This window comes from Coenobita brevimanus, chromosome 65 (genome assembly GCF_032717465.1).
Source record: "Coenobita brevimanus isolate Jiangsu-jjx chromosome 65, ASM3271746v2, whole genome shotgun sequence".
Classification (NCBI taxonomy): domain Eukaryota; kingdom Metazoa; phylum Arthropoda; class Malacostraca; order Decapoda; family Coenobitidae; genus Coenobita; species Coenobita brevimanus.
The window spans coordinates 51,258,407-51,402,585 of NC_137018.1; the positions used below are offsets into that span (position 1 = coordinate 51,258,407).

At 40.5% G+C, this 144,179-nt stretch overlaps 2 protein-coding genes across 2 annotated transcripts; one reads left to right on the forward strand and one right to left on the reverse strand.

Moving 5' to 3' along the window:
* Positions 1–21,310: 21,310 nt before the first annotated feature.
* On the reverse strand, positions 21,311–25,109 carry Ublcp1 (Ubiquitin-like domain-containing C-terminal domain phosphatase 1). The gene is made up of 5 exons (XM_080276329.1): positions 24,903–25,109; positions 23,635–23,831; positions 22,647–22,820; positions 21,923–22,081; positions 21,311–21,577 (listed from the first exon to the last, which is right to left on the reverse strand). Exons 1-5 carry the CDS (start codon positions 25,051–25,053, stop codon positions 21,311–21,313), a joined length of 948 nt encoding a protein of 315 aa, XP_080132455.1. The 5' UTR covers positions 25,054–25,109.
* Positions 25,110–26,044: 935 nt separating this feature from the next.
* TER94 (Transitional endoplasmic reticulum ATPase TER94) lies at positions 26,045–79,141 on the forward strand. The gene is made up of 16 exons (XM_080276326.1): positions 26,045–26,155; positions 39,259–39,493; positions 43,654–43,788; positions 44,125–44,304; positions 51,999–52,140; positions 52,476–52,595; positions 52,832–52,938; positions 54,131–54,311; positions 58,877–59,070; positions 60,018–60,167; positions 63,204–63,300; positions 63,545–63,672; positions 65,175–65,288; positions 69,428–69,622; positions 75,640–75,792; positions 77,673–79,141. Exons 1-16 carry the CDS (start codon positions 26,145–26,147, stop codon positions 77,913–77,915), a joined length of 2,385 nt encoding a protein of 794 aa, XP_080132452.1. The 5' UTR covers positions 26,045–26,144; the 3' UTR covers positions 77,916–79,141.
* Positions 79,142–144,179: the final 65,038 nt, after the last annotated feature.

Here is a 144,179-nt window from a genome sequence, read left to right on the forward strand (position 1 = left end):
CTTCTAATTCTCCAGGACTCTACCTTCCTCCCAGGCCAATCTGCACATCTTCCATATCGTTTCTGCTACTATCTCTCCCCCATGATTGAGGCATCTGGCAATAGATAGATAGAAAAAGTAAGCTTATTAATTTTCTGTACTCATTCTGTGATAATGGATTATGACATTAACTTGCAAGATTTATATGAAATCTTAGGTTGTGCGTAGTGCAGTCTTGAGAATTTTAGCCTGCTGGTGACTGGTGAGCACAGACACACATTGCTTGCTGCGGTGTGCAAGGCTTGTCATGTGATCACTTGAGTTTGTGGGACAATCACACTCATTTATACTGCGTGAGTTGAAATTTTATTGTTGGCATTAACACAGATCATTGCTTTCCTTTTTGAAATGACAATAGAGGGAACTTATGTTTGAATGATGATGGTGACAGTTGTGATAGTATGATGTCAGTGCATGGTATTGATGTGCACCCAAACTACCCTCAGTATATTATGGTATACAGTATAGTTCAGGACAGTATTGTAAGTGGATTGTACTTATGGTAATTGTACCAGTTAGTCCACAGAAGCTTTAAATATTGTGATTATGTTATCTTTGCCTTACATAATGTTATTCATTCCTTTAATAAAGTCATTCCAGTGCTCATTTTAGTGTTTAACAAAAATATAAGTTATTTTATTATATATATATATATATATATATATATATATATATACTGTATATATATATATATATATATATATATATATATATATATATATATATATATATATATATATATATATATATATATGACAAGCTGTTTTTATATAATTGCTGCTTTATTTGCAGAGTTTATTGATCCATGAGCAAAAGTATAGTAGCAATAGAATTTGATCTTAATGGAACTACTTAGCAAGTAATTAGCAAGCTGGTGAAAGGTTCCATAATTTGGTTATAGCGGGACAGTGGAAGCCTTCATGTCTTTGTGTTAAAAGAATTTATAGTACACTCATTAGATGGAAGCTGTCATTGTCAGTTAAGGAAAGCATTCAAGGAGATTAAGTAAATAGTAGCAGTTGTATTCTTGTACATTTAATGAAATGATAACCTTCTAAATGAGGTTCTTATTTACAGACCATTGTCTGTTTACAATGTACAGTTTGCACAACAGTACAGTTTCTCTGATATCTCTTGGGAACAGTCAAGGTTGTTGTGTACATTTGTGTGTGGAGATTGGAAATGGAAAGTAAAAAGGTTGTACTGAAGAAAGTAATGTACATTACAGTTCAGTATAGTCAGCATACACTGTGTTACAAAACTTGAACTGCATCATTTTGCACTTCTAAACTGGTACATTACTAGGTTACAGACTTGCTCTAACTACATATCCTGTTATGCAGTCCAGTACTATACACTTTCAGTACTGTGCTATGCTCCACAAAGAATGTGATAAGTACAGTCATCCCTAACAGCCGCGGGGGTTAGGTAACGGAGACACTCGCGAATGTTAAAAATCCGCGGATATCTGCTGCCCCCCCTTAAAAACACCTCTGGACCCCCCATTTCCTTATATAACTAAAAAAAAATCCTATGTGCATGTTTACAACCACTTTATTTAATACAAATCACTAAAAGTTAGAAATAATGAATAGTGTACTCCTGCATGGCCTCTTCTGACTACTATGCTCATCCCAGCTCCCTCCAAAAGGAAGAGTGTTACAGTGTGTTTCATTCACTGGATAATGCCATTACTGTACTAAAACAACCACAAACTGTGCCAGGGATAATGTTAGTGTCAGCAGTGTTCAATGAGATTTTTTTTTTCTGTAGCCATCTGCGGATATTCAAAACTGTGTATGTTAAAACCGTGGATGTTAAGGGGTGACTGTATGATAGAGTATCGTGCACTATGCAGACAGTATAGAACATGCTGTATTTGGACATTTAGACTTGAATCATGGGACAAGAAGGTAACAGTGTGAATGGTTTGTGAAGTGAAATGATCATTGCTAATATAGTACTTAATTCTTGGATGGTCACTGCACTTTAAGTATTGTTTGTAACTTTTTGTCTTTTCTTTTTATCAGGCAGGCTATACTGAGTTTCAGGATAACTGTAATTCATCCAGTCAGATATCATAGTTCCATCAACTTCAGTCTTCTTTTTAGACAGTCTTTTCTCATATTTTCAGTTGTTACATTTGTGTCAACACCACACCATTTACACAAACAGATCCACATGCTTACACACACACACATGATGTAAAAAGAGTTTGTTTACCAAACAGAATTTTAGATAGTTGGAACAGTTTGGAAGGGGAGGTGGTGCAAGCAAAGAATGTTTAAAAATTGGATAAAAGTTGGTATGGAGATAGGACACTAAGAGCTTAGCTCAAATCCTGTATTCTACAACTGGATAAATACAACTAGATAAACACACACACACACTGTACAGTCATATAGAAAAGTCCATTCACTTCTGCTTCTCTCATTGTTGGAATCATAGATGTATGAATGAGATGCTATGGACAGAGGTGTATATTACTCAGATGGATGATGCTGTGTACTTTTGTCCGCTATCTCACATTCAAGCATTTGTGCATCCAGACATGAAAGAAAGGTAGGAGTCAAAGCACATTTTAGTTTGGCATACTGGTGGAAGTGGCAGATTAATTTTATGAATAGCACTGAAACTGAAGCAGACTATTTTTCTGTTATCTAATGTTTACAGTAAATCATGTAAAAAGGAGTGACTTACAGTAGGGACTTGCCCCTGTAATGTAATACTGTTTGTACTATATTACTCAACTGCCATACTCAGAGAACACATTTCTTTTGCTGGTTGTGGTAGGGGTCATCTTTTTCTTTGACTCCTTAAACATTGAGTCTAGTAATATTGTGTTCCATTAACTTCATTACTGTTCCAGAATTGCAAGTTATTCAGAAGCTGTCTTCACTGCTTTGAGTATTGGTCAGTACAGCAGAAGTCCGATTTTTCGGCATCTATGGGACCAGGCAAGTGCCGAAATATCAAAATTGCCGAATTATTGAAAACCCTACCCACTCAGTACCTTATATGTTTCGGTGAACACTATCATCATTACTCATATCATTACAAATGTGTTTGGAGAGAGTACTGTATACTGTTTGATACTACAATACTGTAATGAATACAGTACTATACTGTACATGAATATGAAAAATAAAGAAATTAGTGAACATACTGTAAATAAATGTAATGGTACAGTAGGCCTACAAGTTCACATGCACTTACCTAAACTTATAGTAGGTTCCTTATTTACATATGTACAATAGAAGGGGTTGATTGGAGTCTGCTACTGCTGGAAGAAATCCACATCTTATGTGTACGCTTCTTGTTAACACCAGTTAACTTTCCACACGTGGAGGCCATTTTCAAAGCACGCAGATGTTTATACTGTTCACAACACACGGCTGGTCCACTCAGGTGTTACAAAGCTCCTGTCTGATGTTACGGTGCTTACAGCACACTCGAATAGTAATTTCAGAGGTATTTCGGTACGAAGTTCACAAAGCACACAGAAGAATCAAGAGAAGTCGGCAGCAGCACGGCAACAACTCGGAAGAATGGCGAAACAGATTCTCTTTCCCATGCTAGACTCACTACATGTTTGTCCTCTCTTTATGCTATAGGAGAAAGAGCTAGCCTCTGAGCTTCATGTAAGTGGTAGACTCGTTCCATCACTTTCACTATCTCACTCACTAAGGCGGGTAAAGGCGGGTAGCTAGCTGGCGAGCCTCATGGAGAATTTCAAGATGACGAAAAAATTGGAGAATCTGCCGAATGATCGGAGATTTTCGTAAATGGGACTATTTCTCAAAACTGCCGAAATGTCAGATTTGCCGGGGAATTGGATGCCGAAATATTGGACTTTTACTGTATGTGTTGTAGCTTAAGTAAATAGTTACAAATTTTCACTTATTTGCCACTTCTGCAGATAATGCTTGTGTATATGGATATAAATTTTTGTAACTGTAAAGATGCCAAATCCCATCTTGCCTACTCCCATGCACAACAAGGCACTCGACCAGTCAGACTACATTATTATTATCCTGTATAATTTATCCCATATAGATTTTCATAGTTTTCAAGTCGATTTCTGGACACCTTTTACAAGACTTTTAATAAGTTTTCAGACAGATCAGAGTAAAATATGCATATAATCAGATTTACTACTTCAACATTAAGCAAAACTCTGTAAGCATCTGAGGTTTGCTCTTGGGTTAGTGAGACCAAAATTTATGTCAGCCAAAGGTTAAGGGTTCACATGGTAATGGCAGGGTGAGAAAATTGAGAGTGAACATGACTGAGTAGGGCAGATGGAATGGAAATCACTTTGCTTGAGAATGATAGGTATATTGCGAATTAAGCCAGTATCAGTATCATCATACCCTAGATCTCAAAGCCTTTCATTATGGCTCATTGGTAGGTTAGTGTAGTGTGAAAGGCAAATTGAACTGGAAAATTAATCAACATTATTATGTTTATGCAATTGATAGACTTTATTCTCGACCTGTAGAGGTGTATTGTGAATCAAGCCAGTTTCATATGTCTGGCAAATTCTTTCACCGAGTCATTTACAGGCATAGGCACAAATAAGGTGGAAGAGGCCCTTGCCCCCTCTCCCCCTTCCAACAGAATAAGCTGAATGGGAAGGCAGTCATTTAGTCATTTATGTTTATATTGTTTTATTCAGTCAGGTATTGATTTGCTTCCTGGGTTGCATTAACTTTATACCAAGTAATGCTAGATACATTTTCTTTAATCTGGATATTTTGCAAGTATCTGTATGTCTGGAAAATTCAGACCCACCCACCCACCTGACAAAATCCTGGCTGCACCTCTGTTGACAGGTTATGGTAGTTACTGTAGCAATAGTCTGAGTGAAAAACAAGACAAGAATATTACAAAATTGACTGACCTCCTGCTTTTGTACAATGTACAGTAAGTGTTTATTATATGTTATTTTTCTTTATCTTATTTTTTTATTTTTTTTTTTTTTACAGTTAAGCCCACAGCAAATTACAGAATGAATACTTATTAAAATCCATTGGTTGGCCATGTGGATAGAATGGAGATGATTGGTTGATGGATGGATGAGTGATAGACCAGGGGCATATGTGAGTGCAGTTGAGGGAAGAGACTGAGAATGAGATGGAGGGATGTATTGAAGAGGTATGTGAGAGGAGGTGTAAGTTGGAAAGAGGGCAACCTGATGGAGGAGGAAAGGGTGATGTGGAGGCAATTCATTTACTGCCATCCCTCCCTTGATTAAGGCTTGGCTTAGCTAGAGAGAGAGAGAGAGAGAAACAGATTTACCAGTTTCCCCATCTGTACAGGATAGGTGCTATGAATAAATTGTGATATTTTAGAATACATCCCTAGCATAACAGTCTTAATGTTTTCTGATGTTAGCTTATTTCCAGCATACCAAAGGTCCCACGTCTACTGAAACCTTTGCATTATAACTAGTTCTGTAGTATATAAAAGATCTTGGCTATTTAACTCACATCACACTGAAATTAGGCATGTTGGTGATTGCATTAACCTCATCAGCCTGAGTGTTTCCCCCCCCCCAAGTTAATATTGGATTATTTTATTGAGCTTTGGTGAAACATTCCTGGGCTGTCAGAGTGTCAGTTATCCCTTAAACCCAAGGATGATAACGATGATGATGATGATGATGATGATAAGTTGTTTTTATTCAGCTTTGGTAAGATGTCCACAGGCTGAAGTGGTTAAGTCAAGTAGTGGGCATCATAAACTCTCATGCTCTGAAGTAAACCATTTTAACTTTTACCACTCTGAAGTTAGGCATGTTTTTCACCCATTACATTAATATGTCTTGGGCATTTTAATTTTCATGCCATTCTGAAAGGAAACATTTCAGTCACTTTTTCCTCAAGATTACTATCTACTGTATAGTATGCCAAAGTTTAAGAAGTAATATATTCCTGTCTTGCTCGTGTTTTTGTTGAGAATACTGCAAAGTTTAGCTGCAGGTCCAAGATTACTGTAGTGTCTTATCTGTTGCCAAGTTAACCCCTCTTAATATGATGATATCTTATTATTCTGTTCAGGCTACTGGCACTCTTTTCATTGTAAGAGAAAGCCCCTCACAGTTAACCCCTCAGTCTTGTGATATGCTTTTTATTTTAAGCTTGCTGCCTCCAGACAGACTTATTTAATTTAGGAAAGACATCTCATACTGAATGACTTACTGAAGTCTGACTCTAACCCCTTCAGCTAAAAAATGTCAGACTTAAGCAATCGTCTGGAGGTGATTTGATCAAAATGAATATATGACATTAGATTAAATGGGTTAAGAGGTTACAGCCAACCTCCAGTAACTCCTTCACTGTAGGTAATCTCTTAACCCCTTCAGGCCAGAGAGGTCATTTATATTTTGCCCATGCTGCCACCAGATGAGTTTATTCAGCCCAACCACCCTGGTAATTAAAATGTTAATGAAGGGAATGTGTACCTAACTCCTGGTTTGGTGGGCAGAGGGGAGCCTTGTAGCTGTGCTGTTCTTATTATATACTCATAAAATTAAATTTATAGGTAGTTGTAATATTCTCTGTATTAAACAGCCTCAAAAGAACAATCAGTGCCATTGCTGTTTGCTATCCTCTACATTCCTCTAATCTGAAAATTAATCTGCTTGATTAAATACAGTACAGTGATTTGTTCGTAGCCACCCTTCCTTGATAAGGGATCTGGCTATATAGATAGACAGCTAAGTACCGTATGATAATCTAGTGTGGCAAGAATAAAATTAAATAAGACATCATAGTGAAGGGATGAAGCTGAATAAGGTCATGTGGTTGTGGCAAAAATAATATGAGAAGGTGTCATCATAGTTAAGTGGTTAAGTAGTGTAACCCATGTTTCTGTTAGCACTATTAAAACATTTTTTATATTTTTTCCAGCTTTTGTGTACTGTATTGTTCTTCTGAATGTTGAGTGCTGCTGCTGTTTTCATAGGTATTTCAGTTTGATAGATGAATAAAATTAAATTTTTAGATCACAGTATTCTTAATTTTTTGGCATTCATATTTTTCTTGGTGCCTGGTGGTTAGAATGCCCAAGCTGGGCATAGGTTCAACCCCCAAGAGATAGCTGGAGGTTTTCTGATAATGTGATGCCATCAAGGGTACTTGTGGTAGGTCAGTTACCCATAACTGTACTGGATGAGAGTACTGTAGCCTCAAGCCCTTATCCCTTGAAAGTGGTGATGTGGCATTGGTTGTTACTGTATATTTTCACTTTAACTCCTTTAAATACAGTAGGACATCATTTTGATTTTATTATAATTAGTCATTTATTTTGTTCACCATGAGACCTTGTAGTGAAGGTGATAGCTTCAGCATTATGGTACTGACAGGTTTAATATTTTACAGGTATATACATTTGCACTAAAAATTTAGTATGTAATAGGTCTACACTCTTCCCTGCTAGACTTATGGTTTAACTCATCCTTTGCTGTGACATTCTTCAAGCTCTCTTTACTGAGTTTACTCAGTTTGTAAGAAATGGCTTTTTTCCACACTTCTTAAGATTCCATTTATCAGCATTCCTAGCTTCATCTCAGATATATGGTGGCAAAATAGTACAATGAATGGCTTGATTCATTCATCATTCATTCATCATCTAATCCTGTGCTCCATGAGGAGTGTAGGAGCCCAAGGCTAGGCAAGTTGGTCCTGACATTTCAGGTGAGAGTGGCCAGCCTCACTCATTCCTGAGTGGCATTACATGAGCAATAAACCCCAACCACCCCTTGGATATAAGCCTGCACAGGCTCAATCCAATTGGAGTGCCATAATTACCCACTAAACTACCAGGTGCCATAATTTGGTTATATGGTTACCGCCCAGCATAGTAAATGATTTCCTGTTGTACAGGAAACAATTTGGCTTGTCACTTAGTGTAGAGTCACCTGTAGACAGAGGAAAGAGGAAATACTGAAGGAAAGAAAGGCAAAAGAGGAAGGGAAGAAAGAAGAGAGGAAAGAGCAGTCACCTGAGAGCAGCACCGCATCGAGTGAGTGGATGGTGAGCGCCCCCACCTACCACTTCATTTAATCCCATATAAATGTAACTTAGATGTAGCTATCTCTATTTTACATTCACATTACATAAGCTGAACAGTAACTGAGTAGTGTGATGGATTTTAAGCCACAAATACCATGTATGAAACAGACAAATGAACAAAGAATTTTCTTTCTTCAATCTTTCAGGATGAAATAAAGTACATTTATGTTCATTTGTAGATGGTAGGTGGTGATGACCATTACCCACTCACTTGATGTAGTGCTGCCTACATCACCCTTCACCTTTATCATTCTTTTTCTGTGTTAGCTGTACTCTCTTCCCATTTCTCCGATCTTTCCTGTTGCTTTTATCTTCTTTCAGGTGGCTCTGCAATGAGTGACAAGGCAAATGGTTTTCTATAAGTAAGGAAACCATTTACAATGCTGGGTGGTAAAACATATAACCAACCCATATGTGTTTCCTACATGTCAACAAGTGGGTTGGTGAAGAGTTAGTGCCCCACCCTGTAAAACAACTAACACAAAGACAAACAGCCACCCCTAACGGGATTATAGGTAGATGTTCATTTGTCAGTTTCATACTGGGTTACACCACTCAGTTACAACTCATCATCAATCTATCCTGCCACTCCATCCCTTCCTTAATCCTCAGACATTAGCAGGTTTCCCAGATGCAGGTAAAGTAATGTGGCATTGCCCCAGAGGTAAATGGATAAATCATCCCCCAAGGTTTAACTCAAGGTGGCTGGCTACCATCAACCGTGTAATGTACTATCATTAGAGTGTAGTGTAACTAAAAACTTTATAACCAGCCCACAGTCATCACTCTTTAAGCATAAAACATGCAGCACAAGTAAACAGTCAGTGTTCAAACTGAAACATGCACATTGTTACAGTAATTTTTTTCTTCAACAGCTTCCAGCAACTGCTGGAAAATACAGTACAGTAATTACTTGGTTTGGACACTTGGTTTAGTCTCCAGTCCAAGAAAACATTAGCTGTACCATGGCCAACCTCAATACAGAGATTCTTTATGAAGAAGCTGGGCATCATTTTTATGTACCAGTATGTGTTATGTAATATTATTCCACTCAGGCCTCAAGAATGTTTCCAGTTGTATTTAAAATCATGTGGGATTAGCCAGAGTGAAACAGAAAAGTTGTGCCATTAGGTTTAAGAGCTGGCTAATGCATTTAAATGAGCAAACCCTGAGTTTAGCAGGTGAAAAATACACATAGTATTTATACTTTAACTTCAAAAATCATATGACGACATAACAGTAAGCTATGCATACAGGATCACATTTGTTTGCATTCACAGTGATATTGTTGTCATACAACAATGATAGGATTGTTTGAACTGGTTTGTTTCATGGATGGCAGTATACTGGAGCACAGTCTGACTGGGGATACAGTAAGATATAGAATTATTCCCAATGCATCATTTTATCGTCAGTGATGCTGGTGCCATACCGTATGTCCACGTCAACTGTCGAACTGTATTACATCTCTGTATTTCCTCACTGTTTTTCTAGTACAACACTATGTTACAGCTGTGAACATATACACATGCACAGGGTTAATACTCCATCTAAGCTCCCTTTGCTGAGTCTAGATATTATGCTTTACCTGTAGCTTTAAGTAAAAGAAAAATATATAAACTCTGTAGTCTGGAACACTAAACAGGCTTTACTAATACAAAATACCATTCCACATTGTACACATGATATAAATTGCATTCTGTCATGATGAAAAATTCACATGTAAATACCCACACATTTCACATTTATTGTTACCATCCTAGGAGAAACTTATGTGATATATATATTTTTTCACTTAAAAATATATGTAGTAATACAATTATTCTACTTTGTGAAAACACAGACATGACTATATTTACAGTACAGTATAGCTGTATGACTGTAATTTAGTTACACTTTCACAGACACCTACATACAACAATAAACAGGCTTTTTCTTGTAGTTCACAAAGTGTATTTAACTAATTGTGCTCTTAGATTCCAGTCATGAGGAAGAATACTGAAACGTCACCTATTTATCTGCCTACTTGGAAATATAAGTTCTATAGTATGCAGCATATACTACAGTATACTTGTTATTGTACTGTAGCAGAATGAAGGTATTCACATAATACAGTACAGTCACTATTTTCGCGATATATACTCTAACATAATTTCATTTCACGATTGGGAATGTTTCTTTCCTAGGAGCCTCGCGATTTTCCTATGATTTTCACGAGCCCCTGCATCTCTGCAGTCACTTGATTTGAACCGACCATTGAGAAGATGTTGGAAACAGACGAACGAGCCAATGACAACAAAGTTCAGGAACCCTTACCTGTCCCACCAGGTGAGCCAACATCTCGCCAAATCATAGACTAGCTGACAACCACTGCTCGTTTGAAAGAGCAACTGAGGAATGTGATGGGAGGACAGAGATCAGAGACACTTTCCTCCTGATGGTGGATAGACTTCTGGCTAATTACAAAGACCTTTTCAACGCCAGAGTTCATGAATGTCATCAGACTCTGATAACACCCTTCCTGTCCTCTCGTACTCAACAAGTCCAGGCTGTGGAGAACATGCAGGCTGGGGAGGACGAAGGTGCTGTGGACGAGGACATTGACGACATTAGGGAGCTTGATGAGCTCCCACTGGATTTTGAGGGCTTTGATGCTGAAGCATCGGGAAGTGGTGGTGTGGGGGACTCAACAGTGGTGGTGGGGAGCAATGAGGGGGCAGGTGGTAACTAACCACTGCTCTCAGCCTCAGAACTCATCTTCAAGCCCCATCAAGCAGTTCAGCCTACGTGTCAGTGTTAGTAAATTCTTTGTTCAGTAATATATTATATGTCTGATTAACTGTATGTAATTTATAGTATGGGTATTGTGTCATTAATGGGTAGCTAAGAGGGAATGAGGTGGCTGACCCTGGAACCAATTACCACTTATAACGTGTAAAGTATACGCACGAATTTCGCGAGTTTAAGTTTCGCATCGAAATTGTGATACTAATTAGGCGCGAAAATAGTGACTGTACTGTACAAGCTTACTGCTGTAACTTGAAAGTGGAGTTTCTCCATCTTATAAGCATGTTTGAAGCTGCAGATACTGTTATAGCCATCAGAAGTAGCCATGGCAAAAGTGAATAGCTTACAATAACATTTTAGTCCAGTTTAAATTCCAACAGTTAAGATAAAGCACTTATATATTAACCAATAAAGTTTATACAGTTTTTAAGTGTTCTGTTTCAAAAGAAGTGGATAAACCTCTGGAGAGCATCAGTGTATCAGATTTTTATCAGATTCTTTTTAAATCTAAAACATTCTATCATTAAGCTGTTAGCAGTAATATCTATCTATCTATCTATCTATTGCCAGACGCCTCAATCCCGTTTGGGGTGGCCACAAACAAATCGCCTCCAAGTTGCCCTGTCCCCCGCCATTTCACTGCCCTGCTCCCAACTCACACCCCCCTCTCTCATATACCTCTCCACCCCATCCCTCCATCTCATCCTCGGCCTCCCCCTCCCTCTTCCCCCATCCACCTCACTCACATACACTCTCTTCGTCAGCCTTCCACCCTCCATCCTCTCCACATGGCCAAACCACCTCAGTGTGTTCCTCATAACGCTTCCTATCACATCCACATCCACACCACAACGCTCCTTTATATCCTCATTCGTCAGCCTGTCTCTCCACGTGACTCCACAGGCTCCTCTTAAACAACTCATTTCCACTGCTCTCACTCTTGACTTGTGTCCTTCCAACAATGTCCAAGCTTCACTTCCGTACGTTAGAGTTGGTATCACAATACTGTCATGTAGTAACTTTTTCACTTCCATGCTCACTTCCCTGTTTCTTATCACTGCTTTCAAAGAACCAGCAACCTTTCTTCCCTGCTGTACCCTTTCAAGCATTTCACCCTCCAAACCTCCATCCTTACTCATCACACTACCCAAGTACTTAAACGTACTCACATTTTCCAATTCCTCACCATCCAACCTCGCTGCACATTCACTAACTTCACCTCTCTCAAAGACCATCACTTTACTGTTCCCTACATTCACCTTTAGATTCCGTTTCTTACACACTCTCTCAAACTCATCCACCAAGCCTTGCAGCTCCCCTTCGTCTTCACTCAACAACACAGTATCATCTGCAAACAACAGTACAGGGAGTTTCCAAACACTATCCTCTCTCACCAGGGCCACTCCAACATCCACTACCCTACCTTGCAGTAATATAAAGTGCAAATTTATACTAAAGAATTTCTAAAAAACATACTCTGCACAAAAAATCATGTCAAAGCATCAGTTAAAGAAAAGGATTGTCCATTGACAGAAGGTACAAAACCTCCAAAATTTAAGTATGGGATTAAAATGACAGATATACGTAAAGTACAAGAAATTAACCCTTTCTGTCTGATGCCACATTTTGAAATTTATGTCTGGACCTCATGATTTTGTTAACACTGGAGAAACCATTTAATATAAAAGGGGTTGAAGCAGTCTCCATTAACCTCTTCATAGCCTGACTCCTCTCCCCATACTAAATAAAATGAAAGTTAACACAGCCTTAAATGTCAGGACCAACTTGCCTAGTCCCGAGCTCCTACTCCTACACTCCTCACAGGGCAACAGGCTTAGCTGACAGTTGAATGGATGGATGAATAAAAATAAAATATATTATCAGACTAAGGGAATCAAGGTGCTTGAAGAACACTGGCATTTTTTAAATGAGCTCAAGGATGTATTTTTACATTTGTTCTTGCTGTCTCCATTGATTTTACACAGCATAGGATACTTCAAACTGGAGGTATTAGAGATAGCATTCAATAGCTCCTTCAATACAAGAGTGATTTCCTAAGTTATATACACTCAGACGGTTGCAAGAATGTAAAAAATGATGTCATAATTGTGAAGAGGTCAATAAATTACTTAAGTGTGCGGTGGTAGGTGGTGGCTACCATCATCCACTCACTTGATGTGGTGCTGCCAACTTCTCTCACCTGCATCATTCTTTTTTTGTGTCTCCCCTCCTCTCTTCCTGTTTCTCCCATCTTTCCTGTCACTTTTTATTACTCTTCTTTCCTTTTCAGGTGGCTTTACATTTAGTGATGACAAGCCTAATACTGTATCATCATCATTATCATCATCATCATCATCATCATCATCATCATGACCTCTTTTCCCACCCTAGGGCAGGGTGAGGAGTAGCAATGTCCAGACAAGCCAAATTTGTCCAGTCCAATGGGCCACGCTTCCATTCACTCATCATTCAAGCCCCCAGAATCCTGGCTCTATCTGATACACCAAAAACATTCACTACGTTCTGTAGCTTCACATAAACATATCCAACAGAGTCAATCCGGACACTGTCACATTAAAAAAGGATGCCAAATCCCTGATCATGCACTTCTCATAATATTCAACCAGCCAGCTCGATCACTTAACAGTTCCTTAACCTCACCGACTTCCAAACCTCTCCCTCACACACTCATCCACCATATCCCTCCACCTTCTCCTTGGCCTACTTCTCCTCCTCCCTCCTTCAAATTCACTCAGATATACCTTTTTCACCACTCTGTTGTTATTCATTCTCTCCACATGACCATACCACCCCAGTACACTCTCTTCGATTCTGGTGTCCACAGACTTCCTAACTCCACATCTTTCATGAATCACATTATTTTGTATCCTATCCACTCTCTGTACGTGGAAATACATTCCTCAGCAGTCCCATCTCCACTGCTCTCACTCTTGACTTTTCATTTTCATGCCACACCATAGTCTCACATCCATATGTTAAAGTTGGTACTAACACTCCTTCATGTAAACATCATACAGCTGCAACACTCAAGTCTCTGTTTCTTATCAAGGCCTTCATTGCACCAGCTACTTTCCTTCCGTGTGTCACTCTGCTTTCCAGTTCTTTTGCACATTTTCCTCACTTTTCCAGCACTGTACCCAGGTATTTGAACTCTTCTCACCAATTCCAGTCTGTCTCCTTTCACTGTAACATTGCACTGGGAGTCACCTTCTCTCTCAGTGACCATCACTTTACTCTTTTCTGCATTTACTCTCAAAGCATAATGCTCACAGACATCAGCAAAACTCTGCACTAGTCTACCAAGCTCTTGTCCAGTATTTGCAAGCAGTACAGCATCATCAGCATACAACAAATTTGAGATATTCCATCCACCACCATTCATTACCAACGCCATCCCCCTCTCCATTACTTGTGTTTTTACTTCTCTCATCATCCCATCCATATATATACTGAATCACCATGGGGACATCACACAGCCTTGTTTCATGCCCACACCGATTGTGAACCATTCACTTAGATGCCCATTAACCCTTACACATGCCTGATACTGTATTTTCCTGTACCAGAAAACCATTTACAATGCTGGGTGGTAACCACATAACTAACCTACAGTAAGTGTGTTCTCTACGTGGCAACAAGTGGGTTGGCGGAGAGTTAGTGTCCCTCCCCCTAAAACAACTACGCTAACTCTAAAACAAATGGCCACCCCTTATACGGGATTATGGTGTCTGGCTATAGATAGACAGAAATACATTAATGAGAGTACTGCTGAATGGAACATGAATGACAGCAAGTCCTTGTCATAAGTCACATTTTTTAGGTCCATTTTCTCTAAATTCCATAGTTAACAAAAAAAAAAAAAAAAAAGTTAAGAACCAATGAAATCACAGCCTAATACAGAACAAAGTAAAAAAAAAAAAAAAAATACAAATCAGCCTTGTAATATACTGAATCGTAATGCAGTGAATCTTGGCTATATTACATCAGTAATAATACAGACAGTTAATAATCAGAAGTCATGGGCTAAGTGTTTATCAAAAAGCATGAGGGAGGAAATGTAACTGATGCCTAAAAGAACAGTGATCATATCTAGGTACAAAAGAGAAAGGTAAAATTATCAGAAAACAACGTGAAATCATGGAGGAACTGAACTACTGCATATTTAACCGTTAAGTATATCCATTAAAAGTGTATGGAAAAGTGATCATGAAAGGGGCAGAGATGATGATGATGATAATTATTACCATCATCATCCAGACCTCCTTTCCTACCCAAGGGCTGGGCGAGAAGTAGCAATGTCCAGACAGCCCAAATTTGCCCAGTCCAAGGGCAAGTAATAATAATAATAATCCATCCATCATCCAATCCTACATTGCCCCATGAGAAGCGAATAATAATAATAATAGTAATAATAATCCATCCATCCATCATCTAATCCAGTGTTGCCCCATGAGGTGCGTAGGAGCCCGGGGCTAGGCAAGTTGGTTGTGACATTTAAGATGAGAGTGAATAATAATAATAATTACTAGTAATAAGGTAAGGGAGATTGTAGGACAATGGAGAAAAGATCTCTCAGATAAAAATATCCACAAGTTACCAGATATTTAGGGAATGAGGGATAGGGAAGCTCTTAGTCCTTTCTTGGCATTAGATAAACTTAGGTAATTACATTTGGCTTCTGCCAGGTTGTTATATTCAGCTGGGGGTAGCCCAACACAACAGAAGGGATAAAAATTACCTCAGCAGCCCTTTTAGTGTCCAACTTATGTATTTCACACTGAATAAACTACTGTAGATTATCATTATTCAGCTCTGAGAAGCTCCAAGTAACAAAAAAAGGGTTAATGAAAGCACTTTGTCTGGGTAATTATGTACAGTATATATACAGATATAAGTATATACAAGGAAAGTGGAAATTTTATGATACATCAGAGTGTAAGATTGGGAATATGCTGTGAAGCCTTTTTCTTTATTTTTACTACTTGCATGGGTGGGGGTCATTAGAGAGGTCAAAGTTTAAATGCTGAAAGAAGTTGTAATGGCAATTTCAGAATATTGCTTCAGAAACACTGATATTATATATATATATGTTTGTGATGCATTACTGATGGATGATGGAAAACGAATTTTAGACTGAAGTAGTTGTTGATGCTGCCGTGGTCCCAGGTTCATCTGGATGTAAATCCGATGGACTTTAGACTAAAGTTGTCTTATCCTGCAGTTTACCATTTTCATTTCAGGGGACAGGGAGGAAGCTGTGAGGTATTTGTACAACTGGACAGCAAAACTGCCTGGGTATATTAATGCCACTACATGATGGCATCCTTCTCCAGCACCAAGGTGATATATACAGCACCTGCACATTAAAAGTTTTGAGAACGAATTGTTTTCGTTTTCTAAAGTTCCAGCATGCTTGCATGCATCGACCTTGGGCACCTAATGGCAGCTCTCCATGCTGGTCAATCTGTGGCTGCTTCCCTATTTAGTCCCTTAACCCTGAGGTCATAGTCAGTGACTTCGTCCCAGGTTTTTTCCGGTCTACCTCTCACTACCCTACCCCCAACATTAACACTTCTCACCTTCTGCACCCAATTATCATCCCCCATCCTCTTCACATGCCCACACCATCCTAATCTACCTCTCCTCATCACAAAACCAATACACTCCAGTCCCATCCTACCTCTCAACTCTTCCATCATAACCCTAGTCCCCCCAGGCCTTGCACACAAGGACACACTGCACATCCACCTAATCACTGCTATTTCTGTACATCTGAGCCTGCAAATATCCTCTTTCTTTACTGCCTAGGTCTCACTACCATACAGCATTACACTCCAAACACATGTCGCATAAAAAGATCCCTTAGCACGGAGGGAAAGCTCTCTCAATGTCAGGAGAGGCAACAGCTCCCTGAACTTCTTCTAACCACTCCTCACTCTAGCTACAGATCTAGCTCCTGCTCCACCTCCAGCACATAACACGTCTCCCAAATAACAAAACTCTTCCACACACTCAAGAGACTCACCAGCAATTTCAACTCTTTCGCACCTGGTAAAATCCACATGCTCTCCCCAACACACCGCACACATGAAATCGGCATTATCTCGCAGTCCACCTCTAATACCACTACATCTCTTATGCATCCACTTATCACAAACACTGCACAAGATGGAATGCAAGTTTATATACAGTAACTATATCCCCCAAAAGCCTGCATGTGGATAAACACTGAATTTTAGTTGAGTAAATTACTGTACATCAGGCAGAAAGTGGCTGACCTCTACTGTCCCGAACATGGTAAAATCAAGAAAGATAAGAAAAGGTGGAAGAGAATACTTTGAAATACAGTATTTAGAACATATGACATGTAAGTAAATAAGTATGTTTTGGAGGTGGGTAACAGTGAAAAATATATGTTACAGGGAAGAACAGTGACAAAACCTGACTCCAATATAAAAGGACTGGACAAAATAAAAAAAATGGGGAAGGAAATTAAAAGCTGTGTGCCTGGGGGAAGGATGGCTCAGTGGTAGACTGCCTGGTTCGAGACCAAAGGGTTGAGAGTTCGTGCCCCACCCAGGTAGCTGCCCTGTTAGGAGAGGTAGTGCTCCCCCATCACCTACCGGGGCTATAAGATCTATCAAGGTCTAGCTTGGGGAATTCATTTCCCCATATTAAAAATTCCAAAATAAAAGCTGTGTTTCTATCAATAACATTACTCTAGATCATACTGGTGTGAAACATGCTGTAACTGAAGGAGTGTTACAAGGGAAAGTGCTTTAACTTCAGTGAGTTGGTAGAAAGTTGATGGAGTAAAGTGTAACTAACCTGGAGAAGGCAGAAGGCATATGCAGCAATATTACATGATGCATACAATTACAAAAGGTACAGTAAACTGGTACAGATGTATAAATATGATCCACTGCAGCATTATACTGGAGTGAGGAAAAAGTGAAAAAAGATTGTGTTGGATGAAGAAGACCTCCAGCTATGTGGAAATAGGGAGACAGCCCTTTCAGCAAGATGATACCTATTGTATGATCATTACTGCCAGACAACTGTATTACCAGAGAATTCTCATAGTGAAGGGGTTAACAGGAATAGGAAATAAAACTATGGCAGCTGAGAGCCTATGTAAACGGTACAAGAAGAACGTAGCCAGGTGGTGTTTCTGTCATGACCATCCACTGTTTAAGAGCTCTTAGAAGGGAGTGAGGCAGCAGTGAAATAGACAAATATATACCAGTATCACAGCTCAAAATATACCAGTACGGTGATCCTCTGGTTATCATGCATAATTGGTACCAAACATGGTGCATGATAATGGAAATATGTGATATGGAACTACGTGATAATGAAAGCACAGAACCTATGAGAATTAATTGGTACCAGGCATCCCAAATTTTCCTTTTTATGACAGTTTAGGCCCCTTAAATACAAACATACTGTTATGGTAAGTACCAGAAACACACATAAGCATGGATAGGTTAATAGAAAGTGATGAAAAGGGTACAGTAAGGAAGAAACAAATGTATCATAAAGAGAGACCTGAGACAGGCTTAAGGTATGAGTTTCAGAGGCTAGGGGGTGGACAGCTGGTAATCTCTATCATCTGGGATTCACTCCTCAAGTAGGGCCTTGCCTTTAAATCCCTCAAAGCCATTAGAAACAACAGATGCTGCACCAATATTGTCGGCAGAAACTGGCTCAGATGCGCAACAACAACAAGTTTTTGAGCCAAAAAGTGCACAATAATGGGAGAGTTGATTCTCATCTTGCAGTGATAATGAAAATCATTATAACCATGTGCACAATAACCAAGGGATCACTGTACTTCAACACTGGCTATGAACTACCTACTTGGCAATTTAATTCGATTAACTGCAAATTATTTTACTATGCTCGGGAGAACCACAGGGTACTAAAAATGTTAGAAACTATCAACATCTGGGCAAAGAAAGAACAATGTATTTTATTCCAGCTTACAACAGACTGCACTATTTCATTCAGCTCACAGAAACTCAACCAAAAGATTAGAGGCACTAATTGTTTTTCCTACACTTAAGCATTCACACTTTTACATGAATAGCAGTCAATGATTTCCCAACCCTTCACATCTGTAAACAGATGCCTTCTGTCACCATATTCAACAACACTACAATGCAGAATAACTACAACAGGTTGCCATCAGTGTTATTATGATGCAAAATAACCAGAACTGGATACTACTGATTCTACAGTATTTGCATATTGCTTGCCCCAGTCACAAACACTATTTGCCATTACAAAATAAAGCACCTTCATACCACCTATACTGTAAGTTGAACACCAGCAAAATTTACATCAGCTTAGGAGGCTGCCCAATACTTCTTTCTTACCATTCTGCAGATGGCAAGTTAATATTCACAGAATTTTTTTACGCATTCTGGAAATGTTCTCAACTCTGTACATAAAGAACAAATACGGTGGAGAGATATGATGGATGAGTGTGTGAGGAAGAGAGGCACGGAAGTTGGTGTGGCTAGGGGACTGACGAGATCGAGCTGGCTGGATGAATGTTGTGAGATGAAGTGCATGATCAGGGATTTGGCACCCCTTTTAACATGACAGTGTTCAGACAGACTCTATCGGATACGTTTATGTGAAGCTACAGAATGTGGTGAAAGTTTTTTGGTATATCAGATGGGACCAGGATTCTGGGGGCTTGAATGAAGAGTGAATGGAGCCCATTAGATTGGGCAAACTTGGGCTGCCTGGACATTGCTACTCCTCACCCTGCCCTAGAGTGGAAATGGAGGTCTGGATGATGATGATGATGCCGTACAATGTAATCTTACGGTAAAATAGGCAAAATAAACTGTAAAGAAATGGGTGCTGAAAAGCCTCCCAAATCCATGAGATCATGGATAACTGGCTTCTTATACCCAAGTCTCTAGCAATCTGTCAAAAATATTTTACTCAAGCAAAGCCAGACTCTGGTCTATGCTCAGAGTTGCATGAAAAAAGAAAGAGCATGAAAAACTAAATGGAAACAACATTAAAACAGTGAAGCAACTCATCTGTTTTTCAGTAACTACAATATAATTTTCATTCATAAACTCAACATTTGGTTTCATAATTTCCTTATCAGGCACAACATATCAAGGTAACTATAGTATTATATAATACAATCTCCAGACTTCAAGACAACTTAATTGTTCTCTCACTCTCATTTTACGAAAGGAAACAAGCCTTAGAATCTATTTTACTTACAAATATCTGTTCAATATACAGATACAGAACAGTGCTTAAAAGCAGTCCCCATTATAAACTTACAGTACTGCTTTCACCTAGCTGCCCAAGTCAAGTCCAACAATGATGTTTAATTCTGGTAAATCCATTCATTTCCTCAGCCAATCCTACTACACACCAACATCATTTATCTGGTCTCAATCTCAGCTCAGCCATCTGAACCACTGACTCTTAACAATTACCTTTAATCACAGACAGACAGACAACATGTACATGCATGCATGCAAGCACTTGCATACACACTCACACATACCTTAAATACAATCCTCATCCAAATCACACACTTCTTTTTAACAGCATCTTGCTGTGCTAAAAATCAAATCACATAATTACCCCTTCAAGACTGACATAATATGTCATCTCACACATTTTTCATCACTTCTGTTTCTTTCATCATTCTCTCCTTCCTTTTTCTTCTGCTTTAAGATGCAATGGTACTGACAGGATTAATAATTTAGAATCACTCAATAAATTCAATCTAATTCTATTACACTCTGGTTTCAAGCCGCATCTTTCCTGTACACCCTCACTTGCTCAAATAATTTAACTTAGTCCATTACAATGTACTCCTGTTTCATTACTTCTTTTATGTAAAACTCTCTGTGGCCACATTCACTGTCAATTGTATCAGGCAATACCCTTATTCTGCATAATCTGTGGCCCAATTCATCTTCTTAATGTCATCCACCACTCTATATCCCCTAATTTGTCACCTACATCTCAAGTATTTCCCTTCCTTTACACCATCTGGGGTTCAACACATCTCAACATTGTGCAAAGCTGTACCCCAAATTTATCACCTACATCTCTCTAGATGTACACCAAGCCTGTCAACTTTCTCCCATGGACTCTACTTCCCTCCACATCCAGTCCACCTAATTCCCTTAACTGAAACCAACCCAAGTCTCCAAGCTGGTCAGATGTACCCCTCTTCGCAATAGTGCTCCCACAATTCATACTCCTAATTAGTCACATTAGTCTTTCTATATGTACACCAACCTTGTTAACTTCTCTATCCACCCAGGATCCTACTTCCTCCACATCCAGTTCACCTTATCTCCCCAGTCAATGCCAACCCAAGTTCCTGAACTGGGTCAGTTGTACCCCTCTTGGCGATAATGCTCCCACCGGCTGTGGTTCAGAGCCGAGATGTCCTCCAGCGCAGCAATGTCCTCTAAATAAGCTGCCAGTCTCACCAGCTCCCGGTCGTGGTCACGGTTCTGGTGGGCCTGGCGGAAGGCGCGTATCTTAAGGCCATTCTGGGGATTCATAAGGAAGTTGCGGCGCAGGTCATCAAACATGATTGTGTTCTGCTGGGTGTAGTGCTTGTATTTCCCCCAGATCACACCCAGTGGCTTCACCTGTGGAGGTAAAGCTCATCACCATCATCATAAATTTTATCCCTCCAGTGAACCCCTGATGATCTGACAACCATTTGCAGGCTCCTTTGTCCTTACATACATTTTTCTTTCAGTCACACTTCTCCTCTAGTTAGTTTAATAATTAGGACAATACATAACGGTACAAAACCTGCACTGTTACCATGGAAAGAACAGTTAATTAACAAGTAAAAGTTTTTGTTAATATATCAGCCACACAATATTAAAACCCAACAATTGTGCAGTAATTACCATATAGTGATGTGACAAGGTTTGCACAGCACATAACAATCAATGACATAGGATTTTTGTCCCGATGCTACGCACCTCAATAACACCATACTTTTGTGTCTCAATGGTGATCATTGCAAGGGAGTCGAGGTAGAATGCAATCTTGTACTCAGGATGAGATGACACTCCCAGTAGCTTCATCTTTTCCACGATCCACTTCATACTCGTGGCAGACCAAATAACAATATCATAATTCTGAAAGGTAACATTAATCAATCAATCTCATACATAATTCCTACTGCTGCTTATCAGCTGACAGATGCCACATCCTTAACTTAACCTCCAGGCACTATGCTAGTAGCTAATGATCCAGTCTCCCATGAAGCATTACCCACTTTTATGTATGGTCAAAGAGAACAGTTTGTTGACTATTCCACAGCCTTTATTACATACTTATGGAATGTCCATCAGTTTCTTCTCTGATGCACTATACCGTGTTAAAAATAATAAAATAAAAGACAGAAATAAATAACTGGCAGAAAAATATACCAAGGCTCTCTCAAGTTAATGATACTTATTACTCTGACAAGGCCTGTTTGTATAATAATAATAATAACATACTTGTGCAGAGAAACATCATATTTAGATCTTATACAAGCTGCAGGTCAAATTAGAATAATTTTTTGCACAATAATAAAACATCTGTGCAGTGAAACATAACAACTAGATCTTATACCGTAAGCTGCAGATTCAGATCTGCAAGGAATTATTTTTCTCTCCCTCTCTCCATGTGATAAAATGATACAAATTATTGACTCACCCTGTATGCTGATGTGAGGAACTCATGCAGGAATGGTCGCATAAGCTCTGCACCGGTCTCTGCAGTAGAACGATGGTCAAAAAGGGTGTAGTCAATGTCTAGTACCAGTAGTTTCTTGCCCGGTCGCATCTCATTCAGTATTTTCACCTCGTACTCCTTCACACGCTTCTGCACCTGTGTGGGGCTAAAAGTCAGCTCTACAGTTGTTATTATGAGTATATATAAAAGAACGGTTACATGTGTATGCTGATATTGCAGTTTTTATAAGAACAGATATTAATCTTGATAGGTACATTCACCATACTGACAGATCCTACAAGCATCATATTATACATATCATCTATCTAATATATATCTATTGCCTGACGCCATATTCCGGTAAGGGGTGGCCATTTGACTTTAAGTTACTGGTTTTACGGAGAGGGGCACTAACCCTCCACCAACCCACTTGTTGACATGTAGGAAGCATGTATGGGTTGGTTATATGGTTATCACCCAGCATTGTAAATGGTTTCTTGGCTAACAGGAAACCATTTGGCTTGTCACTCAATGTAAAGCCACTTGTAAAGGAAAGAAGAGCAATAAGAAGTGACAGGAAAGATGGGAGATATAGGAAGAGAGGAGGGCAGGCACAGAAAAAGAATGATAATACATATCATACATACTGTATACAGTATTATATTCATATACCGTACATATTATAGAACGGTTACATGTGTATGCTGATATTGCAGTTTTTATAGGAACAGATATTAACCTTGACAGGTACATTCATCATACTGACAGATCCTACAAGAATCATATTATACTGTAGTTTGCCATTTTAGCAAATATTACTTCTGGGCTGATCAGCTTGGTTCACAACAGCTTTCCCAATGTAAGCTGGACTAATATAAGCTTTATATTTTGTAAATTTGATTACTGTACCTCCACCTCTACTACTGTCAACTGAACTTTTCAGCAACTCAGTTAAAGTTACCGTACCCACCTTGTGCAGGTACTCTGAGCGATTTTCAATAGCCACTTCTTCTTCTTCAATATCCAGGTCATTGATGACCATTGGCAGGTCCTCTGGTACCCGCTGCACCTCCTCCACACTGCTCTCCAGTGACCCCATCATCATGATCTTGGTCCCAGCTCGCAGGTTCAGGGCCCCCATTTTTACATCATCATCAGGATTTTTTCCTGGCCACAAATAAAACTTCATAATGCTGAGGTAGCAGACAAAATACTGTAAGGGCATGCTGTCAACAAGCCAAGGTAAGTTATCTGGAATTAGCCTAAGCAAACCTGATAAGCCATCAGTTAATATTCAGAGGTTAACCGTTAGTTCTCTGAGAGATTCCCAAATGGCATATAAAATTGTCTGGTATCAGCCCAGGGTGAAAATTAATGTTGTCACTGAACATTTAATGGTTATACAGGATGTAAAAAAAACTTGTTTTCCTGATTAAAATACCCAAAATTTAACTCCAATAACAAATGGCCACATCGTTAATATGTACCTCAGCAAATATTTCTGTTACTTCTAAAGTCACACTTATGACCTGGTAATGAAATGCAGCTATACCGTACTTCATTCACAAAACATTTTACCATTAAATATATTAGTACAAGAAACAAGTTGGACGAACATTCATTGCGGATTACCCACATTGGCATACAGGAGAGCAAGAGACGATATGACTGAAACATACCAGTACAAGCTTTTGTGTGGAGTTTATGACCCAGAAGTGTGCCAGGATATTTTTAAACTAAGAGGAGACCAGACCACAAGAGGACATCACATGAAAAGTTACAAGAGAAAAATCAAACTGAATAAGCATAAAAACTCATTTTGTAATAGAGTTATTAATAATTGGAATGTATTACCCCAGCATGCAGTGGAATCAAAATCAGTTTTGCATTTTGAAATTAATTTAGATAAAGCCTGGAAAGATCAGGATCTGATATATGACTATAAAGCTAAAATACAATTAGACAAAATCATATTGACTGCCACTGCATATTTAGTTGATGGTTCAGAGCTGGATACAGAGGCCTAGCAGGCCTCTACCAGAAGGTCAACTGTGAGAACTGGTAAAGTATGTTGGTACTTTGTGATGAAATAATGAAATTTATAAGCCTTACCATTAGGGGGTGAGGCATCCCTCAGAAAAATAACAATATAAATGCTTAATGTCTCAATTATAAACTGGTTTGTCAGAATTGGCTTAAAAGGCATTTCACATGAATATAATAGTTCATCTGGTTCACCTTTCAGTTTGAGGTTGAGCAACTTCTGGCGATGAGGCTTGACTCCAGTGTGCTTCTCAATAGCATCTTTGAAGTCCTTCACCGTCATTCTGTCCTCATCCACTTCAGTCTCATACTCCTTCCCGTTCCACTTGACCGTTATGGACTTCATCTTAACCTCAGGAGTTGACAGTCTCCTCCTCTTTGGGTGATCTAGTGCAACAATGACTCTTGTATGATTAATGATCTATCACACATCAGAAAATCCTTTGACACAAACCTCTGCTCTGAAGTCTGATTTTCCTTTTCCTCAGAATAAGTGCACTTTTGTCAGCTATCAACTATAATAAACTCATTGGTGGTGGCTGTGTTAGATCCGTTGTACCATTTCTAAGTATTTGGTAATTTACAATTATTTTCTGATGTTCTGTCAAACCTCAGCGTCCTTATTGTTTACTACCATCTGCCGCACCCTGGACCAATCTTGAATACGGGACCAACCTTCATTCTAACCAAGTCCTACTTCATTATAAGGTGAATTAATATTCTGAATATTCAGCATACTTTTACAACAGACATTTATATTTTTTTTTATAGGTGCATCATACAAACTTTAAACAGTATGGGTAATCTCAGTGTCATTCCTTTCTTTGTATTATTTTTTTTTTTTTAGTTTAATTACGCAAAAGTATATTTCGCTATGGTTTGGCCGACTTTAATTGTAGAATTAGAAATTCTTATATAAAGTACTTGAAACTGAAATGATGACTGTCAGAACCTCGACTAGCAAATGTCATCCGACTGACTCATACTCATTGTTACTGATGTAGGCTATTTAATATGTGATACATATATACACTGTGATGAACAGTAGATGTTTATCATCAATGAAGATTTCATTGACAGGGACGACAGGTGACTGACAGGAAACAGAAAGCATCACGCTTGCGATCACTTTCAATATTCATTTATTTCAGTGATGTAACCAGTGAACATGACGCAGCAATTTACCTTTCCAGCTTTCGTGATGTGTCACCACCTCATTATCCCTGAATGTTCTCGACTGAGATGGAGGAAAGGTTATGACGGGTTGCATCATGGGGATTTAAAAATGGCGGGTGAGTGTTGAACCAATGAGAGAGTGTCCAGTGGAGCCAACCAGCGCGGCGCATTCCACCCCACTAGTGTGTTGTGACTCCCGTGGAGGCTGCATCCTTTACTCTCTGCTCCTCACCCATTTATACACCCTTATAAATAAACATCATGGCTGAACAGTAAGTCGTGTGGTTCTTGTGGTGTGTGATAGGGGGCATGAGGATGTGTCAGTGAAGTCAGAACACTGGAGTTAAGTGGTGTTTGCTGGAGGTGGTACCGGTGCTGGAGTGGCCTGTGCGTCACTCTCCTCTGCCACAGCATATCACATGTCTGTGAGCGATATTTGTATCTGGGAAAGTAGTAATTATGGTTATTGAAGTGATGCAGAAGATTTTGACACCTGAAGGTTCGAAATTTGGACTGGAAATGGGCGAGGTTAGTCACCCTCTCGAAGACAAGGAACCTGCCGTCTACCTTCAATTTTGCCCAGTCACTTCTACGACCAGCCATACGTTTAATCATAAATTGTGTATTTTCTTGCCTCGGTGACCCTCCACACCTATCGTAGAGCTATAGTCTCCAAAGAGACGTATATACACCTACATGAAATGGTTTTTGGTTAAGAAAATAATAGGTAAATAGATGTTTACAGCACAAAAAAAGTATCATAGAAAATGGGTCCGTCGCAGCTGATTGTTACTTCCCTCCGTAGCATGTCTTCCTGTCATCCACGACGTTCTTCCCATCTCCATTGTCCTTGCTCTTCATCCCCCATCCCATTGCCCTACCTCACCATTCCCTCTTCCTCTTTCCACATCTTATCTGGACCCCCCTACTCCCACCTCCACATCCATCATTCATGACCATCGTGGCTTAGCAGTTCTAGACGTGTTTAATTCAAGATTGTTAAGTTTGTAATTTCACACTGTGACAAGCATATGAGTAATTACTGGCATTAAAGGGTTGTTCAGTAGCAATCTCATTACCATTACAGCCAGTATACCAGCATATTGTACACTTACAGTAAGTTACTGAATTATGGCAATAGCTTGTATTCTTCATTCCCTCCAGGGACAGCCAGGAGCATGACTAGCACATCAAAAACTCACTCAGTGAAAATCACCCAAACCTAACCATAATTCATGTAGCCTTACTGCACCTCAGGAAAGAACAAAATAGAAAATAAGCTGTTTTGCATGTTCATCATAGTTGCAAGATAACAGTACTGGTATATGCCATTACCATAATTGTCATGTGACCCCTTTGTGGTATAGTCGAATTACAGATCTTCAACCAACAATTACACTTCAACACTGTTACCTATTAATGGCACCAGTGTTGAATAAAACATATTGAAGGACTCAGCAAGAACTGGTTATTTGTGGTGTACCCAAGCTATTTGCAGTATTTAATGAGAGGATACATTGTTCAGCCAAATTAGGCCTAACATTCTTTAATCATTAATTCACCCAGCCTTTCATATACCATACAGCACTCATCGTATGCTACGTCATGGTTGAGGTTAATCTGTCTTTGGCAGGATAGGATCTCTCCATTAAGGAAGTGTAAGTGATACGCCACCACACAAACAAGGTCTCAAAGGGGAACCCAAAGTCTTCAGTTTGAGGTCCCAGAAATACGAGTTATGATAAATGTTTACTAACTTTGACAATGACATTAACTGCTGAGGTACTTCATAGTTAGGGACGGGTTCACTGAATATGTCACCACTTCTCCTTTTCCTCTGTTGGCAGAAATTCCAAGGCTGAGTGAGTTTTGTGTGTGTGTGTGTGTGTGTGTGCGCGCGCGCATGTTCAAAGTGAAATACCGAAATGGCAGTCATATGGGTACCGAATTGGCACCTTTAACTACCGTATTGTACAAGATATGATACATTTATCACCATTTAGCTTAATATAAACTTCATTATCTGAAATTCAGTAAAAAATTGTGTACAGTATTACTGTAATATTGATTGCCAAGAAATCTGGCATCGTTACTAAAATGCGCTAAGGCTAACAAAAGTGCTTTGTCTTTAGGTTGCTGTCTTGCCTTGCCAGACTTCTGTTTTACATAAATATTGAATCAGTTATAGAAAGAACTGTAGTACAGTAATAAACTTATTTTAACGAGTAGATTGGCTTGGGAAGAGGGAAGGGTTCCAGAGGACTGGAAATCAGGTATAATTGTTCCTTTATACAAAGGAAAAGGGGAGAGAGAAGTATGTGGTAACCACAGGGGTATTTGCCTTCTTAGTGTGACTGGTAAAATATATGGTAGAATACTCATTGATAGGGTTAGGCATATGACAGAGGAGCTAGTTGGAGAAGAACAAGGGGGATTTAGGAAGGGAAAAGGGTCTGTAGATCAGATATTTGTTCTAAGATGTTTAGTGGAGGAGTATCTAGAGAAGGGAAGGGAAGTGTATGCTGCCTTCATGGACTTGGAGAAAGCTAATGACAGAATAGATAGGCAAGGTATGTGGAAGGTATTAAGAGTATATGGAGTGGAGGGGAAATTGTTGAGTGCTGTGAAGAGTATGTACGAGGGAGCTAGGGCTACGGTGCGAGTGGATGGTGAGCTGAGTGAGTTCTTTGATCTCGGTGTGGGACTGAATCAGGGTTATGTGATGTCTCCATGGCTGTTTAATATATACATGGATGGGGTTGTAAAGGAGATGCAAGGTAGGGAAGTGGATGTGGGGGTGGCTCTAATGAATGAGGGTGAGATTTGGAAGATTCCGGTGTTGCTGTTTGCTGATGATACAGTATTGTTGAATGAAGAAGAATGGGAGTTGCAAGGTTTGGTGAATGAATTTGGGACAGTGTGTAGGAGAAGGAATTTGAAAGTTAATGTAAACAAAAGTAAAGTTATGGTGTTTGAGAGGAATGACGTCACAGAGTGTGCAGTGAGGTTGGATGGTGAGGATATGGAGAATGTGAGTGCATTCAAGTAATTGGGTAGCGTGATGAGTAAGGATGGAACTTTGGGGGATGAAGTGTGTGAAAGGGTACAGCAGGGAAGGAAGGTTGTTGGTACACTGAAAGCAGTGATGAAAAACAGGGAGGTGAGTATGGAAGTTAAGAAGTCACTGCATGGTAGTATTGTGATCCCTACCCTGACGTATGGAAGCGAGGCATGGACCTTGCAAGAGGGTAACAAGTCAAGAGTGAGAGCAGTGGAAATGAATTACCTGAGAGGAGTGACGTGGAGGGACAGGTTGACGAATCAAGAAGTGAAGGAACGTTGTGGGGTGGATGTGGATGTGGTTGAGAAGATTAGGAGAAATACACTGAGGTGGTTTGGACATGTGAAGAGAATGGAGAATGAAAGACTGACTAGGAGGGTGTATGTAGGTGAAGTGGAGAGATGGAGTAGAGAGGTATGTGAGGGAGGGGGGGGTGAGTTGGGGGGAGGGTAGTCAAATGGTGGGTGGCAGAGCGACTTGGAGGCGTTTTGTGTGTGGCCACCCTTTGCGGGATTAGGGCGTCGTGCTATAGATAGATATTGATATTTCTGAAATTATCAGTGTATCATCTGGTATAATCTTTGATTTTATTCTTTTTTAATACTAATTTTTGTACCTGTTTAGGGGACTTAAAACCAGCTCATAAAAATTAATGAATCTTATTACATACCATTGAACTGATTCTGTGACTGTAAAGGTGTACAGAAATGTAATTTTGAGTATGAAGAGGATCCATCAATAAACAAGGAAAGTATGATTACATAAGGGATAGGATAAGTTTGAATAAGTTATACAGTAGTTAGGTTAGTATAACATTGGTTAGGTTAGTTTAAAATAAGTTAGGTTAGGTTGTTACAGAATTTTAGATTTGGATAAATAGGTACTGATAAGGGTAATTTTCTTCAAAAATTGCACTAAGATGGCATCCATCATTTCGCTCACCACAAGATGTTGCATGTCTGTAAATGAACACCACTATATTTTTTCACCACTTTTAAAAGAAATAGAAAACACTGAAGCTTAAAAATGCAATCGGAAAAAAGAATCACATAAAGAGTTAAGGTTGGGGGGGGGTGGAAAGAAACTGTAAAGTAAGGTGGTCATTCTCTCTCTCTCTCTCTCTCTCTCTTTTAGAGGGGGGGGGGATTTTTATCACTAATGCAGCTACTGTACTGTAGGGTCATTCCATGGAAATGTCAGCCTTTAGTGTCACTCTCAGAACTGATCAAAAATATATAAATTATATATCATTTTAAAGCTTAAGCATTGAATTGTATGAATCTGGACAGAAAGGTTTCTGTGCTGTCTAGTGAGAGTGAGGCATTAAAAAATGTTGTTCCATATCACTGAAGAAAAATTCATGCTGAAAATACAGTGAACTCTCACATTTGGCGAATTTACTTTTAGCGATGGGATGGGATTGTACACAACACTCTAATTTGGCAACAGAAATCTCACATTTGGCGAATTGTTTATAATAAAAATATATTTTATGCCAATTAATTTCAACAGTATTTTTATTAATCTGAATTAATTTCAACAAAATTTAGTTTGCATTGTGAAATTCAAGCCTTGTCTTCTCAAACCTCTTGAAGTAGCCAGATTGTGCTACAAGTAGCAAATTAGGCTACTTTTGGAAGCCCTGTGCTACTAAATTTTGAATTTCTCTCTCTCTCTCTCTGTACTGTACATAATTGTTGGGCTACTATATACCGAAATTCGCTACTTTTGAGGCCTTTTTCCGCTACTTTTGGTCACAAGACTCTGGCAACCCTGGTTCCAAGACATCTTTGTTTACACTTCTCTGTCAGCCACCATCACGTGCAGTACACTTCCTAGCCAACTGCCGTCACGTGTGCAGCATTTCGTCTGTGTTTCATTGTGATTCCTACCTGTGCTGAGGACTTGAGAACACATAAAGGCTGATGAAACACAGAAATGTGGAATGGGTGACCTTGGCAGACCACCAACTAAGGCATCCACGCACCATACACCACGTGTACATCAGGCCCATTATTTTTTTTTTCTTATGTGAGTTTTTCTGTTTTGTTTCTTGCCAAAAATAAATTAAATTGAATCATGTTGTGTGTGTTTATCACAGGATTTACACCCAGTAATGTTGTAATGTAGGTGGAAAATCAGTCCAGTCATGCATGCTCAGAACCAATTTATTTTTTTCCCATTAGTTATTCAGTTCAGATTTGGCGAATTCCAGTTTGGCGAGGTTTTTTTTTTCGCACCTATTACTTACCAATTGTGAGTTCACTGTAGTGATTTTCTGATCATTGACCCAAGTCTGTACTGTACTGGTATTTGTTTGGAATGCTGTCGTTGGCTTTTATTGAAATAGCATCAGTTTGATTTGTAATTGTCGCTACAGTTGTTTATACTGTATATGTTTTGTGGTCAGACTATGGCACGACGTTCAAGTGGAAGTACTCCAGGAGTAACGTGGATTTTTTTTTTTTTTTTTTTTTCTCCCATACACAGTTTAGCAACAAATTGGAGAAAACTAACACAACTTTGTATTATAAATAGGCATCCTGGTACCTCACTACTGTAACCCTGTGTTATCTTGTAAGAGACTCTGGTAAGCCATATGCTTCGTCACACGTTACATGCATAGCGTTAGGAACATTAGGCCTACTGGAAAACGATGTAACGTTTCTCATACGCTGCTTTAAACAAGAAGTCACTGCAGTTACACTGAATTCAGGGAGAGATGGATAGGTAAGGAGGGAGGGCTGGGTAGGATGATGTGATAGGTGGCATTGTTGGGTGAGCAGGGTGGGTGGCACTCATGTGGGGAGGGTAGGTGACCGTGGTTGGTGGGCAAAAAGGGTTGTCGGAATGTGTGGGTTGCGAGGGTGTGTGGTGACACAGTGGGTCATCAGGATAACTGAGAAGATTGTGTGGCCAGGGTGCTTTGTGTGGGTGATTGGGTTGGAAGGTTGAGTGGGTGGGAAGGTAGGTGAGTGGGTAGATGTGTTGGGTGGCATTTGTGGGTGGGCAGGGTGGATGGTCGAGATCAGTGTGCTTGGTGGGTTGCACAAGTGGTTGGGAAGGGTGAGTGTTGGATGGGTTGAGTGAGAAGATGGATGGATGGATATGTGGCTCCCCACATGACAAGGCAGGAGTGGGACTTTTAGGTCAAGTAGTCATATAACTTGTCACTGTTATTTATATTTTAGTATATCATTTAGAAGATGAATAAATATTTGGAAAAAGAAAATTATACAGCAGAGTCATTCTAGGGGCTGTTTCTTGGTGTCAGGGACAAGCAATGGCATTTAAGTTGATGATGCTCTTTGTACTGTTCAAAGATTTTATTCTGAAATATATTTAGAATATGTAAAGAGCATGTGGTAGTGGTAGAGGAGAAACTGAAAAGTAGTCCTTGAGATTTGGCGAGGGCAGATTTAGAAATCTTGAAACTTGCCATACCCCACTTCACGTCATTCTCTCTCTCTCTCTCTCTCTCTCTCTCTCTCTTCCTCCCCCAGGCCTCAGGACTTGTTCTGGACCATCTCACAGTGCTGAGCTTTCCAGTGTTTCATTAAAACAGAGGTTAAGCCATTTAACATTTGCTCCTTCCTTCCCTCACTTCCTCTCTTCTTCCTACCTCTGTCCTTCCTTCCCTCTCCTCCTTCCTCCATCCTTCTCTACCCCCATTCCTCTTTCCCTCCTCAAGGACTAATTTTGAGTTTCTTCTCTACCATTCCCTACCCCCATTCCTCCTTCCCTCCTCAAGGACTAATTTTGAGTTTCTTCTCTACCACTGTCACCACCAGCACTAAGTGTGCCCTCTTTTACCTATTCTAAACGAAATTTTAGTATCATAATCTCTATCTATCTATTGCCAGACGCCTCAATCCCGTTTGGGGTGGCCACAAACAAATCGCCTCCAAGTCGCCCTGTCCCCCGCCATTTCATAAACTCTCTGAATAAGCATCATCTACCACCATAGTTCATCCCAGACACCATGAAATGGCCCAATAGTTGCATTACCACATACTATATTAAAAAAAAAAAAAGTTCTCAAAGTTTAGCTATATTGGAAAATACGGTATGTATAGATTATTCCCGAAATATCAGTTCCAGGATATTAAAGTATGGCTATTAATATAGTTATTTGTCCTACAGATTCAATATTTATACAGAATAGAAGTCTGACGAGGTGAGTTGGTGATCCAAAGGCAAAACAGTTGCTAACTTCAGCATGTTTTTGCACAGAAACTGGATGTCTTATTAGCAGTCAAATTAAATGCAATTTTTTACTGACTTCTGCATAATGAAATTTGTATGAAGGTATTTGGTGATAAAAGGTATTGCATTTTGCAATTAAAAATGCTGATTCAGTAATTCATTGCACCTCCCCCCCCTCCCCTTTTTCTCTTCCATGATGTAGGTAGCTAGATGATATTCTGGATGGACATACTGTGTGCAAAGGAGACTGGAATAGTAGGCAAGGTTTTGTGCCCGACCATACACATGTTCTAGTAGCCTACCAGCAGGCCTACAGTCTAGGCTTAATCTTCTGTGTTTAAAGCATGGCCCACATGTAGGCTATATGCCTTATATTTGTTAATTTTTTGGAAGTACAGCTTATATGTTCATGTGTAGCATGATATGGATACCTTACTTATTGGAAGTAAAAGTGTGTTCAGTATCATTCTTCTTGTTTTGGTGGATCATTACATCCAGAAGTATTTCCCACATCATGCCATGATGTGGCATGATCTCTTGATAGTCTGCAGTGAAAGATGACACATAACTTACATAAGTTAAGCAAAGCACTGTAGCTGGTAAACCCATGTAGGATACTGTAGATGTAAACTTACCTCCACTATTTTGTACTCTTTTTGCATGAAATTTTGACCATATGTGTTGTTCCCTGTAAGCCAGGAAACTATCAACAACACTGAGTGGTAACCATATAACCAGCCCATACTGTACATGTACCGGTACCCTACACGTCAACAAGTGGGTTGCTGGAGGGTTAGTTCCCCTCCCTGTAAAACCACTAACTCATAGACAAACGGCCGCTTCTTAAAGTATTATGGTGTCTGGCTAAAGATAGTGTTGTATGAATAAAACAAGGAAATTCCACACTAAAAATCAACCAGCTCCTGACCAGCCCCAATCAAGCCTAGTACAGCATCATACCTGGCGACTATATAAAAAGTCACATGAATAGGAATATCATAGAACAGTCACATTGTATGCATTAAATCACTGGAACGATGAACTAAAAGTTCTACCCAGTTTCTTTAACGATGGCAGAATTTATGTAATAGTTGTGATGGTCACGTATGACAGCCCCCCACTTAAACAGAGTTTTCCACGCAAGTCAGCACTCGGACATTTGAGCCAAGATGGCCACCCAGTGTTAACATTCACTGTGATCATCTTCCTTCTGTTCTGTTTTATATGTGCAAGCAATAAAACACCATTGCCATTGCCAGGTAACAGTGCAAATGCAGAATGAATAATGCATTGTGTGATGTTAAGTGGAGTGATAATTTTTTGTATGTGATGTACTAAAATTTGTGACTTGGAAATTATGTCTGGCAAGGATGCCACCCTTAGTGGAAAGCATGGTGCTACTGAGCTCTGAGGGCAAGAATAAAAGAGTAGGCTTAATTGCGTGCATGTGTGTGTGTGTTCTTACCTAATTGTTCTTACCTAATTGTATCTTTACAGGAATGAGTCAAGCTCGTATTGTCCCGTGTCTTAGACCATATTTATCGTACATATCCTTAAATTTGTGAATTGTTTTGGCACACACTATTTCATTCGGTAGTGCATTCCATTGATCAATTGCTCTGTTTGGGAAACTGAATTTCCTTACGTCTTTATCACCTCTCTTCTTATGCAGTTTTTTGCAGTGTCCTCTTGCTGATGCTTCTCCATATGTTAAGTACTGTAATCATTTATGTCTATTTTGTCCTTTCCTGATATGCACTTATATAGCATTATCATGTCACCTCTTTTCCTTCTCTCCTGTAGTGTTGGTAGATTCAGTTTATTTAGTCTTTCTTCGTAGCTTAGGTCCCTTAAGCTTGGTATCCATCTTGTAGCGGCCCTTTGAACTTTTTCAATCTTGTCTATATGCTTTTTGAGATGAGGACTCCAGACTATTGATGCATATTCCAGGGTTGGTCTAATGAATGATGTTATTATCCTTCTTAGCATGTCTTCATTTATGTATGTGAATGCTATTCTCATATTTGCAAGCAGTGTATACATGTTCCGTACCTTCTCGCTGATGTGGTCAGCCGGAGATAGTCTGTTATTGATAATCACACCTAGGTCTTTCTCTCTTTCTGATGTGTATAGGGTTTTATTTCCTAACTTATAATCCCAATCAGGTCTTTTTCCACTTTTACCAAACTTGATTACATGACACTTGTCCACATTGAATTCCATTTGCCATGTACTACTCCATTCATGAAGTTTATTTAATTCTTCTTGTAGCTCCCTACAAGAGTCTGTGCTAGTAATTCTCCTTTGTATTTTTGCATCATCTGCAAACATATTCAGATAGCTGTCATTTCCAGTGTTACTGTTTATATCATTTATGTACACTAGAAACATGATTGGTGCCAGCACCGAACCCTGTGGTACTCCACTAGTCACTTCTTTCCATGATGAGTAGTTTCCTCTTAGTACTGTCCTCATTTCTCTTTTTATGAGAAAGTCTTGCATCCAACAAAACAGTTTGCCTCGAATTCCTCCTTGATGGTACAGCTTCCATAAAAGTCTTTGGTGTGGTACTGTGTCAAAAGCTTTCTTGAAATCTAAATAGATACTGTCCACCCATCCTTCCCTTTCCTGTATTGTGTTTGTTACTCTGTCATAATAGCTCAACAGATTAGTAACACATGATTTTCCTTTTCTGAAGCCAAACTGTCTTTCTGTTATCATACTGTGTTCTTCTAGATGATTTACCCAAGCTTTTCTTATAAGTTTTTCTAATACCTTGCTTACAACACTGGTCAGTGATACTGGTCGGTAGTTGAGAGGATTTTGTCTATTTCCTTTCTTGAATAAGGGGACTATATTTGCTTTTTTCCAAATATCAGGTAGTTTCCCTTGACTCAAGGATTTCTTGAAAATTAAAAATAATGGTTTACTTAACTCCTTTGCACATTCTCGTAACACCCAACATGAAATTTCATCAGGACCACTTGCTTTTCCTCTGTCTAATCTACTTAACTCCTCCTGTATTACTTTTTCTGCTACTTGTATATCTGGTAGTATGTGTGGACATGCGTGTTCCACATATTCCCTCTCAAAATTTTTTTCTTCTGTAAAAACTAATTGGAAATTCTTATTTAGTGCTTCACAAATATCTTTCTCTTGTGTATAAGTGATTCCCTCGTCCGTGATGGATTGTATTATATCTTTTACTTTGGTTTTGCTTCTGATATAGCTATAAAACAGTTTTGGTTGATCACTACTTTTATTTATTATATCCTCCTCAAACTGTTTTTGGGCTTCCCTCCTTATTCTTGTATAGTCGTTTCTTGCCTGTTTGTAATTATTATACGCCCTTTCACTATTGTGTCTTCTGTATCTATTCCACAACAAATCTCTTCTTTCTTTTGATTTTTTACATTCTGTATTGAACCATTTCTGTATTTTCTTATCTGCTTCTTTGTGCTGTGGGATGTACTTCTGGACTCCTATTTCATAAAATGCACAAAAATTTTTATATACAGCATTTAAATCTTGTCCTCTCAGCTCATTTTCCCAGTCAACTTCTAAGAAATACTTCTTTAGGTCTTGATAATTTCCCTTTTTATAGTTTAGTCTCTTTTTGTAACTGTCATTGCCGTTTACTATGTCATATGCTATCCTGAAGTTATAATTTAGTACTGCATGATCGCTTTTGTCGAGTGGAGGGTGATATATTAAACTGTCAATGTCATTTTCTTGCCTAGTAAATATTAGATCTAGCACTGAAGGTACATCAAGTCCTCTTTTTCTAGTGGTTTCCCTCACATGTTGCGTTAAGAAAAACTCTTGTACGAGATCCAGGAGCTTTTGGTCCCAACAGCTTTCTTGGCTATTTATATCTAGAGTATTCCAATTTATATTTGTATTGAAATCCCCAGTTAGTATAATTCTTTCCGATTTCTCTTCCATTTTATGTAACAAGGATCTTATACTCTGAATTGTACTCTCTGCCAGGTCCTCATATTCGTCTCTTTCCCATGTGTTTGATCTGGGTGGCATATACAAATTGGCTACAATTACTTTACCTTCAGATGTGTCGATCTCTACTGCAATCAGTTCTACTTGTGATGGTATATCTAGGTTTATTTCCTTGACTTTTAGATTTTTCTTAGTTAATATTATAATTCCTCCTCCTTTTTTTTAAGTTTCTGTCTCTTCTCCATATATTGTATTCCTCTAAGTTTAGTATGTCATTGGATATCCTTGGTGTTAATTTTGTCTCAGTTAGGCATATTATTTGTGGTTCATTTTCTCTGACATAATCATTCATCTCTAGTAATTTAGATACCATTCCATCCACATTTGAGTACATCAATTTTATCATCTTGTTTATATACTTGTCATGACATGGTTCTACTAACTTCCTCCTTTTTCTTCCATCCTGTTTGTGTACCACTTTCGTACCTGCAACCCTATTACTTTGTAAAAAAATTTCTTCTTGTCCTCTTCTGATCTTCCCTCATTTTTTGTTTTTGCTTCCTCCCTTTTCTCTTTCAGTAATTCCAGTTCCTCTTGTGTTAGGCATCTTTTTATCCATACATTTTTGGACTCCTCTTTTTCCATAAGATACTTTGCATTTTTTAGTATCTCTTCCACAGTGTTTACACTCTGGAAAGTCACCTTTAGAGGTCTTGTCTTGCTTTTCTCGTATTTCCCTAACCTTTTGTGTTCCTCTATGTCTTTACTACAGATTTCCTCTGATACTTCTTTCAGTAAGCTCATTACATTTGCCATCTCCTTTTTGTCTCTAGTGATTTTGTTTTTAATTTCTTCCTCTTCTATACCAGTGATTACTATTGATTTATTTATTTCTACTGAATCTCTGACTAACTTTGGATTGTTTTGGATTATTCTTTTCACTTCCTTTTTAATGTTTTTTTCCTCCACCCTTGTTTCTAAGTCTTTCTTTACTTTCACCATTTCAGCATACGTGGTTTCTACATCATTTTTGTAGCTTTGCACAGCTTCATTCACCTGTGTTATCTTCTCCTCAATATCACTGCTCTGGTCCATAAGACTGCTTGCTTGTCTAATTGTCTCTGTGTCATTTTTTAACTCTTCCATAACACTCTCGTGATTAACTACTGTACTTCCCATTTCACTCACTTTCTTCCTAAGGGTATTCAATTCCACTGTTAGTTCACTGATGGTTGTGTCTTTCTTATTGGCCTCCCTTCCCAGTTTTTCTATCTCTTCCTTTTGCAAGTGCATTTGCTTCTTTATTTCATCCATTTCATTTTTGAAAGCCATTTCTAGTTTGTGTACACGTTCAACCAGTCTATTGTGAGTCTCCACTTCAACCAGTTCTTGGTAGAAATCATCATTTTGCTTTTTACTTTTATCCCTTTTCTTTTCCAAATTTGTTTTACTGAAGTATGTATCCATTTTGTAATACTAAATGAGGAGTATGCACTTACACTTTCCGCGTGTTGCCGTAGTATAAACAAACCCAGCTGACTCAACGCATCGTGGTTCTTTGTTGTTTGATCAGTCTTATTTAAACTTACTATTTCTTTTCCTTTCAATAATGAAAAATCATTTAGTCTAACCTGGTACAGAGCTTGACTCATTCAAAGATACTTATTTCAGTAATGCCTCTGGCCGTGTTGAGCTGGTATGGAGAGCCGGTAAAAGACGTCTTCCTCCGACGATGCCGTGTGTGTGTGTGTGTGTGTGTGTGTGTGTGTGTGTTAAGTGGCCCTTTGCCCCCTCCCAGTCCACATGAACCCATATTATACAGTATTGACCATGGTATAGGATAAATCATTATGCGATGAGTTTTCACTTGACAACCATTGCATACTGAGGCATGACTAGCTGTTTCACACAGCACTCAGTAATTAATTATTTTAATTATTCACTTGATTGTGATAAGAGAGATTGGGATAGGATGGTTATTTAGATAGAATGATATTGTGATAGATACCGGTAAGTATTTTAAAAATGGCAATACAGAGTGATAGTATGGTTTCAGTTTGGAATTGAGCACAAGCTTCCCAGTTTTCATTAATTTTTCAATTATGTGAGTTTGACCATTTTCTGCCTAAGCTTACATGGATCCTTGTGCCACAGGGAGGATCTGGCTACGGCCATCTTGAAGGAGAAGAAAAAGCCCAATCGGCTGATTGTGGAGGATGCTGTGAATGACGACAACTCTGTGGTGGCATTGAGTCAGGCCAAGATGGACGAGCTGCAGTTGTTCCGAGGTGACACCGTTCTTATCAAGGGCAAGATGCGCAAACAGACAGTCTGTATTGTGCTTTCGGATGAGACTATGGCAGATGATAAGATCCGCATGAACAGAGTGGTATGTTGTAAATGCATTTTGTATTAAAATTTCATATGTCTAACAGTAAGAATGTTTGTTAGATGTTGTTATTGTTGTTCATTGAATATTCTAGAGGAACCATACTTGTGTACCTTATATGTACAGCAGGGATGGTTCCAAATATGTACTTGTATTTGTACTTCCAGATACAGTAAAATCAATATTTGTGTTTGTACAGTAATCCCGCATATTTCGCGGTAGTTACGTTCTTGTAACCCCCGCGAAAAGTCAATTCCGCGAATACTCTATTAACAATTGAAAACTTGCACTTGTGTCCACCATACTGCCCATCACACAGTCCATGTCCATACTGATTGCGAGACAATTCGCTGTCAGACAATTCCCCGTCAAAACATGGACGATTCCCCTTCAGAACAATTCGCACCCTGGACGATTCCCCGCCATTCTATAAATATACTAATCAATACTTTCATCAATATACTTATTATTAATTAATCAATACTTTAATAACTATATTTCAGGGGGATCCAGCAAAGTCTATGTTCAGTAGCGTAGGTTCTGGATATTATTTATTAGTTGCACCTTTAGTCAATAATTAACTTGTTTCTTCCTCGCTGTAGTCGCCTTTGAATTATATTCTAGCGTCACCCATAGCTATCTTCATTAATGAAGGCGAATTGTTTTGTGTTTGTTGTGACTGCCAATTGTCCCGAAACCTCCATACTCATCCCGAAATACCTTCTTACAAGATTGAAAGCACATACTCCATTATGAAGGAAAAACGTAAACACCGTACTGTAATGCACAATTATCTACACATTTATTAACAAAACAGTACAAAATAAAAAGATGCATTAACTGGTGATAGCAAACACTCGCACGGTCGTTTCTTAGCTTGTCCAGTAACACAATTTTCTCTGCTAAGGTCATAACTTGATGGTTTTGTCACTCTGGAGTTCTTACTAATTGTATTATTAGCCTTTGGTGAGGCTGGCTTACGTCCTGGGGCCATGTGGAAAGCAAGTGGGAGGCAAGAGGCTCATATCATAGTGTGGTTACAACCACAACAGCCACTTCTGACAGTCAGGCGTGGACTGAAGACTGCGGGGCAGAGAGCAGTGTTGCCATATCCAAACAACGAAATTATGCTAGGGCAATGAAAAAATTATGCTAGATTGAGCATATTTGTTCCAAGTAAAAAATGAATTATGCTAACTTGAAGCTAAATGATAAAATTCTATACATATTTGTGCAACATATTAATTATGTATTGTTTACTATGAAAATATTAAAATGAACCTACATACAGTAAGAGGATAAATATCGGTATCTACCCATACTGCTTTTTCCCACGAAACTTACGTTTTTCTGATGGATTTTGATGTGATTCGTTCGATTCTGAGCATCATTTCCATCGGAAATAACCAGATTTTGAGATGTGACCCCCCCCCCATCTCCCTGAAATAATGACGGATCTTTGGGGAATCGGGGGTTATAGGGAGGGGGGGAAACACAGAAAATGGTCATTTCCGACTGAAATGAAGCTGAAAATCGAATGAATCATACCAAAATCCATCGGAAAAACCTAGGTTTCATGGGTAAAGTACAAAGCTCAAACTTATCCTAACCTAACCAAACCTAACCTAAAACGTAACCTAACCTAACCTAACCTAATCCAACCTAACCTACCCTAACCTAATCCAACCAAGCCCAAACTGAAAGTAACCAACTATTCAAACATCTTCTTACCTTATTCCTCTCTCTCTCTCTCTCTCTGATTTGTAGCTTTTATAAAATTATTCTAAAAATATTCCATTCCATTCTAAATTATGCTAGAATGATTCTAAAACTTCTAATATGCTAAAAAATATTCCAGACTCGAAAATTTGATCAAAATTATGCTAAAAGAATAAAATTATACTAGATATGGTAACACTGGCAGAGGGGCCACGGGAAAGGGACAGAGGGTGGCGTGAGTTTACCGCTCTACAATTGGAGGCTGCGGGAATTTCAATTTTTTTTTTTTTCTGTATTTTCAAGGATATTTTTGTTGAACTTATTAATGCTAAGAAAATCCGCGAGAGGGCAAAACCGTTGACAAAAAATCCGCAAAAAATGCGGGATTACTGTAATTGTATTTGAAAATGTCAGAAGTTGCATACCGGTATTTATCGTCCCCTTTAGGAGGCGGAGTGATAATGTATTTGCCTGCCTCTGTCTGTGTGTGTGTGTGTGTGTGTGTGTGTGTGTGTGTGTGTATTGCTATGATATCTAATGAATGGCTTGAGCTGTCAACGTAAAACCTTCGGGGTATCAAAATATGGCCAAAATCTTGGCCGAGTTCGAAAATGGGCACTTGGGGTCAAGGTCATGGTCACCAAAATGACTGCCAAAGGTCAGCTTGTTTTTATCACCTGCCTTTAGCACCAATTTTTCTCATGAATGGCTTGAGCTATCAACATGAAACCTTCAGGGTATTAGGATACGGCCTAAATCTTGGACTTGGCCAGTAGTATATTCTGGCAGGTGATTAGCATTCGCCTCCTGAATGCTTTCCTTTTGTTGTACTTGTATTTAATCCTACAGTATGCCATATTTGCGTCAAAATACAGTCAAGTACAATAGTCATGTATTTGTACTTGCAAATGCAGTAAAATCGGTACAGTAGACCCTAGTTATCCGCGGTGATTAGGTTCCAGAGACCCCCGCCGAAGGCAGATTCCACGGATACTCAAGTCATCATCACAATATGGCATATTATTTCCACATAAGCTAAGCATATCCCTGAAAAAATAAAAACATTAAAATATTAAAAATATTAACACTCACCAAAAGACTTTGTGTTTTCTTCATAACCTTCGTACAATGATGACGATTGCTGTATAGATGACGATGGTTGCTGTATGATGACGACGATGATTGTAGTGCAGTTCTTACAGTGCTGATGTGGTGAGGCTACGCGATATGTGGTGGCACTGTCGGTAAGCTGTGAGTCTAGTCTGACACTTCTGACAGGACGCCAGTAACAACTTACGCTTTCTCTTTGGCTTAGAAGGATTCCTTTAATCCTTTACTAGTTTCTTGGGAGCTGTTTTTTGCTGGCACAATGAAGTACAGTAGAGTTGTAAACACGAGAAGGGAGACGACGACGTAAGTAACGAACTGATTGGTGTTTACAATAAGACTGGCGGAGTGGCAGGAATGCCCGTGTGTGCGGGAATGCTAACTGTAGCCACAAAAGAAATGCGAGTTGCACGCCAATTTCAGATTAAGTTATAATGTGTAGTACAGTATTAAAATAAGTTTGATCTGCGGAAACTTAAATCTGCAGATGCAAATTCCACAGATAAGAAGGGTCTGTTTTATGTGTATTTGTCTCTCAACAAATTAGTGTATCTGTATTTTGTGTCTTGTATTTGACCCCATCCCTGGTGTACAGTGTATACGTGGATTTGCTGTGAAATTAATTAAAAATTATGAAAAATAAATGAACAGTACATACCTCTCTTAACTAAGCCTTATCCAGCTTCAGCACGTACTGCTGATTCATTATAGGCATCTCCATATGTCCTCATAAAACTGAAGTTACTCTTTTCACCCCATCATTATTTTATCCCTCATTATTCTTTCCACCTCTCCATAATTTTTTCATCTAATGTTTTATATCTCTGTTCTTAATTCTTGCATAGCAAGTCTATCTATCTATCGATTGCCAGATGCCTTAATCCTGTAAGGGATGGCCGCAAACAAATCGCCTCCACATCGCCCTGTCCCTTGCCATTTCACTGCCCCTCTCCCAGCTCGCATCCCCTTCCCTCATATACCTCTCCATTCCATCCCTTCATCTCATCCTTGGCCTCCTCCTCCCTCTCCCCCCCTGCACCTCACTCACATACACTCTCCTTGTCAGTCTCTCACTCCATCCTCTCCATATGGCCAAACCACCTCAGTTAATTTCTCCTAATGCTTTCTGCCACATCCACATCCACATCACAATGCTCCTTCACCTACTCATTTGTCTGTCTTTCCATGTGACACCACATGCTCCTCTCAAAATGTATAGCAGACAAAATCATGATTAGCTTAATCACAGTAGACTTGGTCTTCAATATATGACTAATGGTGCAGTTAGGCAACCACCTACAACTTTCATTAAATAACTGCCATGAACCCAACAGGTAAGGAACAATTTGAGGATCCGTCTAGGTGATATTGTGGCCATCCAGCCGTGCCCGGATGTTAAGTACGGCAAGCGCATCCACGTCCTCCCTATTGATGACACAGTGGAGGGACTGACGGGTAACATCTTTGAGGTTAGCAACAGTTTTCACATTAAATAATTTTAGTCACATAGTTTGCAAGGTTTCTCCTTTACTGAAATAAATTATCAAGTTGCAGCCAGAATTAAATTCTGTTATAAATTACTGATATAAATTTTGATGTGAAGAGTGTAAGGTGATTTCATGTTAGATACTGTGCATTGAAAATTCTAGTTTATTCATTTTTTATAATTTGTAGTTACAAATCACTTCTTGTCTGATTGTTCTGGTACTTGTCTGTATCTTGAATATTTAATTTTTTTTTTCATGGTGTAGATAGTTAATTTTATGAGGATGTGGAAAAATCCTTTGTTTCCTCTATGGCACTAGGTGTTCCTCAAGCCATACTTCCTGGAGGCCTACCGACCCATCCACAAAGGGGACCTGTTCCTGGTGCGTGGAGGCATGAGGGCAGTGGAGTTCAAGGTGGTGGAGACAGACCCAGCACCATACTGCATTGTCTCACAGGACACAGTCATCTACTGTGAGGGCGAGCCGGTTAAGAGAGAGGTGAGAAAGGCAGCTTAGTTTGCAAATCAAGAAGGTAGTAACAGACACAGGATAGCTTTGTAGACACAGGTACATAGTAGCAGCAGGTAATTACCATATATGCCAGCAAAGAAATTGACATTTTAAGTATAAAATCTCTCAAAAACTAAGGTTTGGCTAATATGCTGAGCATAAAGTTGTCAATACATAGCACAGACAAAAATGAAGCTGTGGCATGTGCTGAAGGAGGGAAGTGACACTACCAGCAGGCCTACAGCCATACGGTAACCTATTTATTCAGTCACGCCTGCCTTGTACTGCAACTTTTATAACAGATCCAAGTTTTGTATAATCCCTCAATTATCCAACATAGTAGAGCTATCGGTACATCCAGATACGGATGAAATCCAGATACGGAGCATTTACCCTTCCTTTTTGTACAGTACCCCTTCTAACTGTGGCAGTGTTCTTCGGTCTTTGGTTATTTAGACATCAAAACACTCTTGGGAATATCCAGTATATTGCTAGGCATTAAGAAAACTGCATAAACAACAAAAATTCACAAATACCCTACCTACTGTATATGTACAGTACCCCTCCTTATTGTGGCAGTGTTCTTCAATCTTTCAGTTATGTAGACATCAAAACATGTGGAAATATCCATTATATTGTTAGACACTAAGAAAACAATGCATAAACAACAAAAATCCACAAATAAATAAAGGACAATGAAGGTTGAAAAAAATCCATCCATCCATCCATCATCCAATCCTACGTTGCCCCATGAGGAGCGTAGGAGCCTGGGGCTAGGCAGTTGGTCCTGACATTTAAGATGAGAGTGACCAGCCTCACTCATCCCTGAGTGGCATTACATGAGCAATAAACCCCAACCAATCCTTGGATATAAACCTTCACCGGCTCAATCTGATTGGAGCACAATAATTACCCACTAAACCACCAGGTGCCAAAATTTGGTTATATGGTTACCACTCAGTGTTGTAAATGGTTTCCTGGTGTACAGGAAACCATTTGGCTTGTCACTCAGCGTACAGTCACCCACAGGCAGAAGGAAGAGGAAGGAATGAAAGACAGAAGAGGGAGTGTAAAGTCACCTGCAGGCAGAAAGACGAGGAAAAAATGAAGGAAAGAAAGACAGAAGAAGATGGAAGGAAAGAAGGATGGAGGAGAGGACAGGGCAGACATCCGAGAGCAGCACTACATTGAGTGAGTGGATGGAATAAAGTACTCTGCAGTACTTACCACTCATGGTGGACAGGCATTGTAATCCGCTAGCCTTCAGCTGGTGTATAGTAATTCCATGTAGTCTAGTGGCTAACATAATCACTAATGATGGCTGTATTAATACCAAAATATTGATACTTCTGACACTAACTGTTTATCTGCAAGTATCAATACTGATGGCTACGTATCGATGACTGTGAGTATTAAAATATACTTTCCAAGTAACTGAATATGTATTTTCAAAAATACTATTTCATAGGGAAGTGATGAGTTTAAGATTTATTTGTGCTCTGAATGGTACTTTTGGTGCTCAAATTCCCATAAAATAGTGGCCATGTAATTATTTTAAACGGGCTGAGCTCATTGTGAGTAATTTTATTAAATTTTTATGTTCATTGGACTGAAAAGTATACAATTATGAAACTACCTAGCTATCAGTATTGGTAATCGATACCACTGTTACTAGCCAACAGAGTTTTCGATATCATATCTAAATTTAGTCACTGGTATCCTCCATCACTACTTAACAAATGTCGGAAAACTCCTCTTTCTCCAACCAATGGAGCTGGACATTGAGAGTGCATGTGCGGTACCTGCCACTAAACACATCATTGCCATGTCTCTACTGGCCAGCCAGGTGACTTTGGCTACTCAGTAGGGAGGCAGATGGCCATATGTGTTCAGCTGGTGGATTCAGTTCTTTTCCCAGTGTGTAGCTCTGCTTGAGAGGCTGGCCAGGTGACTTTGATTATCCAATAGGTAGACGGATGGCCATTTTTGCTTATTTGGAGGGTTAGGTTCTCTTAAGGAAGCGTCACACTGGGACAAAAGTGGCTAACATGCTAGCCAGTTTTGCGACCCGCTAGCCAAACTGACTAACGGTGAGCGAGATTTCGCTTGCAAGGCGAAATGGATAACAATTCTCGCTCACAGCTTGTTGGTGGGAGTAGAACTCAAATGAGCCTGTATTAATTTTGTAATTGGTGAGAAAATATTCTGTTATTCACAGAAGGAAACTTTAACTAAAATTGTTACGTAAATACAATTTAATTCATGTGGTTTTTATTCACTTTTATTTTTTTCCCATAACGTGAAATAAATATTCGGACACTCGGGTGACCAGCCTGCGGAGGCTGTCTGTTTTGTCTTCAAACAAGTTGAAATCAGATTTCGATATGGATCCTGTGGCAAGGAAAACTCTAGTAGACTGCTTTGTGGCTCTGGAGTTGCTAAAGTACGTTAGGAGGTTGTAGAAACTGAGGAAAAGGTAGCGGGTACTCCGTGGTGGCTTGTTTACAAATGACCACAAGGTGCCAAGGCAGACGACACTGTTAGCCGTTTCGGCTCGCAAAAACACACAAGTGTGACGGACATGTCGAGTGCTAGCCATTTTGGTTATCAAAACTGGCTCACATGTTAGTCACTTTTTGTCTAGTGTGACGCCACGTTTACCTGCGCGCAGCTCGGCTCGAGAGGCTGGCCAGGCGGCTTTGATCATTCGGTAGGGAGGCTGGTGTCCATCTTTGCCCAGATTGTGGGTTAGGGTCTGTGTTTGGGGGGAGGTGGTGGCTTAGTCGGTAGAGCAGTGGCCTGCAGTCCTAACGGACCCAGGTTCAAATCCCCGCTGGGGCAGGGAACACTTTAAGGATTTGAATTTCATTAAATCAGGTTTTACTGATCTACCAGAAGACCTGCTGACATGTTAAAATACCCTCGCTAATACCAATACACTAGTCCTGTATGAGACAGCCCTAGCATGTATTCAGTATGGATGGTGGTTGTTAGCGCCGAAGTGGTGACATGGAGGTGTATGGTATATAGAAGGATTGCTGGGCCTTGATAGCAGGCTGTGAAGCCTATGCCCAGAGTCAGAAAAAAAAAAAAAAAATTACACACAGCTGGGAGTGTCCGAGCGACCCAGGCGTCTGGGGGACTTTGACTGTTCGGTGTTGAAGCAGATGGCCACTTTTGCTCAGCTGGTTGGTTAGGGTCCGTATTACTTTCACATGGCTGAGAGCTTCCGAGTGATCCAGGTGGCCGGGGGACTTATACTGTTCGATGAGGAGGCAGATGGCCATTTTTGCTCAGCTGGTGGGTTGCGGTCTATTACCCGTTCGTGGCCAGAGAGGCGTGCTGGCCATCCAACCAGTTTTTTTAATTTGTAGGCTGGCCAGCTGGTAATGTCAGAAATTTTATGTTCGGATATGGACAAACAAATTCGGATACGAACATAATAGAGCCAAGTCCTAACGTTCATATACAGAGCATGTCAGGATATGGAGCATCGGGATAATTGAGTGATTATAGTACTATTTCTTATCTGGTTAATTTCTGTAGCCGAGACGAGGTTTTAATAAAAATGAGTCATGGTTGCTGGTAATTACGAGTGTTTACACCTAAAATGTGAGGAGTGTCCTATGCTGTGCACCCTTCCATGAATATAAACAAACACTAACTGGGAAACAGCTATTCAAGACGGTGAATCTGACACACTGTTACTGTAGGCTTTCTCTTGATAGAGACGATAGGTGTGAATCTGACACGCTGTTACTGTAGGCTTTCTATTGATAGAGACGATGGGTGTGAATCTGACACGCTGTTACTGTAGGCTTTCCATTGATAGAGACGATAGGCGTTTCGAACAGCTTTGCTACCGTGATTGATTGCGCACCACATTTGTAAGTCATGCAGTGGAGATTCAGCCTGAATGACTGAAAATTTTATACAGGCAACCCCCGGTTTAATGATGCAATTGGTTAAGTAAAGACCCATGGCTGGTCGGGGTATCATATCTCGGGGTAGGTTTAACATGTATAGGGATGCATTTTTGAGTATTGAGTTTCTCCCCCAACTAAGTTCTAAACCCACCCAGATGAGTCTGAAAAAAGTTCAAAGCCAGTTAAATGGCCAAACAGGTGTAAAAGAAGCTAACCTAAGCCAGTGCTCATCTCGCTTGTACCCAGTCAAGGTCACTGGAGAATGCGATCTCTGACTTGTATTCAAACTCATTCGAGAAAAAGAAGCAGCATTGTATACATTACCACCTTCAAACGGTCCTGGGACAGTTAAATAAGCATCTGTTATGCATAATAATAATGTATGAATGACAGAGAATCGTCCAACGTGTGAATTGTTGTGACGGAGAATTGTGAATGTTTTGACGGGGAATGTGATCAATGATGTGATCGGGATAGCCTTTTCAACAGCCCGTCTTTATGTTGTTTTAGTTGCTGTTGTGGTTGCTGAGCTCCATTATTTTCTTCTCTTATTTTCCAACATTTATTTACATACTCCTTTGTATTTTCAAGGCATTTTCCCTTGAACAGCCCGAATGTAAACAGTTTTCATCAGCATATGAAATACGTACTCTTTAAGGCTTTCATAATTATTAATATCTTAAATTATTATTATGTATTCCATGATAAGTTAGATATTCAGTGGTCAGACACGAAATATTCTCTGGAGAGTTGCCTAGCTGTCCACACTGTTTTATACCTCGTCTGATGGACGAGAATCCTTAACCCAAATGGTAGTGTTGACTCCACGTGTGACTAAAACACATTAATCTAAGTCTAAAAACAGTTTATAAATCAACCTAAGCACAAACTTTTAAGTCTAAAATATAATAAAAATTGGTTTTTAAAAAATCAAAACATTGCTAAACTGGGGGTAGGCCAACGATAGGCAGGGTAGGGTGGTAATTCTATCCCATCACTATTCCAGGGTAACGCATCTGGGGGTATCATAAATTGGGGTTTGCCTGTATTTCCACAAACAAAGGTAATATAGAAAGAAAGAAAGTTGTGGAAAGTACCGGTATGAAAACTACCTTCGTGGAGTCCAGCATGGACAATTAATGCAAAGGCAGTAACAAGCTCAGCTTTACAAACTTGCTTGTGTCTGTTGATCACACACTTAACGATGATCACTTCGCCACTCGTGCACCCCGACATCAGTTCAGTGGAGCCATGCATAACACTTACAAATTCTTGACAGTCAGATGGAAGTGGTGCTGCCTTATTGTGGGGGTCAATTTATCCAGCGAATATAGGCCTAAACCTGAAATACTACTGTTACTATTGCCAGACGCCTCAATCCTGTAAGGAGTGGCCATAGACAAATTGCCTCCATGTCACCCTGTTCCCCACCATTTCACTGCCCTCCCCCCAACTCGCATTCCACTCATATACCTCTCCACTCCTTCCCTCCATCTCATCCTCAGCCACCCCTTCCCGTTCTCCCCCTTCACCTCATAATACACTCTTCTCGTTAGTCTCGCTCTCCATCCTCTCTACATGGCCAAACTACCTCAGGGTTTTTCACCTAACACTTTCTATCATATCTACATCCACACCACAGTGCTCCTTCACTTCCTCATTTGTCAGTCTGTCTCTCCATATAACTCAACATCTATCTATTGCCAGATGCCTCGATCCCATTTGGGATGGCCACAAACAAATCACCTCCATGTCGCCCTGTTCCCCGCCATTTCACTGCCCTGCTCCCAACTCACACCCCCCTCTCTCATATACCTCTCCACCCCATCCCTCCATCTCATCCTCGGTCTCCCCCTCCCTCTTCCCCCCTCCACCTCACTCACATACACTCTCTTCGTCAGTCTTTCACCCTCCATCCTCTCCACATGGCCAAACCACCTCAGTGTGTTCCTCATAACGCTTCCTATCACATCCACATCCACACCACAACACTCCTTTATATCCTCATTCGTCAGCCTGTTTCTCCATGTGACTCCACAGGCTCCTCTTAAATAACTCATTTCCACTGCTCTCACTCTTGACTTGTGTCCTTCCAACAAGGTCTAAGCTTCACTTCCATACATTAGAGTTGACATCTCAATACTGTCATGCAGCAACTTTTTTACTTCCTTGCTCACTTCCCTATTTCTTATCACTGCTCTCAAAGAACCAGCAACCTTTCTTCCCAGTTGTACCTTTTTAAGTGCTTCATTCTCCAAGCTTCCATTCTTATTCATCACACTACCCATGTACTTAAATGCACTCACATTTTCTATTTCCTCATCATCCAACCTCACTGTACATTCTGTGGCTTCACTTCTCTCGAAGACCAAAACTTTACTCTTCCTACATTCACATTTAGATTCCATTTGTTACACACACTCTCAGATTCATTCGCTAAGACTTGCAGTTTCCCTTCATCTTCACTTAACAATACAGTGTCATCTGCAAGCAACAGTACAGGAAGTTTCCCAATGCTGCCCTCTATCATTAAGGCTGCTTTTTCATCCACTACCCTACCTTGTACCTCTTTTATAAGCCCATCCATATACAGATTGAACAGCCTTGGAGACATGACACATCCCTGTTTCATTCCAACATTCAGATAAAAATTCACCCGGTTCACTATCCCCACACACTGCAGCCTTAGCATCCTCATACATACTCTTCACGACATTCAACAGCTTCCCAATTATACCGTATATTCTTAATGTTTTCCATATCCCTTGCCTGTCTGCTCTGTCATGCTTTGACCAAATCCTTGAAGGCTGTATATAACTTCTTTCCCTTCTCTAGAAACTTTCCCACTAAAGACCTAAGGACGAATATCTGATCTACACAGCCCCTTCCTAAAACCTCCCTGTTCTTCTCCAACTAATTCCTCTGTTATTTCCCTAACTCCATCAATATGTAGCCTTCCATATACAGTACTTTTCCTAATACACTAAGAAGACAAATGCCCCTATGATTACCTCATACTTTTTTATCCCCTTTACCTTTGTATTATACCTTTGTACAGGGGAATAATAATACCTGACTTCCAGTCCTCCGGGACTCTATCTTCCTCCCAGGCCAATCTGTACATTTTCCATATTCATTCTACTACTATCTCTCCCCCATGTTTCAGCATTTCACCATATACTCCATCAGTTCCTGGGACTTTCCCCATTTTGACTACCTTCACTGCTTCCACTACTGTCCTACCCTATCTCTTCCTCCATTCTCACCTTCCTCCTTCTCCCAGCCATTCCCCAGCCACTTGTACTTACATTACTTTTATTGCCTATGTTTAACAGTTCCTCAAAATGTTTTCTCCATCTGCTTGCTTTTTCTCCTTTCTTCACTATCAGTCTACCATTTTTATCTTTCACTCCCCTACTAACTCTTCTATCACCCTGTCTAACTTTCTTTTCCTCTTCCAGAAAATTTTCTTACATTCCCTCCACTTTACACTCAAATTCCTTCCAATTTCCTCATCCACTCCCATCTTACTCTGCCTCTAATCTTTTCCCTCTCTCATCCTCTTTACATGTAACTCTCTTTTCCGTATCTCAACTTCCTCCATGCCTCTGTTTACCAAATTGCACCTCAGAATTTTAGGGGTCGACATACATGCTGGCATTTATGATACATACATTTCTGGAGTCAGGAGTTAGGCTCTGTAAGTGTATAAAAATGTATCTAGCATCTCATTGTATTTTTCCTGCTGTTGTGTAGGAAGAGGAGGAACAACTGAACGAGGTTGGGTATGACAACATTGGTGGGTGTCGGAAGCAGCTGGCTCAGATTAAGGAGATGGTTGAGCTTCCTTTGCGTCACCCCTCACTCTTCAAGGCCATTGGAGTCAAACCGCCTCGAGGTACGGCTTTTCACATTTTTAAATAGTGATTCAACCTTTACAGCCAAGCCATTCACACTCTGCTTTGAATGATTTAGCGCACTTTCTTTATTTTAGCTTTTCTTTGGTTTGAAAATAAAATTTAACATCACATTCAGGTGGTTCGGATATTGTACAATAGTACTTTTATTATTTGCCTTTCATCAAACTTTTATTGTCTAAAAAGTGTGTTATGCAGGTATTACACTACAGTGATTTTTACATTTTCTGTGATTTTTTCTTAATGATCTTGATTAAGAGCATCATGTATTATTCAGTTCTTTATTACCCAGTTATAATCTATGCTACTTGTGTAGGTATTTTGTTGTATGGACCACCGGGTACTGGTAAGACCCTGATAGCGAGGGCGGTGGCCAACGAGACAGGGTCCTTCTTCTTCCTCATCAATGGACCTGAGATCATGTCTAAACTGGCTGGTAAGTTCATCCTGATTTTGCCTGTCTTCTTCTCATGAGAATTTACAACGCTTGGCCATGACTTGTCCGTTATGGTAGGTTGAAACATTGAGTGAGAGGAAAAGAATAACATGAGGTATTCAGTTTGGTAACACATTAATTTTTTATTGTGTTACATGTGGCATCCTTTAGAATTAATGGAAAGTTTTGTTCTTCCACTTTAAATTCTGTACTTAACTGAACAGTTTGATTCACAGGTGAGTCTGAAAGCAATCTGAGGAAGGCCTTCGAAGAAGCTGAGAAGAACTCGCCTGCAATTATCTTCATTGATGAAATTGATGCTATTGCCCCTAAACGAGAAAAGGTTGGGATTTTGCTTTGAATATTGTCTGAAAAATTATTATAGTCTAAGCTTTTAGTGCCATTTTTAATATCTAGTTCAGTAAACCACTATTATGTGCCATTCTTTTTTTCAGAATAAAATATGTGCAAGTATACTTTGTGGTAGGTGAGGGCACTCACCATCTGCTCACTCGATGTAGTGCTGCTCTCGGGTGTCTGCCCTTTCCTCTCCATCCTTCTTTCCTTCCATTCTCTTCTGTCTTTCTTTCCTTCATTCTTTCCTTGTCCTTCTGCCTACGGGTGACTTTACACTCCCTCTTCTGTCTTTCTTTCCTTCATTTTTTCCACTTCCTTCAGCCTGTGGGTGACTCTACACTGAGTGACAAGCCAAATGGTTTCCTATGCACCAGGAAACCATTTACTATGCTGGGTGGTAACCATATAACCAAATTTTGGCGCCTGGTGGTTTAGTGGGTAATTATTGCGCTCCAGTCGGATTGAGCCGGTGAAGGTTTATATCCAAGGGATGGTTGGGTTTATTGCTCATGTGGTGCTGCTCAGGGATGAGTGAGGCTGGTCACTCTCATCTTAAATGTTGGGACCAACTGCCTAGCCCCAGGCTACTACACTCCTCATGGGGCAATGTAGGATTGGATGGTGGATGAATGGATACTCAGTCCAGAAATGGAATGTAGTTGCATCCAGTTGATACTGTTCACCTCATCCTCCCAACTCCAAAAACCCATCTTGTAATGGAGGGAATTGTCTATTGGTAACCATAGTAAAATTAAAAGGTCTCATTGTGAACAGGTTAGTGGTGTCAGAGGAGTCTTAGCAGTGTTGAAAGCAGAATAAAAGTTACTGAATGGATTAATGACTATAGTCGTTGAGGTCCTTCCTAAGCATAGCAAAAACATCATTTTAGTTAATGGATTAATGTTTATAATTACAGCAAGCCTTCTTAAATACAGCAGGTATTGTCACTGTACAGACTGGGTTTGTGGTTATAGTCATTGAGATCCTGTGGAAACATAACAAAATTGTTACTGTAATGGATCGATTGATTGTAATGGGAAGAACACTCCTAAACATAACTGGTTAGAAAAAAAGTCACTATTGAATGGATTAATGGCAATTGTCATGAAAACCTTCCCAAGATAAAAGCAAAATGTTGTTGTTAAGGTGATGATGGTAAAGCATGTCACAACCCTCAGACACACGGTGAGGTGGAGCGACGCATTGTGTCGCAGCTGCTGACCCTGATGGATGGCCTCAAGCAGCGGTCACATGTTATTGTCATGGCTGCCACCAACCGACCTAACTCCATTGACCCGGCCCTCAGGCGCTTCGGACGTTTTGACAGGGAGGTGGACATCAGCATCCCAGACACCACAGGTAGTTCACTTATTATGCAGTAGAATACAGTAAGTACTTGTTTTAAGATTGCTCTGTGTGTGTGTGTGTGTGTGTTTCTGCCTAGGTATGTATGTCTGTCTGTTTTAAATGTAGAAAAACTGTTGGGTTGAATTACTAAATTTAGAATAACGATTGATGACCATTGGAAGAACTAAGTGATTAATTTGTTGTCTTGTAAGGGTCTGCTGTAATGACTGTGCTAAAATATAATAATACCCATTTTTCTTCCTGTGTTGTTAAAAGGTAAATGATTCATAGATATTCTTTTATGATAATGACTCCTATTTATCTTGATGTTTCTTTATTCTTTCCAAGTTGTGTTCATTCATATCACCAAGTCTAGGTTGTTATGGGTGCATTTGGATATTATTTTGTCCTATGATTAAACCCTTTCACAGCCAGCGGGTTTGGAAGGTGGATTCTGACATTAATTGTAGTAGTAGTTGTTGATCAACCCCAGTCTGTCTGGGGGAGGCGATGGCTTAATCGGTAGAGAGGTGTCCTGCAATCCTAACGGACCCAGGTTCAAATCCCGGCTGGGGCAGGGAACAGTTCAAGGATTTCAGTTTCATTAAGTCAGGCTTTACTGATCTACCAGAAGACCCGCCGACATGTCGTAAAAAACCTCTGCTAATACCAATACATTAGTCCTGTATGAGATAGCCCTAGCACGTATTCAATATGGATGGTGGGTGTTAGCGCTGAAGTGGTGACATGTAGAGGTGTATGGTATGCAGGAGAACTGCTGGGCCTTGGTAGCAGGCTGTGAAGCCAATGTCCAGGGTTGGACACACACACACACACACACACACACACACACTTAAACGAGTTTAAAGTTAAATTCTACTTATTGAGAAACAGCGATGGAAACCCACGAGCATAGTACATTCCGTGTATATCACAATTAGGTATATTAGGTAAATACTTAAATATTTGGAACGACTTAGACAAAGAGGTGGTGCATGAGAAAAACATTCATGTGTGTAAAGGTAGACTTGATAAATGTGGATATGGAGACAGGACAACACGAGCATTGCTCAATTCCTGTATACTACAAATAGGTAAGTAGGTAAATAAACACACACACACACACACGTGGGCGGGAGTTCGCGTCTTGCTCAGGTTGCAAAAAGTTTCACTGACGAAGTGGGTGGTTACTGTCCCCCTTGAGCAAGGGGACGGGTGTGTGCGTGTGTGAAGGTCACAGCCTTGCCCTTAGATCGGACTATATGAGCTCTCAGCTCCCTTCCGGGAGGGTAAAAGCTGACCATCACTACCATCAAGTGATCCTGACCGACCCGGTGAATTACACACACACACACACACACACACACAGGGAGACCTGTCAGCCACTGGCAGACAGCTGTCTGTAGGGCTGACTCATGCAGTGAATCAGTGTTCCCTTGTGGCTGATAGTGTCTTGCCAGAGTGAGGGGCAGGGAATAGTGTTGGGGTTTGGTTCCTGGATGAATGCCGCATTTGCATTTTCACCCATTTGACAGGGACACCATAGTAGGCTCCACTTCATCCTGTAACTTGGTTGTATGGTTATTGTCCAGCATTTTAAATGGTTTTCCTGGGTTACAGGAAACCGTTAGGCTTGTCAGTAGTCGTAGAGCTACCTGAAGTGGGAAGAAGAGTAATAACAGGTGACAGAAAAGAGAGGGGGTAGGAAGAGAGGGTGTCAGACAGATAAATAGAATGAAGAGGGACAAAGAAGAAATAGGCAGCACTACTTCTAGTGAGTGGATATTGGTGGTAGTAGTAGTAGTAGTTGTAGTAGTAGTAGCAGTAGTACAGTAATCCATCTACTATCCGATGTAATAGAGCCAAAGGCACGTCCGGAAAGTGTGCCCCTGGCTCCTGGACTGGTACTTAAGGACACTAACCCAGCCTAACTTTGAAAGCCACCTAAATAGCTCTCTACCGGACATGTATAGCACCTATATAAACCTATTTAAGACCCTATTTACACCAATAATGGACATAAAGCATGAAATAAATGAAAAGGAACCAAAGAATGAGGAATTAGAAGTGACTGTACCTCAGCCAGGGTACTTACAGTACGTTTGTGGCCGGCTTTTCTAAGGTTTTGGCAGTGGTGAAAATGCTCTTGAAGCACGTACAGTACTCCAGTGTTGTGCTGCACTTAGTTCTTTGCACTGTGAGTTATAATTGATTAACACTGCACATTGTTCTTAACTGCACCATGCCAGTTTCAACCACCAATTTGCACTCCACAGTTGATCCTTTGCACTCTTGAGTTCTGATTTCTTAACACTGCACAACACTGTAAATTCCTGTGTGGTCTAGTGGCAAGGTATTGCAGTTTATTCGCTGTTTATTCACATACAACAAGCATGTGTGGCTTCCACTTCGATAAGCATCGACTCACCATCGAGGTTAGGCAGTAACTGTTGATAACGGGGAAACAGAGTTGCCAGGTCGCAACGGCCACATTACCAAACACCTCAGTTTTCATTATTATATTTAACTTTTCATTATCAAAATCGTAGAGCTAGCATTTATTCTTCACTAATTATATATACAAGTGGAAATACATGTAATCACTCTCTTTATAATTAACAGCATGTTGATTATTTTCATGCTATGTAGGCTAGCAGATTAATCAGAGAGAGCAAACAATCCACCATCTCCATCCTGTGTATCCTCATACTTGTGAAAAATCCGTTTGGTAATGCATTACTCTGATTCATTACCAAACGAATTTCTCATTACCAGATTGGCCCACATTTGGTAATGAAAAATACCAAATGGCAGCCCTGAGAGGGGAGAGGGGAGGGGGTAGGAAGGAAGGAAGGAAGGGGTGAAGGGACCATGGTGTAAACCAGCTGTTCGGTGCCGTGCGGCAATTTCAAATTACGGGCGGGAAAAATTCAGGTTTTTATTTTTTATTTTTATATATATATATATTTTTTTGGCCATTTTTGGGTTCCTAAGGTCCAGGCCCACAATGTCGGGTAAGTAGGGTGTCCAGAAAATGGGCGTCCGGATAGTATGTGGATTACTGTAGTAGTAGTAGTAGTAAGAGTAGTAGTTCATGTTAGCCCAGTACAGTAAGTCTGTTAGACAGGGTGTCTTGGGACTTGACACCCTAACTTAAGGAAGTGACTCTAGGGTTGATTTCGAGCAAAAAATTCTTTATCAGCATGGATCCAATTATCAGCCATTACACAGTTACTGGTGACCTTGTATGTGAATAATGAGGGAGATAATTTAAACCTACAAGGATATCAGTAATCATTGCATTGCAGTGGTTGAGCATTGGCCCCATGCTGAAACTGTATAGCATTTTTTACTTAAAATCTACCCAGGATTCTTTGTCATTAATATGTTCCAAAAGTACACAACTTTTTCTGTACAACTGCTACTGAAAACTGGGGGAAAGTGGCAAATCAGCATTATAGGTAGCACAAGAAATTGGAGCTTCTTTTTACTGAGGACCAGATAGTAAAAAAGAATGTTTAAAAGGCAACATACAATGAGGATTTTGTGAGAGGTGCAGTGGCATCTCTGTATTTTGTGTATTCCCTGTTTCAGATGTCGGCTGATTTGCAGCGTCCCACTTTTATACGTAACTTTGTCTAGACAGAAAGATTATTATTATTATTATTATTATTGGTGGTAGGTGGGGGGACTCACCATCCACTCACTTGATGTAGTGCTGCTGTCGGGTGTCTTCCCTTTCCTCTTCTCCATCTTTCTTTCCTCCCATCCTCTTCTGTCTTTCCTTCATTCTTTCCTGTTCCTTCTGCCTGTGGGTGACTCTACACTGAGTGACAAGCCAAATGGTTTCCTGTACACCAGGAAACCATTTACTATGCTGGGTGGTAGCCATATAACCAAATTTTGGTGCCTGGTGGTTTAGTGGGTAATTATTGCACTTCAGTCGGATTGAGCTGGTGAAGGGTTATAGCCAAAGGGTGGTTGGGGTTGAATGCTCATGTAATGCCACTCAGGGATCAGTGAGGCTGGTCAGTCTCATTTTAAATGTCAGGACCAACTGCCTAGCCCTGGGCTCCTACGCTCCTCATGGGGTAATGTAGGATTGGATGATGGATGGATGGAGTATTATTTTATTTCACTCATTTTAAATGTCAGAACCAACCTGCCTAGCCCCAGGCTCCTACACTTCCCATGGGGCAACAAAGGATTGGATGATTGATGGATTATTATTATTATTATTATTATTATTATTATTATTATTGTTGTTATGTTAGAAAATCATTAGAAATTGCTTCACTGGAGTCTTGCAGTTGACCTTAAGAACACACTGGCATTACATTATTCAGGTGTTAAAGTCTGGACACTTGTGGAGCCGAATATAAAGGTACACAAGCTGTTGTGATGCATTTCTGAAGCACAACAGTTGATTCAAAACTATTGATGGTGTGAAAAGTAGCATAATATATGAAAGAATCTTAAATGTCAGGACCAACTGCCTAGCCCTGGGCTCCTACGCTCCTCATGGGGCAACATGGGATTGGATGATGGATGGATGTAATAACAATTATTTTTTGTAGGTCGACTTGAGGTGCTGCGAATCCACACCAAGAACATGAAGCTGTCAGAGGATGTGGACCTGGAGCAGATTGCAGCAGAGACACATGGCCATGTTGGTGCTGATTTGGCTGCACTTTGCTCAGAGGCTGCACTCCAGCAGATCCGAGAGAAGATGGACCTCATTGACCTTGATGATGATCAGATTGATGCTGAGGTACAGAATTCTGGATTTTATATTTTCATTGCCAGGGAATAGACTGCAACACCAGTTGAACAGGCATTACTCCTAAGGTGGATGGAAAGCTGATGACGGGGAAAACTGGAGCTCCTGTTTTGTCAGCCCTCGGGACTCGCTTCTGTCCATCCCCCTTTGCTGAACTTTTTCAGTGTTTATAGTAACAGAGAGTAGGCCAGCATGCTCTCCAGTACAGGTTCCTCTAACTGTCAGCACAAAACTGCATGCACATTATGCACAACACTTCCTTTGTAAAATTTTGTTAAAAATGGCATTGAAACACCAAGCCTCGGAGTCCCTGGGGGTTTGGGGGGCCATAAAAGTCCCCACCATCCGTCCCTCTCCCGGTAACAACCAAGAGAGATGCCTGGAACTACTGTCTAACTCACCTCTTCATTTCTGCAGCATTTGCAGCCTTTCCTCTAACTTTCTATTGAGCACCACCTCTCCTCCTTTTGCCACACTTTCACATCCTTACAGAGACACGCTGTCTGGTGCAACTGATAGCAAACCCTTCTCTGTATCCTTCTTTCTCTATGCTCATTTCAGAGTCAAAGGTCGTATACCTGGTAGATACAGGTATGAGAGTCATATCCTGGTAAGTGAACCAAGCTGAGCCCAGTAAAAAGACTATTTAAATGAGTATGGTACCCACAGGTCTTTATTCCTTATTACCCATCCGTACTGTATATATTACCTGTCTTACTCTGCACTTGTCATTTTCGGTGCTTGTTTTGATTCTTTGTTCTCCATGCTACTAAATATTACAGTGACTGGCATTGAAGAACAGGCCTTTCCACTATAACATGCTCCAGACTTTATCTTCCAAATGAGCCTGTACCACAACAACAGGTGACTTTGTTATTATCTTACATGACTCAGTGTAGTAGAGCTACTTACACCTAAGCTTATTAAATATCTTGCAGGTGTTGGACTCTTTGGCTGTGACAATGGACAACTTCCGGTTTGCAATGGGCAAGAGCACCCCTTCAGCCTTGAGGGAGACAGTGGTGGAGGTGCCAAACACAACCTGGGACGATGTTGGTGGCCTCGAAAATGTCAAAAAGGAGCTACAGGTGCGTTCTCCCCCCCCCCCCCCCCTTTTTTTTTTTTTTTTTTTTTTAATGCATTTTTTCAGTATAATGTACAGAATGTTATTTTTTGTATTCGTAAAGTAAGATATCTCAACAGAATATTGAAAATAAACTTTGAAGAACATTTGCTTGTATACAGTATGAAGGATGAGGATCACACAACTGTTATTCAAAGGTTTAAAGTCTAGTCACCCATACTGTGTAGTTTTATTGTATTGTCATCATCATCATCATCCAGACCTCCTTTCCCACCCTAGAGCAGGGTGAGGAGTGGCAGTGTCCAGACAGCCAAAGTTTGCTTAGGTCAATGGGCCACTTCCATTCACACATCATTCAAGCCCTCAAAATCCTGGCTTCATTTGATAGGCCAAAAACATTTCACCACCTGTAGATTCCCATAGACCTATCTGATAGAAGCAATCTGAACGCTGTCACGTTAAAAGGGGTGCCAGATCCCTGGTCATATACTTCTCTGCACAAAATGCATCCAGTCAGCTTGATCGCTTGTCATTAACTTAGCTTCATCAACTTCCATACCCCTCATCCTCACACACACATCCGCCGTACCCCTTCACCTTCTTCATGGCCTACCTCGCCTCCTCCCTCCTTCATATTCGCTCACACACTCATCCACTGTCTCTCTCCACCTTTTCCTTGGCTTGCCTAACCTCCTTCCTCTTTCAGATTCACTCAGATATACCATTTTCCCCAAACTATTGTCGTCCATTTTCTCCTCATGACCATACCATCTCAGTACACTCTCTTCGATTCTGGTGTCCACAGACTTCCACACTCCGCGTCTTCCATGTAACACATTATTACTGTATATATCTTGTCCACTTTCTGTACTCCACATACATTCCTCTGCAGTCCCATCACTGCCCTTACTCTTGACTTTTCATTTCGTGCCACGCCTTAGTGTCATATCATCATCATCATCATCATCATCCGGACCTCCATTCCCACCCTTCGTGCCACACCTTAGTGTCATATCATCATCATCTTCATCATCATCATCCGGACCTCCATTCCCACCCTAGGGCAGGGTGAGGAGTAGCAACGTCCAGACAGCCCAAATTTGCCCAATCCAGTGGGGCATGCTTCCATTCACTCATCATTCTAGGTCCCGGAATCCTGGCACAATCTGATCCGCCAAGAACTTTCACCACATCCTGTAGCTTCACATAATCATATTGAGTCAATCCAAACGCTGTCACGTTAAAAAAAGGGTGCCACATTCCTGATCTTGTACTGCTTCTCACAACATCCATCCAGTCAGCTCGATTACCGACTTCCATACCTCTCTTCCTCACACACTCATCCACCATATCTCTCCACCTTCTCCTTGGCCTAACTTGCCTCATCTCTCCATTTTAATTCACTCAGATATACCCTTTTCACTACTCTTTTTTTAATGTATTCTCTCCACATATCCAAACCATCTCAGTACACTCTCTTTATTTCTGATGCCTACAGACTTCCTTACTTCACATCTTTCTCGAATCACTTTATTTTGTATCCTGTCCACTCACCGTAGTCCACATACATTCCTCAGCAGTCCCATCTCCACTGCTTTCACTCCTGACTTTTTATTTTTATGCCACACCATAGCCTCACATCCACATGTTCAAGTTGGCACTAACACTCCTTCGTGTAAGCCTCAGGCAGCTGCAACACTCAAGCCTCTGTTTCATATCTTGGCCTTCATAGCACCATCTACTTTTCTTCCTTGTATCACTCTACTTTCCACTTCTTTTGCACATTTTCCTCTTGTTTCTTTCACAGTACCCAAGCATTTGAACTCTCTCACCAATTCCAGTCTCTCTCCATTCACTGTAACATCACACTGGGAATCACCTTCTTTCTCGAAAACCGTCACTACTTTTTTCTACATTTACTCTCAAGGCACTACGCTCACAGACGTAGCAAAACTCTGCACTAATCTACAAAGTTTTTGTCCTTTATTTGCAAGTAGCACTGCATCAAAATTTGAGATATTCCATCCATCACAATTCATTACCAATGCCATCAACTCATGTTTTTACTTGTCTCATCACTCCATCCATATGTATGTTGAACAACCATGGAGACATAACGCCACTTTGCCGCACGCTCAATTTATTGTGAACCATTCACTTGGATGCCCATTTACCCTTACACATGCTTCACTGCCATCGTAAAAACTCTTGATGGCACCTAGCAGCTTATCATCTACTCTATACATGCGCAGAACCCTTTGACAGTCCCACTGTCTACTTTGTTGTATGCTTTTTTCAGATCCATAAATGCCATAAACACCTTATTGTCCTCACAAGCCTTCTCCACTATCTGTCAAACAGCAAATATTTGATTTACACATCCTCTGCCACTTCTAAAGCCACTGTGTTTGTCACTCACTAGGACTTTTGATATCTCTTACTTTCTCTGTAAGAATTCTTCCATACCCGGTATACCTTCCCTACAACACTCAGTAGACTTATACCACTATAATTCTTGCACTCACTTCTCTCACATTTATTTTCATACAGGGGTACAATCACTGCCATTTTCCACTCTACTGGCATAGTTTCACTCATCCCTGCCTTTTTATGGATCTCCAGTAAGCACTTCATTCTGCTCTCTCCGCTACACTTACTCATCTCTAAATACACCTTATCAACCTCGGCTGCTTTCCCATTTTCAGCCACTTCACAGCGTTCTTCACTTCTGCGAGTGTCACGTTTCTTGGCACTGCATTTCTTCTCTGTACATCCCCAAGACCAGTCGTGTTAAGTCACTTTGCTCTCTCCACTGCCATTCATCAGACTTTCAAAATATTCTTCCCATCTGGTCCTTACTTCATCCCTATGGATTAATAATCAACCACTTACATCCTTCACATTACATTTCTTTCCACTGTCACTTCTATATTTCTGCACCTCTTTCCAGAATAACTTCCTATTTTCAGAGTTTTATTGTTTAAAGTTTTATTACTTCAGAATTATGTTATGCTTGAATGCCCTTTATTTGTGTCTTTAGGAGCTGGTTCAGTATCCAGTGGAGCACCCAGACAAGTTCCTCAAGTTTGGTATGACACCAAGCAAAGGTGTTCTCTTCTATGGACCTCCAGGATGTGGTTAGTACAAATTTTTTTTGCACTGTACACACCTTGTTTGCCTAGGCTGAGACCTCGTGCTAAGATTCACAATGCCTGTTCAGAGCATCATCAGTATAATAGGCCTTTTGTAACTAATGGAATGTTCAGGAAGTAGCAAGAATACTTTTCCTCTCCTTGGATTGTACCCTACCTATTTATTTGTGGAAAATAGCAGGAGGAGGAGGAGTACATTGTCATAATAACCACTTGTCCATTCGTTCAGGTAAGACACTGCTGGCAAAGGCAATTGCAAATGAATGTCAAGCCAACTTCATTTCCATCAAGGGCCCCGAACTTCTCACTATGTGGTTTGGCGAATCAGAGGCCAATGTTCGAGATGTGTTTGACAAGGTGGGTAATCAGTGCTTTTTTAGTCAGCTTAACTCACAACACTAATTGTATATAGTACAGTACAATTACTGTAGTTGTTGGTCAGGTTCTAAATGTTTTCATAGCATGCACAGAATGTGCATAATACATGATGTGGGCCCAAAATCCCCCAAAGTGGCATTTCTGGCACCCTCCTTCCCAATATTCGGCTTCTACCTGCTCAGAGGTCCTCTGTGCACCCCTTCTTGCTCCGACACATCAATTCCATTTACTATCACAGTTCTTTTTAAGTCAAAGAAGTGTTTATGCATATGTGTATCAGTGTTGTTTGGATTCCCCATGAGTGGTACTTCTGAGGCAAATTTGGGAAAGGTTAGGGTGGGTAGGCTTAGCAGGGGTCAGGAGTCCCCCCCTCCCTGGGCATTGTCTTAGTGCACAGCATTTTGCTGACCAAATAACAGTTTTATAGGCGAGTAAGTCAGTGTTTTAATACCAAGGTTGGTAGCAAACTCCTTTACTCTTCTCGGATTCTGAACAAAATAAGTGATATTCCAGCCGAGTGTTATTATTGTCATTTAAATAAGATCATTCATAAAGTCTGACTCAGTTTCAAGACTATAAAGGTACTCTTAACAGCAACCATATTGTATAATTGGGTTGTTTAAATTTGTACATTTTTCCTGGGATGTTTAGACATTTTGAACATAACACACACTCAAATCCTAGTTGCCATAGTTTATTGTTTAGTTTGTCTGATTGCTTTTTTTTTACAGCATTTATTATTTGTTCAAGGATGTGTGGCCTTATATCTGTCATCATGAAATGCTTGTTGCAGGTGCAGAGCTACCATAAAATGAACAAACCAGCAGTCCCATTATTTAAATGTCTCTTTCTCCCTGAAGTGTTCAGGGATGTATTTTTACCGATACTTTATGATGATACTATAACTCAGAAAGCATTTTCTTCTTTTTTTTTTCTTTTTTGATGTAGAACACTTGCAAATTGAAGCCATTATAAATAAATTATCATAATTTAGCTGTTCAGGTAAAGTATTATTACAGAGCAGCCTGATGGTGCAGAACAGGATAACATGGAGGCAGCTCATTTTTGGCCACCTGTCAGGGTTCAGGTTACAGATAGACAAATAGATTATCAGCAGGTTGAAATATGCTACTGAATGGTGTTCACCACCTCTGATAGACTGTTACCACAGTCATACGCTAAAGTAAGTTTAGGGTCTCAAAACGAAATCTGTTGTTATGCATTAATTTGTATTTGTCTGATGGAACTGGGTCACCCCCATACCGTAGTTTGAAAATTGTATTCTTGCATTAAACCCAGTGAACCATAGGAATGAGTCTCATTTGTAACTATTCAAATTGACCCTCCAGTCTGATTGCACTTGGGCATCAGCTGAGCTGAAATTGGTTAGTGATTTTTGTCTTGTTAGAAAAGTGTAATTAATGATGATTACCACCTGTGTTACACCTTACTCATTATCTGTTGTCTTTTTGCTCCTCCAGGCTCGGGCAGCTGCTCCGTGTGTCCTGTTCTTTGATGAGCTGGACAGTATTGCCAAGGCTCGAGGAGGCTCTGTTGGTGATGCTGGTGGAGCAGCAGACAGAGTTATCAACCAGGTGAGCCACAGCGATTGTTGTATAAAAATTTCTTTGTAATTCACGCTGTGAAACGGCTGAAATGTGGGAAAGTAGCTGGGGTTGATGAGGTGTATGCAGAGATGATTAAGTATAATGGAGAGGGCAGAATGAAGTGATTGTTGGAGTTACGTAAGAAGGCATAGATGAGTGAAACTGTTCAAGCAGTGGAAGAAGGCTGTGATTGTACGCGTGTACAAAAATAAAGGTGAGCGAAGCGAGTGCAAGAATTATCATGGCATAAGTTTATTGACTGTGGTAGGGAATGTATATGGAAGAATTATTATAGAGAAAGTAGAAGAGATATCAGAGTTCCTGGTGAGTGATCAACAGGGTGGATTTAGGAGTGACAGAGGATGTGTGGTTCAAATATTTTCAGTAAGACAGATAGTGGAGAAGGCTTGTGAGGAAGACTATAAGGTGTTTGTGGCATTAATGGATATGGAAAAAGAATACAACAGAGTAGACAGAGAAGGATTGTGGAAGGTTTTGTGCATGTACAATGTAGATGGTAAGCTGCTAGATGCCATCAAGAGTTTTTACGATGGTAATGAAGCATGTGTAAGGGTGAATGGCCATCTAAGTGAATGGTACACAGTTGGTATGGACGTGCGACAAGGTTGTGTGATGTCCCCATGGTTGTTCAGTATGTATATGGATGGGTGATGAGAGAAGTAAAAACACAAGTAATGGAGAGGGGGATGGCTCTGGTAATGAATGGTGATGGATGGAATATCTCAGATTTGTTGTATTCTGATGATGCAATACTACTTGCAAATCTAGTGCAGAGTTTTGCTGATGATGAGCGTCGTGCCTTGAGAGTAAATGCAGAAAAGAGTAAAGTGATGGTTACAGAGAGAGAAGGTGACTCCCAGTGCGATGTTACAGTGAAAGGAGAGAGACTAGACATGGTGAGAGAGTTCCAATACCTGGGTACAGTGATAGAAAAGAGAGGAAAATGTGCAAAAGTGGAAAGTAGAGTGACACAAGGAAGGAATGCAGCTGGTGCAATGAAGGCCTTGATAAGAAACAGAGGCTTCACTGTTGCAGCTGCATGAGGCTTATATGAGGGAGTGCCATCTTGAATATATGGATGTGAAACTGTGGTGTGGCATGTAAAGTGTGAGAGCAGTGGAGATGAGAATGTTGAGGAATGTATGTGGAGTACAGAGAGTGGATAGGATAGGAAATAAAGTGATTCATGAAAGATGTGGAGTGAGGAAGTTGGTGGACACCAGAATCAAAGAGAGTGTACTTAGATGGTTTGATCATGTGGAGATCTGTGGACACCAGAATTGAAGAGCATGTACTGAGATGGTATGGTCATATGGAGAGAATGGATAACAATATAGTGGTGAAAAAGGTATATCTGAGCGAATTTGCAGGAGGGAGGAGGCGAGGTAGGCCAAGGAGAAGGTGCAGGGATATGGTGGATGAATGTTTGAGGGAGAAGTTTGGAAGTCGATGAGGCTAGGGGACTGACAAGAGATCAAGCAGGCTGGATGAATATTGAGAGGAGAAGCGCATGATCAGGGATTTGACGCCCCGTTTTAACGTGACAGCATCCGGATTGACTCAGTCGGATACGTTTATGTGAAGCTGGAGAATGTGGTGAATGTTTTTGGCATATCAGATTGAGCCAGGATTCTGGGGGCTTGGATGGTGAGTGAATGGAAGCCTGGCCCATTGGATTGGGCAAATTTGGGCTGTCTGGATGTTGCTACTCCTCACCCTGCCCTAGGGTGGGAATGGAGGTCTGGATGATGATGATGATGATGTATTTCATCATGTTCTAGAAAGAGCCCCAGAAGGCTGTAATACACAAGAGGTTAGCTGTTGTGTATCTCATTTGATAACCATTTCACTACAATGATGTCTGTTTTATTCTTCATATTGTTTATAAAGGCACCAACATGCTTGCATGCATCGGCCCTGGTCACCAAGTGACAGCTTTCCATGCTGCTTGATCTTTGGCAGCCACACTCTTCAATCCCTTATCCTTGAGATCACACTCTTTGACCATGTCCCAGGTCTATTTTGGTCTGCCTTGCAACCCTGCCCCTGAAATTCACATTTCTTACCCTCGCACCCAGTTGTCATCCTCCGTCTTCTCAACTTGTCCAGATCATCCCAACCTACCCCTCCTCATCACAATGCCAATACATTCAATTTCCATCCTTCCCCTGAGCAGTCCTTGCCCTGCAGGCCTCGTGTTTAAGGTTGCACCACACATCCATCTAATTTTCCTGCCATCTTATATTGACTTTATTCCTTTCTAGAGAGTCGTACAGAATGGGAGGGTGTAGGTGTAACCTTGAACCCCATCACTATAAGGAGAGAGGGTCTTCCTTGCTGAATACAGTAATCCAGTTAGCTGCAACAGCTATAAAATTCATCTTCAGGATGAATGGGTTATTTGTAGTTATCAGGATATCTTTGTAATAATACGTAAAATGCCAAAAACGATGTCATGCTTTCTGTAAAAGGAATCCTCATATTGGGGTCGGTCATATCAGTTGATGTTTTCTGTGGACTGGAAGTTAAATCAGGTGCCAAATCCAACTAAATACTTCACAATAGTAGTTGGAAGCTGTTTGGGAAGAAAGAAGTTTGAGGTGTGTAATAAAATTTGTAACAATTTGAGAGTCTTAGCTTGCTAAAGGTTGCCTTTGGCAGCTTTAGAGCGGAGGCTGCCTTCGGTAACGTCCGCCCAATGTCAGGCAACAAACTGGCAGTCATAAAGAAATCAGATCATTATAATATAGATTATACTGTACCATTATACCATACAATTTTAGGTGTAGAAGGAAGGAGAGGCAAGAGAGTGATAATACATGAAACATGTCAATCTTCTCTCTTGTCATGCTGGAAATTTCAGCGTGGACCTAGGATGAATCCTTCCCCTCCATTCTAAACAAATGGCCAGAAATGAGTCATAACTCAGGAACCTGTGGCCTGATTGGCCTAGAAATTGTTTGCTTCAAGTTAGAGCATTGGAATGGTACCTTTTTTTGACAAAAATTTGTGTTATATCCACCATTTTTGCTGTTTTACGGTAACAAGCCAACACACACAAAGATTTCGATCATTATAATATAGATGTACAGTCGCCAAGTGCCTGTACTTGTATCTGAATGTTTCCTGCTTGAGAATGATGTTTGTGTGGCTAGTTACCAAGCATGTAGCCACTTTTCATTCATGGTACTAGCTACCTTCCAAATTTGATGGTGGCTATCCCATCCACTACGATACGTATAATGAAGAATTATTTCTCTAATAACAAGGTGTCACTGTAAGCTGTTGTTTCTAATGCATTCAGTAAATTGAACCTTTGTTAACACTTTCGGGGTCTTTGGACATGGATCCGTGTCCAGCTTGGAAGTGTCCAAGCAGCTCTTTTGATGCAGATCCACGTTCAAACAAAAAAATCTGCACCATAAATCAAGAATTGCATCTAATGTCCTGAAATTTGGTCCGATATTAGCCTGATTGAATTTGCAGTTCGGTGATACTATGTTCATTCACATTAAAATTTGAAAATGTGACTAAACAATGCTTAGAAAAAAAGCAGTATAAACATTCTTATGTGGTCTTTCAACTTATACTCATCATTACTGTTTTACCTTATGCAATATCACTTCCTTTATTCTTTCATCTTATTCTACAAAGGCTCAGTGTTCTAACTTTAAAAACAAATCCGTTAATCCAAATATTACATGGTGAAAAAAGTATTGGAATAGGAAAAAACCTGAGTGTGTGGATTTGGTATAAGCTTTCCTATGTGCTCTTTCAACTTACACTCATCATAACTATTTTACTTTATGCAATATGACTTTTTTTTTTTTTTCCCCTACAAAGTTTCAGCTTTCTAACGATATAAAAAATCCTCTAATCCAGATATTTCAGGGTGAAAAAATGATCGGAAAAGAAAAAGACATGAGTGTGCTGCTATGTAGCAGGGTGGAGAGTGGGAGGGGGGAAAAGTCGAGGGTTCCACTAGCTGCAGGGGGTCGGACTGTGAAAGTATGAAGCTCATTCATTTGACAGTAGCAGATGCCAAAAAAAAAGGCGTCATTGTTCGTAAAGGAGGAAACTGAGCCATCCTGTTGTTGCTTCCTCAGGTACTGACTGAGATGGATGGTATGGGCTCCAAGAAGAATGTGTTCATCATCGGTGCCACAAACCGCCCCGATATCATTGACCCAGCCATCCTCCGTCCCGGCCGACTTGACCAGCTAATTTACATACCTCTGCCAGATGAGAAGTCACGAGTACAGATCCTGAAGGCATGTCTCAGGAAGTCACCAGTCTCAAAGGTCAGTTGATAGAGAGAGAGAGAGAGAATCAAATGCTAAATGAGAGAGAGAGAGAGAGAGAGAGAGATTCAAATGCCAAGTATAGTCGGTGAGAGTGAGGTGAGGAAGTAAGTGCTTGACACATAACTGTTGCTTTAAGATCACTATTAATACTCAAGATACATTATTGATGTATATGATTATACCAGTATATGAGTGTGTTGTCCCAGATGATTGGCGGAAGAGTGTAATTATTGTTAATGTGTACAAGGGGAAGGGTGATGCCCTGGAAAGAGGAAATTATAGAGGCATAAAGCTTTTGGACCAGATAATGAAGGTAATGGAGAGAGTTGTAGAAAGTACGATTAGAGAAAGAGTGAATGTTGATGAGATGCAGTTTGGATTTATGCCAGGCAAAGGGACCACTGATGTCATATTCATTGTTCGACAGCTTCAGGAAAAACTTGTAGGAAAGAAAAGGGAATTGGACATTGTTTTTGTTGATTTGGAGACGGTCTTTGACAGAGTCCCTAGAGCAGTGGTAAGTGGGCAATGAGAAAGCGTGGGATCAAGGAGTAGCTGGTTAGGTTGGTTATGGCCATGGATGTGGGTGCTTGCACCCAGGTAAGGGTGAATGAAGATTTGAGTGATGAGTTTTCCATGAATATTGGTGCACATCAGAGGTCAGTCTTGAGCCCCTTATTGTTTATTATGGTAGCTATTTTAAGCCCTCTCATGTGACTTCAGAAATGGACTGCCATGGGAAATGTTATATACTGATGATCTGGTGCAGATTGCGGAGAATGAGAGGGAGGCAAAGGAAAGCTTTAGGAAGTGGAGAGATGGAATGGGGGCACAGTGTCTTAAGAGTAAATGCAGATAAAACAAAAGTGATGGTATCTAGGGCTAGGGGCAGTACTGTCAAAGAAGATGGGCAGTGACCATGTGTGATCTTCCACAAGGGCGTGGAAAGTAGTTCCATCTTGTGCAGTGTTTGTGATAAGTGGGTGCATAAGAGATGTAGTGGTATCAGAGACCAGACTGCGAGATAATGCTTTCACGTGTGTGGTGTGTCGGGGAGAGCATGTGGAGATTGCCAGGTGTGAAAGGATTGAACTTGCTGGTGAGTCTCTTTTGTGTGTGGAAGTTTTGTTAATTGGGAGACGTGTTATATGCTGGAGGTGGGGCTGGAGAGGAGTGGTTGGAAGAAGTTCAGGGAGCTGTTGCCTCTCCTGACATTGAGAGGGCTCTTCCTCCGTGTTAAGGGATCTTTGTATGCGGCATGTGTTAGGAGTGTAATGCTGTTTGGTAGCGAGACCTGGGCAGTAAAGGAAGAGGATATTCGCAGACTCAGACGTACAGAAATGGCATTGATTATGTGGATGTGCAGTGCATCCCTGAGTGCAAGGCCTGGGGGAGCTAGGTTTACAATGGAAGAGTTGTGAGGTAGGATGGGACTGGAGTGTATTGGTGCTGTGATGAGGAGAGGTAGACTGAGATGGTTTGGTCATGTGGAGAGGATGGGGGATGATAATTAGGTGCAGAAAGTGAGAAGTATTACCCAGTAACCCCTTAACAGCAGTTAATTTGGCAAGAGCGATACCCCTGTTGCGACAATCCACACAAAAGTTACCCAGTTTCAGTGCAATAATTTTCATGTTGATACACAAGATTAAAAAAAACAAAAAAAAAACATGCATAAGAAAGTAAAACCTTTCCTCTTACCAGCAACCACACCAGTGAATGTTTATATGCTCTTATGATGCCGTAGAGAAAGATGGAAGCAACACCGTTTTCGGTGTATTTCTGAATTGCCGTAGCTGTCCATCATGCACCACCACTCACGCCACCACTCACCACACTTCATTTCCCGACCACACTCCACTATACGCATCACTTTCTTTGCATTATCTTGAATGGTTCACTTAGCGCTTCAAAATCCTTATTTTACAAACATCATAAAATAAAACAGTGTGATACTAAACCTTGAAAACTACTCAGTAAGAGTAAATAATGCTAAACTCAACAAAAGATATTTACATAGCTTACACCAGACACTATCACTTTCCTTGTATTTTAGTCACTTACACTTACTCTCTATCACTTATTTCCATTTGTTCAGTCACTTTTTTAGAGAGGCTAGAAGTTGATGAGTGTGTGGAAGTCACAGTGGTGTAACTTTTGTTGGTTGGTGTCACTTGCAGCATGGTGTGCTGGCTTGTTTTTTCAGATGTTTTACAGTATATTCCACACTAGAATTACTGGTAGGTGCCTACTTCCTTTTCTGTGGAATATGACCTCTAGCACCTCTTTTCTTGGTAACACCATGCGAAGTTGAGGGCTTGGGCGAACGCAATGAACCACCTGTAGACGCCATGACTTCTTGAAGCATACTGGGCTCACGTGGTTTTGTAATGTGTGTTCCAGTGAGGAGGATGCTAAAAGAACGAACTGGCAACCCAAAATGTGGTTGGATGAATACACAGAGTACTTGCACCAAAATGCAGGGCTCAACTTTTGAAACAGATTTGTGGATTTTTAAAGGAACATTACCGCTTGTCGAGCAGACCTTTTAAAAGGAACATCACAACCAAGGGGTTGATGTTGGGGTAGGGTAGCGAGAGGTAGACCAAAAAAGACCTGGGACGAGGTCATTGAGTATGAGCTCAGGGATACAGGACTAAGTAGGGAAGCTGCCAGAGATCAAGCAGCTTGGAGAGCGCCATTAGTTGACCAAGGCTGGCACGTGCAAGCATGTTGGAACCGTCAAAAACGAAACAAAAACCTGATTGTACCATCAATGATTGTACATTTAAACATGTTCAGTATGGATATACACCTCCCCCCCACTATTCAACAGAGATGCATTCCATAAAACATGGTTGAATAACAAATTGGTCGAATAACAAACTGAGGTTTCTCATAAGATTGTCAAGAAATAGGGGGGTTAGGTTCCTGACCACCGTCGTTATTCAGAAAATATTCAATAAAGATGGAAAAAATACCTTTAAATATGAACAAAAGTGACACAGGGATTTGAGCTGTTTTCTTATAGACCTATGTTCCCAAGGAAAATTGTTTTACTGTAGTACTAGATACATATCAGATGATTGACATTTGATTTTTGATCAAAAAAATATCAAAGAACAAATGAAATATCCAAAAAAATATTGAAGAACAAACGAAATATATCTAGTTAGCAATGTTAAGAAAGCCATCTGAATGCCTTTAATAGCGTAATTATTGCCAATCTCACCGACTGGACACGAGATCAGCACACGAAACTCAAATGTATTCAATTTAAAACCATAAATAGCGGTGGAATCCTAACTGAAAGCAGTGAAATCTAACTGGGGGGCATTGCCGCTAGAACTCCTCAGTGATTATAACCTACCTAACCTAGTGCAGACTAAGGTGTGCATTACATAAAACTGACACCAAAACAGTATCGTGTTTTAAGAGTTTTCGTTAATCAATGGCTCAATCAGCACATGACCATGCAATGACGAAACACTCACTCAGGTTGGTGAGCACATGACTGCGCTTGACAGGGGAAGTAGTAGGGGTCTTGGGTGGATTCATGAAGGTGCTGTAGTATTCCATGAGGCCAAATAGAAATGCAGACAGATGAAGAGGCAACCGATCAGCAGGGCAGAGAGCAAGAGACTGGGCAGCTCAGCCGGTCTGTCTGGCAGCATGTGGTTTGAAATGTCGAAATGGCGGGGATAACCATGTCAAACATTGTGAAAGGGTATAGATTTATAAGTGTCGAAACAACGAGTTGTCAAATAACAATCAGTTGAGAAATGAGGGCTTGGTACTATATTTGGAAATGTATACATATATAATAAATAAAGAACCTATTCTGTCTGTCTGCCTGATGACAAAGAAGTACTACATCTCTAGAAATGCATTCCTAACTTAGAATATTGAAAAAATTTTGGTAGCATTGGAGTCGGACCTTTGTCAGTTACTTATTTCATCAGAAAACAAGTGCCATCCATCCATCCATCATCTAGTCCTATGTTGCCCCATGAGGAGCGTAGGAGCCTGGGGCTAGGCGTTTTGGTCCTGACATTTAAGATGAGAGTGACCAGCCTCATTCATCTGTGAGTGGCATTACATGAGCAGTAAACCCCAACCACGCCTTGGATATAAACCTGTGCCGGCTCAGTCCAATTGGAGCTCCTTGATTACCTACTAAACCACCAGGTGCCATAATGTGGTTATATGGTTACCACCCAGCATAGTTAATGGAAACCATTTGGCTAGTCACTCAGTGCAAAGTCACCCATAGGCAGAAGGAAGAGGAGAGAATGAATGAAAGAAAGATAGAAGAGGGAGTATACAGTCACTTGTAGGTAGAAGGAAGGTGAAAGAATGAGGGAAAGAAAGACAGAAGAGGAAGGAAGGAAGGGAAGAAAGGGCAGACACCCAAAGCAGCTCTACATTGAGTGAGTGGATGGTGAGCACCCCCACCTGCCAGTACCACATTACATTAAACAGTTCATATGTACTGAGTTCATGTGAAGATCTGCTGGTTGTTTTCTCCAAAAATTCCTTTGAATTTGAGTTTCATGGAGTGGTTGTGTCTGTCAGTTAATCGTGCAAGTGTCACCTGTACACACAAAACCTTACAGCACACTGGATTGAACTGAGTGAGTTTTTCTTTTTGAAGGTTGGGTTGAAACAGGGATGTGTCATGTCTCCATGGTTATGGTTATTCAGTCTGTATATGGATGGGGTTATAAAAGAGATACAAGGTAGGGCAGTGGATGTTGGAGTGGCCCTGATGAGAGAGGGCAATGTTTGGAAACTCCCTGTACTGTTGTTTGCAGATGATACTATGTTGTTAAGTGAAGACGAAGGGGAGCTGCAAGGCTTGGTGGATGAGTTTGGGAGTGTGTGTTAGAAATGGAATTTAAAGGTGAATGTAGGGAAGAGTAAAGTGATGGTCTTCGAGAGAGGTCAAGTCAGTGAATGTACAGTGAGGTTGGATGATGAGGCAATGGAAAATGTGAGAATATTTAAGTACTTGGGTAGTGTCATGAGTAAGGATGGAAGTTTGGAGGATGAAGTGCTTGAAAGGATACAACAAGGAAGAAAGGTTACTGGTTCCTTGAAGGTAGTGATAAGAAACTGGGAAGTGAGCGTGGAAGTGAAAAAGTTATTACATGACAGTATTGTGATACCAACTCTGACGTATGGAAGTGAAGCTTGGACGTTGTTGGAGGGACACAAGTCAAGAGTGAGTACAGTGGAAATGAGTTATTGAAGAGAAGCCTGTGGAGTCACGTGGAGAGACAGACTGACAAATGAGGATGTGAAGGAGCGTTGTGGTGTGGATATGGATGTGATAGGAAGCATTAGGGGAAACACACTGAGGTGGTTTGGCCATGTGGAGAGGATGGAGAGTGAGAGACTGACTAGGAAAGTGTATGTGAGTGAGGTGGAGGGGGAGAGAGGGAGGGGAAGGCCAAGGATGAGATGGAGGGATGGAGTGGAGAGGTATATGAGAGAAGGGGGTGTGAATTGGGAGCAGGGCAGTGAAATGGCAGGGGACAGGGTGACGTGGAGGCGATTTGTTTGTGGCCACCCTGTATAAGGGATTAAGGCGTCTGGCAATACGTATATAGATAGACACTGGATTGACCTAGTTTCATAGTTGGACTGTCTTTGCACCTTCTATCTTTTGTGGATGGGATTGTTAAAATTAATGATAAACTGTTGATAGTTTGCTTAAGAGATGAGTAAAGAATTTTGAAAGCTTAAATGATGAGTGAGGATGTGGTCCATATTACTGGGCACTTTGAAGTAGATACTTTGAAGTAGATAGTGTGCTTGAGTAATCATACTTCCAACTCTTTCCCATTCTCTTACCAGTTGTGATAATAGGTACTGTAAGGGAGATGTTTGTATTGCAAAAATGTGAAATTGTGTTTCATGGCAGTTTTTCATATGTTTGAGTGCTGTTTAAATTATTGTTATGTAATAAAGCATGTAACATATCATGTAAACAAATCCTTGCCTGCCTCCAGCGTGTGGATCTGGAGTACTTGGCAAAGGTGTCCCATGGGTTCTCTGGTGCCGACTTGACGGAGATCTGCCAGAGGGCGTGTAAACTGGCCATCAGACAGGCCATTGAGGCAGACATACGCAGGGAACGAGAGAGAGCTGCTGGTGACATGGATGTAAGTTGTACATTGCACAGGTTTCTCTATTGGTATGAATTGTTATCAGGACAGAACAAATTTATCATTTGGAAAGTACAGGGTGTGTCTGAAAAGCAAATGAATATTTCTGTCCCTTAAATCTTGTTTGATGTTTATCTTGGGTTCAGTCATGACCCGTTACACAGTACGGTACCCTCGCGTCCAGTACGTTACTTTTGTCAGACAGTACTGCCGTACTGGACTTAATATGTACTGGACAAACAACAGACCTTATGGGAAAAATGAATAATGTCAGACAAGCCTTGAAAAAGTTCCCCCCAGATTCAGCCTAACTACATTTTGACACAACTAAGATTTTACCAACCTTTAAGGTGGGTGGTGATGGGCTTGAGGGGGAAGGGGGAGGGGTTTCCGAGGCTGCAGGGGGTCCTACTGACCCCCTGGAGGAAGGCCTTCAAGATCCTGAGGAGGCCTCTCTGTCTCAACCTCCCTCATAAATCCCTCATAGTCACACACCGACACATCATCGTTTTCATCATCAGAGGGAAGTGCAATACTGCAATTTGACTGTCACGAGGAAGGCGTACTGGACTGGCGCGGCAGTACTAGGGAAACGTTCCTCAGTGTTGGCCATCTTCCCGCCCCTGGGCGGGTAATAATACTGAACAGAACACGACAGCACTAGAGAAGAACTCCTCGGATTTGGCCCACTTTGCACGGCCGATACGTGCTAGCCCAACAAATCCGTGCTATAGTAATAAATTATATTATTTTTTTGCCGACTGTACTGGATGAAGTTAGTACTGGACAAACGCGTACTGGACGCATGGGTACTGTACAATGGTGTGGTGTGTGATCAGTTGATAGAATGATAAGAAAAAGGTCATACTCAGTTACAGGTTAACGATCGTGGAATTTGCTTATATGATAATTGTGGTGGCCAACATTTTTGTGTGTGAAATACTGTGTCTGGCAAGGATGCTACCCATAGTGGAAAACATGGTGCTACTCAGGGTGCCAAGGACAAGCCTAAAAGAGTAAAGTTTTTGAGATTTTAGGTTATGGTTGAAATATTGGATGACGTGGCCATTGATCCCTAACATATTCCCATTGAACCCATGCTTAATTGACATCGTTTTATGGTAAATCGGTATGCAATAGCTTTTTACTTAATAACCCCATCACGTGCTTAGTCATGATTGTATATGGAATTATTAATTTTGGTAAGTGTTGAATAATGTACTTAAGTACAAAGGTCAGTGGCAAATTGCACTACTCATATTGAGCTTTCTTTAAGTTCTTCCAAAAAGTGGAAGTTCACAGGTTCACAACTACAGGCAGCACATGCAGATATCTGTGAAGTACCGTACTGTACATCATATCCCATATTCACACTGTATTAATCACATGATTTTTTTTTTTTTCTGCACTGTCATTTTGTCTGTCTTTCATATTTTCCTTTCACTCCTCATTATCTTAATGCTTCATTTCTCTCATTTCCATTTTCTCGTATCTTCTTTTTCACTCTCTTCATGTCTTTAAGGTGTCTGTTTTCCAATTATTTTTCCATTCTCCCTTCTAATTACTGTCTTAATGCCTCACTCCAATTGTTTACCCTCCCCCATCATTTCTTTCATGCCTCCTATTCCTCTCTTTCCCATCACATTTTCCTTTCTTTTTCTTCTTTATCCTTGTGTCTGTCATTCTTACTTCCATTTTATATTTCATTCTCCTTCCTCATCACTTACAGTACTTCCTCCCCTCTCTGATTTATTTTCCTTTTCCACTCCTCTTTTGGCTGTCATATCCACTGTCTTCGTGTCTTTCCTTCCTCATTTTCTCCCAGTAGTATATTCTTTTTCCTTCTGTATTCTCACCTTTTTACTTTCTTATGGTAGATGGACGAGGAGGACCCTGTGCCAGAAATCACCCGAGACCACTTTGAAGAGGCCATGAAGTATGCCCGGCGCTCGGTGTCTGACAATGACATCCGCAAGTATGAAATGTTTTCTCAGACCCTGCAGCAGAGTCGTGGCTTTGGGTCCAACTTCCGCTTCCCTGACCAACAAGGACAGGGGCCTAGTGGACCTGGAGGCAGCAACTTTGGGCCAGATGGGGATGATGATGACTTATACTCCTAAATGAACTGTTCTAGTTAGATGACACGCCTACCCTCTTGTCAAGGTTTTGTGGTGTCTGCTCATTCACTGATCTCTTGTTGATGAGATAGTGAGCTGACTAAGTTTTGTGAAGTGTTGGATTATTAGATGCAGTGCTGTGATTACAGATTGAGGGAATTCTTCACTAATGTTCTGAATTAAATGGGGGATGGAATAAGATGAGTGTTGGTTGTGGAAGTTATGCCTTTGAAGGAGTCAGAGTTCCTTATTGAGAGGTGAATTAGTCAAGAAAGTGGGATTCCAGTGGAACTGTATTTAAATAAGATCCACATGATGGAAAATACAATTAGAGAAGCAACAGATGAAGAGCACATCACCAAACCACCGAGCTTAGTAGCTTACTGGATATACTTACTCTGAAGTTTTGGCAAAACAACTGAAAGGCTAGAAGTATAGGCTGTAACTTATTTAAGTGAAAGACATTTAGATACGGCAAACAGCCAAGAGATGGGAAAAATATCTCCATAGATTTAACAAAGATTTTTTATGGGGTAAGGACTGGCTACTGTAGATGGTACACATAATGGAAAAAAATGTTTGATGCAGCAGTGAAACTTGGCACTACGGATGTGTGAATCATTGTCTCATACTTCCCAGCTGTTCAGTCAGTAGAGGCATGATTGGGTTATCTTGCAACCCTCCCTCCCACCTCCCTCGCCCTTCCCATTATGCGAGCCTCAGGTATTCTATGTTAGGAGGATTGGTATTGTTGGGACGCACGCTGAGGGGACAGGAAGGTAGGTGGGATGGAGACAAGGCTAGCATGGAGGTTATTAGCCATTTGTGAGTGTGTGTGTGTGTGTGCGTTTGCGAGTATGGCTGAATATCAGTACATGAAGTCCTATATGTTATATTTTAGATAGTTGTCTTTTTTTTTTTTTTTTTTTTTTTTTTTTTTTATAAAGAAGATTTTTTATTATTATTATTATTATTTTTTTTTATAGATATAGTGAGATTAGTATTCAGTTTCATAATTTAAGTTTTAATGCACTTGTACCCGCCCCATGTAATGGCAGGTGCTGTTACTTGTGGCGCCTGATCAGAACTTTATATCCAATGAAAACTGGGATCATTTTATTTACTGTACTGGGGTTGTGGAGTATTGGTCTGTGTGGTCAGTGATCATACTCTAATGTTTAAATGTTAATAAACTTGCCTTTTCTTACACAATAAACAGAAGTCTTGAGTTTCTATTATTTTTTTAATCCTTTGAAATTGTAAAATGTGCCATTGTAACAGTGTAGTGCTGAACTGATTGCTCACTTAGAAGGTGAGATATTGGCAATGTACTATGAGCATGTTACCACTTCAGTGCTAACACCCACCATCCATAGTGAATGCATGCTAGGGCTGTCTCTTTACAGGAGTGGGGTGTTTTTGTGACATGTCAGTGGGTCTAATGGTAGATCAGTAAAGTCTGCTTTAATGAAATTCATACCCATAACTGTTCCCAGCCTCAGCCGAGATTTCAACCCATGCCCATCAGGACAGCACACCACATCTTTACTATATTGGCCACTGCCTCCTCCACTTGGTCAGGGCAATTATAATTTTTCACTTACATGAAATCTGTATAGTGTAGGTCTAAATCCTCAGGATAAATAAGTTTTATGTCTCTTCAACAGCACGATTCGGCCAGCAGAAGACATCTGACTTGTCTTATTCCACATAACTGATGGAAAATCCTAAGACTGCTAGCCACATGCAAAGATGCATCACCATCCTCATACCACCCACTAGTGCGGTTAGTAGGGTCCAACCAAAGGAAAAGTAAAAGCATAGTTGGGGAACCAATCAACAGCATGGCCAATGGAATAGGCTACATATTCATTCACCATTCAGTCCTCAGAATTCTGTCTCAGGTATAACATCCATACATGCACGGTTCTTATTATCATAGTCTGTCTTATCATTGCCTTATCATGAACCTCCAAACCATGCTTTTCTACATGTGCACAACACGAGAGTATTTATCAACTTTCTTGGTCTACCACACTTCAACTTCACACACACATATTCTTTTCCCACCTTTTTTATATCTCATAAGGTTAATGGTGTAGTGGAGGGGGTACGAGGGTGTATGGCATAACTCCAATGCTTTCATGAAGGAAACGAATATTTTGTTAAATTTATCTGTGGTATGAACAGGGGACAACATAGTGTGTAGCAAAGGTCTACCATTTAGTATACAGTACGTAACAACTTCATGGCCATGTGGAGAGCGAGATAGTTTCATTGTGAGATTTAAGAGAAAAAAACATTTGCTGGTGGGCCATTTTGTGCAACGGGTTGGGTAAAATGGCCCTCACCTGTCGGGTAAAATGACTCCCCATGGTAAGGAGATGGTAACGTCTTGAAACATGTTGTTAAGACAAAATTATATTTTCTTTGTTCCATGGAAAAAACTAAGAGATTATCTTGATTCTGCCCTCACAAAACATAATAATTGAAATGCGCGCTTCCGCCGCCAGACCCCCCACCCCACTACGGAGTCACAGCCCCAGCCCCACCCCCACCCCAGGAGGACACCAGAGCGGGCCAGGTGAGCACGACGATGGCCCAGAGCGAGACGGGCTCAGGTGAGCACGACGATGGCCCAGAGCGAGACGGGCTCAGGTGTGCCCCGACCTTGTGTCCCTCTTCCCCTCAACCTGCCCAACCATGACGTTGCAGGGATGCGAGACTACTTCTCAGCTGGACCAGCCCTCGTCAGGATCAGGGTGGGACTGCTCCAGATTCAGTCCCAGGCAGCACCGCAGTAACAGGCACAAGACGTACAGGGGAGGGAACGGCCACTGTCCGCACTGGGGGGGGAACGGCCACTGTACGTCCCTCATCTGCCTCTTCCTCCTTCGGAAGCAGGACCTCAGCGACGGCCACTGTACTCATCGGGGAAGGAACGGCCATTGTACGTCTTTCTGCTGCTATCCCAAGGGCCTGTGGAACCGCAATGACTGCCACTGTATGCGTCAGGCAAGGGACAGTCACTGTACGCCCTTCTACCACAGTACCAAGGGTTCTCCCAGAGGAGAAGGTCCCTTACGAGGCCCACTCTCCACCCAGCGGCTGCGCGGGACACCCCTCTGTCCCTTCCTCCAGATGTGGTTCCCTGGAGGTGCTGCTGTTCCAGGAGTGGTGGCAAGGCCCGGTCGCTGAAGGCGGGATCCATGCCCTCCAGCCTGCCTCTGGACGATGCTGGGTCCTGACAGACGCCCCATGGACGAGGTGCCACAGCCATCTCCTGACGGCGCCCCAGCCTAGAGGCGACCACAGTCCCAGGGCGGACCTGGCCCCACTCACTGTCTCCCCCCCTGCCCGGAGTAAGAAGCGGCAGGCTTGACTCCTGACGCTGTTTGACCCCAGCCCCGAGAGCCCCTCACTAGGTTGAGGCCCTGACAAGAGAGGGCCTCCCTGCATCCCGGACCAGATACGTGAACGGTAGCAGTCGCGAGCCTACTGCAGGAGAGCTCACCCGTAGGGCCCCCTCCGACTCCCGGGCGCCACCTTGACTAAGTCCATCGGCAGCCACAGTGACGACACAGTAAGATCCCAGTGTCGTGTTAGAGACTTAAAAGTGACAGTGCCCGTGTATTCTAAAGACAGTGAGACATGAACACCACCAGTAGTCTTTAACCTAACGTATTCAGTGTGCTGTGTCAGTGCCTAAGTTCCCAGGACTAGAGCAATATACAAGTGTGTGGCGATACGTAAGTGCGGCAGACCAGTATACAACGCAAAGTCTGAGACAGACTGTGTGAACAGTGTCACCATACGTACGTAATATTCTCTTGTACAATAACTCAGGTATAATCACAGTGTCTGTGTGACGTGATGTATTATTGTTAACTAGCCTGTCACTATACCCGTTCCACATCTAGTGCACCATTGTATGTATATTGTAAGGGAAATTGGATTAAGGCAATATATGTGTTAAGGTGTCTTGCAGAGTTTTTATGCCCTATTCCTTTGTAAGTGTTCTATTTCCGGTCTAGAAAGAGGACCCCGCTCAGTCGCTGGTGTCTTTAGGACGAGAAGTCGGCCTAAAAAGACCCAGCATAACAATAATAAATTTCAACGATTTCTCATAAATTATTCCTGATTATTCTATTTGTAAAGTTGAATGCAAATTAGTTATGCCTGTATGATACCTGGTGAATATTAGTATTTTTATCCCATGTTGAAAACTAAAATGAATAGTCATGCTCAAAAGCTGCTTGTTATTCCATGGTGAAAACTAAAATGAAAGATCATAAAGGGTGCATGTAAGTAGGTCTACAAATTTCACACACAAATTCAACATAATGTTCATCAACGCCTGCAAAATCATAATATGCCCAACGTAGACAGGCAGAACACTGAATCCACCCTCCAGATGTTCTGCTGTATTTTGCGGTGCAGTAAAGGCAGAGTGTGTTGTCATTACGGTCGTCATCATTATTGAACTCATCTGACTCATCTTGAGGTGTAGGCCCTGAACTTTCTGCATTCTTTGCCTTCTGATGCTGTTTTTCATACTTAATCTTTCTCTTTGCTTCAGCTCTTATCTTTCCATTTGAGACTCAACCAGTCGTTGTTTGTAAGGGTATGATGCAATGTGTTCTGATACTAGTTACTACCCTCACCGATTTTCGTTTTGAATCGTGTAGCCAGACTTTTCGAAGGAGGGGGGGGGGGTCTTTCCGATTAATCGGATCGCGAACAACCACATGAACAAAAGTGTGCTGCATCCTTGTTATAGGAGTGTCGTTGTATGCATAAGCGACGTTGAGAAGCAGCACAAAACTTCTGAAAACGGAGATTGACTGTTTTTACACTGATATTTAAAAACACACACCGTGAGAAGGTGAACCTTTAGGGAGGTTAGACTGCGTTGTCAGTAACGTGGTCTGGACTTGGTCTGGACCATCTTCACCAACAATGTTAAAGGCACGGTAGGCATGAGTAACCTGTATCGAACTAAGAAATTGTCCTAATAAATGGAATGGCTATAAAATTAGTGGCTTAAGGATGAATGATCAATTATTGCCTAAAGTTGGGGTAAACGTTTATTCCATGGAGAACATACATGAGATTTTTAATAATTCATCTTGACATTTTAAATTTTTTGAATAATTACGAGTTTCAACACTACTTTCTGTTTGCAACAAAAAAAAAATAAATAAATAAGTTTTATCAAAACGCCCCCTAACCAGGGAGAAGATGGCTTTCCGAAACTGTGAGCGCACGTGAAGGCTGGTTAGAGGAAGGATTGTAGACATCAAAAATAAGTTCCTTGCAAAGGTATGATATTTGTGCTCTTATGCGACAGCAGATAATGCAATATGTGCTCTTATGCGACAGTAGATAATGCAATTTGTGCTCTTATGTGACAGTAGATGATGTAGCAAAGTTGGTGAGACTATAGAATAGATGGTGCGGTACAAGCTGAAACACTAGCGGTTCTTGCATACGTTGTTAATCGAGTGCTGTCATAAAAGTAGCTCACCTAAATCTTATAAATACCAGCAGAGGCAGTAGAGATGCATTCTTCCGTAAGGTTGCAACAATCCTGGAGCCATTGTGAGGTATATATCAGTTATAGCTACATTCATTTTGAAAACTACAGCTGCCTTTTAAAAACTTTTTATATGATTACCCAGAAACTTATTAAACGTGGCAAATTTACCTTATTGCAGCCCGAACTAATTATAATTCATTACTGCCCTTGGTAAACATGCTTTATTAGAGAGTAGAAGCACCATACCAGGGCAGCCCTTCTTCCTGGTAGTGTCATCGTATATTTTTCGTTTTTTTTCAGGGATGGTAAAGAAACGTTTCATCCTAAATTTGTTTCCCCCGTTGTTTGCACGATAGCTGTGTTCCGCTTTGTCAGCTTATTTGATTGATCAAGTTTAATGGCGGGACTACCCTACCAACCAAAGTGTTTAACCAGACCTAACCCAACCTAGCTTAACTGTACCTAATAATTTAATCAAACCTAACCCAACCCAACCTAACCTAACCAGATCTAACAACCTAACCTAACCTGACCAGGGAAGTTGGGAAATGAAATCCACAAACAATGGGAAATTTTTCAGCCAGAAAATTACAGAAAACTAATTGGATGCTGCCCCATTTAGAGCTTATGTTTACCGTGCCTTTCAGCTTTTGTGCAAGTCTGATATAAACACTACAAAGGGTGAAGTTTGGGTGGGTAGCTGGGTAAGGTTAGGCTACCAATTTTTCTAGTAGCCAGCCTTTGTGTATTTGTTTCATATGCACTCTTTTTGCCTCACAGTAGTATTAATAATTCATATTTACCTAAGTAGATTCCTCAGTTGTTTATGTTCCATGTTGACAGCACTCTGTTTTTTTTTCTGATTTTCAGTATTCATGTTTCAGCCCACAGTTGATCTGTTACAGTATTTTACTGACGTTGTATACTGTAGTTACATCTCACCTGTGGATGTGCCATTTCTTCTGTGACACTTCCATTGGAAATCAATTGTAGCAGTGATAAAACAGATATAATAAAAATTTTCATCTAAGGTAGCCAGTTGCTCACTTGGTGTAGTGCTGCCTACTTCTCTCTTCACTTTATCATTCGTTTTCTGTGTCTGCCCTCCTTTCTTCCTTCTTCTGATCATTCCTTTTTTGTGTCTGCCCTCCATTCTTCCTATTTCTCCCATCTTTCCTGTCACCTTTTTATTACTCATCTTTCCTTTTCAGGTGGCTTTACATTGAGTGACAAGCCTAACAGTTTCCTCTAAGCTAGGAAACCATTTACTGTACAATGGTGTGTGGCAACCATATAACCAACCCATATATGTTCCTTACATGTCAGCAAGTGGGTTGGCAGAGGGTTATTGCCCCCCTCTCCATAAAACAAATAACTCAAAGACAAAAGGCTACCCCTTACAGGATTATAGTGTCTGGCCATAGGCTGATGGTAAATAGCCAGTTGGTGGCCAGCACATGATTTGCTCTTGTCAATCACTGGCCGAGTTGCTGCCTGGCTACCCAGTTTTGCCATAGCCTCAGTGAAAGCAACGGGCACTTTACAATCTTTGCTCTTAGTTTCAGGAATGTGAGGCCAATGACTAAGGTAAGGTTGGAATTTGTTTTGATTGAATTGCATGGGATCTACAGTAGGTTGGGTTAAATGGGGTGAAAGTAGGTCACTTCCCGAAATGGCTGGTAATTCACTCATTTCGGGAGAGGGGGTGTATCTTAAAAAACTGGTAGTTTTTGATGAAGAATGGATTTGAGTAGGCTAGGTCATAGTTTAAAAATCATAGAATCATTGCGAAGTCGAGTATGGGCTAAAATAAGAAAATACTGTGCAGGTATATTTTTGTTCTTGGTAACTTAGTTTCTTTTTTAACCTGTAATCATTATATAATTAGTTAATACTATAGTTCTGGTTTATTGCTGCTAAACCTTTTTGGTTTACTTATGTAGCTATTAAGAAGTAAAAGGCCATTTACTTTAAGCATATTGGTAAATTCATTGTTTCAGCCAATACTCAATTTGTAAATAAATCTGTTTTCTCCTTGTCTGTGTTAAGTGTTTCCTGTGATTTTAATATTAATTTCCAATGGAAATTATAAGTTTTTGAGAAATGCCAACCCTCCTTCAGTTCCTTGCAATAATGGGGGAGCAGTAGGAGTTTTTGTTTGGGGGGTGAAAATTGTGTAAAACTGCTCATTTCCAGCAGAAATTCATATAGAAATTGTATGAATCACAAAAAAACAAGGAGAAAAACATGGATATCCAACCTAACCCGCCCTTTTTTTTTTTTAGGTGAAAATAAAGAAATGAGTGTATAATGACTAGCAGTGCAAGCCTGAATATTTAAAAAAAAGTCCAGACATTTTAGCCATTAACCTTAACTAAACCTACCCTGACCTCACCTTACCTGACTTTGAGATGAACAGTTCAAACCTGACCAAAACTAATTTAAACCTTACCTTAGGCCTTAGCCTGAGGGTCAGTGCTAGCTTTGTTATTTCAAAAACATTCCTAAAACATGACAGCAGGAAGGGGAGAGCACTTGTTACAGTAAACAGCTGTGGCAATCTGACTTTTAAAATCGGACTGGGACTTTGTGAGGAATAATTTCACTGTTCATTGTATACAGTACATTGCATGCCAAGGCCCAGCCTGCCAGTTAGCAACTTTTGAAGATACTGTGTAGTGGTGCCACCGTCAGCACCAGAAGCAGTTAGTCAAATACACAGCAGGCTGGGAGTCAGGGCACCTAACACTGTATCCATCTGCAGTTTTTACGGGTGAAATGTTTTTGTTAGTACCGGTATTGATTTCTGACTGAAGTGTCATAGAAGCATCATCATCATCATCATCCGGACCTCCTTTCCCACCCGAGGGCAATTCAAGCAAGTGTTTATATAGGTGAGATGTGACAATAGAATACCCCCAGAATTACCAGATCAGGTATGGGCTGTTAGATGAATAATAGCAACATACCGGTATTTGTTGTATTTAGAAGAGCATTGTTCTTCATTTGTGACTTTTATGAAACCTCATAGATAAGTTGTGTGTAAATTAGCACTTAACCTCAATTTGTCAAAGCAATATTGGTATTAACTCCAGGATGCCGGGCAAAAATCTGCTCACATGTCACCTCAGTACAGAAAAATTCCACAAAATAGCCTTACTTCTAACCATCATATCTCAAAAATTATAGTAGTTAGGGAAATGAATTAAAGGCCATATTACTCAACAACTCATCTAATTGTGAATGAAAGTATCCCCAAGTCTGTAGGTTGTTGTGTCAATGATTAATGACGTGAAGAAGAGGACTAATTTTTGCCGTGAGAACAGGATGTGTTCGTTCGTCTGCCCACGTCCCCAGCTATGGCATTGCTCTCAGTGTGATAACGTCTCAAGTACAGTATTAGGTAAACTATACTTTTTTTTTTTTTTTTTTTTTTTTTTTTTTTTAATATATATATATAGAGGCAAAGATGCATTTGACAGGTTGGTGATGATTGGCTGAATGCAGCATGTCTGAATAACATCGTTGTATTTCAGATAATTACCAGTAATGTGAATCAAAACTGGCAATTATTTGAAATACAAAGACGCTATTCAGACATGTTGCATTCAGCCAATCATCACCAACCTGTCAAGTGCATTTTTGCCTTGATAAAAAAGACTGAGTATAAACACAATGGTGTCCAGGGCATGCCTTATGGCACTATCACTGAGTCCCTTCCTAGTACCGTACATCCCCCTAGTACGCGCCTATATGGGCGGCAGAGGACGTCTCGTACTAGGAATTCGCGTACTGTGAATACATAAACTTAGGGAAAAATTACATATGGCCGGCACCCCCCTTCATGGGCAGCCCTTGAGATGCCTTTGAGACCTAATCATTGTACTATACAGGGAAATTATCTAAGACATATTACAGTAATCACTCCAATATCCGGATCAATAGAGCCATCGGTAGGTTCGGATATTGGTTTTGTCCGGATATTGGGCCCCAGCTTATGGACTTGTACTTACGGACCCTAACACAGAGAAACACCTATACAACTCCCTCCGGACATGCATAGCACCTATTTAACACCCAAATCACACCAATAAGGCACATAAATGACTGAAATAAATGCAATAGACACATAAAATGTGGGTTTAGAAGTATGTTCATACATTAATAAACATTCTGGTACTTACGGACTCTAACCGAACCTAACCTAACCGAACCTAACCGAACTCTGAAAAACACATTCCTACTGCACATGCATGAGGTAAGTTTAGTATGGAAAGAAGTACAGTATGACACTTTCTGGTAAGTATAGTATGGGAAAAAATACAATATGAAACATTCTGGTAAATATAGTATGGAAAATAGTACAACATGAAACATTTTGGCTACTTACAGCAAGTCCCTGGCCACCTCGATGAATAACCGCCTCCTCTCGGACTCTGACAGTAAGAACGATTTCCTGAAGCACTTGCACTACACTCTTCCTGAAGTCTTGCACTGAACTTAGTCACTAACACACAGAAGTCCGTTCTTTTCACAGTGTTCACTTTAGTCCAAATAATGTTCCATTAAATTTAAGTGTTGCACATTAATTTTTCCCAAGTTTTTTTAAGTTTCCAAAGCCAAAACAAAGAAGGTTAGTTACGTTAAATTTCTTTTCTACTTAGTCTTTTCTCCCAACTTGAAAACCTTAACACAACACACCGTTTTTTTCACTGCACAACACTCAAAATTCCCGTGTGGTCTAGTGGAGAAGTTCTTGCTGTTTATTCACTGTCAGAGCCCGAGAGTATCACTGGCAGGCGTCCAAGGGGTGCATCGGTGGGTAGTGGTGATGGCATACCGACTACAGAAGACTCTGAAGACAGCCGCAAACTCATGTCGAGCAGTGACTCCACTGTAGCTGATGTGCTGGGCTGTGGCTAGGAGCATGAGGGCCTGTCTTGGGGAGGCAACGGAGTGGAACCAGGGCTTGGCACAGCGGGGGTCACGGGCCTGAAAAAACTGTCAATCGTTGACTGACGCAAGGACCGACGATTCTGGCGATTGATGATGCGCTGCCGGAAAGCACGCACTTCCTCCATGAGTCCCAAGGGCCCCATCTCCCTGTCGCAGTCCGGGTGTTCCAGGTAGTCTAGGACGAACTCTAGATGTTCCCAGAGTGCGCTCAGCTTGGGGATGGCTGGAGTAGTGTCCTGCTGGGCGGAGTCTGCATCATCATCGCCTTCGTCGTCGGAATCTTCAAGTTCGGGACTGACACCAGCAACCGAAGACGCGATCTCGATATCAGACAACGTCTGATACCCAGGATCGCCCTCGTCGTCGTCCAACCACTCACGAACATCGTCCACATCAACATCGTCGCCGTGCGTACGTAGCCGTGCATGGAAGTCATCCACGTCAAACCCTAGGAAATCGTACTCCACATCTGTTCCGAGAAGCAGACGAGACCAACCATTTTCAAGAGTTTTCACAGGGACTTCCTTCCATGCACTAGCCCAGTTGTACAGCGCAGACTTGATGTTCTGTAGCGGCGAAAGGTTTCCAAAGTCCGCTTGCCTCGAGTGTCACGTCCTTCCCTGTGCTCGTCCTCGTCCTCGAGAACCACCATCACCTCGTCCAGGAACTTCCGACGGTACAGGCGCTTTGTTGCCACGATCACTCCTTGGTCCATTGGTTGAATGAGAGCAGTCGTATTAGGTGGCAGAAACATGCACCTAATACGGCCATTCTCAGCAACCAAGTCCTTGTCGCACGGGTGGGCAGGTGCATTGTCGAGGAGAAGGAGAGCCTTTACCTGGTCGCGAGGAATTCCCAGTGTCTTCGTCTGGTAATGTATGACCTCCTTGACGAAGTGATGGTGAAACCAGTCTTTGAAAATCACAGCTGTGAACCATGTTTTCAAAGAATGGTACCATACGACAGGAAGGACATCTATCACCCCACGAAGGCACCGAGGCTGCTTTGCATGGCCAACAATAACGGGCTTAAGCCGGTGCATGCCGTTAGCATTGGCACAACACAAAGCAGATATCCGTTCCTTAGAAAGCTTGTGGCCAGGTACACGCTTCTCCGTCTCATCGGCGAGAGTGTTCGTTGGCACCGAGCGATAGAATAGGCCAGTTTCGTCAGCGTTATAGACTTGACCGAGAGTGAGGCCCTCCCTGTCGATCAAGCCTTTCACCTTGTGCCGAAACTCGTCCACTCCATCCTCGTTAGCGTCCAATGCTTCGCCATGTGCTTTACGGTTAGTAAGGCCATGTCACAACTTGAACACGAAGAGCCAACCCTCGGATGCCTTGAAGTCTAGGGCGTCGTGAAGCCTTGCAAACTTCTCAGCAGCAGCCTTCAGCTCCGTTCCACGTACCATCACACCAGCTGCACGTTGCTGTCGATACCAAATCAACGTGGAGCGGTCGATCTCTGCATACTTGGGGGTAAACATAACCTTCCTCTCCACGTTGCGTTTGCTTCTCGACGAGAAGTCAGCCGTGTACTGCATGAGCTTGTCTCGGGAACGCTTGATATCAAACAAAGTCGACCGGGCCAGGTTGAACTCGCATAGAATGCGAGAGGAAGACCAACCCGCATCAACCTTCTCCAATATCTCCCGTTTCTTCTCCAGAGTCAACACCACTCGCTTCCTTTTCTCAGGAGGCGGGGCCATCATCACACACACTAAGAGTAGGGCAGAGAGCAGCAGGAGGCCTTGCAGCAAGTACGGCACCACCACAAAAGCGAGCACGTGGGCAGCCATGGCGAAGAGTGTAGGTCTTGTCGCGGTGAGAGACAGGCGGGAAGTGGGGAGGATGCAGCGGCGCTCTATCGGACGTCGGAGGAATGACGAACCAAAACAATGCTCTCCACGCTGACGCGGCAAGTTCAAATTACGGACGGCAAAAAATCGAATTTTTTTCCAATTTTTTTGGATTTTCGGACCATTTTGGGAATGTTTGATCCCAGGACGATAAGGTTCGGTTAGTGGGGATGTTCGGTTATTGGGCGTCCGGATATTAGAGGGATTACTGTACCTAAGATAAAGTAAACCAACAAGATTGTTGCTTTGCTGGGTAAATCAACAAGGATATGGCTTAACTGAACCAACAAGAATATGGCTGCTCACCTTTACCCGTTATCGCTTCTTTGGGGGACAGTGTTGCGTACTCGGGGTAACCCTGGATTTGGGCCACTTTTCGCTGCCCGTCCCGCTTACAAGGAGTTCAGTTCGCGTACTAATAAAAAATACAATTTAAAAAAAAAAATAAAAAATAATAATAGGTCCTCGCGTACAAGGGGGATCGCGTGCTCGGAACTCGCGTACTGCAGGGATGTACTGTATCCTTGTAAAGAGGTTTGACATGGGTGGATGAGGCCGTGAGGCAGGAACAGAATTGGACGAGAAGAGTTAAGAAAAGATAATTTTACACCTGGCAGAGTCACAGAGATGACTGAGCAATGGTTGGCTCGGCTGGTGGGAGTCCCTCCCTAGCTTTTGGTGATGAGATAAAGTGGCGGCCACTTCAAACTGTGGCGCAAAAATGAGTGGGGTTCCAACCGACACCTGGTGCCACCTGGCCACTAATTTCTTGACATTTCCAACTGACTCCTTCTGATGAAGGAGTGTTTTGATGATTGGGGAAATGTAGAGCTGGCTGTTTAGTTCACTGTGTGGATTCAAAGTACAGTACTGCTAAAAAATGTACGAAAAATTAGTCTGTAAATCATGATTATTTTTAACTGAATAGGGCAGGAAGCTTATTCTGAAGGAAGCTATTCATGCTTCAGCCTGGCCTTGATGGCAGGAAATGGGGCATCATTTCTGTTTTCAGACACTTACCATAACTCTCTTTGCATGTAATATGAAGGTGTATGACTGTACTGTATTCTTATATTCTGCTTTTTGATGCTGAAGGAAGATTCATCCTCACATTTACAGGTACCAGTAATGCAGCTCTGGATTGGTTTAAATGTGTGATGTGTCTGTGGCAGCAATAATATGTGCATTAGGTGCAGAAGTACTGTACAGTGTTGTACACTTGTATTGCCATGTTATCTGATGTTAATGTGAGACATGTTTTAACTTGCATTTGTTAGTTCTCCTTTCTTCAGGTTTTATTGCTGTCTGGGCCCTTCCCCACACTATCCTTAGATGGGAAAATGGTCTGAATGATGATGATAATAATGGTTTGTCTTTACTGCTCATGCCATAGATGGTGTCACCAAGTTACTGGTTTAGCAGACCGGAAGTGTACCAGATGATATCTGCACATGCATGGCTAATGACATCAGGCAAAAGATGTCATGGACACTCCACACACCTCACTCTTTGTTGGCCCTGTTGAGTTAGGTTAGAGTAATATCTTTATTCCTATCCCCCTTGCCCTTTATAAATCATCTAACTTAGCATCTGTACAAAGGGCCAGGCCCAGCACAGGTCAAGGTGTGTGGAGCATCCATGGCATCATCAGCTGTACATGGACATTTGTCATTTAGTACTTTTCTGGGTTTAGTAATTGCTGGTCCCCTATACTGGTACCAAGTTGCCTTTAATAAACTCCTTCCTCTATGGTGTATTTGGGTAATATGTAGCTCTGATCGTGTCATCCTGTTATTTGTGGTCTTACTATGCCTGATTTATTGCCTGTATATCTGTCATTTATTTCTTGTACAGATCACTAGAGTACTCTTAGGCTGTGGAAACACAGGCACTGGCTTGGTGTGGGCAGGAGTATTTTAATCCACAGAAATGGTCATGCAGGCAGGAGCAGATGAGAATTCTATCCCAAACTTCAGATCGTACAGACAGTGGCATAAGGTGGATATTGAGCAACTCATTCTATGTTTCGTGCAAACCCTCTGTTTGGGATGTATCCCATACCAAGCATAGGGACAGAGCGTTTATTGTACTGCACTGGAAGAGGACCAGAAAAAAGTCTGCATTTCTGCTATGGACATTCAAGCATGCTAGCTGGCCCTTGTCTCCTTATCTGCCCACACCTGCACACCCCCAGTATGGCCACAGCCTTAATGTGTGTACCTTCACTTCTGAAGCTGCAGTAGTTTCAGTATGGTGATTTCCTTCATTATTACTGTATTTATGCTTCCTGTCTATCTGTTGCTAGATGTCTTAATCCTGTAAGGGGTGGCCACAACCAAGTCACCTACACCTTGCCTTGGTCTTTTCTAATTGGCTGCCCTCCTGTCAGCTCACCCCCACCCCCCATATCTCTCTGTTCAATCCCTCCATCTCATTTGTCCTCTCCTCTTTCCTGTCTCCCCCTCCTCCTCACAGGCACTTCTAGTAAGTCTCTCATTCTCTATCCTCTTCTCATGGCCAGACCACTCAGGGTATTTCTCTTGAGACCCAGTTGCATCGACATCAGCACCGCATTGCTCCTCTGCATCCTCACTTGTCTGCCTGTCTCCTTGTAACTCCACATGCTCCTCTCAGATAACTCATATCCTCTATTCTCATTCTTGACTTGTGTCTTGCCAACATGATCCAAGCTTCTCTCTCGTATGGTAAAGTGGGCATCACAATATACTTGTGCAGTGGCTTTTTTATTTCCATGCTCAGGGTTGGCACCAAAGTGGGTGACCTGGTTTTGCCCACCTGTTTTTTTTTTTTTTTTTTTTTTTCCCAATAAAACCCACTTGAAAAAACAGTATTTTACCCACTTTATTTTTTTCAAAATAATGTATTTAATCACAGAAACTCAATGTAATATGAGCCAGTATCTCAGAAACTTATAACACAAGCAAGCAGAGCATAAATTTTCAATATGTGAGCAGAAAAATATTAAAATATCAGTAATAAATCATAGGTACTCATTGCATTTTGTTTTACTGGTTAAAAAAAACACCATAAGTATTGCTAAGCATTAGATTAATATTTTATCAAGCATAATCGTAGTGTCCTTACTTTCATAGCATAATATCCACATTTCACATAATATGGTACAATAAAATAATGATTTGCCTATTGGCTTGAACAGTACTGCATAATATCAAATTTCTGTTAATGTTTTCAATAATAGTTTTTAATCTTATACATCAAGGTACCTTCTTTGGTAACTGTTTAGCTAGCATCTACACTATTACGCTAAATGATAATACCGTAATGCTAGTAGTATTATATACTGCATTCTGAAAAACCTGCAATGGCCACAACTGAAATTTTGTGGCATGTGACCTCAGATAATATGTCAGTGACTGTAAATAATAGAAAAGAATATTTGTAAATACTATAATTGACTAACTTCTCTTGAGTCACAATATCTGCATTTCTTTAGAAGTCTCTAGATTCTCCATGCTTCAGTGAAATATGTATCTGTGTATTGTTCAGAATAATAGATCATAAAATAATGTTATTCCTTACCTCAGTTGTAAAAAAGTCTGATTATAGTTTTCCTCACCAACATAAGAAAAACACACTCTTTGCAAATAAGAATGTTATTCTTTGACTCAATTAAAACAAATCATGTTACTGGTTGTAGCTTTCCTAACCAATATACAGGTAAGAAATAACATTTTTCAAATTAGAAAGTTATTCTTTGACACAAAGCAAATCATGTTACTTATGGTTTTCTTAATCAATGTAAGAAAATAACTTTTTCAAATAAAAATGTAATTCTTTGCCTCAATTAAAAAATTATCATGTCATTACTTTCCTAAATTCCTCACCAACATAAGAAAATAATATTTCTTGGCAAATAATAATGTTATTCCTTATCCAAGTTAGAAAATATCAGGTTATAGATTTCTTCACCATCATAAGAATTTTTTCTTTTATAGCTTTCCTCACCGTCGTGAGTTTTTTTTTTTTTTTTTTTTTTTTTTTTTTTTTTTACCTGAATTAAATTCATCATGTTAAAGCTTTTCCCACCTGTGTAAAAAAAATTTATACTGTATAAGAAGAGATCAAGCTTATTATTGATCAAACCTGAAGTAGTGAACCTACAAGCATATTGCATTTATTTCTTATGATTAGCCAATAGTCATTTCTGGAACTATATCTGACATTTCATCACTGTTTTCATCATCTTTGTCATTCATTGTCAGGTGCAGATGCTTGTAAATTTTCACAGGCTTTATGGCCTTCTCCACACCAAGTCTGTTTCTGTGTTGACCGCACATGGCCAAAAGTTGAACAAATCCTCTCAATGGATGCTGAGCTAGGAGGACAGCTTAATAAGTCTTTGAAATATTGGCAGAACCCTCTCGGAAGTGTATCTTTCCTTGCTGTTCGGTGTTCCAAAAGCATCCACCATGTAATTGGGCTGTCCATAATGAGGTATAAACATTATTATTTTATTTGTTTTCTGGTACACTTTGGGAAAAAAAAAAAAAAAAAAAAAAAAAAAAAAAAAAAATTGCCTTCCCCCCCCGGTGGATTGGGCTTTTTCGTATAAAGTGGGTTATTTGCCAACCCTGCTCACTTCCCTATTCCTTATCACTGCTTTCAGTGAACTAGCAACCTTCCTCCCTGCTGCATCCTTTCAAATAGTTTGTCTTCTAAACTTCCATCCTTACTCATCACACTGCATAAGTACAGCACTTGAATGTGCTCACATTCCTTATGTCCTCACCATCCAGCATCACTGTGCATGCAGTAACTTCATCCATTCACACAATGTAAAACTACCTTAAGTGACTCTACACTGATTGACAAACTAGATGATTTCTTGTAAGCAGAAAAATCATATACTGTACCATGCAAGTTGGTGACCTTATAACCAAATCATGTATGTTCCCTGTGTGACAATAAAGTGGGTTGGCAGAGGGTTGGTGACCTGCCCTGTAAAATTAACTAACAAAAATTACATGAAAATAAAGCCTGTGTTCATGCTGCTGTGTTAATGTATGTAGTACTGTAATGTGCTGTGACCCACAGTCACTGTTTCCCACTGGATTTACTATTAGTATTCAGTCCCTGGTTTTAAGTCTCTTCAGATCTGAAACTCATTTGCTTGATTGCAGTACTGTACTTGTTTACTAAATGTTTTGCTTTTTTTTTTTTTATAGCACATTTCTTATATGATTTTTTTTTTAATTGAATACTATATACATTTCAGATGTCAGTGCATTGCATCTTAAATCACCTACTCTTTGGGTAACTGTCTGATACTTTGTGTTGCCAGCACAAGTAATGGAGAAAGGGCAGGCCAGAGCACATGAGAGGAGGAATCGGGTGGCTGAGAGATCCAGGGAGGGGAAGAAAAAGGTAATTAGTTTCCCATAACTGTGCAGTGCATCTTTTATACCCAACAATTTGAAGGACACCTAAGACTAATAGAGAGTAAATTTTTAGGAATCCAGGTAATCCTGTTGCATTCCAGTAAGAGTTGCTGCAGAGGGATGCCTTCACCTGATGGCACTGATACAGCTGAGCAGCTCTGTTGCCCGGTTATAAATACATCCCAGAATCTCTCTCTCTCTCTCTCTCTAAGGGAAGGTGACAGACTGCAGAATGGTAGCTTCATCCTGCAGTACACCAGTTATGTTCATTTGTGACAGGGACCACAAGAAGAAGTTCTAGAAAGAATTACTAGATTTTGTACATATTGCTGCTGTGATAGTCTGCATTCATATGTTTCACTTGTGTGATTTAATTGTAATGATGTACATTCCTCCTTAGACCAAGCGACGCACCAGGAGTGAAGGTGACATAATGAGGGCTGAGGTGCGTAGATACAAGGATGCTGAGAAGGTAAATATAGTGGATGTTGGTCAGAGGAGACAACAGTGTTCAGTACAGCATATTGGCTGCAGGAGACACAGTGTTCAGTACTGCATATTGGTGGCAGGAGACACAGTGTTCAGTACTGCATATTGGCTGCAGGAGAGTGTTCAGTACTGCATATTGGCTGCAGGAGAGTGTTCAGTACTGCATATTGGCTGCAGGAGGCAGCAATGTTCAGTACACTACACAACACACAGCAGTCTTGTCAGTTTGCTGTTAAGTTTTGACATTTTAAACTTCCATATTCACTTAGAGACCTGATGGCAGTTTTGGGGGACAGTATAAGGCCATTGACAAACTACACATCACTGCCAGTTTTGGTGTAGATTCAGTCAGCAGTTTAGATTGAGTTGGTCTAGCATGATGATATTGATAGCTCCCATTTAGTCATCATCATCATCATCATCATTGCTAATGCCTTGCATTCTCCTGGGAACCCCTGAACAGGAGATGACTGACGGAAATGCCCTTTCTCATTCTTTTTTCAGTGTTGAACTGTTGATACACAACTTCATCTCATCTCAGAAGAAATTTAGGGTAGGGGCAGTGATGATTATGATGTATAATGTAGATGATGCAAGTGATGATGATGTGGGTAATAATGTTGTGGATGATGATGATATATAATGTAGATGATGATGCAAATTATGATATGGATAATCATGTTGATGGATGATAAGAATGATGATCAGTGATGTGGATGATGATGATAATGAGGATGATATCATGATGGTGATGAATGATATTGATGATAGATGAGGTGGATGATGATGATTATGAGGATAGATGACATGGATGATGATGATAATAGATGATAAGGATGAGATGATATGAATGATGATAGAGGATGTGGATGATGATGGTAGATGATGTGAGTGATGGTGGTAGATGATGATGGTAATACCTAACTTGTGTACATCCTCAGAACCTGCAGGCTGATGGGGGAGCCAGTGTGTCTACCAACAGGATGACGGTCAGTGCTGTATTAATCCCCTTGTGGTGTCATGTAGTAACAGGAGAGGTAAAGAATAGTATGGGACTATTTTTATTTGTCTTGGAAATATTAACAAGTCTCTCACACGGAACGAGTATAAGTCCCGGGTAGCTACCTCCCTGTCTCGCTATCTGTCTCTCTCTCTCAAATCGCTAAGACCTTCTCCCGTGACCTGTCTCTAGGATCGCTTGTCCCCTTCTAAACTCTCTTTCCTAAAATCTGGTGTAGCAGGGGTGTGTCACGTGTGTTCCTCGTGGATGGAAAGCTTAAGGAGCCTGTGTGTGAGTATGTGTGTGTATGGTTACTAGGTCTTTGTTCACGAGAGGACTGCTGACAGCTAACTGCATCATCTCCTTACTGGCCGCTGTCGTCAGCTTTCCTCAGTGTTAAGAGTGTGTAAGCATGTTTAGCACTGCTCGATTCTCGCAGACACAAAACCTTCTCATCATCTGACTCCCTGCTTCTATCTATCTATTTATCTATCTATCTATTATGATTTGTAAATATAATATGGAGTTCTACCACACTGCTCGGCCGCGCAAAAATGGTGTACCATCGACATTTAATAGTCATAATATATTAATACATATTATATATACATTATAATGAACTTATAAGCTAATTAAGGGAAATATACAATATTGTAAAGTAACATAATTGTATGAATATTGTATACATATAATATAGTGAATAGTGATTATTCAGTAATATTACGCATATAATTGTGCAATGGTAATACTGCTAGGTTATACATTACATATTTGAGTTATCACTTTAGTAATGTCTAATATTTCACCTAACTTGTATGATGATACTGGTAATACAGAATTGTGCTATAATTGTATGACTTATAATATTGTACTAACATTGTGGTACTACATAATTGTAACATTTTATGAATTGTTACAAAATATTGTGGTAATGCATAATTGTGTTGGCCTTATAATTGTAGTTACATTTTGTTAATGCAACTATTACATAAGTGTCTTGGCCTTATAATTGTAGTTAAAGTTACATAAAAGTTACATCTTGTTAATGCAACTGTTTTGTCGTTACATAATTGTTACATATCGTTTGTAGGTACATAATTGTAGTTAAAATTACATAAAAGTTACATCTTGTTAATGCAACTGTTACATAATTGGCAAAGTGTAACATAATGCAATCGTTTGTCGTTACACTTTGCCAATTATGTAACAGTTGCATTAACAAGATGTAACTTTTATGTAACTTTTATGTGTTCCTCGTGGATGGAAAGCTTAAGGAGCCTGTGTGTGAGTATGTGTGTGTATGGTTACTAGGTCTTTGTTCACGAGAGGACTGCTGACAGCTAACTGCATCATCTCCTTACTGGCCGCTGTCGTCAGCTTTCCTCAGTGTTAAGAGTGTGTAAGCATGTTTAGCACTGCTCGATTCTCGCAGACACAACACCTTCTCATCGTCTGACTCCCTGCTTCTATCTATCTATTTATCTATCTATCTATTATGATTTGTAAATATAATATGGGGTCCTACCACAGTGGGCAGGACAAGTCTAGTATTTCAACTCTTGCAATCCAGTGACATGTTTTCTGTTTCATTCATGCTGTCTCCAGACGATTCTGATCATGTTAGACCTTTCAGACTGGAGGGGTAGGATAGTATTAGTATACCCCTTCAGTATGAGAGGTCTGTCTTAAGATGAATAAATTCATGTGGTAGCAGCAAAAATAAATTTTAAATGTCAGTCAGATTCATGGGGTTAATTCAGCATTTCTCCGATGATTTTGTTCAGCTGAGAGTGGATGATTGGAGAGTGCTAACCCTTTGAGTTTGGGAGCAGCTTTTCTCATCATATTTATGATATTTCCTGATTATTTGATTTATCCCAGGAAATTTTTTTTTGGATTGGAGTAGTTAAATATGACTGGAATAAACTCCTTCAGTATGAGTAACCTTTCCAGAATTGAACACAGTTGTGTAGGAGGCAGGGTGGATTTTTTTTTTTTTTTTTTTTTTTAATATAAAAACCAAAAACCATGTTTTTTTAACTAAACCTAAAAACATTTTTGGTTTTAATGGTTTATTTGGTTGTAATGTTTTTTTCCCTATTAATTCCCTTGATTGTGCATGATATATATATATATATATATATATATATATAAAACCAGGGTTCTCGCCCCGCCAGCAGTGTAATAAACTTTGGGAGTGTTCAGCCCGCCACTTACTGCATTGGCGGACACAAGGGGTGCTGTGGTTGAACCAGTGTTGCTTACTATAAAGTATACTTGCACCCAGTCGGCTTGTGCTTGCCAATTACACTTGGTTCACAGACTACACACACATCCAAAGCCACTCCAACACTACAGTTACACTTACAAGCACTTCTCACCATACATACAATCTCTACCAGACAGCCTAAGCCACTTGGTAGAGATACATTGGCTGTATCGTCCCGACTTCGGTTGGAATAGGCCGGTCCTTGAGTGGATACTCAAACGGCTGATGATGATGATGAGAGAGATATATATATATATATATATATATAGATACAGTAGATAGATAGATATAGATAGATAGATGTATAAGATTTTGGCCAAGAATATTATTTTATCTTAATTTTTGTGTATATTTTTTTCAGTGGAGACAGATTAATACTGGTAAATGATTTTTGGCATTTTCAGTAAAGTTTGTAAGTTAAGAACCTGGACCAGTTCCACGACTATATGTAGCTATACTGTGCTGTATTATTTACGTGCAAATAATGGGCATAAATAGTCTTGTTTTAAAGTTTGTTATTTTTCCCAATTTTTGAGATACCATACATCCATTTTCCATAAGTAGATAATGAAGTACAGTAGTGGGTATCAGCAGCTACCGGTAAATCTGAAATTAATAGCTCTTCATCTTTATTAGAAATAGATGTGGGATAAAATGCATAATTTTGCCTTACAGTACCTGTATCCTGTTTTGATCATTTAATATCTGTAGTAATGAAATACAATATAGTTATAAGAATATCTGTCATCCCTTTGCTAAAATGTTAACTTTCCATTGTCTAAGAATTCTTGCTGAATTTCAGACAATAAATATTATGTAACAATAAATATATTACCCTGAAATTCCCTGAATCGTATTCAGAGTTAAAATATGAAAGATAGATATTAAAAAAAAAAAAAAAAATGCCCCAAAACATTAGGTTTATTAAAAACAAACATGGTTTCAACCACTTGGTTTAAATAATTGGTTTAAACTAATCCACCTTGGTAGTAGGAGCAAGAATGAAGGTCCTCACCCAAATTTGTGTGGTTAATACTGCCACTAGTAAGCCTCTTATGTTTGGCAAAGCTTTAGTATTTTACTCTAGCTAACAGTAGATGATTTGATTTCATTGGGTTAGTCAAGGAAACTTTTGTATCCACATGAAACATGCTTATGTTGTATTTTTTATCCTTTTATTATGATGATATTTTCATTTTACTCTTTGTAAAGTTACTGATTAAGTAATTTGTACATCTTAGGAAGGACCTCTGGCAAAGTGCGATAGAAAGGCCCTGGGTCCCACAACTTCAAAGAGAGGATTGGCATTCACCATTTTTACCATGGCCTTTGAGGTGGCAGGTGGTGGTGACCATCATCCACTCACTAGATGTTGTGCTGCCTACTTCCACCTTCCCCTTTCTCATTATATCTTAGTGTCTGCCCTCCTGTCATCCTACTTCTCTCCTTCCTTCCAGTCACTTCATATTACTCTTCTCTCCACTTCCAGTGGCTCCACTCTGAGTTACAAGCCTAATGTTTTCCTGTAACCCAGGAAATCATTTACATTGCTGTGTGGTAACCGTATAACTACATTATGGGTTGAAGTGGAGCTTGCTGTGGTGCCCCTGTTAACAGGGTGGAGAGACACAAATGCAGCATTCATCCAGGAACCAAGTCCCCACACTTATCCCCGTGCAGTGGTGAGGCACTGTCAGCCGCAAGAGAACTTCGGGTCACTGCACAGGATGGCCCTACAGGGGGGGTTCTTTCCTGCAGCTGGTGGGTCTGCTTGGCCAGACAGACTGGGATTGAGCAACAACAGCAATAACCTAGACTGTTGGATTATAAAATAGAGCCATGATTACTGTGGACATTGATATTGTGACATTTTGGTACAGTAATTACACCACATTGAATTGGCTAAATGTTGTAGCATCTTCTCATTTGGATATTCATGTCTTACAGTTTTATTCCCTCAGATCCAGCAAGGGATATATGCACATGGTGCAACCTCAGGACCTGTACATAGAGGTAAGCACTCAAGCCATGGTCATTATACTGTTCTCTGACCTGACTCTTGTGAGCTATGTTAAGTATTCAGTGTCAGGTTTAGTGTTGCAAATACCTAATACATTTTGTCATCTTCTGTCATCCTTCTGGGACACAAATAAAGTTATCAGTCTGACTAGTGTTTTAGAACTAGTCTTCCTGTATTTTCATATAGTACTCATATCTGAATGTCTCTTGTAACTCATCCTGATATGTATGTCACATTCAGACATTAGTCTGACCAGTGCTTTATTGTGGCTACAGCCGGATGGTTTTATTATTACATTATTTTTTATATTTTCATCATCATCATCATCATCATCCAATCCTATGTTGCCCCATGAGGAACATAGGAGCCCGTGGCTAGGCAAGTTGGTCCTGACATTTAAGATGAGAGTGACCAGCCTCACTCATCCCTGGGTGGCATTATGTGAGTAATAAACCCCAACCATCCCTTGGACATGAACCTTCACCGGCTCAATCCGATTGGAGTGCCGTAATTACCCACTAAACCACCAGGTGCCAAAATTTGGTTTTATGGTTACCACCCAGCATAGTAAATGGTTTCCTGTTGTGCAGGAAACCATTTGGCTTGTCATTCAGTGTAGAGTCACCCACAGGCAGAAGAAAGACGAAAGAATGAAGGAAAGAAAGACAGAAGAGGGAGTGTAAAGTCACTCATGGGGAGAAGGATGAGGAAAGAATGAAGGAAAGAAAGACAGAAGAGGATGGAAAGAAAGAAGGATGGAGGAGAGGAAAGGGCAGACACCTGAGAGCAGCACTACATTGAGTGAGTGGATGGTGAACGTCCCCACTATTTTTTATTTTTTTTTATTTTTTATGTGTCTTACTCAGGGCATAGGCTTCACAGCCCATTACCAAGGCCCAGTAGTCCTATGTCCATACACCTCTACATGTCACCATCTCGGTGCTAACACCCTCCGTCCATATTGAATACATGCTAGGGCTGTCTCATACAGGACTGGTGTACGTATTGGTATTAGTGGGGGTATTTTTACAACATGTCGGCAGGTCATCTGGTAGATCAGTAAAGTCTGCTTTAATGAAATTCAAATCCTTAAGCTGTTCCCTGCTCCAGGTGGGATTCGGACCTGGGTCCAACAGGACTGTAGGCCAACTCTCTGCTGATTCGGCCACCGCCTCCCCCAAATGTTAGAAATCTTTCAGTTCTTGAGTGGAATATGTATCTCATCCCTATCCAGATCTGTATCTTCCTTCAACCACTTCTTAGGCTTTTAATCCAAATAATTACCTGGTTGCTTTTATAAACAAATTGCATACAACCCACAGGCATTGGTCTAAGTGAAGAAACCAAAGCCCGAGCTGAGGCCAGCCTTTCCCGCATCCTCGCCCTGGCCAGCCACCAGAAACCCCACAACCTGCACTTGGACTCCTCACCACACCCACCACCCAAAACAACAGTAGCAGCAACAACAACAACAAAAACAGTGTCTCCATGTCGCTTTTTCTTGCCCAGAAAGTCCTCCAGTGCCAATATTCCCAGTGAGAGTGAAGGTGAGTACTTGGTATTCTGTTATGTGGTGTATAATTATCCTTCAACTTTAGGATGTCATTGATACTTTATTCTTGCTACAACCAGATGATTTTATCCAGCTTTGTAGAACATTTTTGCCAATGTGGATTATATTTAGCCTTCTTAAAGCTTTTCATTTCCAGACCCTGTCCCTGAATGGGAAAAAAATTACTGTACTTGTAGGTACAGTAACAGGAATAACAGAAAAAGACATTATCTTAATGATGGCTTAATTTGATGTCTTTTCAAGAGGTTGAGAAATGGTACAGTAAGTAGCGTTACATAATATGTTTCTTTTAACTTTTGTATTAACTTATTCCACAAATCCACCCTTGCGCTGGGGTTGCTTTGTGAGAGACCATCAGAGCTCCACTTATACGAGGTACGTGAATGCTTCCATCATCCACTTATTTGATGTAATGCTGCCCTCAAGTGACTACACTGAGTGACAAGCCAAGTGGTTTCCTGTTAGAAACCATTTACTATGTTGGATGGTAGCCATATAGCCAAATTATGCAAAGTGATCATGATGGTTAAGATGCTCCAACTAGATGGAGTCCATAAGGGTTCACATTCAAGGGCTGGTTGGGGTTTGTTGTTACGGTAACATTATGCGGCTCGGGAGTGAGTGAGGCTATACCTCATACCAATTAATCTGGCCAGGCATGTATGGCAACAATGTTCCTGCCGAGATTCTGATTGGCTGGAGGTGTTTGTTCGATTTCGTTGTTGCTTAAACCGATTCTTTCTTTATTATCAGATATGATGCTGAGTTTGTCGACAATACAATCGTCAAAAGCAGTAAGAAATCCGTTATATACTTAACAACAATGAAATTTGCGTAGGAAGATTGAAATATGAGTCAACAAAGTATTTTAGCAGTCAAAGTCAAGGTCAGCATTCGAACAATTCCTTTAAATCTCCGACACTCAATAATATAACAGAAAATTGAGGAAACCTCCTTAATCTAAGCGCTGGTGTAACACATTTCAATTTTAAGATCAGTCCGCACCCTTTAACGGTGCCACAACTCTGAATAATTAAAAGTTCTAATGAAAAGACGAGTCGTGCTGGGAGGGAGGTTTGAAAAAATTTCGAAAATCAAAGTAGGCTAAAGGAAAACTATTTCATTTTATCTCCTCTATTATCACAGTACGGACTGATCTTAAAATTTAAATGTGTGTTACACCAACGCTTAGATTAAGCAGGTTTCCTCAATTTTCTTTTATATTATCGAGTGTCGGAGATTATAAGGAACTGTTCGAATGCTGACCTTGACTTTGACTGCTAAAATACTTTGTTGACTCATATTTCAATCTTCCTACGCAAATTTCATTGTTGTTAAGTATATAACGGATTTCTTACTGCTTTTGACGATTGAACTGTCGACAAACTCAGCATCATATCTGATAATAAAGTATCGGTTTAAACAACAACGAAATCGAACAAACACCTCCAGCCAATCAGAATCTCGGCAGGAACATTGTTGCCATACATGCCTGACCAGATTAATTGGTATGAGGTATAGTCACCCTCATTGTCTGTGTTGGTAATGAGTTGGCCTGTATGCTGCTGATCGGACAAAAAGTGATTGAATGATAGGTAGGTACATCGATTCAGCCCATTCATTGCAAAGGGTCATTTCTCCTTAAGCAGAATAAAATGTTCTTACAGAAGCAAATGTTCATTCATCATTTATCATCAAATCCAGTGTTGCCTCATGAGGATGTAGGAGCCTGGGGCCAGGCAAGGTGATCCTGACATTTAAGATGAGAGTGACCAGCCTCACTCATTCCTGCATGGCATCTTGTGAGCAGTAATGCCCGACTACCCCTTGTATATAAACCTGCACCAGCTTAATCCGATTGGAGTGCCTTAATCACCCACTAAACCACCAGGCGCCATAATTTGGTTATATGGTTACCACCCAACACAGTAAATGGTTTCCCGGTGTACAGGAAACCACTTGGCTTGTCTCTCGGTGTAGAGTTATCCATAGATAGAAGGAAGAGGAAATAATGAAGGAAAGACAAGAGGAAGAAAGTCAAGGAAGAAGGAAGTGAGGAAAGGGCAGGCACCTGAGAGCAGCACTACATCGAGTGAGTGGATGGTGAGCACCCTCAGCTACCACCCACCCCCACCTAGTAGATTTTAAAAATGGTGCTATCGTACTGAAAGGTGGTAAAGATAGAAAATAACCACCTCTGTATGATGATTTTATCCCAGGCTGAGTATTTTAATGTTTTATATAGTTTGTTTTCACTTGACAGAACTGGGCCACTTTCACAGTTGTACAGTACTGTATACTAAGTTACAGTTGTATAATATTAGATGAGCTGTATGAGATAGGGATGAGACTCCTTGGTTACTCTCAGTTTAATCTATCTCTCTGTCTATTGCCAGATGCCTCAATCAGTTTAAAATTGCTAGAAATCATGCAAAAGCTGTAATAAATCTAGTTAAATCAAACTTTCTTCAAAAGCAAGCATCAAAACTAGTTAACAACCCTAATGACAATAGAATATTCTGGTCAGCTCTTTAATTCTTTCAATAATAACTTTAATAAGTCATCATCCATTCCCCCAGTAAAATCTTCAGATGGCAACAATACAAATGACCCGTGTGAGAAAGCAGATATTTTTGCCAGTACATTTGCCAGAAATTCTACCATGGATGATGCCAGCCAGAACGTCCCAGTACTAGAACTTGACTCTCCCGAAACTGTTCCACTTAAAATACAGACAAGATGCATAAAATCCATCCTAGACAATTTACCTACCAACAAAGCTCCAGGCCCAGATGGAATTCCGCCAATTGTTTTGAAAAAGTGTTCCCCTGAACTTGCCTTTGTTCTAGCTAAATTATTCAGACTATGTATACATACTTCATTCCCAAATTCATTTAAAGAAGCCAATATCCACCCAATTCCAAAGAAAGAAAGTTCCTCTGACCCCTCTGATTACAGACCAATAGCTGTCACATCTTCTCTTGGTAAGGTATTTGAAACTTTAATTAATAAGCTTATTGTTAAACATCTTCAAACCAACAACTTAATTAGTGATAGACAATATGGTTTTCGCCACGAAAGATTCACCATTGACATACTCAATTTCCTAACTCATACCATCCATCAGTCAGTTGACCTACATGGAGAAACTCATGCAGTAGCACTTGATATTTCTAAAGCTTTCATCAGAGAATGGCACCGTTCCCAGCTGTCCAAACTCCCTTGCTATGGACTAACGTCTTTTATTCCTTTGATTTCCTCATATCTGAGTGACAGGAAAATAAAAGTAGATGATGTATATTCCAATTTCCACTCAGTTAACATCGGCGTACCGCAGGGATCAGTTCTGGCTCCAACCCTGTTCCTGGTTGATATTAATGATCTCATATCTGTCACCCATAGGCAGATGATTCAACACTACTGTACATAGTTCATTCACACTCAGACACCCATTTACAAAGTCTAATATCTCTACCTCTCAACTCAGTACAGCCATCTCCATAAATCAAGACCTATCTACGATCAGTGAATGGGGACTAAACAACCTTGTCTCATTTAATGCTAGTCCATCCATCATCCAATCCTATGTTGCCCCATAATGCTAGTAAAACTAAATATGTACAATTTTAATAGACAGATATTGCCAGATTCGTATATTACCTTCAGTGCTACTAATATTCCCATCTCCAGAAGTATTGAAATTCTCTGTGTCTTACTTAATAATACCCTCAGGTGGATCTCTCATGTTAGATCACTTGCTAACACCGCCACAAAGAAACTTGGGCAGTTAGCTACAATTTATAAGAGTCATGTGCACACTCGGCTTGAATATAGCTATCCCTTGTGGAGTGGATGTGGAGAGGTTGCATTAAAACAACTAGACAGAATTCAGAACAAAGCTGTTAGAATTATTAACAACCCTGCCATTACAAATAAACTACCTCCCTTACAAATAAGAAGGAATGGTGCCTCCCTTGCATTATTATACAGATATTTTTATGGCAAATGCTCAGACGAAGTTACATCCATGATGCCACCTCTCCATGCCTTCCCTCGTGCTACACGGGCATCTGATAGGACTCATGACTGGAATGTCACTCAGCCATATTGCAGAACTTCTGCCTATCTGAATACTGTACTTTCATTCCCCGAACTCCATCTCTTTGGAACTCGCTTCCCCAGAGTTGTTTCCCTCCAAACTTCAACCTACAGCAGTTCAAGTTTAACTGTTACAGATATTTTATGAACAGAGGATACCAGTAATCTGGTGTATGGATTATTTTTTTTTTTATTCATTTGTTTTTTCCTTCCTCTGTTAAAAAAAAAAAAAAATGCCTTTTCAATTTGATTATACTTGGCCCCCAACTCAGCTGAAAGGGGATGGGGATTATCACTAAGTTGACCAAAACTGCAGTAGTAGCAAGGATACTAAGGATGGGGGAGAGAGAGAAGGAGAGAAAAGGTATAATTTTACCAAAAGTGTTAGTGAGTTAATGGTAGGTGGGGGTGCTCACCATCCTCGCACTCAGTGTAGGAAAGTTATTGGGTGACTGCCCTTCCTCTCTTCCTTGACTTCCTTCCTCTTCTGTCTTTTTTTTCCTTCATTCTTTCCTCTTCCTTCTGCCTATGGATGACTCTACAGTGAGTGACAAGCCAGATGGTTTCCTGTACACCAGGAAACCATTTACTACACTGGGTACCAAATTATGGTGTCTGGTGGTTTAGTGGGTAATTAAGGCACTCCAATTGGAGTGAGCCTTTGCATGGTGGACTTGCAGAATGAGTTAATACAAAAGCAAAAAGAAACATATTATCTATCTATGTATTGCCAGACACCTCAATCCCGTTTGGGGTGGCCACAAACAAATCGCCTCCAAGTTGCCCTGTCCCCCGCCATTTCACTGCCCTGCTCCCAACTCACACCCCCCTCTCTCATATACCTCTCCACCCCATCCCTCCATCTCATCCTCGGCCTCCCCCTCCCTCTTCCCCCCTCCACCTCACTCATATACAATCTCTTCGTCAGTCTTTCACCCTCCATCCTCTCCACATGGCCAAACCACCTCAGTGTGTTCCTCATAACGCTTCCTATCACATCCACATCCACACCACAACGCTCCTTTATATCCTCATTCGTAAGCCTGTCTCTCCACGTGACTCCACAGGCTCCTCTTAAATAACTCATTTCCACTGCTCTCACTCTTGACTTGTGTCCTTCCAACAATGTCCAAACTTCACTTCCGTACGTTAGAGTTGGTATCACAATACTGTCATGTAGTAACTTTTTCACTTCCATGCTCACTTCCCTGTTTCTTATCACTGCTTTCAAGGAACCAGCAACCTTTCTTCCCTGTTGTACCCTTTCAAGCACTTCACCCTCCAAACCTCCATCCTTACTCATCACACTACCCAAATACTTATACGTACTCACATTTTCCAATTCCTCACCATCCAACCTCGCTGTACATTCACTAACTTCACCTCTCTCAAAGACCATCACTTTACTCTTCCCTACATTCACTTTTAGGTTCCGTTTCTTACACACTCTCTCAAACTCATCCACCAAGCCTTGCAGCTCCCCTTCGTCTTCACTCAACAACACAGTATCATCTGCAAACAACAGTACAGGGAGTTTCCAAACACTATCCTCTCTCACCAGGGCCACTCCAACATCCACTACCCTACCTTGTACCTCTTTTATTACCCCATCCATGTACAGATTGAACAACCATGGAGACATGACACATCCCTGTTTCAAACCAACTTTCAAAGAGAAAAATTCACTTAGTTCACCATCCACACGCACTGCAGCCTTCGCACCATCGTACATACTCTTCACAACATTCAACAACTTCCCATCTACTCCATATATTCTTAACACTTTCCACAATCCTTGTCTATCCACCCTGTCATATGCTTTCTCCAAATCCATGAAAGCCGCATACAACTTCTTTCCCTTCTCTAGAAACTTTTCCACTAAAGATCTAAGAATGAATATCTGATCTACACAACCTCTTCCCTTCCTAAAGCCTCCCTGTTCTTCTCCAACTAATTTCTCTGTTCTTTCTCTAACTCTGTCTATAAGTATCCTACCATACACTTTTCCTATTATACTAAGAAGACAAATGCCCCTATGATTACCACACACTTCTTTTTCCCCTTTTCCTTTGTACAAGGGAATAATTATACCTGACTTCCAATCCTCCGGGGCTCTACCTTCCTCCCAGGCCAATCTGCACATTTTCCACATCCATTCTACTGCTATCTCTCCCCCATACTTCAGCATTTCACCACACACTCCATCAATTCCTGGGGCTTTCCCTGATTTAACTTTCTTCATTGCTTCCACAACTTCTATCCTACTGATTTCTTCCTGTCTTCTCACCTCCCTCCTCCTCCCAGCCATTCCCCAGCCACTTATACTCGCATTACTTCCATCCTCTACGTTCAACAATTCCTTAAAGTGTAATGCTATTTACTGTACCATTTCTCCATCCATCCATCCATCATTCAATTCTACATTGCCCCATGAGGAGCGTAGGGGCCCGGGGCTAAGCAGTTGGTCCTGACATTTAAGATGAGAGTGACCAGCCTCACTCATACCTGAGTGGCATTACATGAACAATCAACCCCAACCACCCCTTGGATATAAACCTTCACCGGCTCAATCCGATTGGAGCGCAATAATTACCCACTAAACCACCAGGCGCCAAAATTTGGTTATATGGTTACCACCCAGCGTAGTAAATGGATTCCTGGTGCATAGGAAACCATTTGGCTTGTCACTCAGTTTAGAGTCACCCATAGGCTGAAGGAAGTGGAAAGAATGAAGGAAAGAAAGACAGAAGAGGGAGTGTAAAGTCACCCGTAGGCAGAAGGACAAGGAAAAAATGAAGGAAAGAAAGACAAGAGAATGGAAGGAAAGAAGGATGGAGAGGAAAGGGCAGACACCCGAGAGCAGCAGTACATCGAGTGAGTGGATGGTGAGCGCCCCCACCTACATTCATCAATAAAGGAACCCTGTGCAAGCTGAGTGTTAACTTAGGCTCTGTGTTGTGTATTTGTTGTAAAGTTTATATCAACAAATCTTAAATATGTATATTTGTTCATTTCATCACAGTGTCTCCAAGGAAGCAGAAGGCTGACTCCACCTCCAGCCTTGTACTGTCATCTGCAGAGTCTGAGAAGTCCAGAACTGTCAGGAAAAAGGTGATCCTCCTTGTGTGTTTTGTCTTATTCACTCTGCTCCATGGCCTGTCTCACTCTGCTCTCATCCCATTCATTTTCTTTTGTATAAATAAAATGGATGAAAGCATGCAAGGGTTATACTGTCCAAAGAAAGATCATCATCATTGTCGTCGTCATTACTATCCTCAACATTGTTATCACTGTCAATAACATTATCATTGTCATCGGTGTCGTCATCGAAGTCTCTTTTATCCATTTAAGGATAGAGTGAGGGCAGGTCCAGAAAACAGCTGAAGATAATTAGTGAGAATAAGATTTAAAATATGTTTGAGCTGACTTGTTTGATACCACTTAACACACAGAGGCAGAAGACCGGGAAAGTGAAGCAAGCACAAGCCTCAGACAACAACTTGGCTTTGGAAATATCACGTAAGGAACAGCCTGGAGAAACTCCAGACAGTAGCAGCCATAAAACTGGGCCTGGAAAGACCAAAGATCATAGAGCAGGAGCCTCAAGAAACAGAGAGGAGCAGACAGGCTCTTCACGAAATATTGGCAAAACAGCAAAAGCCACCAGTAGCAAGCATACAGCTTCTGACAAAAATACTGAAAGGACACCAGAGGAGAGCAGCAGAAGCCACAAATCAGGTCAGCTGTAGTTGATTTTTGTGTATTTTGATTGCTTCTTGTTTTGACATTATTTTGAATGGCTTTTGTTGTATGAAGTCCTGTGGATCCCTGGTGTCCAATGAGTTTAGATGCTCCAGCAGATGTGGCTCTTAAGGTTTTAAATCTGAGGGATGGTTAGAGTTTATTGCTTTCATAATGTCGCTCAGGAGTTTGTGATGGTCATTCAACTTAAGTGTCAGAATTGAGCGAACTAGTTTCAGACACGTTCCTGATGGATTAGATGATGAGTAGAGAAGTTGGTGGGCAAGGTGGGTTGTTGGAATGTGTGGGTCACCAGGGTGTGTGGTGTCACGGTGGGTCACCAGGGTGGCCGAGAAGATTGTGTGGCCAGGGCGCTCTGCCTGGGTGGTTGGGTTGGTGGGTTGAGTGGGTGAGTAGGTTCCTGGTGGGAAGGCAGGTGGGTAGATGTGTTGGGTGGCATTGTTAGACGAGCTTGGTGGGTGGCATCATGGGTGGGCCAAATGGTTTCCTGTACACCAGGAAGCCATTTACTCTGCTTGGTGGTAACCATATAACCAAATTATGGCACCGGGTGGTTTAGTGGGTAATTACGGGGCTCCAGTCGGATAGAACCTGTGCAGGTTTATATCCAAGGGGTGGTTGTGGTTTATTGGTTATGTAATGCCACTCAGGGATGGATGATGATGGTCACTTTCATCATAAATGTCATGACCAACTTGCCTAGCCCCAGGTTCCTATGTTCTTCATGGGACAGCACGGGACTAGAAGATGTTATACAGTATATAAATTAAAGATTTATAGGTTTTATATAGGAAAGTTTGCAAATAACTTAGTGGGTGCCCGGTTCCCTCACTAAGTGCCCAGTTACCCCATCTTACGGTGTGTGTATATATATATATATATATATATATATATATACACACACACACACACACACACACACACACACACCATAAGATGGGGTAACTGGGCACTTGGTGAGGGAACCGGGCACACTAAGTTATTTGCAAACTTTCCTATATAAAACCTATAAATTTTTAATTTTCTAAACTTCTCTGGTGCTAATTGTATAGCTGTGTCCCCTAGCAATACCATACCTCAAAATCAACAGTTAGAAATAGGAAAAAGTAGTCTGCTGATCCTTGAATGCATAAGAGTTATGTTTTTGAGAATTCACAGAAGCTCCAATGTTGGAAACGCTAAGGGTAAGTTACATATGTTAGAAGTCAGCTAAAGAACTCTACTTATGCTCATTTATTGGACATTATCAGAGGTTGGATGGGAATTAGTTATCATGTTTCTACAGCTAAACATTACCGGGTAATGGCAAGAGTAACTCAGGTGGGGTAAGTGGGCACTTTGAGGGCAACTGGTCACATAACCTAATTATCATTATTAGTTTATGAATATGTCTCAAAGACTCCTTGTCATCTATTGCTATATTGCTCAGTTTCAGGGATGCATCAGGCTCTGAGTCTGTTAACTTGTTTGCCCACAGAACTGCAGTGATGATGCAGAACTACAAATTCCTGAGTAATGGGAGTACACCTGTTTTTCCTGCTTAAGTTTATGTTATATATAAATTTATGTTACATATTATGTTTCCCTGCCTAAGTTTATGTTATATATAAATTTATGTTACATATTATGTTTCCCTGCCTAAGTTTATGTTATTTAGCAACAGTCAACAGTAATGAGCATTTTCATACAGTAATGAAAAGGTCTTGGTGCCTGGTTGCCCATCACGTGGGGTAAACGGGCACCCACCTTGTTTTATTTCTAAGCAAGTTGTTTTCATATCCTTAAGTATGTGTCTGGTTCCAAAAGCTAGCCCTAAATGAATTATTTAAAAACACTGTTCACTTTTTCCAAATTCATGCTTATCTCTATAATGTTGACCAAAAAGAGGTAAAAATGGTGCCCAGTTACCCCACCTTACGGTTTATATATATATATATAATATATATATATATATATATATATAATATATATATATATATATATATATATATATATATATATATATAAAACCATAGGCTTCTACTGAGAGAAGAAAATTATCATAGTGATTATATATGTTAAGGTAGTTGTTTGGCAGAATGTATTAGAAATAAGTTTTAATTCATGATATTAGCCTTGTCACCCCATTGAACAGTTGGAAATTGGGTTAGATTGATAATTAAAACTTTTTCATTTACTCTGGCAGTAAGGCTGTTTAATAATTTTTTTTTTTTTTTTTTTTTTTACAGATCCTGACAAATCAAAATCCAGACAGCCAAATATTAAGGTAAGAAAAAATTGATAACCTAAAAAGATCATATTGTTGGCTTGAGGAATTGAGTGTATTGATACAGCAGAGGCATGTGAGAAAATGGATTGCAGTGAGTTTTTTTTTTTTTCTTTCTTTTTTTTTAATGGTGCAGGAATAGGATGGGATGGTGATGATTTTATGATTATGATTGCTCTTACATCCATCACTGATTACAAATAATTGGCTATGGAAGTTTTACTGCTACCTTTTAAACTGAATTGCCAGTTTCCCTTAATTTTCATCAGTCACTCTCATCTTTAATGTCAGGACCAACTGCCTAGCCCCGGGCTCCTACGCTCCTCATGGGGCAAGGTAGGATTGGATGATGGATGGATGGACTAGGCTTGGTTAAATAAAAAAGTATATATTGAACCACATCCTTTGCCTTGATAGGTGTGTTGGCAGTATGGATGTTGGCATGAAAAGATGTGAACTTTGCAGTGATAAAAAGTGTTTGGGGAATGACGGCATGAAGTAGTGATTATAGATGGTATGCTGAGTGGGTGGTATGAAGGATTATTTTTTTGTATCGGGATTGTAAAGACTATATGCTAATGATTTTTGTTTTTGAGCTGTTGTCAGGATTTTGAAGGCTTGGATGAGGCGATAATGATAGTGTGTCTCATTTTACTAGACACAGAGCTATAGCCCCCCCCCCCCCTTTTTTTTTCTTTCTTTCTTTTTATGCATTCATCATTTAGGTTGGATTTGGGGTTGGGATGATAATGTAGAGTGAGTGGGATTTATAGATATTTTCACTAGGTACTGTGGTGCTAGTCCACCTACTTTTGTGTTTTACATTTTCAGATTTTAAGTCCACTTCCTCAGTTAATTTAATATTAAGAGAAAATGAGGTTAAGATACTGGTGATAATGATGGTAACCTATCTGTAATAGTGCTGTAAGAGGACAGACTCACAGGTGTTAATAAATACACTAAACACTCAAGGCAGTAACTAGGTAATGAATACTGGTACCGTTAACAACAGCACATTGTAGTAGATGTCCAAAGAGTTGGAGTGGAGCTCTTTAAATCCCCCCTTTCTGTATGCTGACAGTAGGGATGTGGCAACCATACTGGCCACCATTTGTGTTACAAGTAGCCTTATACATCCCGTAGCACAAATGGGGGTCTGTATGTGAGGCATTCATTCTTCTGTGATATGTCCCCAAGCAGATTGTCATGCCATGCTTTGAATCTCTTAGCTTGTGTAAATGTAGGGTATGTTGCAGGTGATGCTGAATTTGTGACTAAGATAATGGGTACTTGTATTGAGAGATGGAAATGACAACAATATGAAGAGAAAAGGTGTGTGGTGAAGTGAATTCACACAGTAAAGGTGAACAGAAAGGGAAAGTGGAAATTGTAGTCGGCAAGTTATCTAATACTATTTGAAGTTTGCACTGCATAAGGAAAGTAGAGCAAAAGTCAGAGTGAATCTGGCAAGGAAATAGATTTTTGGTAGAAACTGTACTGTTTAAGTTAAACAGTTAAAGAGCTAAATACAAAGGTAATGGAAATGGGTATTAAAGATGTACTATAAATAGAAAAGAAACTGAAGATAGCTGCCCATTTAGTGCTGAGAATGAATTCACTTTTTTTTTTCTCTCTCTCATGCTTGCTACCTTCAAAAGATGTTATTCAGCATGGTAAAGAATTTGAAGTTCTTTAGTTCTCATTATAAAGTTTTTACTTGTTGTCTGGACACTACCTCAGTCCCCCATCCATAGATGGGAAAGAGAGGTCTGGATGACAATGGCAGTGATAATGATAGGTTGGGTATGTTCTTTGTAAACCCCATCAGTATGAGAGATCTGTCTTAGTTCCATCAGTCTCTGAATTTTTCATTTTATTCTTGCTACACCAGATAGTTATATTTAAATGTAGGATGAACCTGTAGCATTGAAGATGATAGTAAAAAGTATATCAAACCCCTCAAGTTTGGAAAGTCTCACCTGAGCCATATACAGGAAAATGATTGGGCATTAGCAAGAATAAAATAAAAATTACAACATTGGAATGTATAGGGTTATCGTTTAATTTTGTATTGTATCGTTTATAAAGGCTCCAGCATGCCCACATGCATTGGTCTTGGGCACATTTAGGTGGCTTTCCATGCAGCTTGATCTCTTGCATCCTCCCTATTCATTTCCATATCTCTGAGGTCACACTCTTTGACTGTGTCCCAGGTCCTTTTTTGGCCTGCTCTTGCAACTCTACCTTCAACGTTCACACCTCTCACCTTCAGCACCCAATTGTCATTCCCCATCCTCGTATTGAAAATGTCTGGAGTTTGCAAGACATCATCAGTGTGAAGAAGTTAGAAGCATGACAAAGTAGCCCATGCTGTGCTGTATGTTAGTTAACCCAGCAACTAACTTAAGTATTTTAATGTATTATGTCAAACATTTCAGCTGGCTGACTTTGAGAAACTCATGACTGATGTGAAAAACATATTTCTTGCCAAGGCTCAGCTCATCAGTAAAAACAGAGGTAAGTTTTCTCTTGCCTTAGAGTTGAAGTGACACTTTACTTCACAGTCCACATGTAAATATCTTAATCTTTTTAGAAGTGACCTACTTTTTATTTCATTCTGCTATCGTCAGATTGCTGTATTTTTTTTTTTTGTCAGTTTAGGGGGAGACATCTGGTACTGAAGGCGCTAATGATGGCTATGTCTTACCTCCCCAGTTTGAAAATTCCCTTAATTTGCAAAAAATGTCAGTGTTTACATGGTTTTCGTTTCCACAAGACATGTACGTGGCACTATCAGCCTCTACTCCAGCGTGTTTTGCAATACAAAATTGTTAACTGACATTCAGTTTTCCTCTCCCAACATTCAAAGACCTGCCTCTGGCAAATCCATGCAGGGGGAGTGATCTTGAGGGCTTTGTATCCTAGCCTTACCTGGGTAAAATTCCACTGATTAATGAGTTAAAATTCTACTTATTGGCCACTTTTTACCATAATATTATTTTTCATTCACAGTTTCTTTTGTCCAATGATGAGCATTGCATTTTTAAACGTATTTTTGGTGGGGGTTCTTTTTTTCAAGAGAGCCAAAGGGGGAATTTAAAAAAAAAAAGAAAAAAAAATAAATTTTCTGAAACATGTTAGCCAGAAGAAAACGGTTCTTATGGAATGATTTGAGCACTTCAGATTGCACAGCAATTTCTTAGGTTACTTGATACATTGACTGTGCAAAATTTGGGTGTACATAATTCTGGTTGATGGAGTTTAAGCTCAGTGAAGATGTAAGATTATACAGTAGCTTAGAATGAATATAGGAAAACTCCCATATAACATCCTTTACCCCTTCACTGTGCTGTTATTCTTCCTATTACTGCTGTCTTTAGACCACTTTATTCAGTTTAGGAAAGACTTTCTGCAGCAGTGAGAGTAGGTTTTGCCTTCATTAACCGCTTTTTTCTTTTTCCCCTGTAGACCATTTTATATAGCATTAGAGTTTTTTTTTTTTTTTTTTTTTTTTTTTTTTTTACAGAGGGGTTAATATTGCCTTCATTAGCTCCTTTACATCAGTGGGGATCTAAGTTGAATAAAATATGTCCCTGGACTGCAAGGGCTAACCACATCAATATCAACATCCAGTTGTTTTTTAGTTTATTCCTCCTGCTGCTACCAGATTATTTTATTTAGCTTTAGAGAGCCCTTTAATAGTGAAGAAATAGATGTGTTTTTGGATAGAGCCCATTCCATGCTCTGCTATGTCTAAAGAGGATGCAAGTCTTGCAGGGCTCCTCACTGCACACACTGTAAGTCACCTATCCATTCAAATCTTGTTACATCTTTTCCACAGCTCCCATACCTACTTGCCATATCCAGGTACCCCTTTTAACTTCACTTCTCTTATTGTCAATATATAACCTATTCACCATGTTTTCAGTGTTGGAAAGGATGCCTTCATTTGGTGGCACCAGTATAGCCATGCTGCAATGCATATGTTCCTTAGCTACCTCCCTGTTGCCTGAAGAGAGGATGATAGATTGTAGGAGAGTCGCTTCAACCTGCTTTTCACCAGATTCATGTCCAGACGATCTGGGGCTACAGCAATAACAACAACCCTTTTCATATCCATTCTAAGCACGCTGTTGTACCCTTTAATTAGTGGGACTCCATATTCCACATCTTTCATGAATCTCTGTTTGCCCCCCAACCCGTATGAACCATCCATCCATCCATCATCCAATCCTACATTGCCCAGTGAGGAGCGTAGGAGCCCGGGGCCAGGCAGTTGGTCCCAACATATAAGATGAAAGTGACACACTGTAATAATCTCCATTTATATTTCCAAAATAGAGTAGTACTGTATTACTGGTACTACTTCTTTTTATGTAGTGATGCCATTTTTATTTTGCACTATACATTTCTGCACTTTAACCACTATCCTCAGTTTAGCAGTTCATTTTATCTCTTCATTTATAAATTTGACATTGTAATGAAGTAGGTACTCTGATGTGAAATTGACATACTAGAGTAACTGAGTGCTGTTGTGAGAACATGTTAATGTGAGAACTGATTAAAATATAGTGCTACCCATAATCATTGGCCTGTGTTGTTTATTTTTTAGACCTGCGAGCTGAAGTATGTGCCAGAATCAAGGCAGTGTATGAGGAAAGGTATGTAAATGTATACGTCACATATGCCATCCCTTGAGAAGTTGTGTAAGTTGGTTGTACCAAAACAAACCCCTTAAAGAAAAAAAAAAAAGTATGGTGTGTTTCAGCTCTTACTGTTATGGGCAAAGGGTAGCATGTGACAGCTTTATTCAGCTGAGAGAATTTCCATCAGTCAGAGGGTGAAGAACTATGAATTAACCCTTTCATTGTTGCAGGTGAACTTAGAGATTTTATTCAAACACCAGATTGTTTTATTCAGCATACAGAACTCACTGCAGTCAGAGTGTTAAGGCACGTAAAGTACTTTTGATATTACTCTTCCACAATAAGATAATAATTTGCAGTACTGTATGTGCAGAAGAAGTTAAGAATGCAGTTATATATTTTGCATATGTATTTGTAAATCACCCTCATCTGAAATGTCGGGACTCAGTAACCTTGCTCCAGTCTCTTACGTATAGGACAAAAAAGGATTTATTAAAAGATGGAATATTTCTGAGCCTAAGCACATGGAGACACCGAAGCTGAATGAATCATAATGAAAGCCAGTACAGAAAGAATGTATGGCAGGGTTAGAAAATAATACTTAAGGCATTGTTGCTTAAGGTTGTGACAGTGTTTATGGTGCCTACCAACCTTCAATGATCACTCTTTTTGATGCAGTGGCTCTGTGTTACTGATTTTGTTCTGCTGTGAGAATGATCTACTCTGCCTCAGAAAGATTGTTGTTGACCTCACTGCCAGAGTGTTATTTAGAGTTGATATTGATCTCTGGATAGACCTTTTGGTTCTCTGTTTTGGTATTTTTTTTCCTTTGCTTTTCATAACTAATGTTTAAACTTAGGATGCTATAATGTAGCCACAATGGTTAGAAAATTTACATTTATATAAAGTCCATCATTCCATTCCATGTTAGCTTTGCCTCACTGTTCAGGCTGAAGTGTTAGGCATAATTTAAAATTGTGACAGCTAAGGAGATAATTAAGGGCACACAATGTTCTGACAACCTCACTGCCATGTTTAACCCTTGCTTAGCTGCAGACCTCAATTGTGGCACAATGGTCTGCAAGGGCCACTCTGCAAGCCTCATATGAGGTACAGTTTACAGTGACTCAGGGGAGGTAGACTACCTTACAAAGAAACATTATGGTAAGGGTTAAGGCAGGATGTAGAAGCAGTGATTTATTGATTGGTCAGGACAGTAAAGAGTGAGATAATTGGCAGTGCTGTTAGGCAAGACACCCTTTCAGCATCAGCTTAAGTTGAAGAAGGTAATTGGTTCTGAGTGGATAATCCTCCCATTGTATTGAAAGTCACATACAGTCACTTGATAGAGTAATTTCCTGCTCCGATTACCTAATTTTGTGTGTGTGTGTTTTTTTAATGTTAGTGTCAGTTTTCTATATTAACATGATCTTTAGTGACAATATCCTTCATCCTAAGTATAGTATCATGATATCATTGTAGGAACGTATAGAGAAGCAAGAATATAGCTAAATTAAAATGTTCTTGATTCTTCAACAGCCAGAAAAATAGAGCTGCTGCCTCTCTGTCCACAAGCAACACCAGACCAGAGGACAGCAGAACAGAGACCAGACTAGTAGGTGAGGGACTGGGGATGTTGTGGAGTCTCTTGTGCTACTAGACACTGAGGGCCATGTGAACCTCTTCAGTCCAGTGATGTAGAGTCAGCATTAAAAGTTGTCACCTGTCTCACTTCTTTCTGCATGGGCTTGAAAAATCACTATGATAATCCTCAGCAATAGACAGTGATGGCAGTGATCTGTGGCACAATTAACTCATCAGTTTCATTTTCGTTTTTTAAGGCACCAGCGTGCTTGCATACGTTGGCCTTGGTCACCTAATGGCGGCTCTCCATGCTGCTCGATCTGTGGCAGTGTCCCTGTACAGTCCCTTAACCCTGAGGTCACACTTAATGACCTCATCCCATGTCTTTCTTGGTCTACCCCTCGCAACCCCACTTCCAGTATTAATGCTTCTCACTTTCTGCACCCAGTTATCATTCCCATCCTCTCCACATGCCCAAACCATCCTAGTCTACGTTTCCTCATTACAACATCAGTACAGTCCAGTCCCATCCTACCTCTCAACTCTTCCCTCGTAAACCCAACCCCCCCAGGCCTTGCACGCAGGGACGCACTGCACGTCCACCTAATCATTGTTATTCTGTATGTTTAAGCCTGCGAATATCCTCTTCCATTACTGCCCAGGTCTCACTACCATACAGTATTACACTCCTAACGTGCTGCATACAAAGACCCCTTAGCACGTAGCGAGAATCCTCTCAATGTCAGGAGAGGCAGCAGCTCCCTGAACTTCTTCCAACCACTTCTCACCCTAGCCACAGATTTAGCTCCAGCCCCACCTGCGGTGCATAACATGTCTCCCAATTATCAAAACTCTTCCACACGCTGAAGAGACTCACTACCAAGTTCAGTCCATTCACGCCTGACAATCTCCACCTGCTCTTCCCCACACGCGACAAACATAAAATCCGTATTATCTCGCAGTCTATCTCTTGTGCACCCACTTATCACAAACACTGCACTAGATGGAATTACTTCCCACACACTTGTGGCAAATTGCACATGGCCACTCTTCCTCTTCTTTGACAGTACAGCCATGAATACTGTACTAGATATCATCACTTTTGTATTATCAGCATTTGCTCTTAAGCCATTGTGCCCCATACCATCTCTCCACTTCCTGAATCTTTCCACCGCCTCCCTTTCATTCTCTGCAGTCAACACCAAATCATCAGCATACAACAATATATACCGTACACAGTATATAAACACAATAATCCCTCGATTATCTGACTTAATAGAGTCAAAGGCATATCTGGATCGTGGCTCAGTCTGGATAGTGGACTTCTCCCCTGACCCCCCCCCCCCCTTTGTACATAACCTAACTTTGAAAGCCATTGTAAAAGGCTACCACATTACATGATACAACACTTAATCCTGGTGTTTAACACTACTCTGTCTGGTCAAGCAGACCAATAAACCACAGCCAAGCAATGATTATGGTTAATCAGACCCATCATCCACAGATGAGCAATCACCACGACCCTAAAAATGCATGAAAAAAAACATCCCAGACAAGCAAAAATGTTCACGCAGCCATAGTTTCCACCCGAATGTAAGCATTTTGTCCAGGCAAAATGGAAAAATGTCCAAATAATGGCTTTGAACTGCCAGATCACAGCATCCGGTTAATAGACATTCAGAAAATTGAGGGATTACTGTATATGTATACAGTACCTCGTTTTGTTTCGTTTATACTCCAACATGCTTGCATTCATCGGACGTGGTCACCTAATGGCGGTGCTGCATGTTGCTCAGTCTCAGGGATGTGGTGTTCTGCAGTTTTATGTGCAGCTGAATATAGGTTATCTTTGCATTAAAAGTTAGAAATTGAGAGTTTACATTTATGTTCTGCTGATTTTCAGACGTGATATGAGGCACAATTGTCTGCACTTATTAAGCTGCAAGCCTCATGTGAGGTACAGTTTGCATTGTTTATAAAACAGTGACTTAGGGGAGGTAAACTACCTTACAAAGAATCAGCCTGGCAGGGATTAGCAAGTCAGTTATTATTTCCAGTTGACTTGTTCTTGCATTTTAAAATTGTCTTAGTATAGCCCATCATTGATATACCTGGTTCTGTCATAAGAGAACACAAATTTAGCCTATGCAGTGCTATAATGAAACTCTAGTTGCCTCCGACTTTCATGTTCCATTCACCTACAGAGTATAAGGGGAAAAGTGATGCAGACGTGTTAAGAACACCTTCATCCTTGGATCTCATCAGACATAGCCATTCAGTTGGCAAGTGTCAATCTGACCTCAACACCACAATGTGCCCTGGGACCACCATCATCAGCCCGGGAGCTCTCTTGCGACGATATGAAGACAAGTGCCAGAAATTTAATACCTCAGAGCAATCTGATGAAAGAATGAGTGGTAGGTCACACCAGTATGAACACCCATATTCTTCAAAGTACAGTGCCAAAAGTGATGACAGATTGGTGCTTGATGAGACAAACAGTGAGACTGCCAGCCAGTGTTTGCAGACTGAGGGAAAGACTTTAACAGGACAGCGGTTACAGTCAAGGCATAGTACAGAACAGTTACATTACTCTGGTAAGGCAGACTCAAGGACTTCTCCCTGCCCTTCTCAGCCTAACCCTGAGTGTCCAAAGACTGTGGTCGTTGATCCTCTTCACTATTTAGAGCGATGTGAGAAACAGTGTAGCAAGAGAGAGGAAATACAGATCTTTCGTAAACCACACATTTATAATAAAAGTAGTCATAGGGAACTATCCAGACAGAGAGATTCAACAGGCTGCATCACTTTTCCACATATACCAGTAGTACAGAGTAATATATTTGATCCTCCAAGAATTGATTTTTCTAGTAGAGGTGATTATGGAGCCAGCAATGTTGTCCCTGTACCTAATCCCCATCACTCCTTTGAATTGAACGAGGAACCCATCACTCGGCACATCAGGTCAAAGAGAATGAGAAGGGATGGCCAGTTTCAGGAATTTTGTTCATTTGGTAGTCAAGGCAGAACTGGTAATGAGAGATCCCATAGCTCCCATTTGTCTGCTCATACTAGTTCGCCATCCCGCTTCCAAACAGCTCCAAGTGGTAGCTCTTTTGGCTACCACTCAGTTTTCCCTTCTGAACAATACATACCTCAAGGGGAGCTCATAAACCTGACCTCCCATCCCTCAGCAGAACCTGTTTTTGACCAAAGAATTCCTCAACCCACTTCCTCATTTGTTTTGTCCAAACCTGTGCATCAGTTAAGTGATCCAATATTTCCAAGTCATATGGAACCATCACCCCACGATCCCAGGAATGTATCTAGTTTTTGTGTAGTTCAACCACCTCAGTCATTTTCTAGTAGAACATATCCAGACAAGTCACCAGTGTTCACTGAAACATCGCAAGGGTCTTATAAGCCACCTCCCAGAAGACACCTGATTCCAATTCAAGTTGATGAAAATGAGTGGAACAGATCAAGCTGTATATCTACCACCAAGCCTGAGTTTCCCAGCACACAAACTCCACATCACACATTGGAGCCGCCACCCAGCCACAGTCAAGGAAGTAGAGCATCCATCTTTGGATTAGAGGATGAGAGAAGCTGTGGACACTATCAAGAGAGTTTTTTATATCCATTATCCAGTCAGCAACATCATAACCCACCTCTACCACCACCACCACCACCACCACCACCGCCACCACCATCTTGGCTACCACCAGACACACATTGTTTCAGGCCAGGCTACAGGTGGGCTTACTGTGGCTTGTGTAACTTACATGGTACTGTGTTGAATTCACTTTCATATGAGTGATGTAGCTCATGTTGTAATTACCTGCTGGATCTGTGTATGAGTGAGATATTGAATAACCATCTGCTCATTAGTCAGTAAACTTGGTTTAATGTGCTGTAGTTGTGTATTTTTCAAGGCTGTTGCTGTGGCATTTAGATTGAATGTTATTGCAGGTTTCTGCTTTCTCATAATTACTCACTCAGTAGAATTAGAATGCATATGTTTTGCATGGAACTTGTTAGTGACTAATTTGTGTCAAGCTGTCAAAATGAGGCACCACAGCATACAGTAGATCAGTGGTGTAGAGAACAGTATTGTAAATGGTGGCACCCAGCTGCCTTGAGTCTTCAGGTCTATTCCTGAGTAACTACCATTACATAACTGGTGTGATGAATGTATTTTATAGTTGAAATATGCATTGGTGTTTAACTGAATGTATCGCAAAGCTGTTTCAGAGTAGAAAGTTATTAAAGTATTAGTAGTTTTGTGTATTGTAACAAAGGAAATAAGACTCAGTTAGCTTTTATAGCTGACATTTCATCTCGAAGGGCATCATCAGAGGAATAAACATAGTGGCTTATACAGTATATAGCTACCTCTTGTGAATCAAGTTGGGTGGGACTGCAGCCTGGTGTGTGACTGGACCACTGCCCTGACTCGGTGATACACGGCTGACCAGTCCTGATTTTCATTCATAACTCATAACATGCTTCCTGCCTCATTAGCTTTTTGTCCATTTTCTTGTTTTTCTCCTATGTATTTGTGTGCATGTAGTATACTGGCTTCCTCCCATCTTGATATTATAAAGACCCTCTTCATATACTCACACCACAAAGGGATTGGTTGTTTGTGTTGCCATACTTGTGCTCAGTGCTATCCTTCCCTTGTTTTTAATCCTCTCTGCAGTAGGTTGTTACCTTCAGCTGCCAACAATGAATCATACTCATTAGTAGTTGTTCGTATTGAAAATCAGGATGTTTGCATGTTACCTTGATTGAAAGTGAAGGTGCTTGCACATAATTATTAACCCCTTCAGTCAAATGATGTAATTTCTTATTTAATTTTTCCCCTCTGCAGATGATTTTACAGAATTTTGGATTGATCTGTAATATTGAAAAGGTTAGGTAAGACTGTACATAGCCCCTCCAGTTCAAAAAGCTGCTTCTTAGCTGAATAAATTATCTAGATACCATGAATAAGATGAAAACTGCATTACTGGAGCAAGGGAGTTAAGACGGAATCAAGTAATTTATAGCTTTACAGTAATTTTTAAACAGTTAAGATATTCTTGTGTGTCTTCAAGAAATTTAGCTCATTCTCAGCAGTTTTGGAAGTGTTTTCCCAGGTTGCACAAAAGTTATATTTAAAATTTAGCTAAGTTAAGAATTGAATCAGCTTAGAGAATAATAATGCCAGTGTGTGGCAAAAATATGGTATTTAATTTTCATTATGTTGCATCTTTAGGTGGGGAAAAAAAGATAATGGTAATAATGGAGCAATGAATTTTGTTTTTTTTCTCCAGTTTTGTATGGAGAGGAGTGAAGCCAGAGGAGCAGATTCATCACAGGACATACCAGGCTCACCCTCAACATTGCCAGCAACAGCAGCAAGGTATGTTGAACCTCTGAAGTACTCCCCCCCCCACACACACACACACACAGCTGCCAGATGATTTGATGCAGTTTGAGGCATCTGGTAATCAAAGGATAACCTAAAGTTGTTCACTGGTCCACTCCTCCTGCTTGTTCAGAGCTTGTTTTAGTCATAGTTACAGATCATATGCAGGTCATAGAACTCCTACCATGTTAACCCCTCCAGGATTATGTAAATTTTTACTTCATCGTGAGTGTACCTAAATGTTAATTTTTACTTCATTGTGGCAGCAACTATAGATATTTAATTATGCATTGAAGAGACCTGAGTAGTTGTTGTGGCTTAAGGCTCATTGGAACATGAACCTGATGGGTTGCAGTCTGAAGTAGCCCTTTTCCTGAAGTCACCATCTTCCTTTTAGGGGACAGGGAGGGAACCAAGGGACATGAGTATAACTGAGCAGTGGAACTACCTGATTATTTCGGTGCCAGTGTTTGAAGGTATCCCTTTCCAGCATCCCTCTGGTACCGTAAGGAGGAGGTTGTTTATGTTGCCTGTTGGTCCAGTCATCCTACTGATACTTAGTTTGTGTTTTAGTAGTCATAGTTGCAGGTCTGATAATTGCCTTATAACTGTACATTGTCTGCTGAGTTATTCTCATTGCTGAATGATATGATCTGGCATTAGAATAAAACATGAGTTTAGCAGTACCAGTGGGAAGGTTATCTTGTTTGGTATGGTGACATCTTTAATTCAGGGGAATGAATTTTGTTTAAGAGAGACTCCTTGCACTGTAGGAGTTAAAGGCTATTAACCCTTTTAATACAACAGTCATATTTTCGTCAGAACTGTCAGATGATTTTATTGCTCTTATTGCCAGATAAGTTTTTATTCAGGCAAGGACAGGATATTGTAATGCCACACCATAACTCACACACCCCTCTCTCATATCTCTTTCCACCCCATCCCTCCATCTCCTCCATGGCCTCCATTTTTTTATTTTTTTTTTTATTTTTTATTTTTTTTAAATTACTAATCACCAGTTTCATTTAGCTTTAGGAAAATCTCATTGTAATGAAGGAGTTACTGGTAGAGGTAGGAGAATTGTGTGTCATAGGGATGTATTTCTAGTTGCCTGTAGAGATTTCATGTGTTCTTAACTATTTATATTGCACATTATATTTTAATAGCCCTCCTGTATGTTACTCGTCAGACTGTATGCGTGTGACAGATATATGTAGCACACAAGAGGAAATAGGAGTAAGATGGAAAATAGGTGGCATTGCAAGAAGATACTACAATATCTATGCCACTTAGAATACAATTTTTACTTGCAGAGAATGTGTGTGACGACAGCCAGTGGGACAGGGTTGACAGGAGTGGCCCAGGAGACTTCAGCTTCCTGCGTGCTCTAGACCATCACCAGGTTTGACAGACACTCAGCACCATGCACATGATTTCAGATACTCAGTTCCATGCTTACAATCCTTTTTATTTGTTCACGACTTGGGTTGCTTGGCAGCATTATTTGTTATTGGGTGCTTGACTGCTTGTACAGTATTTTGCTTTTGCACTGGGCTTTTTGAAAGGGGATGCACATGCATGCACAACCTTTATGCAGAGTGTAGTTGTTTGTTGGGTACATAACATCAGTATGCCTTATTTTCACCCTTCAGTAAGGTGATGTCTTTTACTAGTTTAAAGTGATGTTGCCAGACAGTTATATTCAACTTAGGAAGGCCTCATTAAGAGAAGAGATCATGAAGGCTATAAATGACACAGTATAACCCTTTGTATTTAAAAAGTCTGCCATGGGATGAATTACCATAAACTGTTGGGATAGCAACATTAAGTTACAAAAGACAATCGCCTAATTGTAGGGGTTGACCTCACATTCATTGGAGGGTGTTCTTGACTAAATAGTTTCCAGGTATTTCTGTTCCTACATAACCCCTTTGACCAGAGAACACATTTCTTGTTTTATTGCTACCACCATATGATTTTATTCAACCTAAAATGAGTCTTTAGTATTTAGTACACCCCCTAAGCTGAAAGAAATCAGCTATCATTGGTAAAAAAAGAAAGATAATCACGTGGTGGAATGGGTTATCATCAAAAATGCCTGGAGGTCTTATTGTCAGATGCCTCCCTTTATATTTATTGCATTTCTCTGTTATAGTATTAAATGTCTGTGATCCTGTGGTGTGCTTTTATTCATATTGTTCTTAGTGGGGTGTTTTTAGTTTGCAGATCTTACATACTGGTATGGGATTTTAATTTTTAACTTGCCATGATATTTCTAGAAATGGTGTGAACTGGAATTAGATACCAGGTATCTCCAACACTGTAACTCACAAGACACTGATTTACCTTACTACCTGTAGCAGTTACGCCTTTGGGATGTATAGTGTTGGTATTCACCCCCCCACCATTACACCTCTTGTGGCAGAGAAGGGGGTGAATTTTTATTTGGAGCTTAATTTTTTGATGAGTTCAGTGTCCCCAAAGAAGTCAGAGCTTAAAACTTGCTCCTGTTCAACCTCCTCATATGATTAGTGGGAATTGGGTTAGGATAAAGGTGTTGATAAGACAGATATCTGTCATTTGTATGATAAAGGTCAGCTTCACCATGCCCAAAGGTTGTGATTCTGTAATTTAATTAATGTGTGCTTGTTACTGTACTGTAAAGTACAACTGCCCTTGAACTTACAAGCTCAACTGCAATAGGAAATGTAGGGACAGCACTGCATTCTGTTATGTATTATGCATAATATTTCTGCAAGAGCAATTTCATCAAATGAAACAAATAGAATTTTGAAGACTTGAATGATAAGCAAATGAATATATGGCCCATTACACTGGGCACTCTTTTACATATAGTTCTAGCTTGTATTGTTGGGCCCTTACTGCCCTAGTTGTTGGTAGGAAGTAGGTTTATGGTTATGGTATAGAAATTTATTATAAGTAAACCCCCCAGTGTAGAGTCACAATAAACATTAATAATATTTGCTCCAGTATTTTATATTTGTGCAGTGCTTACCTGGGGTGTGTATTAGCAGTGTGGTGTATACAAGTATGAACTCTTTGTGTATGCATGTTTTACTTAGTCATGTAGCTGCTTGTGGTGTTGTGTATGCTTATGGTGGTGGTAAAAGGAATTTCTTTTTTAACCCCTTAAATATATACATATTTTTAAATTTCTGTGCAGATGGTCGCAGTATAATACAGCTTAAATCAAACTTCTTGGTTAAATGGTGAAAACCATCTCCACAGTGGGTGGGGGAAAAAGAAAAAGGGAAAATTTAATACTTTCCCACTTATGCCTGCCTGACCCCCTCCTGTTAATTCAGAGCCATGTGGAAATGTGTTGCAAATGTGTGTGCCTGACTCAACTTGATATGATTTAGACTACAGGGAGCCCTTTTAAGTCAGGGAGAGGTTCCAGGGATCACATTTTTTTCCATGCAGCGGGGACTGTCAATTGGAGGGAACTCTCAAAGCTGCTATTGGGACTGTCAGTTGGAGGGAACTCGCAAAGCTGCTATTGGGACTGTCAGTTGGAGGGAACTCACAAAGATTTCGGTGGAAGTTTAATGCCAGTTTTTCTCTAATTTACTTTTTCTATGTTTTGCCGGACACCTCAATCTCATAAGGGGTGGCCACAAACAAATCGCCTCCATGTTGTCCTGTCCAGTGTCACTTCACTGCTATGCTCCCAGCTCACACACTCCTCTCTTATATACCGGTATCTCTCCACTCCATCCCTCCATCTCATCCTAGGCATCTCCCTCCCTCTCCCCCCCCTCCACCTCACTCGCTTGCACTCTCCTCATTAGTCTCTCGCTCTCCATCCTCTCCACATGGCCTAACCACCTCAATGTATTTCTTCTAACACCTTCTATCACATCCATATCCACACCACAGCACTCTTTCACTTTCTTATTTGTCAATCTGCCTCTCCATGTAACTCCACATGCTTCTCTCAAATAAGTCATTTCCACTGCTCTCACTCTTGACTTCTGTCCCTCCAACAAGGTCCAAGCTTCACTTCCAAATGGAGGGCACTAACCCTCCACCACTTCTATATATATATATATATATATATATATATGAAATAGGAAGAGAGGAGGGCAGACAAAAAGCATGATAAAGGTGAAGGAAGTAGGCAGTATTACATTGTGAGGGAATGATGGTCACTGATTTATATAGATAGGTAAATATATAGATATAAGTCTGCATATGTATGGATAGATAATGACACTTATATAGACAAATGCCATAATCCTGTAAGGGGTGGCCATTTGTCTTTGAATTAGTTGTTTTATTGGGCTTTTACTTTATATAATATGCTTATATACTTTATAATGGCGAAATATACATTATTTTCATATAGCTTTTTCCATCGACCTCAATAATCATATTTAAATAGACATTCGGTTAAGGTCATAAAGAGAAATGAAAAAGGTATGATCTGCATTGCAGCAACCAGTGACGTTTTGTTCATACACTTGGCTAAATGTATCCCATATAATTCATAGAAGTAGGTAGAAAAAAAATCATAATGTATTTATATTTTTGTATTATGATATACATGTGTACATAGAGGCAGCATTGAGACGAAAAGCAAGGTAAGAATGTAGGCGACGAGTACAAGTGTTTCAATATGGCGACCGTAAGTCACACGCTTGTAGCAGAGGTAGTGCCCGGGCAGTGGTTAAAGTTTTTTCGCTGTTTAAATCTGACCCTACATTATATCTTTTACGTATTGCACAAAAAATGCAGAAAAGACAAAATTTTCCTTAACAAATACAACAATATATCTGTTATTAAGATATGATTAAATGATTGATGATTTTAATAAACTCGTCCCCTCTTCTTTCATGGCCGCTGTCTCCACTCTCCAGCACCGTACTGCAGGTAAAACGTCACTTATTTACTGGCTGTTTTCCATGTTTCTGAACATCTTAAAACTGTTGTGAGTAGTTAGATCTATTATAGGAGTTCTGGGGAGTATATTGGCGTTATTTTATGTGTATTGTGATTTATTGAGTACTGGATGATTCAAATTCTTTGCGTATACTAGGTAGGTAAGCTTCAGTCCATATTAGGTTGTATTGATATTTTTGGCGCTGGAGAGGGACGCCTTCATATGGTAACATTAAATGAGGGCACTTGTGTGTACGATGTGTAGATATTTCTGGATGTGGGACATGTGACACTGCCAAGTCAGTCAATCAGGTGCTTTGAAATTCCAGCAGTTCTTCACTCATGTAGATTTTCAATATTGCAACCCTCATGATCCCACATCCAATACTTACATAGCTTATTTTCCATATTGTGGAGACCATATAATATAATTATCCTTTATTCTAATAAATGATTTAGTTTAATGTTTAATATTTTGCTTATATAGTGGAGTAGACTTTTTTCACCTTTAAGATGTTTCAAATTTAATGAAAAATGGATTGATTTTAAAAAGGCAGTCAAATTTTCCGTGCAGTGAAATGAGTCTTGCTTTTCAAGTAATTTGTTTTGCCAAGGGATGAAGTACTTTTGTAAATCTTATTCAAAATACATAACACAACCTGAGAACTACAGCTGAAAAAATGTCCATGCTCCTGGTGCACAGACAAAAAATTGTTTGAAACTTTTCGACATATTGGTCCCAGTGCTATGTAGTGATGCAGTGTGCCAGTTTTTATTCCTCCTGGCTACAACCCTATCTAAACCGGTACCCAGTGATTGTAATGACATATTTCCACTCATGAACCTATTTTAACCCTTGGACCTATTTTATTTCCTCATGGATTTGTCACTCGACCTATTTTCTCCAATGGTCTGATTTTTATTTCCATCCATGGATCTATTTTATTTCCACTCATGGACCTATTTTGTTTCCACCCATGGACCTATATTGTTTCCACTCATGGACTTTCATTCATGGACCTATTTTATTTCACTCATGGATTCATTGTCACTCATGGACCTATTTTATTTCCTCTCATGGACCTATTTTTACCCTTGGACCTACTCCGTTTTCACTCATGGACTTAGTCACCCATGGACCTATTTTATTTCCACTGAAGGACTTAATGTCACCCATGGACCTACTTTATTTTCACTCTTGGATTTATTGTCACCCATGGGCCTGTTTTCACCCTTGCATGTATTCCTTCTTGGATCAATTTCCACCTAGACTTATTCTCCCCATTGAGAGGCAACTGTATATTTCACAGACCTATATCCTTCCATGGATCTGTTTTTGACATTGGACCAGTGTTCTCACGTGGGTCCATTTCCCTAAAGAACCTGTTCCTCCTTGGACTCTCTCTCTCTCTCTCTCTCTCTCTCTCTCTCGTATTGTGTACACAGTGACAGTATTCTTGATAGAGCAGTAGCGGTTTTACATATACAAATGTCCTACATCTGCTGTATTTCCTTGTCCCAGTGAAGGGAGAAAGGTGGACTGCAAGAGGAAGATAACTTAAGCCTGCAGTCCACTAGGTTCACAATTCAAATGAGCCTTGGGTTGTAACTCCTACTACTATACTACCCTCAGCATACATACCTGTGACCCTCTTCAGCCAGTCACCCTCTCTCTTCCTTTCAACATATAATTTACATCTCATCCCTAATGGTACTTCTGCCAGTTCTCTCACAGCACACTTTTCTCAGGTCTGTCACACCTTGAGACCCAACAGTTCTTCGTACGCTTTACTTGGCAAGGGATTTTCCTCTTGCAGCTTATTTCCCTTAGCTCATGGCCAGTGGAGCCTTCCTGTCGTATCGGTACCACCACATGAAGGCATCCCCCACCAGCACTGGTTTACACTTCCCAGACCAACACAGCTGATAGATGGAGGAGCTGGTTGTGTAGGAACTTAAAGTATTTTTGAGTGATGGTATAGGGTGTTGAAAATGGTTGACATTTCATAGATAATACTGAAAGTTCATATGTGTATTTATTTGTTTATTTATACTCTACAATGATTTACAGAAAAATTGGGTATTAAAGCTCCTTTGGTGCATATAAATGCTGATTAGGCAGTGTCACCAATTTTCAGTTCTGGATGTTTGAAAAAGGTGTGAAATATTGACACACATTGGTGGCATGTTGAGGCCCCAGGTTCATCTGTAAGATAGACGCAGTGGACTGGAGGCTCAAACTGCCCTTCTCCTGCAGTCCAACATACTAATTCAGGGGATAGGGAAGTGGTTGAGGGATGTTAGTATGGCAAGGCAGTGGCACCAGCTTGTTAATGTATCCACTGATCATTGAGGTCTTACTGTACAAGATGTTTAAAAAAATAAAAAATAAAAAAATAAAAAAGGCTGGCTGCATGAGAAAAATAAAATAGAAAACTTTTCATCAATATGTGCAGGTTTGTAAGCATTTGTATGTACCCAGTATAATTCAGAGGATTCTGTATTGCATCATTATCATAAAATGTATATTATGTGTAAAGGAGCTCTGTAAGCATTTGTATGTACCCAGTATATTATTTTTGAAGCATCTGTTGTTCATCATCATTATCATAAAATGTATATATATATAATGGAAAGGCATCAGTGAAGACTGGGATGTGTGAAATCAATGGTTATCAGTACTGTATTTCATTGCGTTGCATTGTTATACCCATACACTATACCATTGCTTAAGTGAATAATGCTCCATATTATAGGAAACTTATGGCTTTACATTTTCATTTCTACATGAATTCCATTTAATGCACAGGTGACATCTAATCACATGTTAATTTTGTGGCCTAAGCGTCATTCAATATAAACCCAGTGTATAGCTGGTTGAAATGGTCCCTTCTGCAGTCCACCATTCTTCTTTGGGGGGATTTGTAGAGAGTTGTAGGACAGTTGCATAGTCATGCTTTTTTTTTTTTTTTTTTTTTTTTTTTTTTAAGAGGTTGAAGACAAACCATTGCTTAGAGTAATAGCAGTCCAGTATTATATGTATAATTTTCTGTTAACTTTTTTTTTCATCATCCGAATTGCTTTTTCCCAGCTAAGGATGGAGTTAGGTTTAATTACCTTTATACTTATTAACTGTGATACTGAAATGTTTTGGTAGCAATGTTTGTCTGTAAAGTTTAGTGCACTGTACTGTTTACTTAATTTTCCTAACACAAGGGCATAGAGAGAGAGGGATGTAGAGGTTTATCTGATTATATGATTGTGTTATGTATTGTAAAACTGAGAGGAGTGTGGTGAATATAGGCAGAGAGGAGTACTTTGAGTGAAATTGAAACAGTCGAGAAGCTGAGAAAGAATCAGTGTCAGATGAATACTAGCCAAAGGTACTGGAGGGTTAGTTAACACTAATAGTCTCCTTGGTTACTGGTCATATCAGGCCTTCAGTTCGTCTATATGCTGCCATCAGATGTTTGAATCTCCTTGGTTACTAGTCAGATCATACATCTTTACTGCAATCTCTATGGTTACTAGTCAGATCAAACTCTTTCCTGATATCATACTCATGAATCTCCTTGGTTACTAGTTAAATCAAACTCATTCCTGATATCATACTCTTGAAGCTCCTTGGTTACTAGTAAAATCAGACTCATTCCTAATATCATACTCTTGAATCTCCTTGGTTACCGGTACTAGTTAAATCAAACCTCTATTTCTTGCAATCAAGCTTTAGAAGCGCCTTGGTTACTATAGTTTGTTTCATGGAGTCTGACGCACTGATTTGGCCAGCCGAGGACAGGTGGATTTGGTAACACTGCGTGATGCACTCCGGCTGTGATTGGTCAACTTCTGTTGTGTTTGTACGTGCACCAAATTGACTTTGTATTCGAACCAAGGCCCCTATTGATTTTTAAGATACCGTTAAATACAGACACAAATTAAAGCAATGATATCATTAATGATACATGTGTGCCTTTTAAATTACTAGAGATAAACCTGAACGACGATGATTAAAAAAACTAAGTAAAGTCGCGACTGGACGCACACGGACAACAGTCAGTGACTTTTTTGTTTAAATTCATTTCGTTCACACTGCACGTGGTTTTATTACAGCAGCAGAGTTCAACTATTATTTTCTCATGGGGTTTGCTTTTATCTTACTTTCCTTTCTTCCAGTATTAACAAGAATTCGGTTCATTCTACAGTGATGTAATCCATTATTTTCCCAGCTCTGTCAAGGGGACAGAGATATCATGCTTGAAGAGGGGGTGCATGGTGGCCAGGGATAGGGTGTCCATCTGTCTGTCTATATGTCTCTCATATGATACTAAAATGTTAGGGAAAATCAAACACCAAACTTATGTAAGAAATAATTTTACTGAATCTGACTGGGAATACAAATGCAGATTTTTAAAGCAACTATTACCTATGAAGGTAATGAAAATGTTTATGTACACTATATATAATGAGAATAGCATGTATTGACCCCAGTGAGGTTGTGTGTGTGTGTGTGCTTGCACAAATCATAACTGTTTGAAGATAAGCTAAGCGTATCTAGGGTAAGGTTGTATATTAGCAGAAGAGGTAATGAAGGGCATGGTGTAGACTGTAGACTGTGACACTGTGTAGTAGTGTTAGGAAAAACATTTGAGCCTTCACAGAACCTCGGAACCACCTCGCTATGAATGTCTGACTTCCCGCCACAGTCACTAACTGTGTTCGTGTGCGTTCAGTCGCGACTTTACTTAGTTTTGTTATCAATCTCGTTCAGGTTTATGTGTAGTAATTTAAAAGGCAACATGTATCATTAACGATATCATTGCTTTAATTTGTGTCTGTATTTAATGGTATCTTAAAAATCAATGGGGGCCTTGGTTCGAATACAAAGTCAATTTGGTGCACGTTCAAATACAATGGAAGTCGACCAATCACCGGCCGAGTGCATCACGCAGTGTTACCAAATCCACATGTCCTCGGCTGGCCAAATCAGTGCGTCAGACTCCGTGAAACGAACTAGAGTAAAATCAGACTCATTCCTGATACCATACTCTTGAATCTCCTTAGTTACTAGTCAAATCAAACCTCTATTTCTTGCTGTCAAGCTTTAGAATCTCCATGGTTACTAGTCAAATCAGACTTCTGTTTCATGCAGTCAGGTTTTAGACTTTCCTTGGTTACCAGTCAAATCAAACCTCTTTCCTGCAATTGTAATATAGAATCGCCATGGTTACGAGTTAAATCAAACTTCTGTTTTCTGTAATCAAGCTTTGGAATCTCCTTAGTTACTTAGTTGCTTTCTGCAGTCAAGCTTCATGTTGTCATTGTTGACATCTAAGTTAAATCCTCATCATCAGAGTGAGAGTCTCCGGAGATGGAGGTGTTTAAGTAACATCTCCATGGATTTCTTCCCTCCCTTCGTTTCTGTCATAAATTTCACGGTACATTTCCTCTTTTTGCCTTATGTACTCTTTTTTAAATTTATCAAAGTTATGTCATATTTCTCTGATTGTTATGGATGGATGGAAGTAAAAGTGCAGTTTTAGGCCAAGTTAGATTGAAAGGAGCATATGGCATTTTAACCCAGCCATTGAGTTGCGTTTGATCCCAGGAGGAAGCCAGCTCAACTCAATGCCGGTCCCAAGCCCGGATAAATTGGGGAGGGTTGGTGTCAGGATTGGGTATCCGGCCGTAAAAATTTGCCAAACCCTGACACGTTATGGTTCATTACCATATCATTTAGCTTACTGAATATCAGGTGTTTTCACTGGCTAAATTGAAGAAATGACCCCCCCTTCCCTCCCTCTTATCTCTCTCACTGTCTCTCTTCGTGTGAAGTCTGGGTGGGTGGGTAATTAGAATAGTCCACACATACACACCCCGCCAGTTTCTGTCAATTTGATGTCGTTTCGCCATATGTGTGGTAGTTGTGTGGGGATGGGCATCTTACGAGGGGGTCGCTAAGAAGGGGTCTTAAATGTGATGCCCTGGCCCTAGGGTGTACCGTGCGAAACCACAACAGGCACGTAAGGTGAACGGCGAGATGTCTCAAAGGCGGGACGTTCCGGCCATCACATGCACTCGGCCCTTGCGTGTGACAATCACGTGGTTGCTTTTTTACAATTTTTTTCAATTGAATAATGTCTTTGGAATTTAGATTTTTATTATTTTTATCCAAAATGTTTATTATATGCCGTGTGGGTGTTGGATGTACCTGAGAGGACGCTTTTGAGGCCATAACCCTTGGGCACAACAAACAATCAGGCTATATGCCATTTTCACCCTGCCTGGCACCATATCTGTGAAGTCGTCAACATCTGTAGCATTGATGTCATCGCTGATGGTGTCGGACTTGTTGAATTGAGTTTAGTCTGGGCCGATGTGTTGCTCATTAATCAGGGCACCAGCACTTATCTGAATGTCACACGTGGGACGCTGATACATATTTCACATCCTCTCAGTCTTCATGCACCATTGCCTAGGTAGGCAAGAACCCCAACCACCTGTCATGATTTAGAATTGTTTCGGCCACATCTTCATGCAGCACCTGAATATTCTACATCATAATCCTAGGGTGCCTACATTCTGTTAGGTTTCTGAATGGGTAAAATTGTTTTATATAATATAAAACGTCCTATATCCTACTTATATTATGTCACCAAATGATAAGGTTTCCAAATTGGACGAACTTTTCTATATTAGAAAAGTAAGATGTCACCAAAATGTCACCAAGTTACACCTTACAAAAGTATCTGCGCAGAGGCCGTGATATGGCTGGCTTGATTCGCTAGCTAAAACTCTTTTTGATGTAGATTAGTTGGGTGGAAGGTGCCACGTGTGTGCGACCGTTTGCGCGACCGGAAATTTGTTTGCAGCTGGCATTCGATCTGTTCTCAGTGTGAGCTCACCATTCCGCACACACCAGCTCCTGTTCTTGGTGTGTTTTCTTTGTCACTTACACCAGTTCGTTTTGGTGTTTTCTCCTCACGCACACCAGTTCCTGTTGGTGTATTTTCTCCTTATGCACACCTGTTGATGTGTTCTCCTTTTCACACACGCCAGCTCCTGTTGGTGTGCTTTTTCCTTCTCACATCAGTTCCTGTGAGTGTGTTTTCTCCTCGCACACCAGTTCCTATTGGTATGTTTTCTCTACACACACACCAGTTTCTGTTGTTGGTGTGTTCTAAAGATTAAGACCAAGACAAAGATCAAGAAGAAATTGAAAGCTATATTTAATGCCTCCATTTTGAAACGTTTCTCCTAATATCAAACATTTTCTGCCATCAGTCAACACAGAGACAGACTATCATGTAAAACTACAAGGCCTATGCATTGATGATGATGGCAGCATGTCCAATGGTAGGGTGGTTGGGACGGGCATGGTGTGGGTCCGAGCAGCTTACCTCCTCGTGGTGGACCTGGGTAGAGTGATCTTCATGTATATATTGTTGTTTTGGCTCCAGGTTCATTAGAAATATGAACTCTGTGGAGTGCAGCTTGAAATTGCCCTCTTGCATCCCACAACCCTTGTTTGGGTGATGAGTCTTGGGATGTTGAAATTGTCCAGCAGCCCACAACCTTTGTTTGGGAGAGAAGAGTTGAGAGATGTTGAAATTGTCCTCCTACAGCCCACGTCTCGTATTTGGGAGATAAGAGTCAAGGGATTTTTAAATTGTCCTCCTGCAGCCCACAACCTTTGGGAGATGAATCAAGGGATGATTGTGTAGGTGGGTAGTAGGAGCACCCAGTTATCATCCGCCACCACCTGAAGGCATCCCTCTCCACGACCATATATTAGAGCTACTAGACGCACATGAATGAAGATCACTCTAGCTGAAAGCTGCAGTTTATTGACAAACTTTGTCTAGCAACACACAATTACTTAGTGGCATCAAAATATAGTTCTTGGCATTAAAATATATGCTTGGTGACATTAAACTATATGTTGGGTGACAAAATATATGCTTGGTGACAGTTCAGTATATGCTTGGTGACATTAACGTATATGCTTGGTGACACAGTTTCTTAATGACAGGTAGAGATGTTTGGTGACATTATTAAGAGGTGTGGTGACTTAAAACTTGATGTTACTTAAAGGTTTAGTGATAAGAGGTTCTTGGATTACTTTGTGGTTTGGTGACATCTTAAATCTTTAAAAAATAATGGTGACATCCTGAAGTTAATCAGTTTCATTAAAAAAAAAAAAAAAATGCAACAAAGCATAGTGTAATAATATTGTATTTTATATGTACATGTTTGAGATGAACTTTTATAGGGCAGTATGAAGGTAGTATTTTGTCTCGTTATACTTTACATTGCTTCTTTTTGGTGTTTTCTGTTATACTGCAAGGCCAGTATTATGCTTGTTATATTTTTCAGATATATTTTGTCTTGTTATACCACATACACGCTTCTGGTGTATTTCCTGTTATGCCACAAGTCTGGTTTTATGCTTGGTATATTTTCTGATACATGTTGCCTTGTTATACCTCATATTGCTTATTTTGCTGTATGGTGGCAACCATCATCCACCCACTTGATGTAATGCTGCCTACTTCTTCCTTAGCCTTTATCGTTCTTTTTCTGTGCCTGCCCTCCCCTCTTCCTATTTCTCCCATCTTTCCTGTCACTACTTAATGCTTTTCTTTCCGTTACAGGTGGCTTTACATTGAGTGACAAGCAATGGTTTCCTGTAAGTCAAGAAACCATTTACAACGCTGGGTGGTAACCATATAACCAAACCATACGTGCTTCCTACGTGTCAAGTGGGTTGGTGAAGGGTTAGTGCCCCTCCCTGTAAAACAAGTAACTCAGAGTCAAATGGCCACCCTGTATGGGATTATGGCATCTGGCAATTGATAGATAGGTAGATAGATTTCCTGTTATACCACAAGTCCAGTATTATGCTTGTGGCATTTTTCAGATATACTGTAATTTGTCTTATACCTCATATCGCTTATTTTGGTTTATTTATACCACGTCTGTTATTATGCTTATGTTTTTCAGATATATTTTATCTTACCTTAAATAGCTTCTTTTGATATATTTCCTGTTATACAACAAATTCAGTTTCATGTATGTAGCTGTGTGTGGATTATTTATTTATTTATTTTTTATGTGCTTCACTCTGAATATCTGGCACTATGTAGGTTGGCTGTTATGACACTAGGCTATGCTGTTTTGAAATCTGAAGTGTTTGCTAGGAGTAGTATTCAGACCTGTGGAATACACAGGATGTAACTTTGACAGCATGTCTTAATTGGGAGAAGAATGTGGAAAACTTGTAAAATGTATACTGTAGCCATTCTCATAGATGTTTTTTTGAGTTTTATGTTCAAAGATTGCTTGTATTGTGACTGTGTGGTATGTGATGTGAGGAAAGTGTGTTGAGAGGTTGCATTGCAGTTTGTGCATATTGAATTTTCTGAGTTGTATTTTGTGTTGGCATTGTAGCAGGGAAGGGTGGTGACTGTGTTGCATTCTGGTTAGGTGTAGTCTTGTCTTTCTGGGTTGGGTAGTTTCTTAAGAGTGTTGTTTGGTGGAGGTTTGTTAAGGGTGTTATTTGGTTGAAGGTTTTGGATCTGTGTGTGTGTGTGTGTGTGTGTGTGGTGTGAAATGTGCTGGGTGGAGAAAGAGGAATGTTGATGAAGCAATTTGTATAGTGTTTGGTGGTTTTCCTCTTTGTTTCCCTGTTGTGGAAGGTGATGTAGCATACAGTTGCAGGGTTGAGAGTGTTAACCTGAAGTGATGAACTCTCTCTCATATGATCCATGTTTGGGAGTACTTTTGTTTCTTGACAAATGATTTGAATTTGTGGCCTTTGTGCATCCAGTAATTATTCCAAAGGCTTTGTTTTGTCTTAAGCTTTTCCATTTTTGTGCCACTTAAATAGGGGGCTCATCTTGTGCTAGTGTAAGTCACCGTTGTAATGAATTGTTCATAGAATTTGTTGTATTAAGGTGGTACCTGTTATTGTTTTCAAGACATTGCGTTTATATGCCTTTGCTCTAATGTTATCTATGTATTGAGAAAAGATCATGTGTGCCCTTAGTAGATCTTAGAGTTTTAGGTGTCTCCAGTGGGAGTGGTTGCTTGAGTAAGGTAACTTGAGGGTGTTTGAGGTGTTGTCTGGAGTTGGGAGGGTGATGGTTAATTTGGTTAGTGTAGCAGTCATTTTATGTAAGCCTGTGTTAAAGTGAATGTACCATAGGCACTGTTGGGGATTATCTGCTAACTGTTGAGTTTTTGTTATGAAACAGTTGTTAGGTTATTGGGACTGAATAGAGAAGTTGCTAGAGATCAAGCAGCATGGAGAGCTGATATTAGGTGCCCAAGGCTGACACATGCAAGCATGTTGGACCTTTTATATCTGAGACAATTTATGTTTTATTTCATTATTTTTTGGGTGAAGAAATATACGTAAGTGAAAGTGAGGGGAGGTATTGTAGACCAAGAATGTGGATGGATGTGATGAATGAGTACTGTATACAGAAACGGGTAACGTTGGTGGGGCTAGGGAATAGACTGGGTTGAGTTGGTTGGATGAATTATGTATGGAGGAGCATATGATAAAAGTTTAATGTCCCATATTTAACTTTATTAAACTTTACGGTCATCCGAATGAGTTGTTTTCATCATAATGTGAAGTGCATCTATTTAAAAATATATACAATATACATCTGCTTGTGAAGTGGAATATAGGATTCTTGGGCAGGAATAGTGAGTGTGTTAGTATCTGGCTTTCATCGTTAGTAATTTTGTTGATCATTTATTCCACTTTTACATTTTCCGTCCTTGCGTTCTGGACCTCGCTGTACTCCATCCTTAAGTGGGAAAAAGAACGTGGGATGGTAACAATGATTAACTTTTTTGAGTGTCAGTCTTTTGAGTCTTGGTAATATCCTTTTCAGTTTGTTCTTGCTGCAACAAGATTGTTCTGTTCAACTGAGGAATGCCATTAATTATGAGTTTTTATCAACGCTGTATTGTTTTATTCAACTTTGGAAAGGTTTAAGTATGAAAGTTTTAACTGAAGCTGCATATAACTCCTACAGTTTAAAGAGCTTATCCCAAGATACAATAAATGACTAATAATAATAATAATAATAATAATAATAATACTGTAACATGAAAATGACACCATCTTGCTCAGTGGGGTAATATAATAAAAATAGCTTTAGTAGATCTTTTTAACTATTTTGGTACACTGGTATGTGGATGTTCTTTTTTGTTGTAACATAAGTACCACACTGGTCTAATTAATGCAGTTTATGGTTCACACTTTCCATGATAGCCAGATATCTTTACATGATTATTTTTTTTATGTTGATATCTCTTGTTAATATTTTCAGCACTGTAATGTACAAATGCAGACATATATACTGATCTAATTAAGGTAAATAATGATGCAGAACTGGCTTTCAAATGCCGGTAATGCAGTTTATGAGAGTTTTATAATTGGAAAAAAGGAAACTGTCTGCATTTGTGCATTACTGCACGCCAACCTCAGAAAGCATCATTAGTCAGGTGGTTAATAGTTGTACAGTAAGCATTATTTTTTATTTATTTTTGTTTTCCTCCAAGTATTTGTGAATGGATTTTGTTATAGAAAATTAATTTTTGATATATTAAAAATGCCTTTGTCAATTTCTCCCTCCTCCACCTTTTGCCCTCTTCCCCTCCCTCCTTCCTTTTCCTCTCCTCTCCTCCTCCCTCTTTATCTCTTCCTGCTACATCCACTCCTCCCTCTTTCTTAATTTCCATCCTCCTCCCCTGCTTCTCCTCCCTCTTCCTCTCCTGCTCCTCTTTCTTCCTCTTTCCTCTCGCCTTCATCATTCTTCCTCTCCTCCCCTCCCCCTTTTCCCAATTCCTCTTCTCCCCTCCCCTCCTCCTCTTCCTCTCCTCCCCTCCTTCCCATTCTTCTACCTATCCTCCCTCTTCCACTCATCCCCCCCTTCTCTCTTTTTCTCTCCTCCTTCCTCTCCTCCCCCCCCTCCCATCCTTCTTCCTTTCCTCCCCATCATTTTACCTCTTCTCCCCTTCCCTCCTCCTTCCTCTTCCTCTCCTCCCTTCCTCCTACTCCCTCTTGCTTTTCCTCTCCTTCTCTCCTCATCCTTCTTCCTTTCCTCCCCTCCTCCTTCCTCAACTCCCTCTTCCTGTTGTCCCCTCCTCCTCCCTTTTCCACTCATCCCCTTTTCTCTCCTCCTCCTCCCTTTTCCACTCATCCCCTTTTCCCTTTTTCTCTCCTCCTCCTCCCTTTCCTCCCCTCCTCTCTTTTTCTCTCCTCTTTCCTCTGCCTTCCCTCCCGATCCTTCTATTTCTTCCCCTCTCCCCTCCCCCATCCTCTTCCTCTCCCTCTTGCTTTTCCTTCCCTTTCCTCCTCCCTCTTCTCTTCCTCTCCACTCCTCTACTTCTCTCCCTCTTCTCCTCCTCCTCCCCCTCCCTTTTGCTTTTCCTCTCCTTCCCTCATGCTTCTTCCTCTCCTCTCCTCCTCCTTCTGCCTGTCCCTTCCTTCTCCTCCCTCTTCCACTCGTCCTCTCCTCTTTTTTTCTCTCCTCCCCTCCCCTTCTCCCTCTTCTTTCTCTTCCCCTCCTTACCTCCTGCTCCTTTCTCTGCTTTCCTCCCCATCCTTCTGCTTCTCCCCTCTCCTCCCCCTTCCTCTTCTTCTTTTCCTCCTTCTTCCCTCCTACTCCCCCTCTCCTTCCCTTTCTCTTTCCTCTCCTTCCCTCCTCCCTCTTCCTCTCCTTCCCTCCCCTTTCCTCTTCTCCTTCCTCTCCTCCCCTTCGCTCTTGCTTTTCCAATCCTTCCCTCCTCTTCCTTCTTCCTCTCCTCCACCTTATTCCTCATGTCCCCTCCCCCTCTTCCTCATTTTCTCCCCTCCCTCCCATTTTTCTACCTCTTCCTCCTGCTCATCCCCTCCTCCTTTCCATTTTTTTTTCTCTCCTCCCCTCCCCTCCTCCCTCTTCCCCTCCTCCTTTATCTGCTTTCCTCCCCATCCTTCTGCTTCTCCCCTCCCCCTTCCCCCCTACTCCCCCTCTCCTCCCCTTCCCTCCTACTCCCCCTCTCTCCTCCCTCATCTCCCCTTCCCTCTTCCTCTCCCCCTCGCTCTTGCTTTTCCAATCCTTCCCTCCTCTTCCTTCTTCCTCTCCTCCCTCTTCTTCTTGTCCCCTCCTCCACCTTATTCCTCATGTCCCCTCCCCCTCTTCCTCTTTTTCTCCCCTCCCTCCCATTATTCTACCTCTCTTCCTCCTGCTCATCCCCTCCTCTCTCTTCCTTTCTTTCCCTCCTTACCTCTTTCTCCTTCCTCTGCCTTTCCTCCCCATCCTTCTACCTCTTCTCCCCTTCCCTCCTCCTCCCTTTCCCCTCCTCTCCTACCTTCCCCCTTCCTCTTCTCCCCTTCCCTCCTCCTCCCTTTCCCCTCCTCTCCTACCTTCCCCCTCCTCTCCTACCTTCCCCCTTCCTCTTCTCCCCTCCCTCTTGCTTTTCCTCTCCCCCCCTCCTCCTCTTTCCCCTTCACTCTTGCTCTTCCTCTCCCTCCCTCCTCCCTCTTCTCCTCCCTGCCCCTTTCTTCTCTTCCTCACCATTATTCTTCCCTCCCCCCCTCCTCACTCTTCCCCTTCCCTCCCTCTTGCTCTTCTTCCCTCCTCCCTTTCTCCTCCCCTCCCTTTCTCCTCCCCTCCCCTCCTCCTCACTCTTCTCCTTCCCTCCCTCTTTCTCTTCCTCCTTCCCTCCCTCTCCCTCTTCCCCTTCTCCCTGTTTCTTCTCCCCATCCCTCTTGCTCTTCCTCTCCCATCGTATGAAAATAAAGCCAGCAGGCACTAGCAATAAAATCGTCAGGTGTCAGCAAGAATTGAATAAAATCGTCAGGTGTCAGCAAGAATCAAGTAAAATCGTCAGGTGTCAGCAAGAATCAAGTAAAATCGTCAGGTGTCAGCAAGAATTGAATAAAATCGTCAGGTGTCAGCAAGAATTGAATAAAATCGTCAGGTGTCAGCAAGAATTGAATAAAATCGTCAGGTGTTAGCAAGAAACGAGTAAAATCGTCAGGTGTCAGCAAGAAACGAGTAAAATCGTCAGGTGTCAGCAAGAATTGAATAAAATTGTCAGGTGTCAGCAAGAACTGAATAACATCGTCAGGTGTCAGCAAGAATTGAATAACATCGTCAGGTGTCAGCAAGAATTGAATAACATCGTCAGGTGTCAGCAAGAATTGAATAACATCGTCATGTGTCAGCAAGAATTGAATAACATCGTCAGGTGTCAGCAAGAATTGAATAAAATCGTCAGGTGTCAGCAAGAATCAAATAAAATCGTCAGGTGTCAGCAAGAATTAAATCATGCTGGTAAGAATAAATTCATTAATAAGCCTATACCATTATATTTTCTGTCTACACACAGCACAAGCTACATGAAAGTAATTGGATTAAAAATAATAATTGGGAAGGAGGGCAGAAGAGAGAAAAAGGGGGGTAGAGG

Bases quoted from the DNA above. Each gene is read 5' to 3' on its own strand.
- Ublcp1 (XM_080276329.1), bottom strand. From the start codon at position 25,053: ATGAAGTCCATAACGGTCAAGTGGAACGGGAAGGAGTATGAGACTGAA. The intron at 23,832-24,902 runs GTGAACCAGATG...ATTTGTGGCCAG, and splicing joins GCTCAACCTCAAACTGAAAG to GAAAAAATCCTGATGATGAT. The intron at 21,578-21,922 runs GTGCGTAGCATC...TTACCTCCACAG, and splicing joins AAAAGTATGGTGTTATTGAG to GTGAAGCCACTGGGTGTGAT.
- TER94 (XM_080276326.1), top strand. The intron at 54,312-58,876 runs GTAGTTCACTTA...TATTTTTTGTAG, and splicing joins CAGCATCCCAGACACCACAG to GTCGACTTGAGGTGCTGCGA. The intron at 60,168-63,203 runs GTGCGTTCTCCC...TTGTGTCTTTAG, and splicing joins ATGTCAAAAAGGAGCTACAG to GAGCTGGTTCAGTATCCAGT.